Source organism: Lathamus discolor, chromosome 2, assembly GCF_037157495.1.
Source record: "Lathamus discolor isolate bLatDis1 chromosome 2, bLatDis1.hap1, whole genome shotgun sequence".
NCBI lineage: Eukaryota > Metazoa > Chordata > Aves > Psittaciformes > Psittacidae > Lathamus > Lathamus discolor.
This window is the reverse complement of record NC_088885.1, coordinates 152,595,142-152,739,320: the sequence shown is the minus strand read 5'-3', so window position 1 is coordinate 152,739,320 and position 144,179 is coordinate 152,595,142. Positions and strand designations below refer to the sequence as shown.

The 144,179-nt window shown below is 44.6% G+C and overlaps 1 protein-coding gene and 2 long non-coding RNA genes across 12 annotated transcripts; 2 read left to right on the top strand and 1 right to left on the bottom strand.

Moving 5' to 3' along the window:
• Positions 1-34,906: 34,906 nt before the first annotated feature.
• Positions 34,907-36,342, top strand: LOC136009446 (uncharacterized). Its single transcript, XR_010610568.1, has 3 exons — positions 34,907-35,321; positions 35,465-35,577; positions 36,234-36,342. It is a non-coding gene; the product is annotated as an uncharacterized LOC136009446 (long non-coding RNA).
• Positions 36,343-45,146: 8,804 nt separating this feature from the next.
• ST3GAL1 (ST3 beta-galactoside alpha-2,3-sialyltransferase 1) lies at positions 45,147-119,561 on the top strand. 8 transcript variants are annotated; one of them, XM_065668996.1, is made up of 9 exons: positions 45,147-45,316; positions 55,785-55,851; positions 65,458-65,557; positions 94,881-95,697; positions 105,253-105,449; positions 108,548-108,727; positions 112,925-112,970; positions 115,583-115,702; positions 116,219-119,561. In XM_065668996.1, exons 4-9 carry the CDS (start codon positions 95,386-95,388, stop codon positions 116,390-116,392), a joined length of 1,029 nt encoding a protein of 342 aa, XP_065525068.1. In that variant the 5' UTR covers positions 45,147-45,316; positions 55,785-55,851; positions 65,458-65,557; positions 94,881-95,385; the 3' UTR covers positions 116,393-119,561. The 8 variants fall into 8 exon arrangements, with proteins under 8 accessions (XP_065525068.1, XP_065525069.1, XP_065525067.1 ...); XM_065668997.1 differs by having other exon boundaries at positions 55,782-55,851; XM_065668995.1 differs by lacking the exon at positions 55,785-55,851.
• Positions 119,562-129,097: 9,536 nt separating this feature from the next.
• LOC136008976 (uncharacterized) lies at positions 129,098-135,900 on the bottom strand. Of its 3 annotated transcripts, XR_010610298.1 has the most exons (3): positions 135,639-135,900; positions 129,871-130,197; positions 129,098-129,616 (listed from the first exon to the last, which is right to left on the bottom strand). It is a non-coding gene; the product is annotated as an uncharacterized LOC136008976 (long non-coding RNA). The 3 variants fall into 3 exon arrangements; XR_010610297.1 differs by having other exon boundaries at positions 129,098-130,197; XR_010610299.1 differs by having other exon boundaries at positions 129,098-130,055.
• Positions 135,901-144,179: the final 8,279 nt, after the last annotated feature.

The window sequence follows — 144,179 nt, the reverse complement described above, 5'->3', positions numbered from 1 at the left end:
CAGAAATATCCAAGTTTATAACTGCTTGAAATCATAGAATCGTAGAATGATTTGGGTTGGAGAGGACCTTAAGATCATCCAGTTCCATCCCTCCTGTCATGGTCAGGGACGCCTCACACTAGACCATGTTGCCCAAGGCTCTGTCCAACCTGGCCTTGAACACTGCCAGGGATGGAGCATTCACAACCTCCCTGGGCAACCCATTCCAGTGCCTCACCACCCTCACAGTAAAGAACTTCTTCCGTATATCTAACCTGAACTTCCCCTGTTTCAGTTTGAACACCCCTTGTCCTATCACTACAGCCCCTGATGAAGAGTCCACATACCCCTTCTCCAGGTGAAATATGGCCTTTTAAAAAGCTTTCCTTTATCTGGAAACCTCTGTGGGCTTTCAAAACACACAATGGTTTTCAAATATTTCGGCAGTCAGTATGTTTTATTGAAACAACAGTTAATTTTCACAGACCCACACACGTCTGCGGGCACTCAGGCTTGCTGACACTTCCCACAAACAGAATGTCGTTTGAAGAAAAGGATTTGTTTTAAATCCTGGCACCTGAAGACATCTGCCGGGAAATTTTCCAAATTTTCCATGTATTTCTTGGGAAATAAAAATGGGTGCACTCTGCCAGTGTATTTCTTAAAGGCTGCATCTCCTTACAAAGTGATAATGGATTAATAGCTGTGGAAAACTCAGAGCAAACTGGCACCTAGGCAAAATATAACTAGCTCAAAAGGCCATATCCCAGACTCAGATAATAGCCAAATATGTGGTTTAGAGTAACCCAACCCAAACAACAAAGAAGTTGTGAATGCTCCATTGCTGGCAGTGCTCAAGGCCAGGTTGGATGGAGTCTTGGGTGACATGGTTTAGTGTGAGGTGTCCCTGCCCATGGCAGAGGGGTTGGAACCGGATGATCTTAAGGTCCTTTCCAAGCCTAACCATTGTGTGATTCTATGATTCTGTGATAAGCAGATGTTATTTCTAGGATGCAGTCATGCTATGGAAAAGCAGAAATATCCACTTGGGATGGGATGAGGTGGGCTGTGCAATAAGGAATGTTGACATTGGTTCACCCTGCTGAACAGGGGCTGTGAAGGTGGGAGGAGAACGAGCATCAATCCCAGCACTGATAAAGATGTAGCAGTGGCAGTAGAGACTTCCATGGTGGTTTCACCTGAGAGCTCACACTGAAGCCCTCATGGCTTCTCCTTTGCATTGGCAGCCTTAGGGAGCAGGGAAACACTTCCCAAGAAAAGTGGGACTAACCATAAGTGATTGACTCCAGGCCGTAAATCCTGAGAATCCTTTGGTGCTCTGTGGCTTCATCTTGAGCACTGGCCTAGAAAATCAAGCGATTTATGGAAGTTTCCTACACAAGGCAGGGATTGGGGGTCTGAGGAGCCCTTCACTGACACTAAGAGCAAAAGCTGCTGGGGCATGCTGACTTGTTCATAGCAGATGTTCATAATGCTTGCTCACAGCATTACCAATCCGCAAGCTTTTCTGGAAGCATCATGTGGGCTTAACGGCATTTCTACTCTGTGTTATTCCTTCCTGGAAAATTGAGCTGTAAAAGCCTCTTTTGTTGAAACCAGCTGCCCTGACTCATCACTGCGGGGAGAGCCCCTTGGGATACAACAACACATGATCTCTGCTCCGGGCAGACGTGAAGATCACACATCAGTGCCTGTTGCCACCACAGCTGGGCTGCATCTGCCTCCACCAATATCCTGCATGCTGCTTGTCTCCAGCACACCAAAAGGGCCAAGACAGGAGAGGGAGAGGCTTGATGTGACCTTGTAGCAGCATCCCTGGGCAGGCTGGGAGAGTGTTTTGCCTCACAGACATTTGTGATTCCTGCTGAAGAAAGTCGCTATTATCTTCTCTACATGTGCAGCCAATTCTTGTTGTTCTGTTTCCAGCAGGCAGCTCCCTGCTGTCAGCCCAGAGCTGCTGAGCAGCATGAGCTGGCCACAGCACAGCAACCATCACTGCAAACTGAGTGACTCAGGAGAGAAACCAAGGCTTGACTGGTCATGGAAATGGAATTGTTCCGTCATTCCTGGAAGTGTCCCTCAAAGGCATAGCTGTGGGGGGAAGGACTCCAGCTCCAGGAATCTCAGGCTCTTACCTTTTCATGAAGACTTTCATTTATATTTTTTGCTTTAGTAAAAGAAAAACGACAGAGGAGCAAGTGCATCTCTACAGTCTGAATCACAGAGCCACATAATGGTTGAGACTGCAGGGGATGTCAGGAGGTCATTCAGTCCAACACCCCTGTTCAAGCAGGACCACCTATAGCTCAGGACCGTGTCCAGACAAAGAAAGAGACTTCACAACCTCTCTGAGCAATCTGTGCCAACACTCACTCAGCCCCACAGGACAAAGGTGCGTCCTGCTGTTCTGAGGGAACCTTCTGTGTTTCCGTTTGTACCCATTGCCTCTGGTCCTGTCACTGGGCACCACTGAAAAGAGTCTGGCTCCATGTTCTTTGTGCCATCCCTTCAGGTATTTATATACACTGGTAAAATCCACCCAAGCCTTCTTCAGGCTGAACAGTCCCAGCTCTCAGCCTTTCCCTATATGGGAACTACTCCATTGCCTTAACCATCTCCATGCCTCTTTGCTAGACTCTCTCCAATATGTCCATGTCTCTCTTGCACTGCTGAGTCCAGCACTGGAGACAGCAATACAGATGTGTCTCACAGAGAAGCATCACCTTCCTCAACCTTTTGGCAGTGCTCTGCCTAATGCAGCCAAGCACATCATTAGCCCTCTTTGCTGCACACACACATTGCTGGCTTAGGTTCAGCTTGGTGCCCACCAGGATGCCTATGTACTGCAAAAGTACACAGTTCCAGCTGTGAATTCCATTGTGATGTCCATCATGCATTGGTGATGGGCTCGTTCCTCCACAAATGCAAGAATATATGTTTCTTTTGTAGAACAACTGATCCCATCTTTTAGCAATAAGATGATTTAAGTGATTTTCAAAGAGAAGAAAATCAACAAAAAGCAATGGAAAATGCCGAAATACAAGAATAAATGGGGCATAACTGAGGACGTCCCCATGGAGAACTGTTTAATGGGAAACTGAGGAGCACAGAGGAAAAGGAGCTACTTCCCCATCCCTGTCCTGCCTGGGTCTTTTCCAGTCTGCTGGGTTACCTGCTGCAGCCAGACCACACGCTCATAATGAATAACATGAAGTTTGCTCTGCGACAAGAGACTCAAACATAACAGAAGCTGTTGAGCATCTTTCCACTGCCTGTTGGGATTTGCCAGCACACAGAACCCCAGGGAGCACAGAGCTTGTGTCCCTCTGTGTGCAGGAGGTGTGAGTGGGTAAAGAAACACAGGCAGAGCCATAATTCCCACCACAGCTATTTCTGCTTAGGAGCATCCCCCTTGGAGCTGATCCTTTGGGACCTCTGACAATACAACTTTCCTGACAGAAAAGGCATTGCTTTTCCAATTAAAATATTCCACAAGCAGTCATCAGTACAACAAATTACCGATTTCAAAGGCATTGAAACAAGTTTCAGCTTTCTAGTCCTTATTCATTTTGTGTTGACAGATTAGATGAGTTTACATTACATTTCATTGCACTGTGTATGGGTTATAGCAATATTGCACTAATTTGGGCTACCAACCCCTTGCTTTATCTTGTTTAAAGTCCTGCATCTTCTGGGAATAGAACTGTCATTTTAGTCCATTCCACATTTCCAGTTAATCTCAGTACATCCTCTGGGAATGTTAAATGAGGTCAAGGGAGAGGGAGGAAAAAGAGCACAGAACCAGGTATAAATATGGGATGTTAGGGTTTTTTTTAACTGTGAACTTTCACACAATAAATGATGTTTTCTGAGTCTGGTTTGCTTTATTTTAGGCACATATATTGTCAGTAAGAGGAACTCTGAGACAAGTTTTCCTCGGGGAATTCCTCTGATATTATTAAGACTAAGAGAAATCCATTTATAACTATGCTTAATTGGCTGCTGCCTTGACATAACCTTTTGAGAAGACTGAGGGCTGCTCTTGCTTTCCAAGAGCAGGGCATCCCCAGAGACCCTGCTACAGCATGTCCCTCACCTGAAGAGCTGCACTGAAAAATGAGGATAAGAGTTTCTCAGTGTCAAGCTACCCTATGAAGAAGCTGAAAGCTGAAGACTGATGAGGCTTTGGGAGAACATCCTGTGTCTTAGTCCATTGGTCTGAAGGGCTAACAAGATCTATATCTCTTTCAGTGTAGGCAAATGGGGCTCAGCTGGAAAGGCAGAAGGATGGTCAGAGACATGAAGCAATTGTAATTTCATCAGTTACCCTCCAATCTAATAAATGCACCTCCTCACTGACTTTCTATTCTTAACCTCTTGGTTTCCTTCAGAGACTTTTCCCCAGAGTTCCCTGCCTCTGTATGGCCTCCCAGAAAAGGCCTCACTAAGAAAATAGCCATTTCATAGACTCATAGATTTCCTAGGACACTCACTACTCAGGGATGCTCTTTGCCATGCCCCGGTTCAAGACTTCTTCTGCAGTATGCACTTTGAAGGTAAGGGTCTTCCCAGAGAGTCAGGTGGACTAAAACTCCCTTTAAATGTCCCCTTATACTCCTGATGATGCAGGCACGGAAGGAAGTAGGCTGCTCCCACCTGCACCTCACAGGGGTATGGTCCAAGAGGCAACAAGCTAAGATGCTCTGAAGCTATAGATCAGACAAGGAGAACTGCAATAGATAAATAGGTACGTCTGGTGATAGCTTAAATGACACAGAGAGCCAGGTCTCTAGAGGCAATTGAAGTGTCTGCTGTCACAAGTGAAAACATCTGAGTCTAAGGATGTCTCTTACATCAGACTCTGATCTCTGGTTCCTGCATGTAGAGGTCAGCTGTGTTTCAAGCAACTGGAGAAGTTGCATTTTCTCTGCACCAGAGGAGGTTGAAACATTAAACAAGAAAAGAAGCAGTGACGGACATTGTGCAGAGGACAAAGTTGATAAAGACTGATGGAAAATCAAAGGCTAAGTGAGGGGAGGGAGGGAGTAGGGCAATGGAGCAGGGTAAGAGACAAAAAGCAAACTAACAGAAAATGAGAGGACACTGAACAAAACCAGAAACTAGGGCAGGGGAGGGGTAGGGAAGTGAAAGTGGGAAAGAGTTTGCAGGAAGCAGTACGGGATGTGTCCCTCAGGGATCGGTGTTGGGACCAGTCTTGTTTAACATCTTCATCGCTGACATGGACAGTGGGATTGAGTGCGCCCTCAGTAAGTCTGCCGATGACACCAAGCTGTGTGGTCTGGTTGACACGCTGGAGGGAAGGGATGCCATCCAGAGGGACCTTGACACGCTTGTGAGGTGGGCTGATGAAGTTCAACCAGGAAAAGTGCAAGGTCCTACACCTGGGTCAGAACAATCCCAGGCACAGCTACAGACTGGGCAAGGAAGAGATTCAGAGCAGCCCTGTGGAGAAGGACTTGGGGGTGCTGGTCGATGAGAAAATGAACATGAGCCGGCTTCAGTGTGCGCTCGCAGCCCAGAAAGCCAACCGTATCCTGGGCTGCATCAAAAGGAGCGTGACCAGCAGGTCGAAGGAGGTGATCCTGCCCCTCTACTCTGCTCTTGTGAGACCTCACCTGGAGTATTGCGTGCAGTTCTGGTGCCCTCAACATAAAAAGGACATGGAACTGTTGGAACAAGTCCAGAGGAGGCCACGAGGATGATCAGGGGACTGGAGCACCTCCCGTACGAAGATAGGCTGAGAAAGTTGGGGCTGTTCAGCCTGGAGAAGAGAAGGCTGCAGGACAGTGCTGAATGCTTTGCACAAGTCCAGGTAGATGACATCACCTGCTCTACCCCTGTCCATCAGTTCTGTAGCCCCATCATAGAAGGCCACCAAATTGGTCAGGCAGGATTTCCCCTTAGTGAAGCCATGCTGGCTGTCACCAAGCACCTTGTTGTTTTTCATGTGCCTTAGCATGCCTTCCAGGAGAATGTGCTCCAAGATTTTACCAGGCACAGAGGTGAGACTGACTGGTCTGTAATTCCCCGGGTCTTCCATTTTCCCCTTCTTGAAAATGGGGGTTATATTTCCCTTTTTCCAGTCATTGGGAACCTCACCTGACTGCCATGATTTTTCAAATATGATGGCCACTGGCTTAGCAACTTCATTCACCAGCTCCTTCAGGACCCGCGGATGGATTCCATCAGGTCCCACGGACTTGTGCGCATTCAGGTTCTTAAGATGGTCTCGAACCAGATCCTCTCCTACAGTGGGCCCAAGGTCTTCATTCTCACAGTCCCTGCGTCTGCCTTCTAAGAACTGGGTGGTGCAGTCAGAGCATTTGCCAGTGAAGACCGAGGCAAAGAAGTCATTCAGAACCTCAGCCTTCTCCAATTCCTGTGTAGCCAGTTCTCCCGAAAGCTTCCTCAGGGGGTCTATTTTGTCCCTAGTCTGTCTTTTGTTTGCTACGTACCTGTAGAATCCCTTCCTGTTATCCTTAACATCCCTGGCTAGGTTTAATTCTAACTGTGCCTTAGCCTTCCTAACCTGGTCCCTAGCTTCCCAGACAACATCCCTGTACTCTACCCAGGCCACCTGTCCTTGCTTCCACTTTTTATAAGCCTCTTTTTTCCTTTGAATTTTCCTCAGCAGCTCCTTATCCATCCAAGGAGGTCTCCTGGCCCTCCTGCTGCACTTCCTTCTAGTTGGGATGCAGCACTCCTGAGCTTGTAGCAGGTGATCCTTGAATATCAACCAAGAGTCTTGGGCCCCCCTGCCCTCCAGGGCTATATCCCATGGAACCTTACTAAGCAGGTTCCTGAAGAGGCCAAAGTCTGCTCTTTTGAAGTCCAGGGCAGTGAGCTTGCTGCACGCTCTTCTCACTGTCCTGAGGATTTCAATCTTGACCATCTCATGATGGCAAAAGTATCGCAAAGGGATTCATAAATATATTGCAGAGCAATATATCCTTTGGTCCTAAATACTACTATAGAGAAAGATGGTAAGGTAGTGCAGCTATGAAGGAGGAGGTAATTAAAGGAAGAACAAATAAAGGGGCAACAATGAGCTACTGATTTCCAAGTTACTACCCCTGATCACTTAAAACAGCAAAGCAGAACTGCCTACCTGCATCAACACCTTGGGCATTAAGATTCTATTCTTTGACCTTCCTCACTTATTTGATGAATCTAATTGCAGACACTGACAATTTCTTAGCCATTTATTTTCTCACCATCTGTTATATTTATTCAGACTACCAAGTGCATCTGAAATAAATATATCTAGTATTGTACTTATAATAATAATTAAACATTCTTTCCATTATTCCTGTCTTTTTTCTGTGAAGGGATTGACATATAAAGCAGTTTGAGATTTAAATTTACAATCAGTTTAGATTCAGGTGCTTCAAGATGAAAAATCTTGAGGACCTGGAAGGATATGTCTGAGTCACACTGCAGATTTTATCCAACCATCTCTCTGCAGCTACAGTTACGAAGAGCAGTTACATGTGAAGTGGAATCCGTAGTATCCTGAACATACAGTGACAATAGGGCCTATAAGAAAGATGAGGAAAGACTTTTAGCAGGGCCTGTAGCAGTAGGACAAGATTCAGGATGAGTGTGAGGAAGAAATTCTTTACAATGAGGGTGATAAAACACTGGCACAGGTTGCCCAGAGAGGCGGTAGATGAACCATTCCTGAACACTTTCTAGGTAGGGTTGGATGTGGTTCTGGGCAACCTGATCTATTTGAAGATACCCCTGCTCATTGCAGGTGGGTTGTCCAAGATGAGCTCTGAAGGTCCTTTCCAACCCAAACCATTCTATGGTTCTATGAATCCAGCTTGCTGCAGCCCACATTGCTAGAACCGTTTTCTAGGTGAAAACACTACAGAACCATCAGATTTATAGTGCTTTGGGAACGCACACAGGAGACTTTTCATCACAAGAGGCCCCAAAGGGGGCATAATTAGCTTCAGAAATCATGTGCAATAAATCTTTCTGCCTGGTTATTATTTAATTAGCATTTCTGTTTCATAATACTTTGCAGTGCCTCCAGTGCCTCTTCTGTGTGTTGTTGAAAATGAAGTCCAAACTTTGTGTGTTGGACTGTTGGGGCATTGGTAGCCCTGAAAACTTAGGTATGAAAAGAGCCGTGTTGCATACTGAGGACAGAAGATAGTCAGGATAGGTCAGAAAAAGCCCTGCACCTTGTTTCTGTGCTGTGGACTGTACAAATAGTGAGGCAAAGGCTAAGGTGTTTCTTATTTTGATAAAGCATGTGAGTAGGCCATATTAGAAGAATCCAGGTATAGGAGGAATGGCTGGTTGTTGTGATTTGCTACTATTTCTACTGATTATCAAAGTAGATCTCTAAAGCAATCCTTATTTTTACCTTTCACCATTCATTGTTAATCATTTCCATACAGGAAATCTCTATGCATTGCTATGACTGTGAAAGGTCTCAGCCATGGGACTTCCAATGGCTTAGGTTTTGAACAGGGGGTTTGCCCATGGATACCACATTCAGGAAAGCAATCAACCCCTTATTGTATGTTGTACACAAAGTCTACAGTTCAGATGAGCTTCTCAGAAATGTTTTATTAACCCACTGTGAGGATGGCCTATCTCAATAGGGAAATCATTGTCCTTGTATACATTTTCAAGACGTGAATGAAAGCACCTGGGTTCAGAGTATCTCACACTTGATGTCTTTATCTGTTGTCCCTGTGACTGCCATCCACCAATCCAAAGATTCATTAGTTCAACCTCATCACAGGGTTACTAGATCACATCATCAGGTGTACCATAAGGCCTGAAAGCACACCCGGATCCATCCCAAGGACATGCTGAACCTCAGGTGAACAATCAACCATGTGGAATGAACCTAAGTGGAATGAAGAACACACAAAACATCCTCCGTCTTCCTTTTCTGTTAGGTGGAGCCACTATCAGAGAACAAAGCCAGAGCAATCACAGGTAATATCCAGGTGAAGAAAGCATGGCTTTGCTATGGTCTTAGCCCCTTCCCTGTAACAAATAATTCTCACCATTGTTATTACATTACATGACATTACTCATCTCAGGGCTCAGATGCGAGCACACATAATTAGTTGACAAGCAAATCCTTTATCCAAACAGTGGCTTATTTAAGAATTGGTTAAAAAAAATGCAATGAAACATGAAGGTTACATTTAAGAATGCTTCCCCAAAGCTGATCCCACAAAGGCTGAGTATCCTGTGTTACTAAATCACTTCTTATTTTTAACCTTCAGCTATGCCTATAGCACACACTTGACAAATTTAGACTAAAAGGTGGCTTATATTTTATAAGAAGTTATGACAGGGCAGGCAAAGACTGGATTTTGGAACCTATGTTGAATTACAGCCTTGGATGGTTTAAAAACTACTGGAAGATAAATGGATGATACAGGCCTACCACTGCACATTGATCACTGAGACCCGGCTTTGGGAAAGGGTATCTCTGCCTTCACTTCATTCCCTGCAGCCCTCTTTCTTTGAATGCTGCACAGCACCTATGTGCAATAACAACCATCCTCAGGGATAAAACAGCAAGAATTTTACTTCCTAGAAATCTAATTTATGGCTGCCAGTGGTGAGGATTCACTAGTGAATTTGTTCTTCAACTCCTGTTGGAAAGGAAAGAAAATGACAGCTTCCAGTGCGGCTAGACACATCTTTGAAAGAGACAATGGGAAGGGAAAGGAAGGGAAGGGAAGGGAAGGGAAGGAACTAGAGGAAATTTTACCTTCAGGAAAGGTATATGAGGGAAGTAGTCTCTCCAGATAAGAGCTGAGAGACCTCACTGGCTTAATACAAAGGACGTGTCCTCTCTCATTGCCCAGCTGTGCGTAGTCCCTCAGTCTCCTTTCCTGCCCAGTCATTTTTAGAAGAGCCATATGGCAGCAGTCACATATTCTCCTTCAGTATCGAATGCTGCTTTTCCTATGGTCCTTGAGGCATACAGTTTGGATTTACTTGCCATATGCGACTAAAATCACCCAAATGTCATCTGCTGCTTCAATGTTAAGTGGGTTGGAAAGACTGCCTTCAAGCACACCAATGTCGATGGATAGGCAAAGGAAGAACATGCTCTTTCCATACAAGACTCTCACACCATTTCTTGCAGGGCAGCTTTTCAATACATTTGGAGGTGAGCTGGAGGCAAGCCAGAAAGATTGTAACAGGATACATCTTCAGCCCAGAGAGGAGACATCTGAGGAATGTCTGGTCCCTGAGCTGGTAACAAGAAAGTTGCCCCAGCCTTGCCTTCAGCACAGTGAATGTGCATGAGCAATGGCAAAGGCTCGCAAGGGACCAACCTAGATCTAGTGGTCATGATGTTTAGCTACATCAACTGACTTGTGCAGACAAAACTGGATGGAAAAAGGGGAGAGAAGAGGTTAAAATGGATCTTGTTTTGGTAAGGAAGTTGAACGTTAAAACCCTAAACCCTGAGGGTTTAGTGAAATCCAAATCAGAAGAGTTTCCTCTGGGCAGTTGCCAAATCCTGGTCCTTCTTTCACATCCACAGCAGCAAAAGAATTGCCAAATGCTATCATCTGCACCCTAAACCCCACTGGTAGGCATCGCTTGCAGCATGTGTCTGCAGCGCTGGAATCAAGCAGATCTGTGGGAAGGTGATGTTTAAGCCTGTGCGTAATGAGCCGTAACAGCAGAGTGCTCTGTTTTCTTCAGCCATAATCCAATTTCCACATAGAGAATAATCCACTCTGCCTTCAGACAGGAACTTTATCCATCAAGGGGAGACAGAGTAGCGGATTATTGCCTTATTGAATGAAGCAACCTATTGCTCCCTAAATAAGCCCTTGTCCATGTATTTAGCTGTTAGCTGTAAGCAGTGAACGACTCTTTGTCACTGCTGCTGTCTTTTAATGCATGTCTATATTCTCCCTTCACTGTGATTCCACTGTCACTGATTTCCCAGACACCCTTTTAATCTTATTGTCAGGAAAGGAGCTTGATTACAGACCCCTAAAATGAATTCTGGCTCCTCATTCCAAGGAATTCAGGAAGTTACTTCATTTAGATTTGCTCAAGACAATTAAGCAGAACTTTGTTTACCTATCAGCTAAGAGCCTTGAAAACTTCCAGATGTGTGAGGTTAAAGATGAAGTGAGTCAGTGCTCATAACGTACAAGGTTATTTAATTTCCTAGGGTTGTGCTGTTCACCTGCTGTTCTCATGATGCAGTGAGAACACCAGATATCTGCGTGTCCTGGAATTCATCTACTGCTGCTTTATTGAATTTGTACAGAGCACCAATCAATTAATTTGAATACAACACATGCACTCCTATTTATATGCCCTCCCTCTGCATAGCAGGATATGTCACCAGGATGTGGAGAGCAATCCAGGATCTACTCCTGCAAAGAATGACAATGGTTTACCTGCCAAGAATCTTTGCTACAATTGCTATAGCAATTCTGACAAGGGACTGTACTGCAGACAAATCTCTCTTGTAGCAAATGTGGGCACATTTCTGGGGTCTATTTTAAGATGTCCAGGTAGAGCTATACCTAGGCTAGTCCAGGTATTGTTTCTAGTGACCTGGACATATACCATGGGTTTAAAACCTATTGTGTTCCTTCTCCTTTGTATATAATAACATTAATTCAAGGAACACATTACTGAACTTTGATTCAAAGGGAGCGTAATACAGATTAAACAGATTAAACTTGGTTTGGGGAGCTTTGATACGAAAGTTTGTCACAAGCTGTCCAGATTCTTGCACCAAGACTCAACTACATCCCTGGGAACAGAAGTCCACTGTGTTATTTTCAGACAGTTAATCAATGTCTTTGGAAATATACTTTCATGGCAGGGGGGTTGGAACTAGATAATCTTTAAGGTGCCTTCCAACTCAAACCATTCTATCATTCTATGATTCTATGAAAGAAGGGAAGCACTCATACACTTGGTTTGGGCTCTATTGGCACCTAGTATGAAATCTAACAATATTGAAATAAGCCAAATGTTATAGACAAGATGGCTGGAGATAGACTGAGCTATGAAAAGAGATACAGAGATACAAACTACCCATATATGCACAAATGTATAAATATAGATATTTCTTTTCCAAAATGCTCATTAATTCAGTATCAAAGCATGAATTCCCCTGCACTGTAGGGCAGGCTGAGAGACAAAGACGCTGAAAAGGAAATGGGGAAGAGTAGAGGTTTAAGTAACTTGTTGGAGGACGTGGAGACAGTCAGTAGCAATTACCTGCTTCTCATACCATATGTCGTGGTTTAAACCCAGCCACATGGCTCATCCATTCACTTCCCCCCTTCTTTCCCTCCCTCTACTCCCAGAGGGACGGAGAAGAGAAACGAAAAGAATTCAACTTCCATGGGTTGAGATAAGAACAGTTTAGTAACTAAGGTATAACACAAACCACTACTGCTACCACCAATAATAATAATGATAAAAGAAATAACAAGAGGAAAGAATACAACACCTCAGCACCAGCCGACCAATAACTCCTCCACCCCACCCAACTGAGCACCGACCGATACCTTGTCCAACCCTGCAATGAATCAGCCCTTCCGGGTAACTCTCCGTTACATCCTGGGCATGACGTGCTGTGGTATGGAATACCTCTTTGGTCAGTTTGGGTCAGGTGTCCTGTCTCTGCTTCCTCCCAGCCTCCCCTCCTCCCTGGCAGAGCATGAGGCTCAGAAAGTCCTTGGCCAGACCAAACATTTGAGCAGCAACTGAAAACATCGGCGTTATCAGCACTGTTCCCAGGCCAAAAATCAAAAACACATCATTGCACCAGCCACCAAGGAGAAAAAGAATGACTGCTACTGCTGAACCCAGGACACCATACCAACAGGAAGATAGACTTGACTGTGAAGCTTGTACAGTTTGCATTCTATAGTAGTAAAATTACACTGTGGTTGGGATAGCTTAATCCTGCCCTGATCCAGTACTGGTAACTATGAGCAGTGTAGCCCTCCAAGTTAAATAACAAGTGAGGAAGTTTCTCTTCAGTCCATATGCTTTTTTTCACATAGAAATAGGTCCATGTAGAGTCAGCTGGGTCCAAAGCAGTGGTGGAAGCAACCCTGGCAAGAGCTGTAAGCAGAAGATAAGATTTAATTGAACGACATTTTGCTTCATAAAGATCGCACAGATGGAGCGTCCCGTTTTTAAGGGAAGTTAAAGGCCATGCACTGCTTAGGCAGAAGTGAAATTTGTCCATCCTGCTAACTCTAAAAATAAACTGTGAAGAATGTAATAAAATTGGACTTAGGACTGGAGGCATTTTGATTATTTTGAAATGCTTATGCAGGAGCCACATGGGACACGTACATAACCAAGGAAACAAGGAATTTACATAGTGATTAAAAACATGGGCAAGAAGACTGTAAGTCTGCAAGATAGAAACCACAGTGCTGTCCCAAGCCCATCTACGAACTAGGACGATGTTATCATTGCCCCTGATTTAAGACCTTTCAGCACCAGAGCAACAGCAATGTCTGTAACCGCAGAACAGTGGGTGCATACGGTCAGATCACTGGTAAGGGTTATGGGGCCTCACCCACTGATTTCAGAGGGCTTAGGAAAAGCCCTTATTAGCTTACATATGATTTTTTTCCTAATTAAACTCCCTGGCAGACAAGATTTAGGTTAATGAAAGAACTCAGTCTTCCACCCCCAAAGGAAAATATACATCCCCATATCTACATCAGTTTCAATTAGTCTTAACGGAGAAGGCAAGGCCTTCTAAAAACATTCACTTAGGAGCACTGATTTCTCTGTAATAGGTAACAACCATGAAAGAACTCAAAGCTCACAAAAGTAAAACAGCTCTTATTCTGAAAGAAATACTTAAAAAGATGCTGCAGCTTGCAGGCATCATTTTAGCCATGCATGCATAGAGTGACCGTACAGATATCTCCATTTCTCATGCCTACTCATCTTGCTTGCCTCCTTCTGAGCCTCAGGATGGTTGTCAAAGGCACCAATAACACAGGATTTGGTGGGAGAGTTGCCTGAGCCACCAGCGCAGGTGTCACATGAGTGCCACCTACCTCCTTGCAGGTCCTATGGGAGATGGAAGAGTAGGAGATCTCAAAACAACTTTCACTGTCATAGTAAAATACCAGGCAGTCATCACATGAAGTACAACGCTTCCTTGAAGGTTATCAATTTAATGTGATATTTTGAGAAGACCACCTGCTACAGAAAAGCATTATATTTATCACCAGAACAAACTTCCAGCCTAAGGGAGGCATACTGCTCCCAGTTGTTTGAGGAAAGCATAGCTTAATACAAAACCAAATACTTTCAGGCCTTTTAATACACCAGCATGAAATGAAGCCTTATCCTGCAGTACACCAAGCAAATGCCAAATAATTTTCATCCCCTGCAGACTCCAATGAAAGCTGAGAGTCTCAATTGCATTGAGGAGCTTAGTGAGCATAAGGAGGAAAGTCACCAGTGTGAGGGTGGACATGTGCTCATTGAGGGGGCTTTGATCATCAAATAACTTCATTTTGTTTCTCAGATGCAAAAGACCCTTTCCTACATAAGCAGGATTTATCCTCATTGTGATTTGAAATGCAGGAAGTAAATGCCAGTGAGATAGCTGTCTTTCACTGGGGCTAGCACATCACTGTAGTGAGAGGGGTGATATTTTGAGTGGTACGAAACTGCTTACAGACCTAAAATATACTTCTCTTTCATTGTATTATATTTTGTCTTGAACTGTACAATTCAAGGAGTCACTTAACCGTGCATGAACGTAGAGAGGAACAAATCAAAGGCTGTTTCAGAAACAGGTCTGATGTGAAACAATGTTTGAGATTTGGGCGGTAGAAAAGACAGCAACCCAAAGGAACTGCAAATACTTCCAAATGAACCAAAGAGAAAATATACATATGGGCAAGTCAAACTGTCCCCACTGTATAGCAGCAAAATGTGTTGGAAGCCTTTCTGTTCAGGGCTTCAGTCAACAGAGCCCAGGCACTAAAAACATCCGGCATTTGAGAAGAAACGAGCAATAACCCAAGGCAGGGCTCAGCCCAGTGTGTCTTCTCTGTGTCCCTGTGACCCTGAACACACAAAGCTTCCTTTCACTGCAGTTGATCTTTGCTGTGAACCTGTCAAGAACATCAGTCTGCTTGAGGGCAAAAGACTGGAGGGCTTCCAGGTTCAGAAATCATGGTTTTAATGCAGGGTGAAGTCAAACATTCTAAAAGCAAAACCAAAGAAATTATAGCCAACAGGATATTCTCATCATCCACTGGCTATATTTATCATCTCTTCAGGATCATAACCCAGACCCTTGCATGTAATGTAACAAAACAGTCACCATCTGTTAAATAATTAGCACAAACAGGACTGATGTGTTTTGCTGGTTTATGGGCACTTGCATGTTGTGATAAGTAATAGGTCCTTTTGGGAGCTTTCAGACTTCTAAACTAGCAAATTCAGAACTCAACTGAAGTTTATTCAAGGCTGGAGGTTCCTTATATAATGAAATTGGTTTAAGGTCTATATCTGTCTGGTTTAACACAAAGGATTCCCTTTGTTTTGTTGCTCTCAACAAGTCTTTTAGCTCCAGAAGCATAATTGGCTCTAAGAAAATCAGAATGTGAACTCCTCAGTCTCTGGTCAGTTGACGGTGCCCCTACAAACACACAAAAGAAGCCTAAAAAGGAGAAGTAAGATACATTCCTGTCTTCACCAGTCATTAGCACTGCTTTGGGGTGGGAATAACACCTTGCTTGCTGTGCTGTGCTACAACAAAGTGTGAGCTGAAGTGATTAATTACTAAAGGAAAGACCTTGTAAAATTGGGCCACCTCCTTCCTAACAGCTCCCCATAAATCTCTTCTCCTGGGCTCATTGCTCAGGAGCATGACCAGCACACAAGCACACCAACCGGCAACCTGTTTACACAGGACTGGTTGATTGATCCCCTTTTCCCACCATTTTCCTCCTTCCTCCCCTTGTTGCTCCCTGAACCATCTCCCTTTGGTTCCTTCCCTCACCTGTCCCATACTAGGTCTTTTGCAGTACCCAGGCATCATTCCCCTGCATCCTGTAATGTGTCCCATACCCGGGCAGTGATTCCTGTCTGACCTGTGAACTGAGCTGGGGAGCTGCTCCTGTTTCCCCTGGGGAGGTTGCTACTTCCAGCCCATGAGGATCTCCTGGGATATCCCCAGCCCATCTCAGGGGTTTGTGTCTCTGACTGGGATATTATGGCTCCCCCAATTGCCCTTGTGCCTCTGGGTTCCCTGTGTGTGTGGAGATGAGCCTTTAATCACAAAACCTAATACAATTTCACATCAGATGAAGGAAGATCCCAAGAACAAACCGCTGGAGCTGTCCTACTGCTTGTTGGGATCTGCATCTATGTGTTGTAACCTTGCTGTAGAGCTTTGAGTAAGACACTTACGTGGTGTATTCCATGGATCATCATACACTGGGTGAGTGGAGAAGAGTGATGATGTGCACTTTTTAAATGGTTGTGAGATACTGCCAAAGAGTTGGTTGAGAAAAGTCTTTAAGAATGGAATACAGAGGGTTGTGTTCTTTCTTGTATGTTAGAAATGAAAAGGAAAGAGAGAGACTGGACTGTCTTGGTAGAAGGGTACTGTCTGGGACTTGGAAATCTTGGTCACATGAAAATGATCTGTGGTCTCTGCACCATGACCTCCAGGGAAGCATGAGAGAGGAGAAGGTCAGAATCCTAGACTTATGCTTCCTAGACTTATGCTACCACGTGCTGCCACACACCCTTTATCCCATACTATGCAACTGTCAATAACAATCCTCCTGCCCTGGAGGACTGTAGTCTGTCCATCTCCCTCATTTTGGGCATTAAACCCAGGAATTGATGCTTCTTTCATCTTCTCCCTTGAGGCCAAGTGCAAGCAGTAGTACACTTGCTTAATTCATCACTGTGTGCAAACTATATTTATATGACAGCAAATCCATAATTTTCCTGTGTTGTTCAGCTCGCAAGTAAAGGAAGCCTGTCAGGTACTTGTTAAAGGGCACAGTAGTTGCCTTTTACTCATGGTTCAACATGGATCCTTTGTCCTGAATGAAGCCAGACACCAAAGCAGCGGATTCCTTGGGTTTCTTTTTTTGTTAGTTTGTTTTTGTTGTTCCCCAAAGATGGAAATAAAGAAAAGCTGTTTGGTTTTTTTTTCCCCTCAGTAATTCATTTTTAACTTTTAATAACCAATCTGGTCTCCTTCTATATTCCATGCTTTCCATAATCTATGAGCATTTATAAAACAAGCAAGTTAAAGGAACGGAAGAGAAAGACAAAACCCAAGCACAGTTAGTAACATACATAAAGTAAAGAGGGAGGGTCTTGGGCTAGCTGTGTCTTGCAGTCATGAGATGATGGCAAAACACTACTGTGAGGCTGGCTTTGAGCAATGAGCAATCTAATGGACTGTTTGTAGGGAGCTAGAGATAAAAGTAGTCCCCACTGTCCATCTAAGTCTGTCTGCTAGCTCTAGACTGGAAACAGAACCAGTAGATCTCAAATTAGACCCTGAAGACACTACTGTTCCTGGGAGATACCTAGAATCTTAGAAGACTTCCTTATTTTCATAGGTGTTGGTCACCTTGGTCTTTGTATACTGTAATGTAGACTGAGAGAGATAGGGCTTAGTAAGCTGAGTACAACCAGGAGAGAACAAAGAGGAAACAGTTCGTAGAACTGAGTTTTGATAGAAAATGTGATTTGAAATATGTGAAAATGTATCTGTTCCAGCAATCTTTCGTTAACCTGTAAACCTGAGTGGTATCTTTGAGTTTAGAAAGAACAGGAGGTCCCAAGGCTCCTGATAGGTACTAAGGCCTTTAACCAAGTGTCAGCTCCCAAGCAGTCCCAAATCCTTAAAGACTTTGCATTAAATTTTGTTATCACTCCCAAGTCTATCCTAAAAGTCTGGAAAACTTGAGACCCCCAAGGACTGTCATACATACAAACATTAGATTGTCATAGCGTCTATGCTATCTGAGATGGATGGAGGAATCTGGAGATTAAAAGACAAGATTCCAATGCTAGGAGCTTAGGAAGAAACAAAACAAAACACCAACCAACAAACCAGTGGGTGCCCTTGTAGAAGAGACATTCATTCCTCCCATGTTGCCTGCCTTCAGGCTGAGCCTTCCAGAAGCACAGAAGCCCAATGTCCCCAGGAAGCCTGGGAGGATGAACTGCCCAAGGGTCACAAATGAAGCTGACCGAAACTCATCTGCTGGTCAGATCTGACTGTCCGAACACTGAGGAGCCTCTTTCCAGCACATCACCAGCCAGAGACTTGAAGTTAAAATCTGGTAATATCAAAGCAGTAGGACATTCGGTTTCAGGCAGCAGTATATCCGACTTCCCTTAAATCCGTTTTACTTACACTGAGAGAGTCATCCCTGACATCGTGATTGGAGAATGATCAGCAGCAAAATCCAATTAGGCTGGAGTTGATTAACCTGAACATCACCCTGATAATTATATTTATTATGTTGTATAACATTGTTGAACCCTTGCACTGTATTGCTAAATCCATCCTGTGCATAGATTGGTGATATCTGAAAGAGTTTATTTTAATTAAAACTGAGTAACCATATCTTTACAGTTTTTCTAGTATCACTTTATAGGAGAAGATGTTGGAGGAAAGTCAGTGTCTGGTACTGGAGAGAAAAGTCATAGATGTGATCCAGCAGGCTGCTGATCCCTTTTTCCGCTCCTTGCTGTCTTGCCCCTGTCTCACAGTTTAGCAAAGGAGTTCCACAAGGATGGGATGAAGCAGGATTTTACTGATGGCGAAATCTCTCCTTACGCAATGAAGAGGACTGAGAGACTGCTTTTTAAAGTGTGAGTTTACTATCTAAACATCCTGAAGAGATTTGCCCTACGTATTACTCAAGTTAGTTGGAAAAATGAGTGTCAATGAACCCAAGCGTCAACTTTGGCTTGTTGTCAGGGGATAGTGTAATCTCTCAATGCCAAAATAGTTTTAGATGAAGCAGTCGCCAACCCTCAACTCTGCTCACGGTGTCCTCATTACTCCTGGGTTTCTCATTCCACCTTGTTTTCATGTATTACTTTCTCCATTCACATCACTGGCAAGCAGGATGGGAGGCAGTGCTTTTGCAACAGTGCTAACACACCACTGTAAAGGTGGACTTGAAAGATGTTGTCATTTAAGATCAAGTGAAAGAATGGATTTGAACAGCCAGACCCCTCCCTAAAGCCCTAATGCTGCATGTTAAAATTAATAAAGCATGCAAGCATGGTTTTTTGTTTCCCAGTTCAGGATAAAGTTCTTCAGTTTGGTTTTACCATTGTGGTGACCCCTGAGCTATGTAGAACCACCATGCAGGGTCACCTCATCCATTCCCTCTTCCACTTGCTCCTTGTAATTGTTCCATGACAAAAGCTGATCTCCACACATACAAAGGAGACCCAACAGGAAGTGGGGGAACCCCAATACCCCAGTCAGAGACACAAGTAATGCCCCAAAACCTGACAGGGCTGTCCAAAAAGAGTTTTGCCTCCATGGGCTGGGGGAGGTCTCCTCACTGACAGAGGAGGGTCTCTGCCTGGAGTGTGGGACACTGTGGATGCAGGAAAAGAGCATCTTTGGATTGCACAAGGCTCATTAAGGGATGGTTAGAGGAGTAACCAAAGGCAGGAAAAAGAAACCATTAGCAAGAACTGGGGAGGAAAAAGCATGGGAAAATAGAGGGATAAAAGGATCAAGTGGCTGGTCAAGTGCAAACGGCTTGCTGGGCAGTATGCTTGCCTGGCTGTGCCCTATGCCTCTGTTTTGTCTTCTCATTAAAGCCCATTTTAAGCCTGATACAAACCTTGTTGCGTGGATGATGGGGAGGTAGAAGAGGAGCACACAACATGACACTGAGTGCGGCAACGGGAGTGGGACCAGGAGTCATAGGGGCAACGTGTGTTTGGAGTGAGTGTGGAAGTGAGTCTGTGATCACTAGTGAAGATTAAGCTGGACCAGTCAGTGAATAGGTGACATGCCCTGGAGGTAAGGGGTGAGTGAATCTCAGAGGGCAAGATCAAAGGAGACTCGGGAAGACCAGGGGAGTCCCAGACAGCTATCTGTGTGAGTGATGGAGTCTGTAATAGCAACTGAATTGGGACTGTGAACTTGCGGGCTTGCATCTCTAAGTGGGTAGACTGGGATCCAGGGTGTCATGGTTTAAGCCCAGCCAGCAACCCTTCTGCAGCCGCTCACTCACTCCCCCTACTTCCTACCCCCACTCCCAGAGGGATGGGGAGGAGAATTGAAAGAACGTAACTCCCACGGGTTGAGATAAGAGCAGTCCAGTAACTACAGTATAACACAAATCACTGCTGCTACCACCAATAATAACAATGACCGGAAGAGAATACAACCGCTCACCACCCGCTGGCCGATACCCAGCCCAACCGAGCAGTGATCTTGCCCTTCCGGGTAACTGCCCCCAGTTTATATAGTGGGCATGATGTGCTGTGGTATGGAATACCCCTTTGGCTTGTTTGGGTCAGGTGTCCTGTCTCTGCTTCCTCCCGGCTTCCCCTCCTCCCTGGCAGAGCATGAGACTCAGAAAGTCCTTGGTCAGAGTAAACATTACTGAGCAGCAACTGAAAACGTTGGTGTTATCAGCGCTGTCCCCAGGCTAAAAGTCAAACCACAGCACTGCACCAGCTACTAAGAAGGAGAAAAATGACTGCTGCTGCTGAACCCAGGACACAGGGGCAGCTACTGGGCAGACTGGGTGTCTGAGCCCAGCCGATAGAATGATCCAACCTACACATACATATTCATATATTCACACTAACTGACCATTGTCCTGCTCAGACAGACAGAAAGAGCAGCAGCATGAGGCCGTTGGTGCTTTCTGTGTTCGTGTGAGTTCTCTGTGAGTCTTCAATCTGTGTGTCCAGCAGTATATGTACGTATTTGTGTGGTGGGTATGTGTGCTTTGGGTGTGTGTGCCTGCAGGGAATACATTCTCAGCCTGGCTACTGGTAGGACCTGGGGTATGGAGCTGCCCTAACCTCAATTCCATGGGGCTGCTGGGTCCAGCTTTCGCTAACAACAAGCATCACCACTGACATGACAACACCTTCAGGTAAAGATGTGAGCTGCCATCTCCGGCAGCCCAGTGTCACTGTCTCAGAAGAAAAGGCCAAAGAGAGAAGGAAAGTGAAAGCACAGCTATAAATCCCAAGCCGCAGTAACAGCTGCATCCATCAGCCACGAGCCTGTCTGATCTGTTCATTTCATAGTCCCTCTTCCCTTCCTTTCGCTCCACCTGCATCCTAGAAAGCTCCTGTCTTCATAAAGGGAAATGTGTGAGGAAGGACTTCCTTCTTGCCTTCTCAAACCTAATCTGTGATCAAATCCAGCCACCAGAGTCAGATGCCTTTCCAGGGATGAACTTTCATACAATCCTGGAAGCAATTTTCTAGTTCTGCGGTTGTTCAGAATAAAAAATTAATGCAGCTTGCTCCGTGTAGAAGCATCAGTCACGCGCTGTGTGTACACTTGATTCAAAGGGTCATAGAAATTAGAGACTGGGAAGCCCAGGGGAGAGAGCTGCTCCAGCTAAGGAGCTTTGCAAAATTGTTCTCTGCATTGCATTAAAGAGAGGAAGAGCTTTGGGCATTCCTGAACTGCCATGTCGCCCTTGTTTTCTTGTCACCTTCTTACTGAAACAGAGGTGTGGGCATTGTCTTTCCCAGAGAAAATAGAGTATTAATTTTAATGAGCAAGCAGTGTGTGTGCTGTTGAGGAACAAGCTCAAATTAAAACGTTATTATTATGGAATCAAACGCGGGCCTTTCACAGTGACATTTAAAGAGCCATGTCCTTATTTTTAGTTAAAAACTGCACTGAGCTGGCTTAAGATCCATCAACATTCCTGTCTGAGGATCTGACCCAGGTTAGATATATTTGATTCAATTCTCAGGCTATTATATACTCTTTCATTATGGATCTAGTCTTAATGCCAATCAAATGGCATTGGAAAAACTCCAAATGGCTTTGGCTGAGTAGGACTGTGCCCCATTCAGACCATGTGCTTAAGGTCAGTGTTTGCTTTTGGGTATAAATCCAGCAGATTGTCACTGAAATCAATTGAGATATAGCTGATTTATAGAGATGACATTGGCTGCAGCAATCAACACTGCAAGAATCTATCTGTAGCCTCAACTCAGCCCAGAGCTCCTGGAAAACTCACACAGATGCTGAAATCAGTGCACAACAGGACTTCTTGCCTAGTTATCTTTTGACTCTCATTTGAATTCTTTTCGGGTTAATTTGCTAACAAAACAGCCAGAGTGATTCCGAGCTGGAACATCATGATGTGACTGAAAAGTGTCATGTTTGCTGTAAAATTATTGCCAGATGTTTGTTGAGCCACTTGCAAATGGGGCAGCAACAGGAAGTGTAAACCTTCACTTTGCTTTCCCAGCTGAGGATCCATGAAAATATCCCTGTATTTCTTGCCCCGCGGCATGGCTGTGCTGTTCCTCTCATCCCACACCCTCATTCAGTCTCTGCAGACACTAGCAGAGCCTTCAGATGTTCGCCCTGTCTCACGATCTTCCATTCATTTTATCCTTCCTTTTTTTTAATGGTTTCCTTTTCTTCCTTCTGACGCCAAAGTTCCTGCATTAGTCAGACTCTCTTTTTTATAACACTTCTTCAAGCATCTGAGTAAAGGGGAAGTCAAGATCCTGCCAAACACTGATGTATTTTGGCAGCGAAAGTGGCCAATATGCCATGTGCTTGCCTGCTCCCCTCCCAGCAAGGCTATCCTAAAGTCATTTCTGAAGCACCAGAATTTCATACCCCTATGTGTCCATGGTATGTTTGTTTAATTTTTTAAAGAAAACAGGGTGGGCTTTTGGCAACAGCAGCAAAATGAAGATCCCAACCCATCTGCGCTTCTCGTTTTCCCCATAAAGAACAATTCATCCTATCTTTACCGATATGTACAATAATGCTAAGCAAAACTCACCAGTGAAAAATGGGGAATACTGAAAGCTGCTAAATTCTCCTATCACAACCACACTTTCTGAAAATCTCTCCAGTACTGTAGAGGGTTTTCTATGGTTCTGTTTGGTCCTGTATGGCTCAGCCCAATGCTGTGCAGATATACTTCAGCCACACACCAGCTCTGATACCGAAAGCATGCTAACGATGCTAATGAAGTCTTCCACCAGGCAATTAGCCCTCCTGAAAAGCAGGATGAACCACACAAGAGAGCCTGGCGGTCTCATTCAGAACTGTTGCAGTTTCTTTATGTGTTACTGCACTATTCTGTGTAGATAAACTTTGACTTACAAGCTTCATTTATTCCACTGAAGTTGATGCAACAGCATGCAGTTACTATGGTGATGTGGGCTACTTAACTATCTTAGGCTACATCCATACTCATGTGTAAGCTGGTTTTTGCTGTGCCTGAAGTCTGCTGGCTCCGGGCTACAACCAGACCTCAAGCCAACCTGTAAGAATGGCTGAATGATCAGGGAATGTGAATATCGCTTAGAGACATTTGCTCTTCTGTAGCTACGGACTTTTTTGGGTGTCTTTATGCTCCATGTACATATAGGGGACAAGAAGAAATGACCCATGTCTCCCCACCTCATTGCTGTTTTCATTTGGCCTGCCTTAAACACAGAAGATAGGTCTACTTCTGAGTTATTCTCTTGACTGCAAAAGGCAAGACTTCAGAGTAGGTGGAAGTAGGTGACAAGATCCTCAAAGTCTCTGAAATACCCTGGATGCTGGAATACCTTCTATCTCCAGGGCTTCAGGGAATTTAACATATCAGTACTCACAGTGGTCTTCTGCACAAAGGGCTCAATTTGTAATGACCATAACCAAGCAGAGGACTTCCAGGAGCTTTAATGATTTGTCTGTGGCTAGGAAAAGGGTGAACTTAATCAAAACCATGATTTGCTGTGAGTTGCCCACTCAGCTGTTGATGGTGTCTGGCTTTAATGTGCTGCTTGCTCCTAATCTCAGAAGCCTCAGGCACCTGAAGATTGCCATGGCAATTTTATCCACCTTTTCTTCAGAAATAAATCTGTGTCCACTGGGGGCTCACTCAGCAGATTTGCTTGCCTGGTGCAGCTCACAAAGCTGTGCTGTAGCGTATTATGGAAAAGAACAAAGGTAGTTCTGACGGAGCTCTGACACTGTAAATGAGTGGTCTCCCTGCTAGGGTGGCACAGAAATGTTTACTTTGCTCAGAGATTAGAGAATATCTGCGGAGCCTTACACAGACAGGATTGTGTCGCTTCACAGCAGGCTGTTTGCAGAAGCACTCTATCATTACCAAACTACTCTGTGTGCAGCTGCATAGTGCCCACAGAAGGAAAGAGAGGTGGGGCCCATTGCACCGTTGCTGTTGCTCTTACTGTGTTCAGTTCTGGGCCTCTCACTGTAAGAAACACATTGAGTTGCATTGAGAGAAAGGCAACGAAGATGGTGAAGGATCTGGAGGTGTGATGAGGAGTGGCTGAGGGACCTGGGGGTGTTTAGCCTGGAGAAGGCTCAGGGTAGACCTTATTGCTCTCTACGACTACGTCAAAGGAGGATGGAGAGAGATGGGGTCAGTCTCTCCTCCTAAGTAACAAGCAATAGGACAAGAGGAAACAGCCTCAAGCTTCACCAGGAGAGGTTTAGGCTGGATATCAGGAACAATTTCTTCACGAAAATGGTGCTCAGGCACTGGAACAGGCTGCCCAGTGAAGTGGTGGAGTCACCACCCCTAGAGGTTTTAAAAGATGTGCAGTGGTGGACTTGGCAGTGTTAAGTGAACAGTTGATAATCTTAGTAGTCTTTTCCAACCTAAATGATTCTGTTATTCTATACTGGATCTGGATGCCTAAGTCACTGGTGATCTTAAAATTTCCACTTTCTTTCTGTATCTGTAGGCATTAAATTACTTTGAAAAGTACAACTGAAACTTTTGGTTGTGTTTGAGGACTTCATCTATGGAGGATTGTATCACTGGATGTCCTTCCAAGTCCCAATGAGTCTAAAACTTTTCAGGTGCTCTCCAACATGCAGTACAGAGAGCAGAGGAGTCTGTGCGTTACAGAGACAGCTCTCTGAGGAGAGCTGTGAGGATGACAAAATACTTATCCATGGTTATGGGAGGGAAGAGCAATGAGCGGCTTGAGCTGTTTTGAAGGTGTTTCTTCAAGATGGGACGGGGTAAGAAAGTGGAAAGCCTGCAAAGACGGAACATATCAAGTTCTCCCGCTACAACAAGCCAGCAACTTCAAGATGAATTCTCAGATTGTTTTAACCAGTCTAAAGCACAGGGATCATGCAACAACAGCCCCACTGGGACTCGCACTGATGTATCTGAGCCTTCAGCTCTGTCACACCTCTGCATTTTGAAGTGAACTGATTACCATGAAACCTCCCCTCGCTCAGGATTGAACACACCCAGCTGGTTAAGATGCTGTGCTCCCTCACACAGGCTTCCCTCTTACAGAATCATAGCATGGTTTGGGTTGGAAAGGACCTTCAGATCATCCAGTTCCAGCCCCCTGCCATCCGTCTTTGTTTTGTTTTTTCCTTCAGTGAAATCATTCACAGAATCATAGAACAGTTAGGGTTGGAAAGGACCTCAAGATCATCCAGTTCCAACCCCCCTGCCATGCCCAGGGACACCTCACATGCCACCCAAGGCTTTGTCCAACCTGGCGTTGAACACCACCAGGGATGGCGCTCCAGCCAATAGCTATTCCAGCAGCTCCAGCCAACGAGACGGCTTCATTTGGATCTTGGCTCAGATGCCTCTATACGAACGCCCATAGCATGGGGAACAAACAAGAGGAATTAGGGATTCAGTTTTATGCCATTTAAGCTGAAGGAACCTGGTGCTGTTACTGTGCGCTGTAAATCACCAACACTCACACCACAGCACAGCCCTTCCAATCTGTGTCAGCAAGAAGGAGATGGGAATGAGATCTGAGCTATGCTTTATAAAGCTCATTGGGCAGTCCCTTTGGCAGTACAGGTGCATTGAAACAGGTAAGGAATTTGCTCTTTTCTCTAGCGCACAGCAGTGACTTCTGTCTTGCTGAAATGTAATACAGCTAACTGCCTGGTTCAGGGTGTGTTTGCCTGCTCCCAGCACTGCAGAGCAGAAGTTGCAGCTGTATTTTACTGCTTAGGCAAACAAAGAGAAAATAAATGCTCCCCCAAAATAAATAACAAGCAGAAGACTGAATGTCCAGGCAAAAAAACCCCATCCTGTGTAACCACGCAATGCTTTTCCCCCTTATCTCTGTATGTCCGCATTGTCTCGGAGTGAGTTGCACAAGCTCCGGCTTATGTCACTAATACAGTGAATTAGGTAACTATGGCTCTTCATGCACACTGACCAGTCCAAGCCACCCATGTCAGAGAAGAAACCAAGTGAGGGTTTGGTTATCAACAACACTTCGAAGCCACAAAAGCCTGAACTTACACAGAAACGCTCCTTTTTGAGGTGCAGGAAGTAGGCGACAGCTAGAAGGCAAAGTGTTCAAAATCCAGATCCAAGCAGTCCTAAAGCTTTCTCAAGGCTGATAGGACTGTGATGCTTGAGAAACCAAGAAGGTCTGAGGAGCCCAGGTCAGTGAAAGTGTAGCTGGTAGCAAGCATTAGGTAGGGCAAAAAGAAGAGTGATATTGGCAGTAAGAGGGTCACCACCACTGAACTCCTGCATAATTCTGTGACTGTCTAATCTACACAAGCATTTCACCAGTGTTTCACCAATGTTTCCCATATCAAGCCCATGGCTCATGGCTAAGCAAGCATCTTTTTAGAATGGCACAGAGACAACTCAAACTCTAAGCCTTGGGTAAAGATGTCAAGTGATGGATAAGATCCCACTGCCCTCAGGAAGATGTTAGAAGGTAAGTTTGTTTTTGGCCTCGATAAAACTCTCAGCCCACTGCTCTCATGTCCTAAGTAGGACTAACCACCTCTTGGCACAAAAATCAGCCTGGTTCCTGGGAAGGGAAGATCATAGTCCTTGAACTTGTTCAGAAGTTATGTTGTTAGCTGAAGTCTTTTAGCCAAGAGAAATTACTTCAAGTGTGTAATGTACCCCAGCCCTAAGGAGTTAATCCTCCTTGAGGAGGATGTTCCAGAGCAGAGGAGGAAGAGAGGAAGACAGCATGGTCTCTAAGGGGAGCAGCTAATGGCACTCTGCTAGTTGTTGAGTCACTGTCAGTATCAAAGGTGGAACAAAACCTTCTCCATGACTACTTTGACCTTTTGGTGAGCTTTTGTTCTCCTTTTTCTGAAGAACTTTCAAGTCTCATCGGGGCAAGATGGAGTGTTGTAATCGGTGTTCAAAGACACTTTAAGCACTGAGTAACCTGAGTCAGAATCCAGCCTCTGTCCCAAGGGCAGGTCTAGCTAGCAGTATACATCCCTGATTTGTCCTACTTACTCATTACCCTTGTTGTGACCATCTTTCACCTTATTTATGTTGTAAATATGCTTAGATTCTCTTCCCAGACACTGGCCATCACCGGGAAGGTGAAGGTGGGATTGTACGTAGGGTTAGAGTTAGGGTTTTAGACCTGTGCCTCCAAAATCTACATCCATACCTGCACAAGGGAGTGTGCAAAAAGGGTGGATTAAAGTGATTTCCAAGACAAAATCTAGTTTGGCTGGCAGGATCTGTGAGATACTCTGCTTTGTCTGACATGGTTTCTGCTTCTCAGCTGGAAGCTAAGCATCTGAACTCTCTCCTTAGACCCTCGATGTGCTGTGATAGGCAGGCACAGAGCACTGCCTGCTCTATGTGAGCTCTGCAGCACTTCGTAGGGTGATCAGTCAGCACACATACCTTCAAAATAGTAGCAAGGGCTGGGAATCGACCTGCATTGGGGCAGTCTTGCAGTGGAATGGGGAGGGAGCTTTGATGTGTGTTGGTTTTTCTCTTGGGTTTAGTGTAGCCAAATACACTCAAGACATTCTCACTGAGTTTCACAATAATGCCAGAGTCAAAATGGGTGAACTAAAAAAAAAGTCCAAATCAATGTTAAAATAACTCTGCATTCGATAGTATAATAAATATTGGAAAAATCTGATTTGTCTTCTGCTTTTCTGAACCTTCAGGGCACATTCAGTACATGTGCTTATGAAAACTAGAAAAAGCTTATATAAATAAAATACAATTAATATACATTTATATTCTATATAAGTATTATTAGATAAATACAAAATGTAAATACATAAATATCAACGTAACTCATAAAAGCAGACATTTTATTTTTCTAAATTACAAAATATTCCCCTGTACTGGTTTTTGCTGGGATAGTGTTAATTTTCTTCCTAGTAACCCGTATACCACTGTGTTTTGGATTTGTGCTGGAAACAGTGTTGATAACACCGAGATGTTTTAGTTGTTTCTGAGCAGCACTTACACAGAGCCAAGGCCTTTCCTGCTCCTCACCTCCCCAGCGAGCAGGCTGGGGGTGCACAAGGTGCTGGGAAGGGACACAGCCGGGACAGCTGACCCCAGCTGACCCAAGGGATATTCCAGACCATACGATGCCATGCCCAGCAATAAGAACTGAGGGAAGAATGAGGAAGGGGGGATATTTGGATTGATGGTGTTTGTCTTCCCACATCACCATTACACATGATGGAGCCCTGCTTTCCTGGAAGTGGCTGAACACCTGCCTGCAATGTGAAATGGTGAACAAATTCCTTATTTCGTTTTTCTTGGGCATTTAACTTTCATTTTACCTATTAAACTGCCTTCATCTCAACCCACAATTCTTCTCACTTTTACCCTTCTGATTCTCTCCCCATCCCACTGTGAGGGGCTGAGGTGCCTACCAGGGTTAAACCACAACACCCCCAAACCATCTATTTCCAGGAATGGGGGATTTTTGTGAAACATTGATGAGAAGCCCAAGACAGACAGTTTTGTGACCTGTTAGCTCAAATAGTGTCAGTGATTTCTCTCCAGATTTTGTTACAGATGAAGACAGCACAGACCAGTTCTAAAACCGCCACACAAATTCTGCCTGTTACATCAGTAACGTGAATGTTGGGTATTCAGAAATGACAATTCAGCTTTCTAAAGCTGAGCATTAGAAAGTAAAAGCTAAAACAGTATTATATGATTATACTATTTATTCCAAAAGTCCTGGGGTAACCGGTGTATGCAAAGACATCCACAAATCCAGTGTCAGAGTCACAATTTAAGCTCCATGGTCTTTAACTTGCAGAAGCACACTCAGGCTCCGCATATGCTACCTTGGGAGACGAAGATCCATCTGAAAAAAAGTCTATAAATTTGAAAAATAACTCTCATAAAAACTAATGTGATTTATGTAAGCACATTAAGGGGAAAATACCCTGAACAGTTGGTTTAAGTGCTTAGACTTTCTAAACTTAATATTTCCATATGGTTCCATTGTAATTTTAGATTTTTTAGTGGCTTCATACCCTTCTTTGTTAAATTTGAGAAACAAATCAAGGTACCAGCACAAAGAAATTAAGGAACAAAGATGCCTGCAATGGGTGTTTGATTGTCCCCACATGAAGCAGTGATTCTTTCTACACATTCCCCTAATCCTCTAGGAAACATTATTCCAATTGTCACAGGGTTGTTTGTGTGATGTTGTGAACAGATGATTATAAAAATCCTCTGATATAAATAGCAGGAAAATAAGGGAAGATATGAAAGCCCTTCATTTTATTTCTTTCTTTCTAATGCAGGATTATATTAGCTAAGTAAAGATTAGTTTCAAAATGCCAGACATGGTTTGAATTCTTACAGAATTATTTCATGTCTCCAGCACTTCCACATTTATCCCACAAGGGTTTCAGTTTTGCCTAGTCTTTACTACCCCTGCAATTAACCACCACTAAAAATACTTGTTTTATTTGTAGCTCTCAAACTGGTTTATGTGTCCTTTTTTAACTAAAGGTATGAAACGCTTTGAAAATGGTTATTTAAACCCATTGTGTGAACCTTCTCAAATCAATGGAATCCCACATTATATTGATTTAACTTAACGCTGATTCCTAACAACTAAAACTAAATGGATATAAATCACTTATAGACTAATGTGGAGGGAGCTGTAGGGGCATTTTGTGGTCTCACCTGAATCGTCTTGGCTCACTGACTGCAATAGTGTGCAGCAAAATTTAACGGTAAGAATAAATTCCTTGGAGGAATCTATTCACTACCACAGTTTATTCTTGCTTTCTCCAAAAGAAAGCTGTGGTATGAGCATGTGAGAAGAGAACATCATGAACAGGCAGTACGATCTGCCTTTGTGATCTTTATTGGACCAGGTTATAGGTAAAGATGAGGTTGATGTGAGATGATACAGCAAGTGTAGGCTGAAGCTTGGTTCTCTAACACAGCCTGTGCATCTCTGGGGGCACAGCCACAGGTAAGAAAAAGTGGGAACACTTGTCCAAAAGGGTATTTTCTGAAAGTGTCTTCAATCACAGCTAGTAAATGTGGTGAAGAAGACAGGGATGGAGGGCGAGTGGGCAAGACAGAAAAGAGAGGTTATTACGGCATGCCTGCCTGGCCCTACAGTCTGTGATAGATGACCCCCAAAGCGAACAGCAGGACTCTAATGTAAAAACTTCTAATTTCTCCCAGCCAGAAGGACATGCACATTTCTACTCAGCAATGCCTGCTACCCAGGCAAGTAAGCATAGAATCATAGAATGGTTTGGGTTAGAAAGGACCTTAAGATAACCCAGTTCCAATCCCCCTGCCATGGGCAGAGACACCTCACACTAGACCAGGCTGCCCAAGGCTGTGCTCAGCCTGGCCTTGAAAACTGCCAGGGATGGAGCATTCACCATTTCTCTGGGCAATCTGTTCCAGTGCCTCACCACCCTCACAGTAAAGAACTTCTTTCTTATATCTAACCTGAACTTTCCCTGTTTAAGTTTGAACCCATCACCTCCTGTCTTATTGCCTTAGTCACTGATGAAGAAATATATAAATACGTTATACTGATGATATCTGTCACATGAGAGCATTACAACAGCCACACCTGAAACAGGGATAAGGTGTTGTGCAAGAGAAAGGATTCTTAATACAATTCTTTCCTTTGGACCTAATAAACCAACACTTAAACACACTTTCTATAAATGAAAGGGGATCTGCTCATATGCGTGAATCCTTTATCTTTTGTTGCAGAGATTGTGTAATTTGTAGCCTGTCTTCAAGTGGCAGAGGAAAAAAAAAAGCCATTAAGAATGGGTTCATTTTTCCCTGCTTTATAACTCAACAGATGTAAGTATTTGTTTAAAACTAAAACATCAGGCAGCTGTCTGGCTGGGCTAGTGGCTGAGCCTGGCATGATTAGGCACAGCTCAATGTCTAATGCTGGAAACCAAGAGGGATGGAAGAAGCTGAAGTCTGTGATGCTGCAGGGGTTGTTAGTGTCAGAAAAATGGAGAACAGATATGGAACAAAGATATCAAGATTAACAGTGGCATCATCTGGTCTTTTTCCAGGGGGACCATAATTATTAAGGTGTTTCCTCATTAGTGTCACATGCATCTCATTAACAAGGTGCAATCAATAGAAAGTAGAGGCTGTGGACAGCATACATATTGAAATCCAGCCATATCTCCCTAGCCAGATTTTCAGTGAACTGCCAGTGTTCTCTCCCAGTATTTAAAGTGAGGCCTTCTCATATTTAGGCGTTAGTATCATGCATCTGCTGGAGATGCTGCAAAGTCTTATCAGTGTGATATGTAGAGAAGAAAGGCAAGAAAATGATTCAAAGCTGTGAAAATGACTTAGTCGAAGAATAAGATTCAGAGGTCTATAATGCAGGCAGTGACATGAAAGTCAGTAAGCACAGGCTTCCTTAATTGTTCCTGGAGAGAAACAGGCAAGCTGAAAGGGACATCTATCTGCTCTGGTTTAAGCATACATGTTGAGATGAACTTCACCCTGGAAGGGCTCATTTCTCTGTGCTGGCTCCAAAGAGATGGTGACTACTGCTGTATAGCCATCTGTTGGGTAGAAGTTCACATCTGGTCAGATATATCCCACGTGAGAGATCGGAAAAACTCAATTTATTTAATTAATCCCAAGCAGATCACAGTGCTAACTTGATTATGGCATGGAGGACCTTCAAACGGAGACAATTCTGTTTCCAATGGCATTGTTATCCAGCAGAGAGAAGCAAGAATTAACAGCTATAGGTTGAAGCCAGATACATGTGAGGAAAATACAAAGTGAGTGGTTTTGTGCAATAAGTTAGACAAACTATTGCCAAAGAGTAGCAGAAATGGTGGCTTCTTGGCTTCTGGGAGCCTTAGATATCATTCAGACAAATGCTCCTTATTCCACTTATATGGGTTAACTGTGGACTGTGTTGCTCCACGCATCTGATCAGATGATTTGTCCAAATCTTTTGGCTGATCCCCGTATTAAATTTATTTTAAAGTTTTCATACACTTTTCTATACTTAAAAGTCCACATTCTCTGTTCTGCAGAGGACATAAATAAATAGATAAAAATACAGCAGGTTGTTTTATTTGCTAAAAAGAGAGCTAATCTTTTTTTAACGTAACTACATGCTACACAGTCATGGGAATGATTGCAAGGATGTGGTCTGCACAGATAAGAATAGTTTTGTAAGCAAAGTAGGACAAGGCTTCTGAGCTGCTGCCCCAGGAAGCAACAGTTCTTCAGTCTTATACCTCTTTCAAGTGACAAACGGAGATAAGAAGGATTGAGTTTGTTTAGCCCTTTTCAGGTGGTACCAATGTCCATAACCTTCTAGTTTCTGAGATAGAGAGAAATGTTTTCTGTATTTCAGGTTCAATTCAGATCTTAGAGAGTTCAGTAGAATGTGTTCTACTGCCTTTCATGAGCTGCTGCCAGCCAGCTCTTCTGACTCCTTTGCGCAGCAGTTAATGCATCACGAGTGCAGCTGGGAGGTGGTGTATGCATTGTGCTCTGTCCTCTTGTCCTTATACATATTGTTTCTTACTTTGCTCATTTTCCTTAGTGTAAAAGAAGAAACAGTTTTGCAGTGCTCAGAGACATAAAAGCATCCCATAAGGATGGTATCTCAGCTCCCACTGCAACTGCTCTTCAGGGAGGAGTGGCTGGAGTATAAGCCAGTGTGTTCATACTAAATAGGTTCTTGACCCTTGATGGTGACTGTAGGAATAATGTCACTGTAAATGCTGTGGATATCATCTAATAACAACAATACACAGGCTTTAATATAATAAAGAGAAGGGAAGTGGAACAACAGAGAAACAGCATTTTATATGCTTTAAGGTGGGTGTATTTCTGAAATGAAGAGAGGCAGAGTATATCACTGAGAAGATCTATGAAGATACCAGAGCTAAAAAGGGTATGTAACAGCCCAGTGGCGTATTTCTATACATTTTCAGCTTCTATGTTACTATGATATATACTTTACATAGGGTTAGATGGAACTTTTAATTATATGAATGGTAAGCAAAAGGAAAGACATAATGAGTGTTCTACAGAATAAAAGGTGAAGGTAGATCCCTAGATGATACAAATCATCATAGATCTATGGAAGGCACCAAGAAGCTGACTTATACTAGCTGAGGATGGAGCCCTTGTGTCTGAACTTATCAATAGATCAAGTTTCAGTGCTCAGGCACACCACGTAGGAGAGTTCTCAACCAGCGGAAAATGTCTTCTAGAATAAATAGGAGAAGACAATTGCAAAGGCATCTCAACCTTGTACGTATTCATGAAGCTTACTTTGAAACGCATCTGATTTAATTAACAGTGATGAAACTGGAATGTCAACCTGGATCACAGCTGGGTTTTTTTTTCCCCTGTATCTTAATCAAAACTTAATTTGACTTCTCAAACTGCTCTAAGTATAATGCAAGTAAGGAAAAGGAAAAAAAAGTGCATTTGATGACACAAACTAGTTGTAACAGAGGAAATGGAACTGTAGTTCATGCTATACTGTGGAAACACTACTGCGCTGTACCAGCTAGCTTCTTCTTTTTTTTAAATGAAAAAAATCCTTCTTCTGCCCAGAAGCAAACCTTTAAAAACTGCACTTCGGAATTATTTATCTTTGGGAAACTTTAACATTGCATAGTTCATGACTGTGTGAACATATTAATAATAGCAGGGGGGGTTGGAACTAGATGATCTTAAAGTCCTTTCCAACCCAAACCATTCTATGATTCTATGATCTCAACAGCATTTCCCACGATAAGCAGCTCTCTATTTTCAGCCTTCTTTGGGCTGATCATAACCTCAGAACTCTCGTAGGAGCAAACCAGGCATCCCTTTGCCCCTCAGAGAGGTTAGGAAAGGGTCTTGGATGGTGGCCTTTGCTGGGACCAGGCTGTTCTGTATCTCTGTTTCTTACTTTCAGTACAATGTGACTGGTGCCACTTGCTAGCGATGGATATCTTTCAGCATATGCAACATCAAGCTACATTTCCTTATATAATGAGGTATAGGTCTGATTCATTAAGGTAGGTTGTTTTCTCATACAAGAAACCATATAAAATATTCCATGGGAATGCATCAAGTCCCGTATGTAAACTTTGGAGAATTCATTCTCCCTTCTCTGGAGGCTTTCTTGCCTCCTTTTGTCTTCTTGTATGATAGCTAGGAACATTATTTTAATTTACAGCCTGAATACATCCACCTGCAGTTGATACCCATTCCTCCTTCAGCTGCTATATATTCACCCCTTCCCTGACATTCACTTCCCAATGAATCAACAGCAATTGGATTCCCCCTCAGCTTTAATTTTGCAAGGCTGAGCAAATCTCATTTGCCCATTTCATTGCTTCATCCTGTTGGCAGCTGAGTCATCTTGTACACCACATCTTTCCCCTCCTTCACTGGAAGCAAGTAAAGAGTTCTTATCTTAAGGCAGATGGGTTTATTCATTCCTAAGGGTGAGGCTCACCTCCCTTACCTTGGTCTAAATTAACGACTCCCTCAAATCTGCCACCTGCTTTCCAGCTGTGAAGCAGGTAACCTCCCAGCCCAGGTAACTCCTCCTATGCACCCAAGAGCTGTGTTTTAGCTGGATACTTCCTCTTCTTGAGTGATGGGATTATCTTTTAGTTTGACTTGGGTGACAAGACAGCCTTTTGCCTCTGTGATAGCGTGGCAAAGTGCTATGCAGCATTTTAAACTACACTGGACATGCTCCCTGCTCGGAGAGAGACCTGTTTCTGTACCCTGGCTGCACGCAGAACCTTGTAGAACAGTTGAGCTGCTGCTGCAGGGGTGAAGGTGAGCACTTCAACACCAGTACATCCAATGAGATGGTAGGAGATGATTGAGAAAAGTGAGAACATTCCCGTATCTTCTGTAAAAGCTGTTTTGAATCCACTATTACATAAAGCACCAAATGCTCTGTTTGTAACCTCTAATAGATCATGCTTAGCACACACAGACTTTGGACCAGGGGTCTCATTCCACCTTTAGCTTCCAAGAAAACACCCAGTTGTCTGAGCAGCACCGTTTCACCTGCTTCATCAAACACCAGGTAAGCACACTCTACTACATTAGTCTTTTCCTGAGAATCGCTTCTGGTCTCAAATCAATTTACAAGTTAATCCTGTTTAATCTCTCTCTGGTAAACACAGGTTTGCTGTTCATCCCATTTTGTATTTACCTCCAGATCTTAACTTCATTCTTTCTTCTAAATTTACTTTAAGAAATCACACTCTATTATGCTTAGATTAGCTCTTCTCTGGTTTTCTAAATCACTTCATTTTTCCACCCAATTTCTCAGATGCAGGTTATGTTCAGAATGTAGCGCCTATCTGGTGTACAGAAAGACCATTTTTAAGTCTTTGAAATCTTTTGTCCAGCTCTCATCTCTAATCATTAAAGCAATTCCTAAGCTTACCCAACTCTGCAACCAGGGAACTCTGTTTGTATTCTTTGTAGTCTTGCTTTTGTTTATCCTGCAACATCAGCGGGAAAAAAGTCATGATCAGTTACTCCAAAAACCTTCTGCTGATGACAAACTCTTCTCTAATTACTGATGTCTTAATACCAGGCCTAAAATAGCCATTACAGCTGACTTAGTGCTGCTTTAGTGAAGGATTCTCTAGCTTTTACATACAGAAATGATGCAACCTAAGTATTTCCCAGTCTACATCTGAGAAATCTATTTCTAGGCCAATTTTTTTCCAGGGTAACATCTCAGATGCTCTGTCCTACACCAAGCTCCAAGCTGTGGGTTAGCAACAAATCTTCAGCACTACCCCAACACATGAGCTCACCATCTCTCCTTAGAGGGATTCTGCCCACACCATTTATCTCTGCCTGTGTCCCACCAGTTGGAAAGGATGGCAGAATGTTATTTTAACCTATATATCAGGCAATAAAAAAACCTTTTCTACCTTACCTAACTTACTGTATTTCTTTTCTACCATTCAACATCGATGCCTTTCCATACTAAATTAAGCTGTGTGACTAACATCTGCCAGGTGCGGTTCCTTGGTTTACTCATAAGTTTCCCAGGGGATGACTTCCACATGCAAGTAGTGTTTTGTTAGTGTGTTTAACTTAACGCAGCGTGTACAGCCCTTGGTATGTGCAAGCTGTCCTTTGAGGAAAAACATTTATCTTGAGAACTGCATGCTGGTGCAGCTTGTGTGCCTCTGTGACATTCAGAAGAGATGAAACGGTGCTGATCAGACAAGCACATAAGCCCGACTTTGAAAAGGTTCTTCTGCATTACTATATTTATTTTGTTCAAGCCACGGAAAAGTGCATTCTTGTCAAAACGTGTCTTTAACAGGCTTTGCTTGCCATCCTCCTTGTGGGCTGGAAACTCAAACACAAGCTTAATAGACACTTCAACCTAATCAGCAATGTTTATTTTCTAAGTCTAATTTCACCTTCTGGTTTTTCCATGACTCTCCTGGGGGACAGCTGAAATGAAATAAAATTAATGATGCTCATAACTTCACCATCAGTAAATGCACAGTGCACACAATTTCATGTCTTTGCTCGAGTGTGCTGCTTTTGGATAGGATAGAGTTAATTTTCTTCAGAGTAGCTAGTGTGCGGCTGTGTTTTGGATTTGTGCTGGAAACAGTTGATAGCACAGGGATGTTTTCCTTACTGCTGAACAGTGCTTAGAGAGAGAAGGCCTTTTCTACTCCTCACCCCACCAGTGAGTAGGCTGGGGTGCACAAGGAGCTGTGAGGGGACACAGTCAGGACCCCAACTGACACAAGAGATATTCCACACCATATGGCATCACATAGAGCTGGAGGAAGAAGAAGGAGGTAAGAGGACATTCAGAGTGATAGCATTTGTCTTCCCAGGTAAAGAGTGATGGAGCCCTGCTTTCCTAAGGATGGCTGAACACCTGCCTTTTCTCCCTTTTACCCTTCTGATTCTCTTCCCCATCCCACGAGCAGCTGTGTGGGGCTTGGTTGCCAGTTGGGGTTAAGCCACAACAGTCCTTTTTGGTTTGAAACATGGGGCTCAAAGTGTTTGAGATAACAACAGATTTTATTGCAATGTGCTAGATCAAATTTATAGCTGATTTTGCTGTTTCTCTATTAATCGACAGGCTCCTGTGCTTGTCACGGGGCTTGCTTTACTTGCCTTACTCTACATTAAAGTTTAGTGCTCGTTAGTGGCTGCTTTTTGCTTTCAGAGCTCACTGCACTGCTGTGCTGGTTGTCATCCTCTCTGCTGGGAACGTTCTGATAACAGCAGTGGCGATGTGCCTGTGCTGACAGATGACCAAGGCATCGCTGCTGCTCCTGTGCTGCTGGACCGGATAGACTGGAACTCAGTGTGAGCTGGAGTCAAAGGGACTGTGACCTGTGGATGAGTCCAGGACACCCTGAAGCATCCGTGGTTTTGAATGTGTCCACACCAGGGCAGGTACATCTTGAAGCATCTGTGGCTGTGGTTATGTCTTTGCCACAGCAGATGCACTTCTGAAGCCATTGTGGCCCAAGGACATCTCCACAATGGAGAAGGCACGCATTCAAGAGTCTGTGGCTGTGCATGAGGTTGTGCTGGAGCACCTCAAAGCATGTGGACGTGGGTAAGCCCACAACGGAGCAGGTACACCCCTAAGGGACTGCAGTCTGTGGATAAGTGCAAGCTGGAGCAGGGGCAAGGGTGGGAGTTATTTTAAACACTATGGTCTGGTCCCAAGGTACCAGGACTGGAAATTGTAGTGGAAATAGCTTTAAATTATCGTAACCCAGGATTTGAGCTGCATGGTATGGGAATTACTATAGCAAGAACCCTTTGTTGCTAGACAGACTAGGAGCAATGGGAAGAGCTCATTGCAATGTAAAACCCTATAACCTGGCCCAAAGCGACCAGGGGTAGAGACTGTAATGCAAAATATCTTTGAACTGTTGTAACTTGTTATTTGAGTTGCATGTTATAGGAATTACTATAGCAGGAACCACCTTGAACCAATGGAGGACAAGAAGCAGTGCAATGGCAGCACTGACCTGAGTTGGCTTTGACGCTCAATAACTTCATGCAACACATCACCTCTTCTGTTCTGAGTAACCACCGTAACAGTTGGAAACCAAACTCATGCACTAAGTGAACTCAATGGACATTTTGTGGACATTGCATTTCAGACATTTCACAGGGGTGGTCCGCAGGCAAAGAGAATGTTATCTGTGTATAAAATCAAAGGATGGGAAGGATGGTAAGTAGTTGTTAATGAGGTTGTATTGGATAGTGTGGGACTTGAGCATGATGTCAACAGTATGGAATAAGAAGCGGAGAATGTGCTGGTTTTGGCTGGGATTGTGTTAATTTTCTTCATAGTAGCTAGTGCAGGGCTGTGTTTTGGATTTGTGACCAAGTCAGTACTGATAACTCACATTTTTATTATTGCTGAGAAATGCTTATACAGAGCCAAGGCCTTTTCTGCTTCTAAACCCACCAGCAAGTAGGCTGGGGATGCACAAGGAGTTGGTAGGGACAGAGTCAGAACAGCTGACCCCAACTGACCCAAGGGATATTCCATACTGTGGGACATCATGGTCATCATGCAAAGCTGGGGAAGAAGAAGGAAAGGGAGGATGTCCGGAGTAAAAGTGTTCTTCTTCCCAAGTCACTGTTATGAGTGATGGAGCCCTGCTTTCCTGGAGATGGCTGAACACCTTCCTGCTGATGGGAAGTGGTGAATGAATTCCTTGTTTTCCTCTGCTTGTGTGTGAAGCTTTTGCTTTACTTTAAGCTGCCCTTATCTCAACCCACAGGTTTTCTCACTTCTACCCTTCTGATTTTCTCCCCCCATTCCACAGTGGGGAAAATAAGTGAGTGGTTGTGTGGGACTTGGTAGTTGGCTGGAGCTAAACCACAACATTGGGAAAAGCTGAGATTTTCAGCCTAAGCAGCTGGGAATAGATGGTCCCCGAGGCTCTGTGAGATCAAGATGCATGAAGGTAAGTCAGGTGAATTTTACCGTTGCGACCTTCTGTAGGTGATGCCTGAGCTGCCACCAATGTATGTTGGGGAGACTGAACATGCTGCATGTGTATGAAACATCTAAAAAGCATACCATACCTGTCTCTCTTTGCTATATATCTACTTACCTTTATCCTGCTTATGCCACTTGTTTGTTCTGCAGTAAATTATTGATGGCTGATGAATGTTCCTACATGAATTTAACTTCCTGTATCCTGACAGAGGTACTGTAGTTTTATCTATTTTAATATCCTCACAGTGTTTTATTCTTATTTACTGTTTATTATTCCTCTCAGGTTTTATATTGTTCTTATAGCAAAAAAATACATGTATCTAAGAGTGTAACAGCAAAGAAATATTTCATAGCTTGGATTGGTTTTTATTGAGTTTGCTTGAGCTCCAGATCTGTTGAATATCTCTGCAAATCAAGCTTGTGGTGTTTGCTGTGTGATCTGATGCACTGCAATACTGCAAGGTTTTTCTGGCTTGCTCAGATATTTATTGAGAGCAGGTTGTGCCGTATCACAACCTTCACCAACAGCTGATGCTCCTGTGTACAGCACTAATGAGTTCTAGAAGGTGAAAAACTGTCACTGTACAACAGTTTGGTCCCAAAAGAAATCCCGCTCTGATGTCAAAGCTATCTCAGATGTGGTCCTGCAGCTGGGTGCTGCAGAGCAGATGCTGACAGCACCAGCCATATGCCAGTACCACTGAGCTGTTACAGCTCCTTGCCATTTGAACTCTGAGAGCAGGGAAGGATGTTGGATGCTTTTCTGTTTCTTTTATCTCACCTCAGTGCCAGAGTCTGTTTCTGTGAAGTGCAGAAGTTAAAGATGTGACCTAAAAAGCCCATTTTAAACCTAGTTGCCTTTAGGCTTTGGTTCAGGGGAGACTATCACAGTTTTGTGACATCTGTCAGAAGTGCAGGGTGTTGTTTGCAATAGAAAAAACCCAAAAAGCAAAAAACCACCCCAACTGGACAAGATAAAACTGTCTATCAATCATGGCAAAGTCCATTGTCATCAGAGAGCATTATAAAGCTTGTACTCACTGTGTATAAACTGTAGGAAGTTACATAAAATAAGGGCAGTGCCTCTGACACACTCAAATACAGAACACCTTTTACGTCTTCAGTGGAGATTAGGTATACGTAGGCCATCTGTCCCTCTCACCAGTGAGAAGAACCAAACTGTGTGGAGTCTGTGGTCAGATAGTTTCATATTCATGAAGTTTTGTTGGAAGTATTTAGTCTCTTCCACAGCTACTCATGCCAATCACTAGGTATGTCTCTGTACAACACATAATAAACAGAATGATTGGCTACTTAGGAATATACAGATTGACCAGTAAATCACTTTGCCTCAAAAAGGGATCTGACTGCATGGAGCTTGGTCCTGGACTGGGGACATAACCAGCCAGGTCACTAATCACCCCTGCTATGTTAACTGAGACAGTATTTATCCAGTGACATTTTGGCCTGTTCAAAGAATGATCTCCTTTGACAGAATTAGTGGGGGAAGCTGGGGATGGAGCACTAGCTGGCCACACTCCTGGGTCCTCTTCTTTATCCTCCCATGGTGCAGTGGCAGCACTTAGCACATCTCTTAGAGCAAGCCAGTCATTTCTGAATGACTATTTATTTTCATAGACAAGAAGAAATGGCTTCTTGGCAACCATGTACACACCAAATGCTGATTTTCTATTTTAACTTCTTCTTGGCCTAGACACAATGAAATTGGCTTATTTGAAAGATGACGGATTACCTACTGAAGGCAAAGCAAATGACGGGAGAGCAAACGCAAGCCCAAATCTGTGCTCTCCCAGTGCAGTGCCTATCCTTACGTCTTGCTGAAGTACTTGAAGTTGGTTTTGGGCCCAAAGAGCTTTTAAAATGATCAAAACAGTTTCTTTCTAATTGCAAATCTGGAGTAACAATAAAATAGAAATGGAACACTGGGCAATTCAGGGAAACAATGAGGAGTGTGGAAACCAGTCCATAAGGCTGAAACCTGGGCCGATTTTGAGCATCCGCAGAGTAAGCACCTTTTTGCTGTTGCAAGGATTTAGGAAGAGACAAGAAACGAAATCTTAAAAGGTGAATCATTAGTGGATCATTTACCAGCAATTATTACTGCTTACTAAAACTGCCAAGAGTGACTAAGCTGGCGTTCTTAGCACTACCTTGTTTAGGAAGGTAACAGGATGCTGACAAAACAGTAGCCCAGACAACCTTCAAAAAATAGCTAAAACCCAACATGTCTCATGCCTCCTTCTCCAGCACCACCTGGAACCAGCCCTTCTGCAGCTCTAGGTTAAACAAACTGCAGTTCCTCTGTGTCTACCTTGGGATGAGGGTTTCTGAGATGGGAGAGCCATAGTTCTGCCCATGTCTGGTTCACCTGTATGTTTAAGAGGAAATAACGGTGAAATTGCTTCATTTCTTGTCTTTTCTGATCGGTGCTGGTGATAATGATTTCCTTGTTATGGCTTGTAGACTCCAGCACGCTGCTGTGCCGATGCATAGGAGGGCTCAAATCTGAGTCTTGAATAGAGAAAAGGTTTTGGTTCCAGCACATGTTTGTAAAATATCTACTGACAAGACAAAAAAAGTAGTTCTACCTGGCCTGTAAAACATGTTTAAAAAGTGCGCATCACAGACCAGCTTTAAATTATTCATCCTTAATTCCTTCAGCCTTTAAGGGCCTTTAAACATTGACTACTGAGAAACAATCCTGCTACTGAGGGAACAGCTATAAAATTGAATACTGGTTACTTAAAAATATAGAGAAAAGAATGCCTTACCTAGGAACAGCTTCTGAATGTTAAAATATGAATAAAGGGCTGGATCCCCAATTGGTAAAAGCTGATACAGTTCCTTTGATGTCTGCATAGTTATCCCCTATCAGCAGCTGAAAGCCCTGGCCCAGAGTTTAGAATATATATCATTTCTCCACATAAGAAGACAAGTGAGATTTGCATGGTTAGTTCCAACTATTTCATATTCACTGAGCTGTTGAGGAAATACTGTCTGCGAAACAAATCCTGGATTCTTTCCCAAAAACATCTAAATGACACTTGCTAGGGAAATGATACGGTACAAAGGGGAGCGGATCCAGCCCTCCGGGTTGGACCCTGCTGTAATTACTAAGGCATTAGCGGAGAGCACTTGTTACCCACAGGCTCATTGGGGTGCATCAGTGAAGCTGAGAGCATCCAAGGGGGTTAATTGAGTGTGACACCAACATAACAAAGAGAAATAGGTTCCATACTTGCTGTTTCAGGAGGATTTGGTCTTTTTCTTTGCTCTTGGCTCAGCCAGGCACTAGCAGAGACCTGAGGAACCCTTCTGTGCTCTGCACATCCTTGTGCTCCATCTGTATCACTGTGTTATGCCTCCTGAGGCACCCCTGGGGCAAGCACCCTCCTTTTCTGTCTTGCTCTGCAGGAAGGAGCTTTTCTGAAAGAAAGCAGCCACTGCAGAGCTTGCTCCATATCTCCTCCTTGCAACTTGTAACCCAGGCTGGGGTGGCTGGAGGGGGGCACCATAACTTACCCCTTGTGTACTCCAGAGAAATAGGACTGAAAAAGCAGAGAAAGCTTCATATTATCCCCTGCTCCATTTCTTCAGTCGTAGAATCATAGAATGGTTTGGAAGGGCCCTTAAAGCTCATCCAGTTCCAATTCCTGCCATGTGCAGTGACACCTTCCACTAGAGCAGGTTGCTCCAAGCCCCATCCAACCTGGCCTTGAACACTGACAGGGGTGGAGTAGGCACAGCTTCTCTGGGCGACCTGTGCCAGTGTCATGTTGGTTAACTATCAATCAGGACACTACTGACTGCAGGGTGGTACCCTTGCTGCAACCTATGGACAAACTTGCAAAGCTTTATGTACAGTATGATGAAAAATCACCTGTTTTACTAGGATCATTCTTTTTCTCTGTTAAACTCGTGGACAGACCATATGTGCACAACAGGTAGTGAAATGCAGATTGCTCAGACTCTCCCTTCCGCAAGCACTGTTGCTTTCATAGGATACTCTTCTGAGCCCACATCATCCTCTCACTCCCTCCAACACCTCAGAAGTGCTTGGGAGAGATCTCCAGACCCGATGTACAGCCTTGGCTGGTGAGTGATATTTCCATAAAGAACCCCACTCACCCACAATCACCAGGAAGGAAATGAAGCAGCAAATTCAACTTATTTACCTGAAGGTATGCGAATATCAAGTCAAAAAGGGGTGCAGAAACTGCCACAGGTGATCAAATTGGAGTTCCTCAGGAGCCTTATCCCACCTCCAGCAAAGTGGCAAGCAACTCCTGGGAAAAAACAGTGAAGAGCTATTTAATGCACTGTTTCCTTCACACACTACCTCCTTGTGTTGATATATTCCTTACACAAGAAGACTAGGGTTTGGGTTTTTTTACCCTCATTACTTTAGATTAAATCCCTTCCAAATCCTGTTTATGAAGGGTACAGCACTATGTTGCTCTGCAGTATCCAGGGATAAGATTTAGTGGTGGGGGAGCCCCTTGAAGGTTTGTGTGGGCTCATGCTTCTAAGCACAAAGCTCAGCCTGTCCCAGGTACTCGCACCCGGATGCAAACATCTGCACACGCTGTGACACTGGCCTGAATTCACACCTAAGCTTTTGCTAATATAACTCTATGGAAACAGGCTCAGTAATGATTGACAACTTACAGCTCCTACGTAGCACGTTACAGTTTCCAGTGGAAGTATGTTGTCATGGATGTAATAAACCAACAACGTGGGCAGTTTCAGTAAGTAGATTAATAGCCTATAGACTCATCTGCTTCACAAAGGGAGTCACGCACTGGCTGTCCAGCGTTAAGGAACATGTTTTTCAGAGCTCAGGAATAGGTTCTCCCTTCTGACATGTGCTGTGGATGTTCACTGTGCATATTACACTGCCGGCGGGGGAGAAGACCAGAGAGACCATTTGCTTTTCTGGAGGTGTTATAACCTTCCCACTTCTTGTCTCGGCTTCAGTCTTTACACATTGACACTAAAAAAGCCAGCATTATGTTGTTAAATAGTTTCAGCAGACGCTTCATCAGTGGAATGTTTCTGTCTGGGGGATTCCTTAATGATGCTGCATTCTTTCTAATCCTACAGTGCTTTATAATCACCTTAATGTCTGAAGCTGGACCAAAATAAGGTATTATCGATTATCTGCTATTTTTCATTATGATTAATGACACAACGCATGTTTTCTCCTCTGAGAAGCATGCAATTTCTTTCCACTTTCCCTCCTGCGATCACCTTCAGCATCCACAAAGTCCATTATCAGCTAGGAGGACTTCGGGATGGAGAGCAGACCGGTGTTCCCGGGTGGTAGCCCTCCACGGAGCTCACCTCGGAGCCCGGATTTATCCCTGCGCCGCTCCCAGGGGAGACGCTCGGGTTCGCGGCCGCGCAGCCCGGCGGGTGGAACGCGAGGAGATGGAGTGGGAACGGATTGGGGTGGATCGGGAGGGGATGGAGAAGAAACAGGAATGAGGGGGTGCGACCGCCCTGGTACCGCCCTGCCCGGCTCCGAGGAGGAGCCGGCGGGGCCCCCAGCGCCGTCCACGTGGCTGAGGGCGCGCTATATGAGCGGCAGGAAGCCCCGCCGCGGAGGGAAGGGGAGGGACGGGGCGCCCGGAGAGGCTCCGCGGGCAGCGCAGGCAGACAGCGAGGCAGCGGCTCTGGCGGCAGCTCCGGCAGCAGCTCCGGCAGCAGCAGTAGCGACCGCCCTCCCTTTCCTGGCCATGGGGCTCGGTGCCCTGCCGGCTCCCCGCACTCCGCTGTGAGTACCGCCGGGCCCTCCTTCTCCTCCTTCCTCCCCGCTTACCTGGAAGTCCTCCTGCTCCCCCCCGCTGCAGAAGGCGCGGCGGGAGCCTCCCCCTGCCTTCCAGCTCCTCATTCGGCTCTGAAGTTGTTGGGCTTTTCGTAAACCATTACGGTTATGTAGCAGCGGCGGCGCCGGCGGAGCTCGCGGCATCCTCCGGCGGGTGCCCCGGCACGCCGGAACGGGGAGCCTTCGCCCCGTCCAGCCGGGATTTCACCATGGAGGGGGCTGAGGGAGCTCCGGAGGGAGGCGATACCCGCACAGCACTGAACGCTCGGGGTTGGGGGGCAGCGGTGGCGGTGGGACCGGTCCCGTGGCATCCCCTGGGGGCCAGTTCTGTCCCGCTGTGCTACAGGGTGGGCGCTGAGAAGCGGGGAGCGGCGGGAGGGGGACAAGCCTCGCCGGGTACTGCACGCTGGGTTTCGTGGCTGTATTTGGGGTTTTACCCCCTTGGGTATGCTGTGCTCCGAGGGAGGGAAGAGCCAGCATTACTCCGTTAGAGAGAGAAGAGCAGGCTTGCTGTTTTAGGTACCCACTCGCACATCTCTGCTTGCAGAATTAATTTCAAGTGGAGTATAACTGCTCTCTGAGGTCAGCAGTTTGGGTTTTAGGTGTGTTTTTATTGCATGTGGTATATTTATCTCTGTGGCAGACATACATCCCAAGTACTTGCTGTGATTGTGTTTAGTCTTAGGATAAATGAAAACAAACCGGTAGAAGTGCCTTGATGCATATTTGCTCCTTTGAGACACAAGAGATTTTTAAACTCTTTGTAACAGTTGGGCTTGTCTGTATCCAGTACATTGAAATAACTCATTCATATAATTGTAAGTCTGAATTATATATCTGCCTGCAGGGCACACATGTTAAAGGAAAAAACCTTCCTAATTATGGATCTTTCTGAGAGATTGGAAGGGTGACAAAGCCCTTGTAATCTTTTGGGTCAATTTCCATAAGCTCCAGAAGCTCTCTTTGGAAAGGAAATTAAATTTCGGTGTGGAAAAATGGACAGGAGATTCAAGGAAGCCTCAATTCTACTTTGATCCTGCCCTCATGAGTTCGTTTACGTTGGTGCTCTTCAGTATTGTAAGTTGAAATGAAGTCACCTCTACTGGAGTCTTCCTTGGCAGTTCAGCAGATACTCAATTAGTAGCACACTCCTCCTGTGTACTAGTTACATGGCTTTAGCTGGAGGGTTGGCACTGTGTGAATCATCTGTTTGGAAATACTTGGTTCGCTACATCCATTGTGTCCCATGCCATCCAATGTCTTATGTGGCCATTACGTTCACCCCTTCTAAATATTTAAGTTTCAATCCAAAGCCAGTGGTGCTCAGCCCATGGTTTGTAATGCCCTCACAGAGCTGCCCTCACATTAGGAGAAGTTGGGGTTGGCCCTGGGTCCTCTTTCCTGCCCATGTCAATGGTGGGGTGGTTATCTGCAGGGCAGAGCTGTGCTTAGGGTTTCCTTCTGGGCTTATCTGGAAACCCAAACCGTTCTTTATCTGAACGCATGCTTAGGCGGTGGTCAGGGATAAGGGAGGGAATGGCTGATGTGAATAAAAAAGGTGGGTTTGTTTGTTAGTTAAAGGCAGATGTTTTCTTGATTATCCTGGAAATGGCAAAGCCCCAATGGAGGTCTATGGTGAACTTAGTGCTCTGTTCCTCTGCCAATTTCTCACTTCATTTACTCTATTTTGGTGCTGCTGTAGGGTAACATTGCAGCAGCAGCAGGTTTAAATCCTGTGCCTCAACAAAGTCTTAGTCTGCGGTCCTGCCAAACCAGCTTTAAAGTAGCCATTAGATTTTTAAAGTACACTTCTAATACACGTTTATTTTACCTTTCTGCTAATAGCATGGAAGAGAACAGTGAGCAAAAGAAGAGAAAAACCTGGTTCCTTGTTCTTTTGGCTCGCTCACTTAGTGCACACACTGGTTGTGCAGTGGAGGCAGTGAGTTTTTTCACATATCCCAGCCTGAAAGGAACTTGCAGCCTTGTTTCTGGTTTTTCATCCAACCTTGATGATTTCAGTAATGGTGATGGCATCTCAACTGAGGAAGGTAGCTTTTAAAGCTAAACATAATTCTATATATGACTTTGTATCTGCTTATCAGTTTGCTTTTTGTTTATGTAAAACTGGGAGTGATATGCGGGGAAATCAGGGTCATGCAGACGGCAGTCCCATCTTCTAGGTTATAACAGCATCTTTTATGCCAAGCACATTGCAAACACTGCCGTTAAATGATAGTAGTAATACGTTTTTATTAGGAGCTTCTGTTAGAAGTATCTTCAAAAGCGTGGTGAAGCAGAAACGTGCTTTTAAAAGCAAAGGAGTAAGAACAAATGCAGCTCCACAGCATATTTCAAGTGTTGTTAATCCCACCACCTGGTGGAGCTTTTCGCGGCACTGGGAACTCTGAATACGGATGCAATTTTTGTCTTAACACTGCCAGGTGCTGCATGTGGAGTTTCTTTAACTTTTTTCTTTTCTCATACCAAACTTAGTTAATTTTCTACATATTCTGTATCTTCTATGTACTCTGTACTTTGCAGAAGGCAGCATAAGACTGTTAGTGTCTCATCTGAAACACCACCTCTCTGTAGATAGATTAATCTGTGAAGTAGAGATACATGTTGTTCCTTCCTGTCCTTGTCTTTTCCTTGCAGCCTGCTTTTTACTTTTCAAAGGCAATACGATGCTGGCATAGAACAGGACTGTAACCTGGGCATCCACAAGCTATAAAATATCTGCTAAACGGCTTCAATTCAATGGAAACAAAACTTTTTCTCCGTTTTGTGACCAAAAAACAGAAGCAAACCTGAATTAAACACCGGCAGTCAAGATAATGGTGGTTTTGATCAAACGAGGTATTCTTGCTCTTTGGTTTACTGAATTCCAGCTCCAGTTAAGATTCCCAGATGATCAGAATTACTCATTCTCAAAGAGCTGAGAGGAAAGCTTGCCTTCAGAAACTTCCTCTGAATTTGATGTGACCTGCATCAACACAGTTTATGCTGGCCGCTGGCAATGCTGATATTATACGTGAATTTGGGTCTTTGTTTCTTGTGTCTTTGAAACTCTTTCTGTATTGAAGTTGTTAATCTTCAGAAGGTTCACACAGATTTTCTCTTCAGGTACAGTTCTGTGCATTCCAAGTAAAGAAAGGATCTCCCTGCTTCTCAGTTTAATGCTTATTAGGAGAATTGGAAACAGCCTGTGCACAATCAAGCTTACAAGGAGAAGAGAAGCAGCAACCTTTTAAACTGGTCTAACTGATACAGTTCAAAACATGGGTGTAAATTCCATGGAATAAAGCAAAGTGCAGCAGAGATACCTTTGCCCCTTTCTGAGGTAGTCTTGCCTCATTGCATCACAGCCTGTCTGTCATGTTTATATTATAGACCATCTGAGTAAGTCAGATATGCAAGCTCAAAATTACTTTAGGACTACCTGTCAGCTGGTGAATCAGAATCATAGAATCATAGAATAGTTAGGGTTGAAAAGGACCTTGAGATCATCCAGTTCCAACCCCCCTGCCATGGGCAGGGGCACCTCACACTAAACCATCCCACCCAAGGCTTCGTCCAACCTGGCCTTGAACACTGCCAGGGATGGAGCACTCACAACCTCCCTGGGCAACCCATTCCAGTGCCTCACCACCCTAACAGGAAAGAATTTCCTCCTTATATCCAGCCTAAACTTTCCCTGTTTAAGTTTTAACCCATTACCCCTTGTGAATCACTTACAACAGTGAGAAACATCCTTCTCCCTTACAGAGATATGACGTTGCATTATGACATTGCCAGGTCATGTTTTGTTTCTTGTGGACCAATGCCCCTGAGTCTTTATCCTCAGCGTTGGTCTCAGTCTGGACCCTGCACAGCCTGTGTTTGTGCTTGTTGTTGCCCCGACCCATATTCAGGACCTTGCAGTTGGCTTTATTGAACTTCATAAAGTTGGCATTGTCCCACATCTCGAGCCTGTCCAGGTCCCTCTGGATGGCATCCCTTCCTTCCAGCATGTCAACCACACCACACAACTTAGTGTCATCTGCAGACTTGGGGGCGGTGCATCAATCCTGCTGTCCGTGTCACCAACAAAGATGTTAAACGGCTTCAGTCCAATACCAACCCCTAACAAAGGCAACTTGTCATTGATCTCAGACATCAAACTGTTGTCCATAACTCTCTGAGCGTGTCCATACAGCCAAATCCTTTTCCACTGAGTGTTCCATCCATCAATCCATGTCTCTCCAGCTTAGAGACAAGGATGTCATGTGGGACAGTGTCACATGCTTTGCACAAGTCTAGATAGATTATGTCAGTATTCCCTTATCCAGCCTGTTCCAGTGCCTTCAGACAGTTAAGTTACACCAACAAGAGCTGGGTGTGAATACCCATTAAGATGCTGATTTGTGCCTTTCCTGGCCTCCTCCAAAAGCCTGTAAAATGACCAGTACTTCAAACAAGCCTCGAGCAGCTATGTAAGTGTTTGTGAGGAGAAGGAATCGGATGCTTGCTGTTGTAAAAATACAAGGTTGTTGGAAAATACAAGGTGATACAGTAATTGCAGAAGTGGCTAAAATGTTTGCTACTAGCAATGAAACAAAGGAGTTAGTTGAGAGTAAGTTGCTCTGCTAGGTAAGAGTCTCCTGTCAATACTGAGCTGAGTGTGTTTGCAGAGCATGTTGCTATGTAACTGCAAGTAATTTTGGGATCTTTATTTATGTAAGAGGGGAAAAACTGAAGGTTTGGAAGGAGAAGAATCGATAGGTTATGATGATTATGATCACCCCAGCTCGTTCGGAGCGGGGTTGTCTGCTTTACAGAGCACCAGGAGAAAAGGCTGCTTGTTTCTTATGCTGCCATCTGACCTGCTGCTGGCATAGAAGAACTCATTTGTTGTGCTTTGTTTCTGCCAGCTTAAAAGGAGCTCACACACTTTTTCTTTACCTGTAAAAGCTCTGAGTGAATCACGCTATCTAAAGCTAAAGTTTGACCAGATTGAGCCAGAAGTGCTCACTGCCTCTATTGTTTCTTGGAGAAGAGCTTCGCCCACCCCAGTTTAGATAGTAGTCCTTTGTCTCTGTGGCTTAAAATACCCCAGTCCTCTCTGTGGGGACTGTCATCGCACTAATCGACAAACAATCCTGAGAAGTTTGCCCCATTTCAAGTTCTTCTTTCGGAAGAGAGAACAGTTGTCCTGTGGGAACAAGATGTTAGTGCAGCAGAGAGCAGTTAGATCCTCCTCTGGCAGGCTCTCAGGGACCCACACGTCCAACTTTTCTTCTTGGTGTGTGTGTGCATTCCTCAAGAAGCTCTGCTCAAAATGCCATTTCCCTCATTTGGTTTGCCACACACAAACTTGGTGATTCTCTGTGTTTTGTGAAGAAAAAAACCCAGCACAGCTTCATTTTGGAAAATGGCATTTCATCAAGGTGCAGCTCTTCCCTGAGGTTGTTCTCAGAGCCACTAACCGCACTTTTGGCATGTCTCTGAACTTGGAAAAAAGTATTATGAGTCTGGCTGTTGCCTGCCAGGACAACTTTTACACCCTTTAGTGTCTTGCCTGGAAATCTACTGGTTGTGGATACACGGATGCAGAAGGTATCTGTGTGCATCCCCAGCGAGGAGTTTCAGAATTATGGAACAGTTTGGGTAGGAAAGGACCGTAAGATCATCCAGTTCCAACCCTCTGCCATGGGCAGGGACACCTCACACTAGACCGTGTTGCCCGAAGCTATGTCCAAGCTGGCCTTGAACACTGCTTCTCATGGAGCAGATGGGAGGTGGAGCAAGAAACCTCAAGGCAACCAGCTGTGCTTCCAGTGGGAGTTCCAGGCTTGCGCAGAGGTGCGCACACTGAAGGTGGGATTACCAGGTTAGCATGTAACCCAGCTCTCGGAAGAAAGACACCTCTTCTGCAGGGTGAAGCTTGGTGCTGTTCAAACTGGTGCCACTTGCTCCTGCGCTGCTGGCACCCTCCTCACTTGAACTGTGAGATGTGGCATTCTGCCATTGGTGCCCGAGGGTCACGTTGAGGGTAGAACCAGGAGAGACTTGCTCATCTTGAAAAGCATCTTCCTTCACCTCTACAAAGGAAACTGTTCTGAATTTGTCAAAACCTGGATACTTTTTTTACTTCTGTGTCTAATCAGGTTTCATTTGACAAGTGTAGCTTTTAGAGGCAGAAATTCTGTTATTTGGCCACTGACACTTATCTGAATATTAAAAACCCTCCTGCTTTTATAGTTGTCAGAACCAATCTTTCAGGTCTCCCCTTCCAGCTGCCATACTCTCCTGTGAGCTGATTGCTATCTTGAGCAGGTATGTCGCAGCATTGCTTTGGCTGGCACCCACAGTATTGACTTCCAAGGAAATTAAGATGTTTCTGCATCTCATACCAAGTGCTGTGGTTTGGGTTTAATCCTGTCTTCCATCAGTAACAAATGCTGTGTGACGGTTTCACCTTTCTCCAAGAGAGAATAGGGTTGTGCACAGTAACCTTGAGCATAGGCTTGTCATATCTAATGAGCTTATTAGGGCTTGATCTGCTCACTACCTGGAGACTGTAGAAGTCAAGCCCGAAATACCTTGCAGAGATAGAGTGGGAAGCATGCTTCCTTCTGAGTCAGCACAGGCATGTTGCTCAGCACGTGTGTTAGAATCAACTGCTGAAGCTGTCATCTGCTTAATGAGACTTACAAAGCTTGTGCCTTCTCATAATCTTTAAAACACGCTGCACTTGTATGAACAGGCTTGTGCGTGATGGTTTTCTTACCTAAAGCAAATGGGACTCTTCAGTCGTCATAGCAGAGTACTTTTAACAGAGCCATTGGTCATCTCTGTCCCAAAGTCCAGCTGAAGGTAAATGAAGTTTTCTTCGTTACAAACTTAGCTTCCCCTTCCTAAAGGAAATGCTTTCATAGGTCTGACTGCCTTTGGCAGTCCACTTATAGCTCCTATTGAATTTCAGCTTCCTGCCCAGAATTCTTGGGACATGAGATTGTTACAAGGCTTTTTTCCTTCTCAAGGGCCACTGGATCCTTGTCAACAGTACATGGTAAAAGATTTCATGCCCTGATGAGTGATCTTCAGGGCATGCAGTGGGAACCTGCAGAGCAACTCGGGTGTTGGGAGAGTTAAAGCTGTTTGTGCAGAACAGAGTAGCACAGCTAGCATGTAGAATTAAAGGTGTCCTTCAGTCTGCTCAGAAGGCTATTCTGGGAGGCATGAACAGTGCAAGCATCATAACAGAGAGACTAAACTACTCCACATCAAATGAGAATAGTATTTATGCAGGCTTATGCTATCTTCAGTGGGTAACTTCATAGTTCCCCATCACTTGTGAGAATTGTATCTTGATCTAAATAGGATGGAGACTTATGGCTTAGCCTCTTTCGGCAGGATTCTTTAGGTGCACATGCAAACTGGTATATTATCAGGGATGTACCATAAGTACGATGAATGGAAAATCTCTGTCCTTTTGGTATAGTTGCACAGTGATGCACAGTTTCATCAGCGTGGTGACTTGTTTTTTGATCTTACCTAAAAAAACCCCAAGGGACTCAATGGTGTGTTTGTCTTTTTATTGTCTGTACTTTCAAAGGAGACAGTGCAGGGGAAGGACACAGTGACTTTAAGATGACACTGCATTCATTTGTAGCAATGCTGGAATTCCTGTTGGGATGCTTCCTAAGGATGTATGCAATGCATCTGGCAAAAGCTCTGCTTATGTTTTCCTTTGATTTATACCCAGAACTAGAGACAGATGCTGTAAATCAGAGTAATTGAATGTGTTGGTTTCTTGTAAAAGATGGTTGCTGTAGTTCACATCATGTTTTGGGGGTCTGGAGGGATCTCTGAACACAACCTTGTTGTAATTTGAAGGGTTGGTTGTTCTGGTGCTTTTTGTTCATTTGTGTTTTGCTTGCTTTTGTTGTGTTTAATTGCAAGCCTTATTCAATAACTTTGCAAGCAGAAGTCTTTTGCAATAACAAACATTTTCTGTTGGGTGTTATCAGTTGCGCTTCCTGTGCTTCTCAGCTCAGGGAGCTTTAGACAGAGTAAGAGGGACGTGCTGAAGGAGAATTGCTTTGTGCTTAGCAGAATTAGAATAAACCCAGCAAGCACATGGTTTGTGCTTAATTCTGAGAGCCTGAATCAGATCTCGCTCCTACTAATCTCTAAAGGGATTATTCCTGATGTACGCTGTGCTGAATGAAGTCAGAATCTGGCCCTGGAAGTCTGTTTGTACTTCAGACATTGTCTCAAGGCAGTTGACCTGTAAATATGAGAAAAGAAGCTTGGCTTCCCACAGTTTAATTGTTTAAATTTGTCAAGCTAAGTGGACTATAGCTTCTTTAGCAGGGTTTATTTTGAGCTAAAGACTTTCTATCCAGGAAACTATTGCAAAAACTCAGGTTAGGATCCATTTACCTCTATTGGGCTAATAAGAGATAGTAATCAGAGGACCCTCTGATAAAACACAGTGCTCTTTATTTGCATAGCACCTTTCTGCTGAGGATATCGGGTAACTGCTTCATTGCAATTCTGGAAGCCGTTCAGCCAGACAAGTCTCTTTAATGACCTGCAGTGACTCCAGTTGCTAGCAGTGAAGTGAAAATAAGCCAATACACCAGGCCTCTAGTTAGGAGTGGCATCTGTAAGAAAAGGTCTGCAACCTAAAACAGGGGGGAGTTGTTAGCTGAAAATACTGGGCTTTCTGGAAGAAAGGCTATGGCTTATCTATTTGCTGTGAAGAAAATCCATCTTTATTAGCCCAAGTTCAGCTGGTGTTCACTGAGAAGTACCAAAGGCAAATGTACAGGTTTGGGATGGGAAAGCACCGTGATAGCCAGCTCCTTTATAGCCCCAAATTAATACACTTTTTGCTTGCATTTTGATTGTCTACATGATCATTTTTAAGGTTGTGTTTATATCATACTTGTCTGCATGACATGGTAAAATGCAAGCTGAATACACCTTTTCCTAGGGCTGCTCCAAAGGGAACTGGTATGTTATATATGTTGTTTTGCATACATACACATATACGTATGTTACATATGCATATTCTCAAGTCACATTTGCCATTGCTGCAAAGCACAGTTTTGGTGTAGTGACACGCTTGCATAGTGTTTGAACTACCTGAAGGCAGCCATGTAATGTCAGGGAGCAAGATGGGTGGCCTCACGTGATGGCCTGCTTTATTCCCTTTGAATATTTTATCCTTTAATTCTGTTATCTGCTTTGATCTTCCAATAACTGTCTCTTTGTCATGACTATTTGAGATGCTCCAAGCTTTTAACTACAGTACTAGTTACATACCTATATAGCAATCGGGGTTGTTAATACTTATAAGCACTAAAAGCATGGGGGACATGAGTGGCTGAATCAAATATCTTAAATACAGTCTTTGGGAAGAGATTGTGGATAGCTGTCCCAGCAGACAAGCAAGGTGTAGTCCCAAAGGGAAATGGCAAGGTGTATGCAAGGTTGTTCAGATAACCACAGAGCATCCTGTGTTTGTGGACCATGAGACACCTACAAACCACAATGCACCCAGCATAGTGAAAAAAAAAAAGAATTCTTGTCAAAAAGGAGCAGTACACGAAGATTTTGCTCACAATGGTTCAGTTATCCCATACAAACATCTGCTCCTGCTGTGAAGCTCAGCCACCTTTTCCTGGCTGAAAGCATGGCTACATCATTAAGTATATTGAACTAAATTTGACATGCACAGCCATTTGACTGGAGAATACACTTCATTTTCTTTACAATGAGTAAGGAAGTGTACTACTTCATCAAAGGCGTAATTTAGCTTTATTGCTAGTTACCTCAAGTTGTTAGCCATGAGTAATGTAAACCCTGCCTGTCTATCAGCAGAGACTGGAGGAGCTAATGACTGCATTCTTGGAGAAGAGACTTCATTGATTCAAACTGAAATAGCTGGTGAGCCATGCTCTGAGGAGTTTATATTAAGAATAAAAACCCCAGTTGGTTTTGTGTCTGTACCTTGTAGAAGGAACTCAGAAAGCCATGCACTGAGCTGTCTGTGTTTTTCTGTTTTCCATTAAAAAACCCATCTTCATCATCTCAGGTCCACACCTCTCTACTTTCCTATATTCACCTGATACAAACCAGAATAAGTGGCACAGCCAAGTAAGCAAATGTGTGATTTAGCGGTGGAATGAGAGCTCCTGGTTAACCCTGCATTGCTCAGCAAAGCTTTCCCCTTCTGCATCCTCTCCTGTGCAGCAATGTGTTCATCAACCTAGGCCCACATCATCACAAAGGAGTGATGCTGGACCTTCCTTTGCAGCTTTTACCATTTGATTGAATCAAATTGCTCTAAAAGTTCTCTCCATCTGTACCCCCACTGTAGGGTAAAAGACATTTTTTCCCTATTCATCTCTGTTTTCAGCAGGTCCCGCTAAGGCTGTGGCCACAACAGATGTAGAGGTGGAGGAGCTTCCAGATACACCATGTGCCAGGTATAAACTGGTTACCAAACTGGTTAATGTTGTTTAGTTGACATTTCCGTAATGTAGGAAAAGCTGGGTATTATTGGCCAAGCACTTCATAATTTTCTGGTATTTCTAAAATGACTGCCAGGACTTGGAAATATTGAGTAATTTTTAATTGAAGGGATATGATCAGTAGGTGATTAGTTTATGAAGTGCCTTGGATGTATGCTGTGTTGTAGAGACAAGCCATCTGGAGCAAGCCTGTGGTTTAGCTTCTGTAATGAGTACCCATGGACTGCAATGCCAAAATGACCAGCTTTATTACGTCGACAAAGATCTTGAGTAATTCAGTTCGTTTTCGCAGATCTAAATGAACTAAAATGGGAACATGATTTGGCCCAAAGTTTTAGTTTGAGGCTCTTAATTATTAGCCAGGATCATCAATGCATTTTCCAGCCTCCTTAGTATAACCAGCCACTGCAAATCAGACTACTGACCTCCTTCCTCTGTCTGTTGCTTTTACCAAGTTTGCTGTGGCCAGGATTTTACCCCATTTTTCCTGGACAAGCAGAGGGGCTCCCTTGGGAGATGTTCTTGTATTTGCTGCTCCTGTAAGCTGCAGTCATAGTCCTCTGCCTGTGAACTTGGGGGTAGAAGAACCTTAGAACAATTTGGATTGGAAGGGACCTTTACAGGTCATCTAGTCCAACCCCTCTGCAATGAGCAGGGGCATCTTCAACTACATCTGGAGACCGGTAACGAGTGGTGTCCCTCAGGGATCGGTGTTGGGACCGGTCTTGTTTAACATCTTCATCGCTGACATGGACAGTGCGATTGAGTGCGCCCTCAGCAAGTTTGCCGATGACACCAAGCTGTGTGGTCCGGTTGATATGCTGGAGGGAAGGGATGCCATCCAGAGGGACCTTGACACGCTTGTGAGGTGGGCTGATGCCAACCTTATGAAGTTCAACCACGACAAGTGCAAGGTCCTACACCTGGGTCGGAGCAATCCCAGGCACAGCTACAGACTGGGCAAAGAAGAGATTCAGAGCGGCCCTGCAGAGAAGGACTTGGGGGTGCTGGTCAATGAGAAAATGAACATGAGCCGGCTTCAGTGTGCGCTCGCAGCCCAGAAAGCCAACCGTATCCTGGGCTGCATCAAAAGGAGCGTGACCAGCAGGTCGAGGGAGGTGATCCTGCCCCTCTACTCTGCTCTTGTGAGACCTCACCTGGAGTATTGTGTGCAGTTCTGGTGTCCTCAACATAAAAAGGACATGGAACTGCTGGAACAAGTGCAGAGGAGGCCACGAGGATGATCAGGGACTGGAGCACCTCCCGTATGAAGACAGGCTGAGGAAGTTGGGGCTGTTCAGCCTGGAGAAGAGAAGGCTGCGTGGAGACCTCATAGCAGCCTTCCAGTATCTGAAGGGGGCCTATAGGGATGCTGGGGAGGGACTCTTCGTCAGGGACTGTAGTGACAGGACAAGGGGTAATGGGTTAAAACTTAAACAGGGGAAGTTTAAATTGGATATAAGGAGGAAATTCTTTCCTGTTAGGGTGGTGAGACACTGGAATGGGTTGCCCATGGAGGTTGTGAGTGCTCCATCCCTGGCGGTGTTCAAGGCCGGGTTGGACGAAGCCTTGTGTGGGATGGTTTAGTGTGAGTTGTCCTTGCCCATGGCAGGGGGGTTGGAACTGGATGGTCTTGAGGTCCTTTCCAACCCTAACTATTCTATGACACATCAGGTTGCTCAGAGCCCCATCCCACCTGGCCTTGAATGTCTCCAGAGGTGGGGCATCTACCACCTCGTTGGGCAACCTACTATCTCACTAGTGGTAGTTACTGGACAGAAGAGTCCCATCATAAATCTGTCTTAGTTACAAAGCCTGTAGCTTGCACTGCTGCAGGGTTCCTGGGCAGTACTGGATACTTGAAATGGTAGTGTCTGTGTTGCTAGTCTTGTAGCTGCTGGAATTAATTACTCTAAAATGAAGATTGATTTGCAATATCACACAAAAATGAATCCTCCTCTTTCTGAAATCATCATTACACAGTCTTTTTGCTGAAATCCAATCAGTCGTGGTGACGTACAGCGCTAAAACTCAAATCTGGTGTGCTGCCCTGCGTCCGATGTATCGAGTGGTGTAGGAGAGTAAGGGTGAGTAGAGGAAGAGACTGAAAGTGGCTGAAAGAAAAAGAGTCCTTGAGAATGCTTTGATCTGAGGTTGAATATCTGTGCACCAAGGAGGGGTGTACTTTTAGGAGAGGGGCACAATCTGCATGTAAGTAGATGTATTTTATTTGATGTTCCAAGATCAAGGTGTCGGAGCCTTTAACTGCTCATCTGACCAGCTTATCTTGCATTTTCCCTCTTAATTTTTCCCTTGTGTTTAAGTATCTTTTTCCTCCCTCTTGTTCTGTGAAACATTCTTATGCAAAACCAAATCTCCTGAAACTCAAGCAAGCTGCTTGCCGCACAACGGCAGCAGAGAGGTGCGGGAATTGTGGCTTTGCATAAAAATCCATCACTTAGTTTCTTTTCCTTTTTATTTTTTTTCTTTCTCCCCACACTTGTTATTAAGTGAGCAGCACTTTAATGAAACATTTAATGGAGGAAATGTTCTGTCCTGTAGATTGTTCCCAGATCCCCGAAGGAAAGATTATTTACAGATTAAAGCCCTTACTGTTTCCTTTGTCATTGCAAAGCAAATAATGAGCAGGACTTGAAAAGCTCTGGTATCTCCAGGTTTGGAGTTCCAGCCCCTCTCAGAACATCAAACAACCATGCCAGCACTTTTTTCATGGTACCAGATGACTAAATTTCATAGCAGATTCTCCTCCGTTTTAGTGCTGCTAATGACTATGTGAATGAGACTTACAGTGTAAGCACAAGTCTCAGCCTCAGTATTTGAACTTAAACAAGTCTGCACAGTGAGAGTCTGTTGGGAAGGGAAGCAGCAGTTTAAAATTGTCAAGTTTTCCAGGTTTTATTGTGATTTCCCCAAATGCAGTCCGCGGCAGACCCAGGAATAAATTGCAGGAATCAGGTTCTTGCTGTAAGCACAGACAAGTGGAACATTGGCATGTGAAGAACAAGCCAGTGCTCCCTCTCTCAGCAAGAGGTGAGTCACTTGGGTAATTCCTGTTTTAAACAGCAGAACTGGATTCATGCTTCAAGCAGCCTCAGGCAGCCAAAAAGGAATAAACTTCAGGTTAAAACCTTGTGTTTCGTGTCATTGCTCTGCCTTCTCCTTCCTTTATCCCCTGCAGTGACAATATGTCAGTGAATAACAATGGGAAAGGAACTGTGCCATATGTGGGAATAATAAAAACTAGCAAGATCTACACTGCAAGGTCCCAAATTACAACAAGAAAAAATGGGAGCACCTCTCTTACCTTTTAGTCTATGGGAAGGAAAAATAGAAGCAGGTTTAGATGAAGCATTTGGGCAAGCTGAGCCCAGATTTTCACTACACAAGGTACCTCTTGGAGTGGGTGCCTGTGTGTGTGTGTGTATGCATGCATGCACACCTGGAAATATATATATAAAATATATATATATCTCTGTGTGTGTGTGTGTATACACACACACATGCACCTGGGTATATATATGCACCTGGAGATATATCTGTATAAAGATAGATACACACACACACACCCACACCCACACCTATCTATCAATCCATCCATGATGAGGGAAAACCATTCCTGGCTGACTTGTCTATTATTTGTGAAATATCCAAAATACGTCTGTAGCACATTCTGCTGATGCAAGCACAAGTACTCCCCAACACCTGTTAACAGCTGGCCCCTCTACCTGCAATGCTGCTATAGGCACTGCTTTGAAAAGATGCCTTTCAGTGACAATATTGATCTGAGCTTATTCCTAACTATAATATATATAATCACAGGCTGAGCACTGGCCTACAGTTTCAGGAAAACAAGATAACTTTTACTTTATCTTTGTTCCAACAAAAGTCTATGATATTATCTCTGATCCCAGCCTTTGGGGGGGTCCTGTTGATAGAGACTAGGTAAATAGAGACTGCTCATTTTTAACATGAGCAAAAGGGGATAGACTTTGGATAGGACACTGGATTGAAGACAGGGTTTTGTTTCTCCACAGTAAAACAGCTGGGAACTCCACTTTGGTGTGGGTTTGCTATAAACTGTAGCTGCTACTTTGCACCTCTTTCAGAGCTTTTCTGGTTTAAATTAATATCTCTTTTCTACCCTTTATAAATGGGCTGTCACACTGAAAACTTTAGGATCAGAGCTGAATGGGCCTGCGCAGTGTACTTGAAGTATTGGCACTCCTTAGGCATCTACCGCTAAAGAGCTGACATGCAGAGGGCTTATTCTGTGAGGAAGTCACAGACACCAGAAGTTTGAAATAATGAGGACATATGGGTAGCCTTTGAGTTTGTAGTATAAAGAGACTCCAGCAGGATAAATAGCACTTATGGGCTCTTTTTTTCTTCCTTTAAGGGTTCTCCATATGATATCCCATGTTGTGCAAACATGACTGATGAGATGGTAAAACATGCCTAACTAATATTCCTAGATACTCCACTGTTTTGGATGGGGAAATGAGTGTTTAATGTTTACATGATCCTAAATATACCTGTTTATAAAAGAGAAGATGCTTCCTTTTGCTGGACAGGTAGTTTATGATATCTGAACTCTATATATGAGAGTCTTAACTAGATGGCTTTTGTTTTCCGCAACCTTGAAACCCTGCTACATGATAAGAATGAATGTGGCTCATCTACTATGGGGGTGGTGAGGCGCTGGTACATGGTGCCCAAAGAAGCTGTGGCTGCCCAATCCCTGGCAGTGTTCAAGGCCAGGTTGGACACAGGGGCTTGGAGCAATCTGCTCTAGTGGAAGGTGTCCCTGTCCATGGCAGTGGGTTGGAACTGGATGAGCTTTAAGGTCCTTTCCAACCCAAACCATTCTATGACAGGTAGTAGACATGGTTGCAACTTGTTGTAATCAGCATCTGTTTGGCCGTGTGTTGAGAGTAGATGTCCCTCAGCAGGATTTGGTAATGCTGCTTGGTAAAGAGGTGGAACGTCCTTGGATGTCCAGCTATGATGACCCTTGAACAGTGAAGGATGCATGGGTATGGGAATGCATCAGTCCACATGCACAGTAGTGCCCCATGGGATCATAGTTTGGAGGGCTGCCAGGCCCAAAATAGCTGCAGAGGTGTCACCCTTTCAAGCAGAAAACCTTGTGCACAGAGGAATTATTGCTGCCCAGGCATCTCTGTAACCTGAGGTGCCACAGGGACTGCAATTACTCTGGTACCTACCCGAGAGATGTTACTCTCATACGTCACTTGACATGGAGAATGAAGAGAGCTGCTACAACAACAGTCATCTTTTCTTCTCTAGTAGGATGAAACCTGGAGCAGCATTGTCTCTGTCTCCTCTTGGCTGCAGCACCCAGAAGGGGTATGGAGGTGTGGAAACTGTGCCTGTGCTGGGGAAGGGGGTTTTGAGTTCTCAGCGCTTCCTAACCATGAGAGCTCAGTACATTTTGTTCTCAGGCATGTCTTTATTATTCATTTCTGTGGCTTTTCAGGTGAGGAAGCACTGAGAACACTGTACTTCTGGGTGTCCTGGGTTGGCAGTGAGGACAAAATGGGTGAGGGAAAGCCATCAAATGGAGTCAGTGCTCAGAGGAGCTGGGAAAACAAACCACAAGGAAAAAAGCCTGGCTTCTGGGACTCATTTCCTTAGGAAGTACAGTGGGAGCAAAAACATGTGGCATGACTAAGATATGAAGGAAAATCATGCTTATGTTTGCAACAAGCCCTGCCTTTCAGTGCTGTGGGTAGGGCTTGGTTTCTGTGTCTCTCTGCAGGTCTCATGTGTGGCTGTCATGGGCCAATCTTGTGCATCATCGGTGGTGCTGGCTGACAGAGCTATTGGCAGAATTGATCCTGGGAATAATACATTGCTGAGACCCCATGATTTAAAAATCACCTTGCAGAAGGGTGTTCTGTGGCATTGCCAAGGGAATTGTGGCTTCATTTGCTTTGAAGAATACTTTGGTTTCTTTGAATTGGAAACAAACTGTTCACCTTATGAAATGAGAGTATGTGGAGGACGGGCATGGGGAGGGGGTAAGCAGTTCTGGAGCAGGGAGCATTTTTCTGTGTTGGGAATTTGCTGAGAGTGCAGGAGAGCAGTGTGGGATGTATCTGACTGAGCACAAGCATCTGCAATGCACGCACTACTGTCAGAGCTGGGTGTCTGTCCTCCTTTTATAGGTCACAAAGACAAATAGGTACTCTGGCATGTGATTTGTCTCATTTTAGAGGAAACATCCTAAAAACAGGCTGTGGAGGTGGGACTTCATCCCTGTTGACAGTTAAAGAAGCCTTGGTGGCTTGCTCAGGCATTGAGGTGTAACATAAGAACACATGGGTCTTGTCCCAGCATGGCTAAGAGTGAGATCCCATTAACCTCTTTGCTAGGGCTGCAAGTGCCAGAGGGTAGAAGCTGTGACATCTAAACCAAGAGAGCTAATACTGGTTTTGTGGTTTTCTTCTGTGGAGAACTGAAGCCCTGAGGCTGTGTCCGTCAGGTAAGCTGGTGAGAGGCTTTCAGAGCCCAAGCAGCACTGGGCTCTGTGCACCTCACTGAAAGTCAGTGAGAGCTGTGCCTGCAGCTTCTCTTAACCCATAAAACAAAAAACGGAAAAAAAATACATATTTTGGTGATAGTCTACTGAAAAAAACATCCAGCAGATAGGTGTTATCACTTGTAGATGAGTGTGAAAGAGAGGGAGAAGCTTCTTTATGGTTCAAAATTAACAGGATCTGCTCTTCTTTCCATAGGAAGATAAAAATGTATTACTGGCCTGATTGACTCAGAGCTGCCCCGAACCCCCAGGACTCAGATTCCTGAATCAAACCCCAGATAATCACTCATGCTAAGATGCATGGCTTAGCTGAAAACTAACCCAGCTGGTGTCTTCTGCCTCCGTACCCTCTGGATGAGAGGTCCAGACTGACCCAGGCACTTGCACGTGCAATGACTGAACGCCAAAGTGCTTGTTTTCCATGTGAGAAAACAACTGCCTCAAGTATTTAATGCTTGGCCTTGTCCCCTGTTTGAAAGGATGCTGTGAGCCCGATGCCAAAGGGCAAACGCGATTAACCTGAAATGGTTAAAGATGTCCCTGCTCATTGCAGGGGGTTGGACTGGATGAGCTTTGAAGGTCCATTCCAACCCAAACTGTTGTATGATTCTATGATTTAAGTTCCAGTGAGGTGTTGCTGCTTTGTCAAAGTCTATTTGACCTTGAAACTTGCCTCTGTGCTACAGTTTTGAGTAACCCAGAAAAGCAGGGTTCCTGATATGCCAGATATTGAACCTTCTATATGCTTTGGGTTATATTGCTGTCTCCAGAAGGCTGAGGAGGAGAAAGTCTTTTCGTTATCTGTCCTGGGTTCAGCAGTAGCAGACATTTTTCTCCTTCTTAGTAGCTGATGCAGTGCTGTGTTTTGATTTTTTTGCCTGGGAACAGAGCTGATAACGCCGATATTTTCAGTTGCTGCTCAAATATTTGGTCTGACCAAGGACTTTCTGAGCCTCATGCTCTGCCAGGGAGGAGGGGAAGCCGGGAGGAAGCAGAGACAGGACACCTGACCCAAACTGACCAAAGAGGTATTCCATACCACAGCACGTCATGCCCGGAATGTAACTGGGAGTTACCTGGAAGGACTAGGGACTGCAGGGTTGGACGAGGTATCGGTCGGTGCTCGGTCGGGTGGGGTTGGGCGACTTAATGGTTGGCTGGTGTTGAGGTGTTGTATTCTTTCCTCTTGTTATTTCCTTTATCGTTATTATCATTGGCAGTAGCAGTAGTGATTTGTGTTATACCTTAGTTACTAAACTGTTCTTATCTCAACCCATGGGAGTTGCATTCTTTTCGATTCTCCTCTCCATCCCTCGGGGAGTAGGGGGAGGGCAAAAAGGGGGGGAGTGAGTGAATGAGCTGTGTGATTTATGGTTGACTTTGTTTAAACCACGACAGTATCTTAAAGAGCCTTTCACAACTTTCTGGTGGTCTTTTGAAGCCCCAACTGCTGGTGATAGCCTGGGGATGGAACTTCTCCTCATCAGCTGTAATTTCTGTGGCAATTTCACTTTGCTCACACTGTTCAGATCCTTTTATCTGATGTTTTATAGCAGTGGATTCATGAGCTCTTTTTCAGTAGAATAGCTCTGCTGTGTATGCAAGTCACCGTTGGTATCATAACACGTTTGTCTTGAATTTGACAGCCCATTGCCCTCACACGCGTTCACTGTCATTGTGAAAAGAGTGCTTTTGTTGGCTTTGCTCACGAAGGGATGAGAGGATGTAAAAATGAATTTTCTTTAGTACAGAAACATAATTTCTGTTCTCTGCTAATAACTAAATATGCAAAAGAGTAAAGCAGGATGCGGGTCTGGGTATCGTGATCTAGTTCAAGATGTCCCTACTCATTGCAGGAAGGTGGCAATAGATGACCTGTAAAGGTCTGTTCCAACCTAAACTATGATTCTGTGATTCTATTGCTCATTCCGTAGAGAAGTAAAAGGACTGTTCTATGGTTCTATGACCACTGCCTTGCAAATGCAGCTGTGGGATGTGAAAACAAGCTCCTTGCTCAGATGATTTTGGATTGCGATTCTGCATCACACCTCTGCCGCATGGGGCTCCTCTCTGTGTGTCTCTGTGTGTTCAACTCATCCTGTTTTGAGTATGTGTGAGTCAATGGACAGCTATAGCCTTAGATACGATGTGATCTAAAATCCTTTGAGACACTGAAACCCTTGAAGGGAAGGAACAATGTTGCTGAAGAGCACACGATGTAACTGGAAAGTCTGACCACAGGAAGCCAGAAGTCTGCTAGTGACACTATTTACTTAATTGCCTAATTTGTGGCATTTAAGGAACTACCTAAAAAAGCCCCAACAAACCAAACCTAAGTTGCCTGCAGTACTTTTGAGGACTGAAATGACCGTGATGGGTGATCCTTAGGCTTTCAAAATACAGATGCTTCCAAAAAAACAAATAAAACAAACCTCTGCTGTATAGCATGTTAGCAGGCTGGGGTTTATTTTGGTAGCTTTTAAATCAAAAGTTGCATTTCAGCTTGCTGGGAATGCCAAGTCTGCTTCCCAGTGATGCTTTCCTTATTTCCAGGGTTTGTACTGAGCCTTTCAGGAATACCTGGGTTTGCACAGTCCCCTAGGTTACTCTCTGCCTACATGCAGCTTTGCATTGGGATGGTTCTCCAAGTGCTCTGGCTGCTGCTGTTTCTCAATGCCAGACCTCAGGGAGTGACAACTCCCCAACACAAAGCACTTGAGCTGTAGTTCTGTGCTTGCATTGTCGTATTCTGCATTATTTTTACCTTTATTTTCTGCCTCTGACCTGCTGCTGCTGACCAAGCTGAACGTGTGTCCTGACACAGATCTTACGCTGCCCTGAAATCTCATGCACAGGAAGCATCTGTCTGTTCCCCTGCTGTATGGGGCATTCTTTCAGCAGATTATCTCTGCTTCATTCTGCTCCGTTCTGGCAAAATGCCCTGAAAAAGTCATTTGACTAACCCAAGCTCTCTGCAGATCCAGATCACGCATCTCTCGCTGCTCTTGAGACGCAAGTGATTCCTGCTGTGTCCACCTGCTCGGAGCTGGCTGTCTTGGGAACACGGGCATTCATCAGGTTTGATTTTCACCCGTCTCATTGCTCTATCATTCATTTTCCATATAAGAACAAGTGCAAGTTCCTAGGAGAAGGTGAATCAACGTATGCTGGACTTCAGGTAGTGAGTTTGGGATGGGACTGTTAAAGATCCACTATGTGCCCACAGCATGGGGGGTAGTTTTCTCCCAAGGTTTTGCATTTTCAGGTTTTCCATTGAGAGAAAAGGGAAGTTAGCTTTGGTTTTGCAGGTGTAAGGGAAAACAAGTGTCTGTGGCTTCCTTCTGATTTTATACTGCCTTTTTTTCTTTCCTATTTGGCACAATGGCTCTGCACAGGCTTGGCAGGTACTCAGCCTTCTGCGCTTTCCTTTGTTGAGTCAACAAATCCAGCCAGAGGAGAACAGCTTAATAGCCCATAGTAATTATGTAAGCAAAATCCTGGCTAAAATATCCTCATCCCTCCAACCTGTGTATCTCCTGGGTTGGTCTCCTTTCATCCCAAAGGGGACATCTGTGTGTGTGGTAGGGTATTGGCAGTCCTTGTTATGTGTTCAAGGCCAGGTTTGATGAGGCTTTGAGCAACGTGATCTAATGGAAGGTGTCCCTGCCCATGGCAGGGGGTTGGAACTGAAGGAGCTGTAAAGGTCCCTTCCAACCCAGACAATTCTGTGGTCCTGTGCCCATGAGGCAGGTGATTTTGATGCAGTAAGAGGCGGCCACAACCACTGTGATCCTCACATCCCTGCTTAAGCATGTACCTAACGGGGCCCCTTTTAGGAAAATCAGGAGAGCCTTCAACTGGGATATCATGCCTTTTCCCAGGGTTAAAAAATAATCTACTCTGTTCCAGACAAATGGGTTTCACTTGATATTGTAGCTGCCAGTTTTAGTCTTGTGGATTATTGCTGTGTTGATAAGATTAATAATGTTGTCATGGCTATCTTAATGGTGCTTCACTGAAACGACTCCTTTTCAGGTTGGGTAGAAATGTGGGAGTCTCTCTCTTCACGTTTTGTTTTCTAACTTTCCTATTAGCAGGAGAAGCTTTGAGGTGTGATTCCAGTGGTAAGACCAGAAGGTCTATTCAAAGAATTCAAAACCTTATGATTTCTGAGGTCCAGCTGAAAGGTATTTAATGGCTGGGGCTGCTGACATGCAGCAGACCTCTCAAAGTATGCCTGCAAGGAACAAAAGCCTGTGAGAGACGTACTTATTTATTACTGTGTACACTCATAGATAATAAAGTTTAAGGTTCGCTTGAAGCCTGGGTGATAGGGACGCAATTTACACTGTTTGGCTCTTAATCATTATGATAATTCATTATACATTATCTCTAAAAGGTGTATTAAGTCCAAGCATGACAAAACCTCATATTGGGTAACTGCTGAGATCTGATGGTAATAAAACCAGCGCTAGGCTTGTTTTTGATTTTTTTGCAGCAAAGTCCTTATTTACCTATTACGAAACCATGCAATTGCTTAAAGGTGTTATTTGTCTGCTCAGTGATGAAATAAGCCCCATAGTCATATCCGTGAGGTGAGCCGGATACTTGCAAATGAGAGGTCTGAGCTTAGCAGCAGTTTGCTAATTAGTGCTGATACGGTGCCCTATAAGGAGCAGTCATTAGCAAGATGCTGTTTGGGCTGCTGGCAGTTTGCAGCCTGGATGCACAGAGCACTGGTTGCTGTGCTGTACTCAGCATCATGGAAATCCTGAAGTGATAACCCTGCTGCCAGCACGGGTGAGTAAATGCAGAGCGGAAATCCTGGTGGAGGCCAAGCAGTGCTGTTTAGTTCACAGCACGGTCTTTTCAAACTGCAAGAACTTATTTTCCCATCTGGGGCCCCTGGGCTTGACTTTCCAAACAAGAACCATTTTCTGAGCTTTTTGTTCCAGCAGAAAATCACAGAATGGTTTGGGTTGGAAAGGACCTCAAGATCGTCTAGTTCCAATCGCCCTGCCATGGGCAGGGATAAATCACCTTGCTGTTCCCTGCTGAAGCTCGCCAAAGTGCTGCAAAGCTGTAAAAAGAAATCAGGTTCTGGCTCATGCCTTATATTTAGTGTTTTGCCATTTGCCAGATTGGCTCCTTTGGTCAGCCCCATGTTCCCCATGCAGGCTGTGGCTGTGCAGGGAAGATCCCACGGTATTAGCACATGCTGCCGAGTGCAGATCCACTCCTTGTGTGTGGTTGCTCTCACTGCCTACAAGTGTGTTTCAGCTCACTGTGTGTGAGATGTCTCTCTTCCAAGTGAGTAAACCACAGATGCAACTTCCCCTGATAACCAACTTTTATGGAAAGCTTATGGCTCTCTAGGAGATCTCCTCCTCCGCTCCCACTGTGCTGCTGCTTTTCTGAAGGCAAATTAAACAGACCTATTCCTATCTGACTGAAGCCATTGAGTTACTTAAACAGATTGACCTGACTTAGGGTTATCAATTTCTTTAATGAGGTATCCTCTGCAACGTCTGCTTGGCTTTTGGCAATCCTTCTCATTAAAAGAGTTTGTTTGGGAATCTCTTTGTTCCGTGTGGAGTCACCAGCTGGTTGGCTGGGTGTGTGCCTGACCCTTTAGCCCCTAATAATGCTTTAATTTTCCTTTCTAAATCTAGCAAAGGCACAGAGAAATATAAATGTAAATTTTGGAGAGCATCTTAACTGCTGGAGAGCAGAGGTGGAGAGGGTGCTTCTTACCTGTGACTCCATGGAAATAATCGGGCTGGACAGAAGGAGTTTTAAGATGAAGATGCTGTTTCTTTCAGCCTGGATGAGATGCCTCCTCACAATGGCCTTTTAAAATGACAGCAGTGACAGATTCCAAGCAGGCTGGAGGATAACCACCTCCCACTGCAACTTCTTCATGAAGTCACTTCAGGATCACACAGTGGGTATCTGTGAAGGGCTTACCCAAAGTGTAGGAAAAGCTGCATTATCTGTGCATGGAGAAATTGATGTGTTTCTTTAGGATGAGTATGCACCAAAACTGGCTGCAATAATCTAGATTTACTCTAACAAAACTGCAGTCAGCTCTAGAGCAACTCTCCATGTCCCTTTCTTGATGTTGTTTGTCCATCTCCTAAAGCTATTAAAATGGCTAATGTTAGGGGATTGTTTTGCTTGTTTTCTTTTCCTTCAGTCACTAAATATCACTTATATATTGTACATCAGTCGGGGCCAGATCCTCCACAGGACCTCTCTGTGCATGAAGTCATGCCTTTTTTGAAGGCCTTATTCAGAGCTACATGAAGGCTACCTTTCTTGTGCTCCAGATCTTTCATCTTGAGCATACTTCACCCGAAAGTACCTCCCAAGCTTCTGCTCCCATCTAAATAAAACCCAAGCAGTACTGGATATCTTCTTTCAGGGCATAGATTATTAGTCCTGCAGGTGAGATCCTGATCAGCGCACTAAGTGGTGGGAAGGAATAAAACCTGATGCTTGTGGCTGACTTCTCTGCAAAAGCCCGTCTTGTCCACATGTGTTGGTCACAACACATACAACGTGGAGACCCCAAGGAAACACAAGCAGAAAGGAATGCCTGATGTTTAGGTGCCTGTTGTGTGCAGCCATGAGATAGATGTCAAATACTCACTCCTGCCAAGATGCATTGTGCAGGGACATCACCCCAGGTACCTCTGGGAACATTATTGTTATCATTACTATTACTACAGTTACTACTATGACTACCACTAGGTAACTCTAGGAACATTATTATTGTTATTATCATTACTGCTATTGTTATTATTACCTCTGGGCACATTATTATCCTTATTATTGTTCTTGTCCTTTTTTCCTTTAAGACAAAGTCCCTGCAGAGTCTAGGTTCCACTGTGGGAAGAGGGCTGCCAAACAGAAGGTGTTAGATACGCAGGTTTGCCCTTAGGCATCCTTGATATCTCTGCCTCTTTCCTTGAGCAGAGTCTATCAGAGCTGGCCAGGTTTAACAGGGCCCAGTTTCACCTTTGTCTTCGGCATGCTCCATGTATACTGTTAACTGGGGACAGGTTCACAATTCCAATGAAGTGTGGCTTTGCTCTTTTATCCTGGTAGAAATAAACCCAATGTAATACAGAGTTGTTGCAGAAGGAAAGCCTCCTGCTCTAGCAAATAAACTATCCCTGCTTCTGCCCCTCCTGTCTCAGACACCCAGCAGAGGCACTGACAGTATTTTAATCTCAAATGCAAAGTTAGGAGAGCAGGGCAGGGAAACCCAGGATAAATCTTGTATAATGGATACCGTCTATATAAAGACACATTCCCAGACAGAGCGAGGAGGAGGACTGTGTGTGGCTCTCAGCCTGGGGAATAGAGCGGGATGCAGGGAAGTGGGGATAATCCCATGACTCTACTGAGGACACTGCATTACAGATCCCAGCAGAGTGCTCCAACCTCCTGGCTGCGGAGCAGCTCTTGTGTGTCACAGTATTTATTACTGACTGCTATCGGATTTTTATAAACCTGATTCAGCAGAGCATTTGCATCTGCATTATTTAAGTGAGTGGGAAACCCACTCTGTCTTTATAAAGTTAGATGTGCGCCTTAGTGTCTTGCTGAGCTGGGATTAATTTAGAGGAAACAAATAGCTGCTTCCTGGCTTGGATAGTGAGCAGACGAGGGCCAGCATTTGCAACCTGATGGGATTTAGGATGTTTCATTTGAGTGCTTAATTTGAGATACCTCAGCACACAAGTTTATCAAAATATACAAGCACCCATGAGAAAAGCAGGGCTTGAACTGCAATGAACCGTATTCAGCAGCCCAAACACTAATATACACCGTGTTTTCCAAAGTGCGCAGTGCAAACTGTTGGATAATGAATGTAAAACTGTCTAGAGGGGCATGTATATTGGATGTGCAGACAGTATTATTGAGTTGTGGTCAAACTGACCACAGATAGACCTGCTTTGACTCAGATAATCGGGTAGCAGCCTGTGTGTGAGCCTCAGGAGTCTGGAGAAGGTGTTTCTTGTGTCTTAGTGTGTGTCTGACTCTGCAATCCTGTGCTGGGCCCTGAGAAATTGCCTATTAAAATCAAAGAGGTTTTTGAGTGGATGGGTTCAGACTGCATCGCTGTGGATTTTAGTTCCTTCCATTCATTTTCCTTTGATTATCAGTACAACGCTTTATTTTAGCCCAGTGTAATATTTTACTAAAGGCGCATTTGTAGCTAATAACATTTATGAACAGGCAGCTTTGACTGAAACTACATCTGAATGTCACTTAAATAATGAATGGGAATGCCATATATTCATTAAAAATTGAACAATGATAACTGTATGTCTGTTAGAGTCCCCTTTCTGATGGATGTGGCCAGCAGCCATTAAAATACAGTGGGAATTCTTGTTTGCGGGCTCACAATTGCTGATAATAACACTCTTGATAAGTATTTGCAGCTCAAGACGCTGCATTTACAAAAGAGATTCATTGTAGCTAACAGTGGCTCTGAAGATTGAAATGTTACCATCATTCAGCTCTACTTCTTTTCCGTTTCTTTCTTTGTTAAGGTCTTGTGTGTGTAAAGAAAAGATTTCACTGCCCTATCAGTCTGTAGAGTTGGTTTTCTGCGGCCTGCTATAAGCTGCTGACTTTAACTATTAGCCAGTATCCCCACTGGTTTAAAGGGGGGGGGGGGAGGGATGGATAAATCTACTTTTCATCCTATTTTAACCCAGGGGGTTTGTAGAATTTGGAAATGGAAGTTGGGCCATCGAGTCTATTTTCTACACCCCTTTGCTCATTCTTCAAAGCCTTCATGTTTCTGGGCTTTTTAATGCCTATGGATGCATTGCTGCTACTGCTGTTTTCTCCAGCTCAGTGATGGGTGGATGTCACTAGGCTGTAACAAGGAGCCTGATGCGGCACTTTGAAGTTAGAGGAAAATAAGGAAAAATCCTCTTAATAGCATCTATCCCAGGAAGTGACTTTCCTTAGCTTACAGTAAATATGTGGTACCTCAAACAATTCATTACCTAAAGTCTTGTAACTCTTTGCCTGCCCTACAAGGCTGACCCAGTCATGGCAGTGTAGTACAGTGGCTGAGAGGGCTGGCAGATTTATAGTCTTCACTTTGACCTTGAAAAGGTCACTTAATAGAGCTTTTCCTTTCTTGTCCACTGTGCAGGGGAAGGTTTATCTGAGCAAAAAGTGCTTGCTAAGCATCAGTAAAGCAGTGACTGTGCCAGGACCCTGGGTTTTATCTCTCAAGCCTGGTCAAATAAAAGGTATTAAGTTGGTCTTCTGAAGAAATAGATCTATGAAAGAATCCTGTAGGGTTGGATTTTCGACTGGCACGGAGTGCTGGAGTTCTTCTGAAGGATTTGGCAAGCTGTTCGCATTCAGTTTTCCTTCTGTCATCAAGGATATAGTCTGTTGACTTTGCTGATTCTTCCCCCCATTCCTGTGTTCAGTTCCGATCTGGCAGCAGGAGCTGGAAGGCTCACATCCTCGTGCATTAAACAGGATGCAGCGCCTAATTATTATCTTGATTAAATTTTGTGATTAAGTGGTCTGTAATTGTCTGTAGGCTCAGACTTCCCAAGATATTACTCAGAGCTGCTTTGACTGATCATCTGGTCAGGGTTGAGGTGGCACTGCGTTGATTAAATCTTACTTTAAGGGGAAATGGCACACATCTCTGCATGTGCTTAAGCTCTGTGGAATCGTGTTACATTTCTCTAGGCTGAGCATTATATAAAAGTCTATCAAGTGCAGGCTAGATAGGTGATAAATGTTGAGAATATCTCTCTAGAGAGATGTATGTGTAAAATATATTAATGACTCCTTGTTAAATTTCAGACGACTGGAAATTTGTCAGGAATCTGGTATTTTTCTAAGTATGTACAAAAACCAGAGAAAATAAATATAGGATAGGATCATAACCTCCCCGTGATGACTAAAGCTGTGGCATTTTTAAAGCTAAGGAAGAAGCAATTTTAGGGTGATTAAATTGAAATCTCAGTCTTTCTCTGACCTCTCGGAAGAAAGCATCTGTGTGTTTTAAATTTTGATATTTGGCATATTGATAACTAAAAATAATAATAAGAAAGCAATTCTCCCTATAACAAAGAAAGGTCAGGCAGGTAGTCAGATGATGTTTTTCAAGCTCGGTGCAACTTGGACTTAAAGACCCAAATATCACCCAGCAATAACAGTGTGGAGATGAAATCCACTTGGATAAAAAGTACAGGGCAATGTGACTTGACAGGCTGAGTCCTAAAGGGCAGCAGTCTTGGATCTAATAGTCTTTCTCATTTTGAATAATTGCTGTGCAACACAGAATCAAATATTTATTGCTGAGTACAGGCACATTTGCTTTCCCTGGTGACCCTCTTATAAGCAAATGTGCAATACGATTTTATTACCTGGAGTGCATTTCACACAAGCTGTTTGCTTTACAGAATTAAATAAACCCGGACAATGGACAGTCAATACTATTGTTTTGCCTTCTTGCATTTAAATGCTGTCTCCTAGACAGTTCAATAGCAAGTCAAAAGAGATAACAGTCCTGTCTAAATGATTCACGCAGAGAAATCTGCCTTTGTGGAAAAGCTCCCTAGAGCACCAAAATCATGGGATTGCTTCTCTGTAGACAAAGCATGAAGTGTGCTGCCTTCATGTGAGCAGACCATTGTGATTGACTAGTGGGGATTAGGTTGATTGGAGAAATCTTAGCCAAAAATATTGTTTCCAAACTGGAGCATCCGGGCAGTGGTGAAGCTTTGATTTTGCTGCCAGTGCAGTGTCTGAAGGGTGAAACCATATTTGTAGCTGGAAGAGCTTCTGGGAGACATTTGTACCCACACCATAAATGTTTTTCAGAGCACAGGAAAAGGACATCTTGGAGCAGCATTTGCCTTGGGAGGGACTGTGACCACTCCTGCCTTTGGGCAAAGCCTGCGATGAGCCCAGTATCTCTTCAAGTGAATGAGAAATAAAGGCATGTGGTGCCTGGCTTGTCATGCTGACAGCATATTGCACCGTTGTGAAGAGATCTTAGGAGCCACTTGAAGTGCCAACTAGTGCCTTATTTGTTGTGCTAATATATTCATTCAGTGTTGACTCTCCCTTGATAGGAGAAAACTAGACTAAGCAGAGTCAGAAAGGTTAATGTGTTTGGTCTTTTTCTTTCTATCAGCTTTATGACACAAGAGGGCTAAGGCATCACAAGGCAAGGAGCAGGGCCTTTGTTGTCTTCATGAAAGCTTGAGAGCTCCACTCAGAGATACAGATCCAGCACAACCCCTAAACTCAATTGTAATTGTTCATATTCAGACACACGCTGGTGGTGTTCTCAACCCCCAACACTATGCTTTGTACAGTGTTAAGGTTAAGTCGAAAGGAAGCACTATAAAATTTCTATTGGATGTGATTGATAGCACTGCATGGAAGCAAGAGTAAATTCTGAAATGCTGATTTATCATTCCAACACCAGCAGTTGGATGTTTTATGAGACTTGAACTAAGGATTATAAACACTGGATGACAGGCACAGTGGGACTGGCTGTTCAGACTATACTAACAGCCTATCTAGTTATTGACAATCAGCACTGAACAGCAGAGAGAAGCCATCCAAACGCTGCAAGAAGTCCTCAGTGTTACAGATCTGTTGGTGGTGAAGGGATGAAATGGATGCCAAGCCCAATCAGGGTATTCTGGAGGGGTTCTTCCTCTGCATGGTCTGGGATCAAGCTTCCAGCTCCATGAAGCAGCACAGGGCACAGAGTCATAGCCATAGTGGACCATTTTTTGAGAGCCTAAGCCCAGGTGTGGAGCAACAGGTTTTGTCTTGATCAAAGGCAGGTGGGAGGAGATGTGTCATCTCAGCACTCCGAGTGTGTGATCTGGCAGAAGAATCTTCACTACTAAAATGTTCTTTGTAATCATTTGTGGGATAAATAAATTGCAAGCATCACACACAGAGAAATGGAATGGAAGTTACAGTAAAGGGGACTGTAACAAGAGGACTTTCTCCTTCAAAACATTGTGTTATTGGTGACCCGGCCTTCTGAGATGAAACTTTTGGCAAGAGTTTGATTTGAAGAACTTTTCTTATTCACTCAGAAGCTCCTGCTCATGCCAACTCAGTAATGTGCTGTTGAGACAGGTAGACAGGGCTGCCTGCCAAAAATAAGCAGGTATTATGCAATAAGCTTAGTTATGTTAATAATTAAAAGATGGACGTACCATTTATTATCTGCTTTCAAATCCAAGTCAGCAATTATACTGATGATTACAGGTTTGGGTTTTTTTCTCTCATGAAGGGAAATGTGGTGAAGGGCAGAACTCAGAATTTAGTGTTCTGCCTTTGATTCCTCTTTGCAGCTTGGTAATTGATGAAAGATGCTGGCACATGTTGTTAGAAGCTTTTCTGTTGGCTTTGTGTTTTGAACCAGGTCTGACAAGGCACATCAAGAGTCCTTCACAGGGCCCTTGCTCTAGCTAGAACAAGATCCTTCTTGCAGGACCTGCTTCTGGAGTTCTCATTGAAGGGAACGGAGTAGATCTAGAGAGAAAGTGCCTGTCCCCGTTATGTTGCTTTGTATTTATTTGTCCCTATTCTGCTGTATATCGGAGCTGATCCGCACTTAATGTTCGCTGTTATAAACAGAGGCAATCTTTAAATTAATCCTGAATTTTTCAGACAGGGACTTCAGGTAAAAGCAGCTGGTGGGAATCATTTGGAAGGCTCAGCTGGCTTCACGGGAACTTGGAGCAGGCTCAAAATACACTGACAGGTCCAGCAGTGAAAAAAATCTCTGTGGTTGTTGTCACCTAATGTATCCTTCCCCTGCGCTCCGGGTTATTCACCTTGCCTCTCCTTAGGCGCTTCATTTTCGTGTTCGCATTAGGAGCCCAGTAAATGAGAAGGAGAATGTATCGGGTCTGTGTGGCAAGGCTTTGGTAGCAGGGGGCCTTCTGCGAGGAGCTGCCAGAAGCATCCCCCAGGTCTGCTAGAACCAACATCAGCCAACTGCAGGATGGATCCACTGCTGGCCGAGGCTGAGCCTGTCAGTGATGGTGGTAGTCCCTCTGGGATAATGTATTTAAGTGGGAAGCCCACACTGGAGCAGGCTCCTGGCAGGACCTGCGGCCCCATGGAGAGTGGAGCCTGCACTTGGAGTAGTCTATTCCTGACATACTGCACCATGTGGAAGGACCACATTGGACCAGCTCATGGAGGACTGTCTCCTCCTGGAGGGACCCATGCTGGAGCAGGGGAAGAGTGTGAGGAGTCCTCCCTGAGGAGGAAGGAGAGACAGAAACACATGGGATGAACTGACCACAACCCCCATTCTCTGTCCCCTTGTGCTGCTGGAAAGAGGTAGAGGAAATCAGGATTGGAGCCTTGGAAGAAGGGAGGGGTGAGGTTAGGGTTTAGTTTTTATTTCTCATTACCCTACTCTGATTTGATTGGCAATAAATTAAACTGATTTCCCCATGTCAAGTCTGTTTTGCCTGTGACAGTAACTGGTGCATGATCTCTCCCTGTCCTTATCTCAACCCAGAGCCTTTCACTGTATTTTCTTTCCCCTGTTGAGCTGAGGGCAGTGACAAAGCAGCTTTGATGGGCACTTGGTGTCCAGCCAGGGTCAAACCACCGCAGCAAGGCTCCCCACATTGCCAATGGAGGGAACAAGCCCCATGGTTGCTCAGTGGATGAATTTAACTTTGAAATTGCAAGTATGAGTTGAAAGGGTGGGATCAAGGTGTGTGTCCTAGCTGTCGTCCCAGCTGTTTGTGGGGAGCAACCCAAGAGCTTATCCACCTCCATTCACCTGCTCCATCATCCCTAGGTGACTTGGATTGCCCTCTGCCTAAGGAACCTGTGGGTAATGTCATACTAAGCACTTACAACCCTGCAGCCTCAGTGACCATGGCGTTGTTCAAATCTGAGGAGCAGATGCATTTACTGTGAGGGGGGTGAGGCATTGGCACAGGTTGCTCAGAGAAGTGGCAAATGCTATATCCCTGGCAGTGTTCAAAGGCAGGCTGGACAGAGCCGTGGGTGACGTGGTCTTGTGTGAGGCACTCCTGACCATGGCAGGGGGGTTGGAACTGGATGATCTTAAGGTCCTTTCCAACCCAAGCTATTCTATTATTCTATGTGGCTTCTCTGCCCTAGAGCAAGGCAATATGTGAAATCTGGGCTTGTATGCCCACATGGACAGGCATAGCTAGAAAGCAAACAAATAAAAACCTTGAATTGATAAGATGTACCCCTGTCACACTCAAAAAATGATCCTGAATAGGTTAGGTGACAATAACAAGGTGGGTGACAATAACACAGTGTCTCCAAGGTGCAGGTAGAAGCAGCAGGTAACTGTGGTGGCTGGTGCCAGGCAAACCAGCACTGCTGCTGCCGGAGGGCCCTGCAGCCCTTTGCAGGCACTGGCACAGCTGGTAGTGCTCGCTCTGTCTGTGGTTTACTGTATCTCATAAAGAGTTCCACATGCGTTTCCCCCTCCTCTCTCCCTCCTTGCCTTTAAACAGATGGCACTGAAGGACTTTGCTTTTTTTTCCTCCAGTCTTAGGCTCTCGCTGCCTCTCGGCATGTCACAGGCGATGTCCCTGACAGCTGACCGCTGCGCCAGCAAGCTTTTCCCTTGTCCAGAACCCAATCTGTTACAAGGCTGCCTAATAACCCCCTCCTTCTGCTGCAGGCACAAAGCACCCACCCCAAACGGCTGCTCTGCTTGAGCATCAGGGAAGGAGCACATAGAGACTTGGCAGAGGTCTATGGGAACAGCAGCCAGCTCCATCTTAAACTAATTCTTACCCCTGCCAGGGACAGCTGCCTAACAACTGCTTGGAGGCTTAAACACAGCCCTGAAAAAGAGGTGTGAAGGGGGCTGCAAAGGGCAAAGTAACATTTCTGTTATTGTCCCAACCTAAATGATTTAACTTTGAAATACTGAATGCAGTGGGAAAGGCAAGGAGTTGTGTCAGGAGCAGGGGATGTATGTTGCATCTCTGCCTCAAGCTCTGTAAGGGTGATAAAGATGGATGGCTGCAGGCTCGGTTACCCCTTCTCCATGTATAAAGCAGAGCTGGCAGCTGCGTGTCTTGTGCACGGTGGTGTTTGGAGGGATTACAGTAAAAAAGGCTTGTGGTAAAGAGTTGTCCTGGGGGTCGAACCGGCTCCTTATGTGCCACCTTCTCCTCTTGGTTTGGTCCCAGGTTAATCGTCCTGCAGCAAACCAGCCTCAGTGGGTCAGGAGGTGACAACAGCAGTGATGATAAGTTCTGTGACACCTTCCCAGTGCACTTCAAAAGTGATACTGAAGCCCTGTCTTTGGGGGTGAGCGATGTCTGTGTATGAGTGTGACAAAAGGTGCTGTCAGCCAAAGCTGGATGTTGCTGAAAATGGGTAAATTAGGGGTTTCTCACTCTGAGGAACAGCAATCCTGAGGGATTTTGCTCTGGCTTCGTGGGGGTGATGGGTGGCTAAAACTGTGGAAACCAGTAAGGGGCGGATGCTCAGTATCTGTGGGACCTTAGAGCCCAAATGAAAGCACTGTGTGCTTTGTTTGTCACCGTGCAGCCTCAAACGCCACCCGGATTTTGTCACTTCGAGTCTGGCATTGCCAGGGATTTATTGTATTTTTCTTAATTTTATTTTAATTCTTGACTGTCTGGGACTATTGGTGTCTTTCTTTTGCTTGCTCATCAGGAAGACAGCTCCCTCTTAATTTCTTAATTAGCTTGGTATTTCTACAGTCATTTAAAGATGTCTGGCCAATTTGAAGCAACGTGCAATACTTGTCAAGCCAACTTTACACATCAGGGCTAGGTAGCCTGGGGACAGGAGGACGTTGCATGCCAGTGTGCACTCTCACAAAGCCATGTTTTCTGGGCTTGGGGCAGGTATTGCCTGCAGGAACCTCATCTGCATATGGGGGAATGTTGCTGACGGGCATCTGGGCAGCAAAGGGGTTTTATCCTCCCCGGGACCACTGGTGGGGCTGCAGAAACTTCTTCATTCCCTTTGTCTGCTGTGACGATGCTATGGAGCCCGGCCACTAAATGTGGAGCTCACCCCCATTGTTTATGTAAAGCTGATTTTATCCTGCCTGTGTTGAGCAACTTGAGCTGAAAATCATGTTTTGCCCGGCCAGTGCTATGCAGCTCCAGCCCTTTGCAAAGGATGAGTTGGAGAGAGCACCAGTAATACCCTAGGGCCTGTAGTGATAGATCAAGGAGTAATGGTTTTAAACTAGAAGAGGTTAGGTTCAGACTAGATATAAGAAAGCAATTCTCCACTGTGAGGGTGGTGAAACACTGGAACAGGTTGGTAGATGCCCCATCCCTGGAAGCATTCAAGGCCAGGTTGGACAGGGCTCTGTGCAACCTCATCTACTTGAAGATTGTCCCTGCTCATTGCAGGGGGGTTGGACTAAATGAGCTTTGAAGGTCTCTTCCAACCCAAACTATTCTGTGATTCTAATACAAGCCGTGGGGAGGAAGAGGGGCAATATCCCTCTCATTTGTTTTGGCTCCTGCTATAGAAAAGGGTTTTATCACAGTGGGAGGTTGGGTTGGTTCAGACCAGCAGAATTTTGTGCAATGTATAGGTCCTTGCATGCCCCCTACCTCCTTGCACACAGCAACATGACCCATACAAGGGGTTAATTCCAACTGTAAGCCCTGTCAGCAGGGCAGTAAACCTGTTCCTACACCCTTCCTGCCCCCAGCTAATCCAGGCAAATCTTCTTTCCTAGTGCCTTCTCCTCTTTCTTCCTCTACCTTGGGGTGAAAAGGTGAGGACAAAGGAAAGTTACAGAAACGCTTTAACCGTTTGGGTATGTGCAAAAGAGCAAAATCAGTTTTCTTAGGTAAAGCATAGCCCCTGCTGTCCCTACGGGCTATGTGTATGTGGCTGTGTGCAGTTTGTTCAGCCTAGTCCCCCTCCCCACCTGGCCCAGTGCATCCCAGGACTTTCCCTATCATTCCCAGCATAGCGTCATGGCCTGTAAATGAGGGATGGGATCACAGGCTGAAGCTGTTTCCCAGGCCATCTGTATCTGGAACCTGGGGGACATTATTTCTCAGGTTGTTCACCCTGGAGAAGTCTCGGGGAACATTATTGCTGTCTACAACTGCCTGAAAGGAGGTTGTAGTGAGGTGGGGTTGGTCTCTTCTCCCAAGTAACAAGCAATGGTTTGGGAGGAAATGGCCTCAAGTTGCCCAGGGGAGGTTTAGATTGGATATTAGGAGCAATTTCTTCCTTGAAGGGGTTGTCAAGCATTGGAACAGACTGCCCAGGGAAGTGGATGAGTCACCTGGAGGTATTTAAAAGGTGTATAGATGCGGCACTGAGGGACATGGTTTAGTGGTTGACTTGGCCGTGGTAGGTTAATGGTTGGACTCAATGATCTTAAAGGTCTTTTCCAACCTAAATGACTCTATATTGCATGATTCTATGATTCTTGTACCCCTACATGGCTGTGCAAGCCAGGGTGCAGCTTCAGCACACGTGGATACTCACAGACGCTACAAGGCGATGCTCTGAGGCTTTTCCAAAGAGTCTGGTTTTGATTCAGGGCTGAAAGGTTCACAGCATAGTGCTATATCTGAATGCTGGTCTTGCTTCAATTTCTTTCTTTAACACTGTTAATTAAAAGAGAGTTTGGGGAAGGGCTTTTTTTAGCTGTTTTCTAAGCAAGGGATGGTTTTAAATCACTCAGCAAGGCAGGAGAATTTCCTTTACAGGCTGTTTTCAGATGGAGTTAGACAAACATATTAAAACAGTCACATGTAACTGGTTGATGCCTTCTATGCGTAGGAGGAAACCTCTCAGCACCTCACCCAGCTATGAACGAATGTCCAGAACTAAAGCCAAACCACCTCAGTTTCGGGTGTCAGGCAGGAGCTGCACCTCACTGGATGGCTGCCTGAGAAGTAAGCACTCCTCTCCTTGGCTGCCTTTCTGGCTGACAGTAGCTCTGTGAACAGAGATGACTGTATGTATTTGTAAATCTTGAAGTCTTTTTCCTTCCGTATGCCATTTGCTGTCACTGTGAGCCCTGTTGCCATCTCTCTCCCACACTTCCCTCACTGTTATACAAATCAGTGATGCACCAAATCTGCCATGCACGTAAATCAGAGCAGGGTCAATGAAATTCAGAAGAGAGAAATACAAGAGGCTGTAAAATGAGAGCCATTTACATCAGCTGCAAGTTTGGAAACATCTCTGCAGCAGCGATGCCAGTCACAGGGAACTTGATCTTCTAAACAAAGACCTAGGAGTGATCCATCAGTCTGTTGAGGCACAGGATGCCCCGGTTTCCACCATCTTTTCCTGAGGATGCGAACACCCCAGCAACAGCAACTACCATGTTCTGTTCAACGTTCCCCTTTTAGAGCATCTTAAAAACAGCGATGCCCTTCAGCTGACGCGACAGCTCCTCCATAAGAAGTCATAGGTCAGTTCTCCTCTGGGAATGTTTAAGCTGTATTCGTAGTGACTTCCCCTTGGATGCAGTCGTTATTTTTCAGCGTTCACTTTATGGGGTTTTTTTTTAAGAAAGAGGGATGTAATAAAAGCGATTACAAACTCATCCTACCCGGTTTAAAGCCAAGGGCAACAGTGTATTTTAAAGAGTCTCTTGGTGTACAGTTCCTGGCAAATCCTTGAGAGGCTTTAATTAAAGGTGAAATGACCTAATAAAGGCAAAACACAAATAAAAATGCTGTAGCTTCCACTTACAAAGCAAACTTTCTGACACAAATTGGTGGCTCATTTAAAAGAAAACCCAGAGCCCCAGGGCTCTGCTGCCTGCAGTCAGTGGGGACTGTTAGCCTTTAACATTGTGCCCATTAAAACTTGCCAGGAGCTTTATTGCTAGAGTAAGTGGTGATATTTGTGTAAGTCCTGTTTTAAAAGTTACAGAGTGGGAACAAGATCCTGCATTCACTGCAACAGTAGTATGCACAAAAGCTTGCAACAGAAAGAAAAAGCTTCCCTGTCCCACCAAAACTGGAGGGATGTTTCAGATAGAGAAAGGATGTTTCAGACAGAGAAAAGATATTGCAATAAATGTGGGATCCCATTCTCAGTGTTTGAAAGGAAGAGGTGATCTTGAACCAGAAAACAGAATTTAGCTTTAGATATTGCTGCTCTGTGGGGTTTGTGCTGCCACAGTGCTGTTATGGTCACTTAAGGATAGTGACCCCAAGGTTGAAGATGTGGTCTGTGACCAACACCAAACAGCCCATGTAGGACTGGTGTTAATTTTTCGTTGATGCAGGATTAAAAGTTCTTAGTTTATAATGTACCACCAACCGGGCAGATGTTGGGAATTATTGTTGGGGAAAAGTAAGCAGCACAGGCTTTCCTGTCTTGGTTTGATAATCAGAGCCTAAGAATCTGAAGGGGGCCTATAGGGATGCTGGGGAGGGACTCTTCAGCAGGGACTGTAGTGACAGGACAAGGGGTAAGGGGTTAAAACTTAAACAGGGGAAGTTTAGGTTGGGTATAAGGAGGAAATTCTTTCCTGTTAGGGTGGTGAGGCACTGGAATGGGTTGCCCAGGGAGGTTGTGAGTGCTCCATCCCTGGCAGTGTTCAAGGCCAGGTCGGATGAGGCCTTGTGTGGGATGGTTTAGTGTGAGGTGTCCCTTCCCATGGCAGGGGGGTTGGAACTGGGTGATCTTGAGGTCCTTTCCAACCCTAACTGTTCTATGATTCTATGATTCTATCTTCCCTGTTCCACTCTTCGTCTTATGTAGAAGAGTAAATCCAGACTGATGTTTCCAGCATCTGGCCTGCTATGACCTGGTATACTAGGTAGGATGTGGTTGGCAGCACTGCAGAGTGCAAGACCAAAGTAATATCGAATGGATCATTGCTTGCTTGTGTTAAAACACCTGATTTTACAAAATCAATGGTTGATAGTATTGATGACTTTTTAGAATTGAAAATTTTAGCACTAAATAAATTAAACCCTTCCTCTGGTATTTATTCCTGTATGGATGAATGATAGTTTGAATTTCTCTTTGAACCAGAAAGCCTTTAAATATTCAAGGATTGCTGGCTACCTTAGCAGTCTCTCTTTTTATGTTTGAACAATCTAAGTAAGACAAGTGGAAAAGATACCACAGTTTTGTGCATGTGTGCATGTGTTTCTTCAGCATTCAATTATCAGCATCCACATAACTCAGTATTAACATTTTTAATGTACTTCAGGATGCCCAGTCCAACAGCTGTGTGTGCAGCTCTGATGTATGCAAATCCATTTTGCACGCAGCTCTTGACATATTTTCATATTCAGGATTATGGGAAGACTTTTCTGTGCCCCTCTGATGTGTGCTAATCTTTGTTTCTCCAAAACCACGTTGAAAGTCCAGACAAAAAGACAAGATATCTTCCTCACTGAAATGCTGTGGGTTTTTTCTGTACCCAGGGTACCACATAGTGTAAAGCAAAACTCCCACTGGTAGGGTACCAAAGGGCCATACTCATACTGCCTGCCCTGGGCAGCTATTTCTGTCCTCTGGGTATTAGAGACAACCTAAGATCTGATAGTCTTCTGGATAAAAGGCAGTCTGAACCATTCATTTCTTTCTTGACTGCTAACACCTTTGTAGATGTAGGACAAAAGCTGGAATGGGAACATCACCATATGCACTGAGGCAGGGTGACACCTGGGCTGGGAGCTAGAGCACACAGTGCATTTGAATCCAAATAGGTCAAGTACTCCTGTTAGCGATGTATAAGTGAACAATCAAAGTAGGTGGCTTGTGGCTTTGTAATTCTGGCTTGTAGCACAGTATATTAATTATCAAATGTGTAACTTGTATCTGTGATATATTATTAATGTATTATTGATATTATAAACTTACTGTGGCTGCCAAACTCTCCCAAGTGTGAACAATAAATGGAAAACATTAAGTATTATTTTTCCTTGTCCTAGCTTGCCCCAACTGCCAGGTCCAGACTAGGCACAGATGCTAAAACACCTCTGAATTTAATTGCGGGCAGTTTGACACCTTTGTAGCACCAGAAAGACTAAACATAAATCCCAGGTAAATGAAGGAGAAAATCCCTGTGGTGTCATTAAACCTTCTCCAGAGTGGATTCAGTCTGCCTGATGAATAAATGTTTAATGCAGAGCCGTATCAGTCGGTGTCATCGACTGTAAGAGAAACGCTGTTGGTTTAATGAGGAGCCCATCAGTGTGAACTCCAGTTAACAACCTCACATTGCCAACAGCTGCTTGGTATTGCTTCAGGGCAGGAATCCCAGCAAAGAGAGTCGGAGATGCTCACATGGGCACAGAAATATGTTCCCAAGATTTTAGGGATTATTGACAATGCCATCAATATTATCATTATCATCTACTCTTTCTCTTCATTTAGAATTATAATGCCATGAAGGTCCCTGCAGTGTGCTAATCACTCTCTTAATATCAGAAATCACAGCTCCTTACAACATATCCTTTGAAGTCTGTTCCATGTGAACTACTGTACTTATAGTCATATGTTTCCCTGCAGTTTTATCCAAGAAATTGGTGAATGTTTTTGAGCTGCATGCTCAGAGACAGTCTAGAAAAGTGCCTGCTGTCAATGTGATTGAGTTCTGTCCTGTTGGGTTTGTGTGGCAACGTTTTGGTAACATGGGGAAGGCTTCTGTGAGAAGCTGATAGAAGCTTACCCTGTGTCTGATAGGCCCAGTGCCAGTCAGCTCCAAGATGGACTCACCACTGGCCAAGTGTGGTATAACCCTGCAGGCAGCTAAACACCACACAGCCTTTCACTTGCTTTCCACCCAGGGAAAGGGCACAGGGGAGATTATTAGAATAAAGGTAAAACTTGTGGGTTGAGTTAAAGACAGTTTAATATGACAGAAAAAGAAGGACAGCTAATAATGATAAAGGGATATACAGAACCAATGATGCACAATGCATTTGCTTACCACTTGCTGACTGGTGCCCAGCAGTCCCCAAGCAGTGGGCCACCACTGCCCAGCGAACTCCCCCAGTTTTACTGTTCACCATAGCAGCATATAGTGTGGGATACCCTTTTGGCCAATATGGCCAATATGGGCTGTGTCCCCTCTGAGCTTCTTGTGCCCTTCCATCCTCCTTGCTGGCAGGGCATGAGAAGCTGAGAAGTCCTTGACTTAGTGTGAGCACTGCTCAGCAACAACTGAAACATCAATGTGTTACTGACATTACGCTCCTAAACTCAAAGCACAGCGCTGTGCCAGATATTAGGAAGAAAATTAACTCTGACCCAGCTGAAACCAGCATACCATGTCCAAGCCAGTCAACAGCAGTGGTAGTGCGCAGAGGAAGAGACCCACACTGGAGCAGTCTGTTCCTGAAGGATGCGCTCCATGGAAGGGACCCACACTGGAGTAGCCTGTTCCTGAAGGGCTGACCCTGTGGAAGGGACCCATGCTGGAGCAGGGGAAGAGTGTGAGGAGTTCTTCCTATGAGGAGGAAGGAGCAGCAGAGACAACGTGTCATGCACTGACAGCAACCGCCATTCCCCATCCCCCTGTGCCACTGGAGGGGAGGATGTAGAGAAAATCATGAGAGAAGTTAAGCCCAGGAAGAAGGGAAAGGTGTTTTAGGATTAAGTTTTTATTTCTCATTATCCAATCTGATTTGATTTGTAATAAATTAAACTCATTTCCCCACGTCACATCTGTTTTGCTCATGGTGGTAATTGCTGAATGATCTCTCCCTGTCCTTACCGTGATCCATGAGCCTTTCAACATATTTTCTTTCCCTTGCTGAGTTGAGGAGGGCAGTGGCAGAGCAGCTTTGGTGGGTACCCAGTGTCCAGCCAGGGTCAAAACACCTTCCACCTTTCATTCCAGGTGTTCTATAATCCCATATAATCCTGTATCCTTGCCTGTAATCCTATAAAACTGAAACTAATGCACGAACAGGAATTCGCTTCTACAATACTTAGAGCTTGCGTCTACTTCTACTACTGCTGTTGCCATCCTTTATTTGTCTTTTTGTATTTGGATTACCTGAAAGTAGCATTCTTATTGTCTCTGGGGAATTGGCAAGACTTTAAAAGAAACACAGCCCAGTATGAAGGTAAAACCTAAAAGAAGAAGCAATAATTTTTTTTTTCACATTTCTCCTAGCAGGAGTGAAAATAGAGCTCTTTACAATTGTAGTTTAGTTTGAACTGCTCAATGTCTTGCTTTCTTGTAATTACCACAAATAGCCGTATTCTAGGAGGTTTTTTTTGCAAAATGAGATCTAGAATTTTGCATTTAAAATGTCAAAGATGCTTCGTATTTGGAAATTGCTTGAAACAGAAAATCAAAGTAGAAAATAATTGTACCTACTCATTCAATTTTGACAATCTGATCACAAAAACCGCATAAACTGTGCTTGAAAATCTCCTTGCCAGTTCTACAGTTGACCTATCATGAGCCATTTAAAAACTGGGCTAGGTGCAAACGCACGTAGGTGTCCTGGAAACCCCTTTGATAGCTCGTTTTTCCCAAGGACAGGGTAGTAGAGCTTTGATCCCAGCCTACAAATAACCTAAGGGCATGGGAAGGTTGAGAGATTACAAGGGCACTCAGTTCACCGTGGACTCTGTGCCATCAAAGGTTGTCAACAGGAATCAAACAGCAGTTTTTATGTGTCCAGTTTCTGCTTCATGTTTTTAAGCAACTCTTCAAAGTAGAGCTATTCACAGAGATAGAGTGAATGAATCTTAGTGAGTGCATTTTAGCTTAGGATTTTTTCAGTAGTTACTGTTGTCATTGCCCCAGCTTTAGACTCTTAGTGTTCCAGCCTATATATAAAGACAACACAAAAAGTCCTCCGGACCCATTCATTGATATTGACCTACCACAGAAAAGCTGCCATAGTCACCCAGCAGGTTAAACCTGTGTGTCTGTCCAGCATTGCAGACTACAGAATGAAGAAGGAAAAGAATACGTTTTTAAGAGCTTGTAGGGATATATTTGCTGTTTAAAACAACAATGTGTTTGTGGGGAAGGGGGCTTGGAATATATGAATGAAATTGAAGTACCACCAGAGAAGCAGAGGTGCCATTTCTTGACAACAGAGTGTGCGCAAAGGTGTAGCGCACCTCCAAAATCACTTGGCAAGAGAGAGGCTATGGAAGATGTTACTACCAGCGGCTTAGTTTCCTACTGCTGGTTTTCAGCACATCCCTGGTAAAACCTGTCAGCCTGCACCCTCTCAGCTGTAATCACTGCTGTTCACGGCTTGGATGGACAATGCTCTCGTCCTGGGGCTCCTATTTTGTCCTGAAAATACTTGGTCTGAGAGTTGAGCCAAAGGAATGGACCACAAACAGGTCAGCAGTGGAGCTGCCCGTTAAGTTTGAATTCACCATCCTTTTCACTGGCCTCTCACAGTTTATCCCATGAAGAAGACACCAACGAACCAGTTTGCAAAGGGTGGTTGCTTTATGGTCTGCAGATGTGCCTGAGCACTCCCTTGGCACCGTAATGACCTGGAGAAGTTCAGACTGGCACATTTTGATACATTATCAGCAGAACTTTTCAACAAGTCTGACAGGATACCAAGCCTGGCCGCAGTAACAAAGGGATATTGCATAAACAGTGGCTTATTTACATTATAGCCCCCGTTGGAAAGAATTTGACCCTGAGTTTATCTTTATAGCCAGTCATTCGTGTGTTTCCCAGTGATAGGTGAATGTCATAGTTGCATAGCTGCTGCCACCAAAGGAGGGAGCTGGGCCCCCCTGCAGCCTTGTCTTTCACACCAAGCCTACTTTTGCTTTTCTCGAAGCTGAAGATCAGGTGCTCTATGAAGATATGGTAGTAGAGAGCACAGCATTTATCAGAGAGTTTGATTGGGATCCTAGAATGAATTTGCAGCATCAGCATTGTTTATTCATAAAATCATAGAATCACAAAATGGTTTGGATTGGAAAGGACCTTAAAGCTCATCCAGTTCCAATCCCCTGCCACAGGCAGGGGCACCTTCCACTAGACCAGGTTGCTCCAAGCCCTGTCCGACCTGGCCTTGAGCAGTGCTAGGAATGGGGCAGCCACAGCTTCTCTGGGCACCCTGTGCCAGCGCCTCAGCACCCTCACAGGGAAGAATTTTTCCCTAATGTCTAATCTCAATCTCCCTTCTGTCAGTTTAAAGCCATTTCCCCTTGTCCTGTCACTACATGCCCTTGTAAAAGGTCCCTCTCCAGGTTTCTTGTGGGTCTCTTTTAGGTATTGGAAGACTGTTATAAGGTCTCCCTTGAGTCTTCTTTTCTCCAGGCTGAACAAGCCCAGCTCTCTCAGCCTGTCTTCATAGGAGAGGTGCTCCAGCCCTCTGATCATAGGATCATAAATAGTTTGTGTTGGAAGAGACCTTTACGGGTCATTTAGTCCAACTCCACTGCGATAAGCATTGATATCTTCAACTAGATGAGTTTGCTCGGAGCCCCATCCTACTTGGCCTTGAATATTTCCAGGGATGGGGCATCTTCCACCTGCGTGGGCAACCTGTTCCAGTGTTTCACCACCCTCACAGTAAAGAATTTCTTCTCTATATCCAGTCTGAATGTAACTTCTTTTAGTTTAAAACCAGTACCCCTTGTCCTGTAGCTACAGTCCTAGGGTATTACTGGTACCCTCCCCCAACTCATCCTCTGCAAAGCAGGGCTGTGGGGCTGCGTAACATTGATGGTTCAAAATGTGATATAGAGCTTCAGTTGCTCAACACAGGCAGGATAAAAACAATATTTGCTCTAGGCCAAACACCCCTTACAGGAGTTGACTCTTGGTATGTGAGGGAGGAGGAGGCAGTGGAGGACAAAACATCTTCATCTTGGTGGAGGGAGGCAGGAACGGCAGCTTGAGGGTACGGGCAGGCTCATGACCCTTTCTGAGCCAGAAGGCCCTTTCCTCAAGCACTGTGAGGGAGTTTTCGCTTCCAGACCGCTCAGCAACATGCCTTTTAATGTCTGCCAAGATAAAGATTTATTTTGAGGCAACAGACTGCAAATTCCCCACCCAAGGTTCTGTTAATCTTACACTCATCTTATATGAAAAGCTGTTTGCTTACCCTGGCTGCACGGACCTGTTACGCATGTGGGAAGGGCAGGCTGTGTTAGAGTACCAGGGAGAACTCCTGTGTACCTGGCCAGCCCGAGCCTGCTCACTGGTAAGACACAAGTAGGTAATGATTTCATTTCAGATGCTTGCACCTAGAATGTCATGCTTTATGCTCCATAAACCATCTCCAGTTTTTCTTTTCTTCACTGTGATGGATGAAACACAGACTAATAGCTGGCTCCACATCCAAGGAGCATGGAGGAGCTGCTGTCTTCAGATTTGTCTAAAGCTACTTTTTCTTATGGCTTAGATGTCCCTGAATGGTTTTATTTGCTTGATGAGTTGGATTTGCTTGGGGTGAGCGTTTTAATAAATCAAAGACTGATGCACCAACTGTCTTGCCTGACTTCAATGCTGCGACCCTGTCTGACAGTGGCAGTCAGATTTGGATGATCAGGGATGGGGTAGAAGAGTTACAGATCATTTTCTCCCTGATTAAATGGCTGGTGAGACTTGGGGCTGCTTTTGTGTGGCTGTGGGCACATGGGACGGCAGCACCTACGGCATCCCTTTGAGCATTTAATGATTCACGGAAGAGAGGAACCTGTTAGCTCCAAGGAACAAAGCACAGTTCCATTTTAATTAAGTTATGGATGGAAAAGGGGAAGGTCACGTGGCAGCTGGTGCTTTTCCAACATTGCATGCTGTGGTGGCTTTTTGTGTCTGAGGATGGAGCTTACCTTTGCCTGCCAGTCCCATGGTGCCAGGAGCACTTGAGAAGTCACACCATGATCAGATTGAAGTCACAGGGGTTGTACTGGGTCACAGGCAGCACCCTCTTGTGCGTACAGCCCTCATGCAGCCTTCCTTGCTTGGTAAGACTGATCTCCTGGAGCTGGAGGAGGTGGAACAGAGGTCTTGCAGGGGCTCCCAGCATCATCTGGTTAAGTGTGACTCACGTTTCTGCCCTATGTTTAACTCTGATGGGTTGCCAGGCTGTCTCATAATTGCACAGTCTATCTCACGTAGCAGAAGCCTCATGCTCAGAGGTCTCTGGCAAGGTGTCAGACCAATGAAGTGTTTCTGTCTAAATGTCAGCCAGCTCCGGGCAGTGGGAGGCAGCCAGCGATGAGCCAGGGCAGGGCAGGGGAGCCTGTGGTTTGGAGTGAAACAGTCCCCTCCATTGTTCCTTTAAGCACAGACCTGGGGTGGAAATTTGTGTGTATCTTTCCAGGGACAGGCTTTTTGCTGCCCCAGGATGACATCTTCTGAGACTACTCGGGGCCTCTGTGGATGCAGTAAAGCAAGATTTAACCTTCCATCCTCTCCAAGGCCAGGGCTTTCAGACCGAGGGTTGCTCAAGTAGTTACTCATGAGGAGTGCGGATGGAAAGAAAGACACAAAACAGAAAGAAGGATGCTTGAGGCTGTCCTGTTTGTGTTGCCAAAAGGCTTTGTAACAACATAGCTGTGAGTGGCTTAGCTGGGAAACTAATTCGTCTTTGGAGGTTTTGCAAGGGGAGGGGGATCTGAGCTGTGCTGCTGAAAAATGGGCACTCACAGTTCTGCTGCCAAAACCTTTTAGCACAGCACTTCTTGAATTCCAGCAAATCTCAATTCCTTGCAGTATACAGTTTCCAGCTGTAAAATACTGTGGACTGTAGAAGGGTTATGTGATGGCCACCATCAATCATGAGAGAGCTGCAGCTAATCGCATTGTCCTTCCCAGCTTCCATTGGGAAAGGTAGGTACATGGGTTTTGTGTCTAAAGGACTTTGGGACCTCTGGACTATTCAGGCAGTGAATGGAAAGCTGGAAATATCTCTGTACAGGGATGCTGTTCTCTGTTGCCTCTGTGCTGTTCTGCCCAACACACTGTGTCTGGGTAACGCTGGCAACTTCAAACTAGTGAAGTGTGTTTCACGCTGGGGATTTAATGTGAGTTACTGGCTAGAAGGCAAAAGCTGGATCCTGAACTGTCAGCATCTAATGTGAGCTAACAGAGATCTCCTCGAAGTAGTGCTGGCAAAGTAGGCATCAAAAAGGGATCAAACTATACCTTAGTGTAGGATATTTACAACTTGGGGGGATGAGAGGGAGTGCAGTGATTTATTTTCTTACTTTTTTCATTATTATTTTCTACATCTTTTTCTTCATTTAAAACCTATCTCTTTAAAAAGAAAAATCAAGAAATAAATCATTCTGCTAATATTGTTTGACTGACCACACAGATCTTGTGCAATCCTCAAATGCTTTTCCCCTGTACCCTACAACATGTCCCTTGTGCCCAGCAACCACCCTCAGTCCCAAACATGCTCTGGTGTTGAGCATCTGGGTGGGCTTCATGTCTGGACACAGGGGCTGAGGCTGTCCTGGACCAGCCCTGGGAGGGACCCAGACAGGATGTCCCTTCTTCTGAGTCCTTATTTCAGGTTCCCAACTATGTTTGTGCCATTGTGTTCCTTTGGGCTGGTGCAGACTTTGATGGGCTGATGGCTCCTGGGATGGGCCTCGGAGCCTTTGGGACAGGGCATTATTTAGGCTGCCCCTCCTGCTGTTGTCTTTCTGTGCTCCTTTGTGGGTGTGCAGATCAGCTTTGCTTTTATCACAGAACAGAACAAGTGCAGTGAGAATTCACTGCATTTGTAGGTGGATTTGTCAAAAAATATTTCCTGAAGGTGTTGAGGATTGCTTTATGTTAGTCCATTGAACTGATGGGGTTTTACTCTTGTCTATTAATTGCCAAATTGGCAAGGGACCAGGGACATTCTTCAGATTGTGAGTTTACAACAAAAATAAAGATCTACCCTGGAGAAAAAAAAAAAAAAAAGAAAAAGGGGGGAAAAAAAAAAAGCTCTTTCTGTTCCTTCTTTCTAAAATGTGAGAACCCAATGGGTTGATCCTGATATATTTTATAATATAAAACATTAAGTTCTGCTTTCCTTTAAGACCATTTAATCACACTGGGCCCACTCTTATGCTCAGGACAGCTACTGGAGGAACGTGCTCCATCTTCTGAACCTGCCGCTGTCTGCTCTTGCCTGGGTCACTGTCATTTCACATTTTCTCTGCCCTGCATGCCACTGGCAACATAAATGATGTTGATTATTATTAATTATTAAGTTTATTATTGTTAACCGTGACATTAAGTTAGTTATCCTGTAGCGTACAGGGCTGTCACACATGGGGACAAGGGTATATGTAGGAAGGGGGAGGAGGTGGGAATGTATCAGGAGAAATACGGACCACAAATAACACCTTAAGCACACAATCACTTAAGGTAGCTTAATCTGCTGCTTGCCTAGGCTGGAGGCACAGAGCCGCTGCACACTGTCCTTCAACTCTAACTCTCAGGGGACCGTAGCTGGGATGAGAGCTGGGCACGTAGTTATAATCTCCATACGTGAGGTCCCCAGAAATACTTTCTGGGTGTGAGGCCAAAATAGCCTGTTCAGAGATGTACCAATGCCAAGGTCACACGGAGGTGTGTTGATAAGGACCGTGGCTCATATCGCCCTGCCCACATGTAATGACTTAAATTAACTATCGCAAATAGTATCCGGAGGTAAAACATTCCCGGCAGCTAGAGTTGGCAGCCCTGCCTTGTTTCCCACACCAGCTGCCGCTTTGGCATCATCCCTGCCCTTCCCACTTCCCATTGGCGAATCCCATGGAATCCCTTTTGTGAAGATTTATGTATATATGTGAGCAGAGGGAGACGCAGGGATGGTCTGAGATGCGGTGCGAGATGCTGGGGAGAGTGAAAGTACTGATGTCTGGGTTGGATCTAGTATGTGTTTTAAGAAGGGAAAAGAATGGTCCTGATCCAGGTTACAGTGAACTTGATGAAAGCATTTTCCATTCATTTCAGCCTTCCTTTTCCTCAGTCCCTAAATCACATTTATAGTCCCCAGAACCTTTCTGTCAGGTTATATATATATATATTCTTTTTTTGTGTGTCATGAGTATCCATAGGAAACACGGGCATTCATAAGAAACTGTAAGCAACAAGCACTAAAACAGAGTATCCGGTGTTTATTTCCACACTGGAAAAGGGCCTTGGGAGTTCTTCTGGTTTCTCACCTTCCCATCACGTGCTATAAAAGGCAGGATGATTAGGAGTTTGGAGACACTGCAGTCCGCTGCATAAACACGGGTTTGTTTGGGGTTTGCTTCGGTTGGTTGGGTTTTTTCCCAATTCTAAATAAGCTTAACCTTCGTTCAGTTACAAAAAGATAACTAGTAAAAACAAATGGTGAAGTAAGTGTTTGTTTCGGAAGCCAGAACTGTTTCTTTAATGAACATTACTTCCTTTTATGGGCTTTTCCAAGGAAGGCTGGACAATCCCCCCTCTCTCCTCCACTTAATAATAGAAGAGCAGGAGCTGTGTTTACAAATACTGACTTAGCCCAGCATTAACAGCAGTAGGGGTTCGACCTGCCAGGCCAGCATCGCAGCTCTTGAATTATCTGCTCCATAAAGGGACAATCAGTCTGCTCTTCAGATTTGGCATTGTTTTGGTGGGGTTGGAGGCTGTGGGTTTGTTTAGAGTAACAACAACATGTACGTTAGTAAAACAAATGTGTTTGAGGCTGATGTCCAGCTGGAGCGGACAGGGCCGTGCATGAGGACTGTGTTCTTAAGCTCCCTTTCTGCCTCTCCAAGGCAGAGTAACAGCATCCCCACCACCTTTTGGGTTGTGATTCCCAAATTAAGCAGTTTGGAAGCTTTCTGGTTAGCCCCAAAACCTCCTTCTAAAAAGCTAAAGTGAGCACAGGATTGTTCCCTGGTGCTGTTTAATTTACTGGTGCAGGTGATCCCAAGCAGCCGGGGTTAATAAAGCCTTTTGTTGTCCAGCCAGACCCACTTGTCAGCCCTTGAGCTCCTCTAAATGCATTTGTAGGGGCCAGACTAAAAAGAAATCTTCAGGCATTTGGCAAAGAGCCGCTAATTGAACAGCACACACTACCCATCACGTGCTGCGGATGAGAAACATGAGGTAGAGCAAAGGCTTAAAACCATTGTCTGGGGCTCCTGCCTTTGGATTTGGTTTTATGGGGCTCAGTAAATATTTACGTGCCGCCTCTACAAACCAGGCCTGTGCTGTCTCCAGGATACCCTGACAAACCCCTTTTGGCGTTGCAGATCCTCAGGAGAAAAGCCAGCAGCAAAGGTGGGGATGTTGTACCCAGCCCAGAGCTGTGACCACCAGATGCACTTCTCCATGTCTGCATAAGAACTGGATTTGGGTCCTTCATCAACGTGACGCTCAGAATGGGTTGGAATGATGGGTTTTAACAGTCACAGTTGTAGTTTTGCTGTTTTGTTTGCTGGTCTGAAGCCTGCAGCTGAGCAATGAAGGAGACTGTTTCTGGGCTTGTTCATAAACTACATGTGTTCTGACACAGATGCTTCCGTGATGCTTTCCTTCTTTTTTATTTTTAATCAAAAGAGTGTTATTCAACCAATGGCACTTTGGGGGCTTTTTGCAAACATCCGAACTTTGGAAAACCACAACATGTTTTTCTTCCCAAAAAACAATGGCATCATGGGAGGAAGTGATCCACTTTTTGACTTTAAAAACTCGTTTAAATCACTGCTGCCAGCCAGGGGGGAACAGAGAACAGCTCCCGATCCCTCTGTGTCCCCCGACTCATTGAGGCAAAGCAGCTTCCTGCCTCTCTGCCTGGCTCAGGATCCCATGGGAACTCTCTGAGATCACCGGCTGCCCTCACCTACCCTTCCTTGGCAGGAAAAATAGCAATAATCCATGTGAAACAAAGGCCATTTATACTTTGATTTCCCCTGTCTGTCCCAGCACATATAAGGTTTCTTTGAATCACGAGTCCAGCCCCATGGCTTAAGAAATTAAGCTGGCTGTGGGGAGGAAGAGAGAGGAACGAATTCCTCTTCTTCCCAATCCTGCTCCTCCTTCTTTGACGAATGCTTTTTGTTCAGCTGCTTCGAGTTACGAATACTTTGCTGCGTATCTTGTGGCTCTTAAGGTCAGCGTAAGGGGAGGAGGTGAGTCATTGCTCAAACTGTAATTCAGATACAGCCAGAGCGACGAGGCTCCTTCAGTAAAAAGGGACTCAGTGTCCACAGGTCTATTGTCTGCCCTTTCGGAAAGTTCACCCTGAAACTTCTCAGTATGCAAATACCGCAGCAGAAATCACAGCCGGTGCTGCTGTGTCAAGGGCTCTCTGAGCTGATGGCAAATGTTGGGATGGGCAGAGAAAAGCAGAGGAATTAAGTTGGGAGGAATGCAAAATAAAATATTCTGACAATAGTTTTTCTTTCTTTTCTTTCTGTGTGTCTCCAGGCTGCAAACTGCTCTCCGTGGCTTAAATGGACATCAAAGCGCATCTGCCTGCTGGAATGTACATCCCTGGATGATCTGATCCGATCCTTCGTTAGCTAACTTCCGAGATACAAAATAAATAACCATCCTTTTCTTTCTACAATCTGCTTGCTTTAATTTATGGCTTGCTCCCACACAGAAAACCTAAATTTTAATGCTGATATTGCTCTCCTTTAAATCTTCTGGAACACGGAAGGACAAGAGTCCATCTTTGTTGAACGTTTATTGGGAGAAGCTATCAGCAGTGGAAGAGACTTGGAAGCACTGTGAGGACGTGAAAGGAAATACCCAGCTTTGCCTTTCTGAAGCCTGTTTTGGGGGAAATGTAACTTCTTCCCATATAGATGGAGTCTGTATGTTCAGCCTAAGCCTGGGGCGGTAACCGGCAGGTGCCTGCAGCATCCTTTCCTTTTTGCCTTACGTTGGACCCTGTATTGTGCTTGACGGCAGAACGTGAGTGGGAAAGATGGTCATCGTAAGGAGGAGGAACGTGAAAGTGTTTACCTTCGCCTTTCTGCTCATCACGGTAACGTCGTTTCTGCTGAACTACACACACCAGGTGACCACCAACACGTGGGACCCCAGGCATCTCATCATGCAGTTTTCAGAGCAAGTCCAGAAGCTCTTCAAGTACCCCAAGAGACCCTGCAGCTGTCGCACGTGCATCTCGGAGCTGGGACGTTCCCTCTGGTTCGATCAGAGATTTAATTCAACTATGCAACCTTTCCTGACCTCACAAAATGCCTTGATCCCAGAAGACAGCTACAGGTGGTGGCTGGTAAGTGGGAGGCGTGGGTGCAGCCCGGTGTTTGTGCGATGGTTCTGGTGTCAGGCTTCAAGTAATGCTGAGCAGATCCTGAGAGCTGGTTCCTGCCAAAAGCTTTTGCCATCTCAAGCTGACAAGGAAGCAGAGGTGGAAGAATGTGGGTGTTCTTGCTGCTGTTTAGCTTGTAGGCTAAACATGTTCACTTGCTCCAAGATAGAAAAGTCGCTGGCAGAGTTAAGCGGTGAATTCAGAATTTGCAAATGTTAATGTTGCCTTTTTCTCCCTCCTCTTGGGAATACTGGACTTTGTAAGCCACCTCGTGTGTCTTCAGATGGTAAAAAGGGCTTTTGCCATCCGTCGAGGTAGGAAAGCAGGCTCGTGAAGTGTGTAATTCCCTTGGGGCTCTCCCTGTCATAAGACATGGAGTACCACATCCAGCTCTGGAGTCCTCAGGATAGTAAAGACAAGGACCTGTTGGAGAGGGTCCAGAGGACAGCCACAGAAATGATCAGAGGAATGGAGCACCTTTTCTATGAGTGAAGGCTGAGAGAGTTGGGGTTGTTCAGCCTAGAGAAGAGAAGGCTCTGGGGATACCTTATTGCAGCCTTTCAGTACCTAAAAGGGGCCTATAAGAAAGATGGGGAGAGACTTTTTAGCAGGGCCTGTTGTGATAGGATGAGGGGTTGTGGTTTTATACTAAAAGAGGGTTCTTTTAGTTTATAAACTGAAAGAACTAAGATGCAGGCTGGATGTGAGGAAGAAATTCTTTACAGTGAGGTTGATAAAATACTGGCATAGGTTGCCCAGAGGGTGATGGATGCACCATCCCTCCAGCCATTCAAGGCCAGGCTGGATGTGGGTCTGGGCAACCTGATCTAGTTGAAGATGTCCCTGCTTCTTGCAGGGGAAGCCATGGGTCACTGGGAAGGAGCAGCTCTAGCTTATCCTTGAGCAGGGTGGTCCAATGAGCCTGACCCAAGCATCATGAAAGCCAGCGGATGCCTTCTTCAGAAAGCACACAAGGGAAGAAGGTGTATCCCAACGTTTTGCCTAATTGAAGCCCCTTTTATGTCCTCTTGAAACAAGGCATTGATTAAATTCATTGCTTATAGCCTGTGCTGCTGAGCTGCAAACACATAGGTTCTGACTGCAGTGACCCCAGTCAAGTCACAGTTTCATTATGACTTGCTTTCTCCTTCTTCTGGAAAAACAGTGTCCCTGTGCCCTTCTTTGAACACACAACAGCCTGCAGTGAGCACAGCAACCCTGGATACCGAATTTGGGGCTTTCAGCCCTTTCCTGGCACCCTGGGGAACCCCCTCCGCAGTCACCCACTTTTGCAGTGCGGGCATTTAGTTTTGGAGGAGGTGTTAAGTGCTGTGGGAATGAGGCTGTATCTGATCACTTCTCACTCTGCTGGCTGTTGCATTTACAGAAGAGAAAAAGAGATGCCACTAAACAACAGCTTTAACTGTTGCATAAATGATACCCTCATTTTAAAATTAAGCCCTCCTTTTTGCTGTGAGTCTCACATACTCCAGGCGTTATCCTTTCACCATCTCCTTGACCATGACTCAGCTTTCCCATCATTTGTGTTTTTTCTCGCAGCCCCCAGACACTTTTCCTTCTGGTCCCCACATTTCCTGTGTTCAGAAACCATGTAGATGAAGCCCTTAGTGACATGGTTTAGTGGTGGCCTTGGCAGTCCTGAGCTAATGGTTGGACTTGATGATCTTAAAGGTCTTTCCCAACTTAATTGATTCTATGATTCCGTGACTTCTTAGCTGGGCTTTGCTGGAGCCATGAGAAGGGAAGATGGCAAGCTCAGGTCCTAGTTCCACTTGCCCTGGGGTGAGGTTATACCGGGGACCTGAGCTGATCTAACAGTTGGCAGGTTTGGGGGATGAGGTGATACCCCAGTTCCAGAGGATGAGGATGTTCATGAACACCATGAGTGTTCAGGCTGGCTGTGAAATGCGTCCTGATACTGCCTCTGAATGAAGAAATGGGGAGCACTCAGCACCTTGAGGAGTTGCTGGGGACAGGATGGGATAGTCAAGCCTAAATCCTGTCATCGGTGCAGAGGCTGTGCTGGTGGGCACGGTGCCTCTGCTCTGTCCCCAAGGATTAGCGCATCGCCGCTGGGCAAAACCACACTGCATTCTGCACTCAGACCTCACTGGGTTTTAAACATGAGGTTTGAATGCATCCTCTCTTAAAAGAAATTAGAAAGGAAGAAAAAGCTTGGGACTCCTAGTACAGAACTTTGAATTTCTAATTCTCCTTGTAGTGGAGCTGAAAAAAACAGAAAGGCACAAATACCTCACTTCAGCTCAACCCGAAACAGATTTTTTGGGGGGAGGGTTGTTTCTTTTTCAGCTGAACTAAAAAACAGTGACTTTCAGGACTGCCAAAAGTGTTTTCTTTTCTCTCCCCACCCCCAAGTAAAAGCTTTTCATTTAATTTTCAGGGCTGTCTGACCCTATTTTTATTGTTTTCATTTATTTTTTTGAATTCAGGTCAAGTTCAAAGGAAATGCACCACTTCAGAACACAAAATCAAAGCACTTTTTTCTTAGATGGTAAAAATAAAACTTCTAAGATTTCTGTACTTTTTCCAGCATATTTGTTTTTCAGCCAGAACTTCTCTTCAACCAGATTGTGTGAAATATTTTGGTGTCCCCCAAAACTTCATTGTCTATTGGAAATCAGTTCCTTCCTGAAAATACATGCCCTAATCTATGGTAGATGGAGAAGGTGCCCTGACTCCTCTGAAAGATGCCTCTGGGTAAACCCAGCTTCTCATTGCAGCCTTTTTCCTATGTACATGTTGCTTTGGGTAAGCCTTTCAAAGACAGTCAGTGTCATTTCTACAGTAATTCCCAGGTGCATCCTGTTTGCACTCCCTTTTTCTCTGTTCATTTTTAGGCTCTTCTTCAAAGCGATACTGAGATTTCAGCCGGTCTTAAATGAAACGTTGCCCATGGCCATGTGTTACTCTTGCTTGCTTTGCCAGCTCAGTAATTTGTGACTTTTTGCTGTATTTGTACTAAAAAGATGAGGCGTGAGGAGACCTGAGATTTCTTAAACATCATTTCATGGGAGAAATGACTGTGTTTGCTCTCAGGAACTGACTTCAGACACCGTGCTGGTTTCGTTATGCTGTAACTGAGATGACGGTGACTGCACTGGATCTGTTTGCAATGAGGCTGTGACTTTCCTGTCACAGGGAGACCCATGTGATATGCTTGGACTAAACACAGGCAGAGTCCTTGCCAGAGAACTGTCTGTCAGCAGGCTCAGTATGACCTCCCTTCCCATTAACCCTGTTGTACATGTGGATAAGGAACATTAGTATTAGTAAGGAGCATTAGTATCCCTCCACTTGTAGGAAAGCAAGGACTGATTTCAGAGCTAGTATTTGAGGTGAGGTGACATCTGGGGCTAAAGAATGGGGTGGTTTCACTTGCTTACAGCTCTTCACATGGCTGCCAGGCTGCTTCCTTTCCTTCTTTTCCTTCCTTCCTCCTCTCTTTCTTTTCTCATCTACTTGCATGTCTCTTGTCTATCCATGCGTCTGCCTTCCCTTATCTTATGCTCAGGGACTGGGAGAGTCTCAGTGCTTTGGAAGTTGCACCTTATGTTATGTGACACATTTCTTGCTGTTTATGTTATCATCCCCACCTCCCTGAGCCGGTTCACCTGCAAGCTTTTCATTGTTGTTCCATGACACAAGTGCTGTGGATGTAAGGAACGAGGGCAAACAAAGAAACTGTGCCGTTACACAGCATAGCACTTATTTATAGCTTTCTAGTTTCATTCTGAGGGGGTTTGGCATTGTTTTTGGTGGTCAGAAGGTATTAAAAACATGAGATCAGAACCTGATGTTCTAAATCCAAAATAAGCCTGTCGAGGTTGATGGATTAAAACTGTCATAAGTAAAATCAGGCTCAGAGTTCCCTGGCAATCTTATCTATAGCACATTGTTCATAAACGCTACAACAATTTTTATCTCAAGTCTTATGATATTTGAGGGTTTTGCTTTGGATTTTTTTAGGAAGAAAGCTCAGCTCGTGGGGCTGTGTGATCAGCCTATTGAAAACAAAATGTTAGCTTTTACTCATTGCAGCAAACAAAGAGGGCATCCCCAATACATGTGCTGCACTGATTTTTAGGACAGCAGCAGAGCTACCTGACACCTGAGTCATGCATTTTGAATGCTCTTTGTAGGAAGTCTGCCCAACTTCTTGGATCACCAGAAGTTTTTAAAACTGGGATGCTCTCTGTGATGCTTTGAAAGGAATACACAGGGCTCAGCACACTGAAGGTAGCAGAAGGTGGTACCAAATCCACCTCAGGTCCCAGGCGCTAGTCCAAGTGCCTGCTACTCCTGGTGTTGTACTGCTAGGGTGCAAGCAAGCATGGCATTTAGACCAGCCTTGGACATATGAGGACAGATGGATCTGGAGGTGATCCAGGTTCATGGGTCCCTCTAAGCACTGCAGTGTGCTCTGCAGAGCTGCAGGCATCCTGCAACCAGAAACAAAGGCACACAGAGCTGGTGGAGGAAGGGTCTTTGCTCCTTAGAGTGGCATGGAGGTGAGCTATGAGCCATGGAAGTCAGAACTCATACAATTCGGTGAATGCATATCATTGTAGCATATTTGCATAAAGTATGCACATTACATTCATATTTGAGAATACATATTTTTTGACAGACACAAATGATTAAACAAACCCCAAACTCTTGAAAGCCTCTATATTCTTCCCTTTAATCTCTTTGATGCATAGTAACTGCAGGACATTAAATATGACGATAATAATGCCATATTTTCCAGACCAAGGAGGCATGTTTAAAATTGATGGTTTCCTTTTAACCTCTCCTTCCGTCTGCAAAATGGAGATTACCTGGATTTGCCCCACCAGGCTGTTGCTAGGATTAATCTTTGTTCAATGCCTTATAGCTGGGAAGCGCTGCGTCAGTATTAATACCTCTGAACTGCTGCAGCGAGGCTATTAGTAGCTATGTAAAAAAGATTCTCATGGGTCTTTATTCCCTCTTTATCTTTTAAAAACAGTTAAAAAAAATTAGAAAAGGCACAAAAAAGCAGTATTGCAACACCAAATTCCCCAGGCTGCCTGGCTGTATGCTCACAAGGCTGCAAAACGCACAGGTATACCTGCCTGTCCACTGCAAAGGTTGTGTCTCGATCCATGGTCTATCTGCATCCACATCACATCAGTGATTACAGGTTAAGGTGGATATTTTGTACCTGTTCATAAACTGGGATTTTGAAGCTGTATTTAGTACACTGCCAAACTTGTCCATAGGTGCAGGATGCACAGGTACCAGGAGAGATTTCCTCTGAGGCTCCCCTGACTATAGCTGTGCCCTCACTGCTCCAAGCTATTAGCTCTGAGCAGTCTTGGCTGAATTCACACCCTTTGCATCCTCTCAGCTGAGTTTTGGGTATTGCTTCTTGTCAATCACTGGCAATGTGATGGTATCAGCGAGCTCAGGGAAGTTTATAAAAGCAGCAAAGTCCACTTAGTGGAGGTGTGCACACAGGGATGAGAGAATGAGCAACAGGCTGTTCCTTGGAAAGCCATTCATGGGTAAAGAAAGGAAGCACATACACTTACAGGGTACTTTTACTTGCCCTTGTTCTTGCTTTTTTAAATAAGAAAATGCAAAATCAGCTAGTAACTGCTGTATGTGAAGTGGGGAGATTGTGAGGCTGGGCAGACAGGGTAATTTGCCTGTGAAGATGATTAGGACATTTGTCATTTAATAATAACTTCTAATTCAAAGGTTCGGGGTTCAGTTTACCAATATCTAAAAGGACCTGGAAGAAAGCTCGAGAGGGACTTTTGACAAGGGCATATAGGGATAGGACAAAGAGCAATGGATTTAAGCTGATAGAGGGAAGATTTAGATTAAATATTAGGATAAAATTCTTAACTATGAGGGTGCTGAGGCACTGGCACAGGTTGCCCAGAGAAGCTGGGGATGCGCCATCACTGGCAGCGTTCAAGGCCAGGTTGGATGGGGCTTGGAGCAACCTGCTCTAGTGGAAGGTGTCCCTGCCCATGGCAGGGGTTTGGAACTGGATGAGATTTAAGGTCTCTTCCACTCCAAACCATTCTGTGATTCCATGGTTCTATGAAATTTCTCGATCTGGGCTCTGAATTACAGTTTTTAACAACTTAAGGTGAAGAGTTGACTCCCAAGAGGCAGACAAATATTTTATGGAGGGCAGCTGGGTTGTTAAGTGATCTAATGGTATTTTATATGTGGACACAAGGTGGGTTAAGATACCTTTTGTATTCAAGCAAGAGATTAAACCGCATCTTTAGACACGGCTGTTGCTTGCATGGATTTCTGAGAAGAGCAGTCACTTCACTGAGGACACAGGGTTCAGGTATTTCAGTGTATTTAAGCCCTCTTGTAGCATCTGTATCCGTACACATATCCCTGGTACACATCTAAAGCACTTGGCAGGAGGATGCTGTTCCAGAAGAGCCACGTGGCACTGCTATAGCTCTGCCTTGCTCAACATGGACAGATTTTCACCCAGTGCTTTAGTTGATTTGTGGCAAAGGCCAGACTGGTGGGAGCTTATAAAAAGTAAAGAAATAGACAACATTACTCCAAAAAAAGGACAAAAATTTGGTGTGGGAAAGTGAACTATAATTGGCTTGTAATTGTGATGCTGTTAAGACGGTCTTTTTCAGGAAGTCAAGTAAACATTGTGCAATAAGGAGGTGGCACACAGTAAGTCTGTACTTCTAAAAGCTGTATTTGCCTTGGAGTTAACCAGCTTCATTGTCTCCTCTGCTCTGTTTTGCTGAGATGTCAAAGACTGAAGATTAGAACCAGTGCTGACTGGAGATTAGTCCTGAAAGGTGTGGTCCAATCAAATAATTGTCGAGGAAATTAAAACAGAGCACTTCTGTTCTGTTCCTGAGTTAAGAAGACATCGTATTGTTCAGTAAGGGCACAGATCAATAAGTTCATCACAGTGCACAGGTCATCATCCTGTTTGAAATCATTGAGGGAATCTCTGTAGTAATACTCTTTGCTATGGAAGTTGTGTACAACCAACAGGAGGATGGTGTCCTGCTTTCAGGCTGGTGTTGGTGCCCATGTTTTAACTTGGTTGCTGTACAGTTACTATAGACTGACAGCAGCATAACAGAAAGAAAAGGCAGATCCCTGTTCTGTGTAAATGGAGGTATCTATCCATTATAATGTTCTTTATCATTTTAATGCATTAAACATGTCAATGCACCACGTCCTTTCCTTTCCTGATGCTATCATCCTGGCTGAAAGGGCAATTTAACTTAAAAAGGGGGCTCGAGTACTCAGAATTTTCTGAAAATTACCTTCTTCGTCTGAATTTTCTCTGAGAAAATCAGTTCAAGAATAAGATTTTGGGTTGTTTTGGTTTGATTTGGCTCTTTTGTTTGTTTTTGGGTCTGTCTCCCACTTTTTCCCCCTGCAGAATAGCTATGCTCTTAATATTTTGGTGCATGTTTGATTGTTTTCCCTTTGGTTTCTTAAAGGCAGTAGAAAGTCAGATCACCTTTACAGAGGCAGAGTTTGGGTGTGTGCACACGTGTTCAAATAACTCAAAATAAGTTCCTATTTAAAAAAAGGTCAGATTTTTCTACATTATCCACCTGATACTATGCTCCATGACATCTATGAAGTCTCCGTTTATTTTGAAGGCTGCAGACTTTCTAACATTAAGTGGTTTTTATATATTCAGAGTAAAATCAGGTTGGATTTGATTCGTAATGAATGCACAAGAATTTAGGTAAATGAATAATCACATGTGTAATAATGTGGTGATAATCACAGAATCACAGAGTGGTTTGGATTGGAGGGGACCTTGGAGCTCATCCAGTTCCAACCCCTGCCATGAGCAGGGACACCTTCCACTAGAGCAGGTTGCTCCAAGCCACATCCAACCTGGCCTTGAGCACTGCCAGGGATGGGGCAGCCGCAGCTTCTCTGGGCACCCTGTGCCAGCGCCTCAGCACCCTCACAGGGAAGAACTTCTTCCTAATATCTAATCTAAATCCCCTCTGTCAGCTTGAAGCCATTCCCCCTTGTCCTATCCCTATATGCCCTTGTAAAAAGTCCCTGTCCAGATTTCTTGCAGGCCCCCTTTAGGTGTTGGAATACTGTTACAAGGTCTCTCCAGAGAAATTCTAAGGACTCCATAGCATGGCTGTAACAATGGATAGGGCATGCTGATTACTTTGTATGCCAATCACTTTGTGCAGTCCATACATGAGTATATAGGCTAGCAAGGATTAGCAGGAAGATTAAGCCTATGTATGCAACCTTTCTTTGTCTTCTTTGTTTCAAGTTCTTAGCCCCAGTGTTGCCTTGTATCTCAGAGCTCCACAGACCTGTTGTTGAGTTCAGTGCAAATAAGGTTGCTTTATATAGTTCTGCAAAGAGACAGCAGGGAATTTAAACAAAAATTACAGCAATACATCTGTTTGTGTTTGCTCGTGAGAGAGAGAGCAGGAAAAGTTAACAGTTCATGGTGCCCTTGAGGGAAGCGCATCGGAAACTAAAGCCAAATTACCCCAGGCCCTTGCTGGGAGCCGTAGGAAAAGGTGTTTCTCCTCTCTCCCTCCCTGCCTCTCCTTGCCCTGGGCTGGCAGAGCAAGGGCAGAGCCTTTTGGCAGGTTTTGTGTTAGGAGCTGCTCCCCCTTTGTGAGAACCACAAGGGTGGGCAGTGCTCTCTGCCAGCACTCCCAACCTCTGTAGTAGCCCTCAGAGAGCAGAGCCCCAGACAGGGAGTGTGTGACCATCACCTGCCCTGCACCTTGCCTATACCTTCCTGACCTAGCCATTGTTTCCACCATGCACCACAGAGCTGCTTACAAAAGAGTTTCCCTCCATGGCAACAGGCACAATGACCAAGGTCCGGGTGGTTTTCTTCATCCTGGAGAATTTTTGGGATGCTTTCACATCTCCAACCCTCAGGGCTAACTCTGCCATAGTTTCCTATTCACTAGCAGCTGCTTTCTCCGCAGTACAGAGCAGCAGCAATATGATATCCCAATTCCACTTCTGGCATGTGCCAAAATTTGAGGAAGGGGTGTCTGTGCGCCATCAGGTTCGATGAGACTCTTCAGTCCTTCCTAGGAGGGTTAAAAGAAACCTTATACCTTTCCTAATAAAAGATATCTGTCCCACAGTGGGATTAGGTTTATAGGCACCAGACTAACATTTATTCTGCTGAGGTCAGCCTTGAGAAGAACTCATTATCTGTTCCACCATGGCTAGAAAGAGACTGAGGAGGTGTAGGGATCAAAGGAGAAAGAGGGAAAAAGAGGAACCAAGTTAAAAAAGTTAGTGAGAAGGGATTTTCCACTTTTCTTTTGGGTTTGGGTTTTTTTTTTTTAACACTTCAGCTCCCAACTGAACACAGGAGACAGTGTCTGCAGGTAGATGTGAGGATGGTCATTGAGCAGACGTTTGAAGCCACATCTTGCTCACGGAAAAGCTGTATTAGTAACCTGGAGTGATTTTTCTTCCCAACAGAAGCTGCAAGGAGAGAAAACTCCAAAGAATATTAATGCTACCCTCAAGGAACTGTTTGGGATCATTCCTGGGGATGGGGACCCGCTGCAGGAGCGAGGCACTTTCACATGCAGACGATGCGCTGTCGTGGGCAACTCTGGGAACCTGCGGCAGTCACAGTATGGCCAAGAAATTGACTCCCATGACTTTGTGCTCAGGTGAGTAGGCACCACCCCAGCTCCACATGGCTCTGGTTTAAGAGTCACTGGTGACTTGGGGGACAAGTGAGCAAATGAGATTTCAGGGGCTATCGAGTGAAATCTGGTACTTAGGTCAAATCTAAGTTCCAGGGATGTAAACTTTGTGTGTTGGAGATACAACATCATGTTTTATCTTGGAAAGGAACAATGAATAGAAGTTGTAGCTTGTTCTGCACTATCCATAATTGCCTATGTTAAAAAAAATCATAAAATATATAGCAAAAGTCACTACAGATGGTACTCACAAGTGCTCTTTTACATACTTATTGATTGTACCAGATTTGACCTCTTGCACTGGTTCATTCTCAGACAGTGATGGCAAAGAAAGACAAAGTCACTTTGCAATGGACAGGAGAAAACTGGTTGGCTGCAGTTACTTTGTGAAGGGTTGTGTCACCTCTTCTTTTCCAAGCAGTGAAGGTTGCCTATTTTGTCCCATGAGGTACAAGCGGGAACTAGGTGAGCAGAGCTAATCATGCAGAGGGCAGCCAAGATGTGTGGGCTAACTAAGTTCATCTCCAATGCATTGTCCAGCTTTCACACCACAGCTATGAGTACAGCACAATTCAGGGAGTGATGCAGTGCAGTGCAGGCCTGGAAGGGAGCAATTGCTATTGAAAATACTCTGGGAAATAACATAATCTTTAGTAGGATCCTGTGCATTGACGTCAAGAGCGAAGCAGCAGCAGATCAACACTATTTGAACTGTTAAGCCACTGTACACCGCTTGGCTTCCAGTGTCGCTTAAACGCATTGTAGAGTCTTCTGATGACATCTAAATGTTCACAGTAATCATTTTGGGATCTGCTTCCATCAGCTGCATGCCTTGTCCTCTACCAAAGAACCTCCTGAAGGCAGAGGCAGCCAACCTGGTCTTCAGATCCATGAAGGGAAGAGCCCTTGACATTAGTCCTGCAGGTTGCAAATGTGAGGCAGCTGAGGTTCATCTATGCTTAACTCTGTGTCCTTTGCAATGGAGACAGCCCCATTTCTGTGTGGACTTTCTTATCTTACCTGACCGTTTCCAGATTCATGCAGAAAAGGCTTTGCTAGACTCAAAAAGCTATATTTTTAAGTAGCAACTACAGAGTAACACATTCAGTGCCTCTACTCTAAGGCTTTGTTCTTCCCATAGCTGTACATCCCTGGGAAGGGAGAAACTCTCTGTGACTTGGAATTGAACCTGCCAATTCTGGATTTATCAAACCAGATCTGAAGGGACGGCACAAAGCTTAAGGATTCACTGTGGAAATTTGTGACCAGAGAAGGTGACCCCTCTGTGTGCTAATCCAGCAGACAAAATCTCTGGTGACCTGATACTCACTTCCACGTGTTGTGGTAATAAAGCCAAGCACTGAGAAGAGCCAGTGAGTCTGAGGGGACTCCGTTCCTTCCACGGACTGTGTTCCAGCCCACTCCTTTTTGTTTAACTGTCTACTTTCATCAGAGAAGGAAGTTCCGGCTCGTTCCTTCCTGCTGAGACTGGGTGTGAGCAGTTCCTTAGACCATGTCACGCAGGCAGCCCAGCCAGGGTTGGTGGGGAAGGTACATAGACTCGAGGGCAGGTTGTGAGTAAGATAACCTAGATGCCACCCTTGGCTTTGTCCTGATGGAAAGCAAACCCCATATTGTAAACCTTAGACTGACTAATCTCAAGATAAAACAGAGTACGTCTCCTGCTTTGCTAGTATTTTTACACAATACAATGTGGGTGGTTGGCAGGGAAGAGGCTAACTCAATAACAAGTCCGTGCAGTCTTGTAGGCTATTCTGCCTGTGCTAGTAACTCTTTCTTGTGGAAGTTAGAAGAAACTTAACTAATTTATGTGGGGGAACACTGCAATGACACAGCCTGGCATAGATTTGGTAATTATATTTTACCTCCCCTGTTATCGGTGACCAGATCTGCATGTTATCTGGCAATGTATGATGCTCCTCATCACCTTGTCACCTACATCTTCCTTGTCCTCCCTGCACTTCTGTCAGGATTTGTGCTAATGTCTCTGCAGAAGGCTCCACCGGGCTGCAGGGAAACTCATTCTGTTTTGAGCCAGCTTGGGGGTTACTCCATGGTGTTAAACAGCACCATGAATTCATGCAAGGTTAGTCAGAGATCTCTGATTTGCATTACACTGCACCAGAGAACATGCAAATCTCTACCTGTCTGGAGCTAATGCATCAGGAAAGGAACTGATGATGTGTTCCCAGATTTGCTTTCAGAAGTGTACACAAGCATAGAGACATTTCTGCAGCCCTGAGTTCAGAAACACACTCTCTTCCCTGAGACATCCAATATAAGGTAGCCCTGTTTGGCCAATTCATTTTGACTGAGCCCTGGTGGGTCCTGGGCAGATCTCCATGCAGTGACCCTAGGGTTACCTAAAGCACAACACATATATGTAAAATCACCCTAAGTAGATGAATTGAAGTTGGAGGACTTATTACAAAATAAGATTTGAGTAGATGAAGTGTCAGCAGCAGGTTCTGGATTTGTCACTGTGGCTTTGGTGCGTTTTAATGGGAGAACCATGATGAATATCTGCTGCTCTTCATCTCACATTACATAGTTTGTTACCTTGACCCTAGACATCTAAATACACCCATCCAGATTGGGGAGGGGATGAAGCTGCAAAAAGTCAAGCTGATAGACTTCAGGACAATGTTTTTGCTATCTGCTGGAGACTGCAGCTTTAGGATGAAAGGAGATGAGTTCTCATGGTCACCACTCTTTTGATCAGCTCTCTGCTAACTGTAAAGGGAACGCAGGGAAGTGCTCAGAGACACACCTGCTTGGCAGACACTCCCATTCAGTCCAAGGAAAACCACACTACAGCTGAGCTTTCATTTACTGTTAATTTGTCCACATGGGTGATGGTCATTGAAGACCCCTACACCATGTCAAGGCTGTCTGAAGAACCTGCATGCAGCACTTCGCTTAGCCATGGGAGCATTTTCCTGCCTTTCTCAGGCAAATTATTTGGGGAAGATTTGCACATGTTTGTACCTAATTCCTGTCCCTCTTCTTCACTCTCTTCCTTTCTTACTTTTGGGCTGCAGAATGAACCGTGCCCCCACGGCTGGCTATGAATCGGATGTTGGGAGCAAGACCACGCACCACTTCGTTTACCCTGAGAGCTACAAAGAGCTGGCAGAAAACGTGAGCATGATCCTGATCCCCTTCAAAACGCTGGACCTGCACTGGGTTGTCACCGCACTCACCACAGGCACCATCAACTTGTGAGTAAGGGCAGGCTGAAGGGGTGGGAGCACCTCGTGTTGCTCTAGGAAATAACACTGGCCAAATCCCTGCTTCTAATAAGGCCTAGGGGAGCTTTACAGACCCTCTAAGGTCAGAGTTTAGTCCTGAACACTTGCTTTCTAGGAACAGCTCAATGTTATGGTGCACTCTTTGAGGCAAAGCAGTTTGGTCTGTCTTTCCTGATGGAATGTGATTGAGAGATGTGCAGAGGAGACTGTTGTTTTGCATGTCACCTGTGTGCCTTAGCTTTAAATTCACATGTTCTACCTGGCAGTAATGGGCCACATTGGTTTTTATTTTCTGATTCTTTATGAGTGCTTTCAGAAGTAAATGTTCACCTGTTCACCATTTAATACATTTATGGCAGCACGCAATGTGAACAAAATGCATGTTTCTTCTGGACGCCTGTCAGCAGATTCCCTCCCTTCCTGTAAGCTGGCTTTTCCTAATCCAGAGAATGAAATAACGCGACATTTGTACTGTGTACAAGGTTATCTGTTGGATGTAAAGCCACAGTCTTGCGGGATTGCTCGGTGGCACCCTGCTACACATCAGATCACATTACTTTATTCCAGAGAGAGCTATTTCAAGACATTTCAACTTTTTTCCCAATTTCAGAGTTTCAGAAGATTAAAAAATTGGGAAAGTAAGTCCCTCTTGACTGAGAACAAGACCTACTTCACATTTTTAAGGAAAACTTTTTGATGGGACAAGAACTGGAATTTTACTTCTTTTATTCTTTTCTCTCTTTGCATTTGTGTTTTAGATTCTTTTCACTTCTTACTCACTTAACTTGTAACAAATCTAGTTTATTATCTTTTCTTGCCACTTAGCATATACAGTCATAAGCTGTCGTGAAAAACATCCATCTTCAGGATCCACTCATAACTTGGAAGAAAACTAAGCCCACTCAGAAAACTGGCTAAAACAATATCCAGCATCGCTCTTGATGTGACAGGTCTTTCCTCTTCAGTCTGCAGAGCAGTGAAGTGGTTCTGCAAGGGCACTCCAGGCTCTGGAGGAAGGCTCTTCCGCCTGCAGGTCCTTGCCATTGCAAGCATCCTTTCTTCTGCATTATTGCCTCTCACACACACTTCTTTGTGTGCTGGTGGGGGAGTTCTTATCTGTTTGGCCATGGGTCCACTGCAGACTGCACTTTGAACCAGCTATCGAGCTCCTTCTCAGCCTCCCTGATGCTCTGCATCCTCCTCACTGTCTCCTACAGCTCAGCTACCTGCTACTACCTATACCTATATCAGGTATAGGGGGTCCTACACCTGGGCACACATCTTCCAAGCAGGTCTGCTGCCTGTCCCTGTACTAGGAGAAAGGTCTGGGCTCTTCCTGTGACCTGAGGTCTACACTGCAAGTTGCGTGAGCCCTTAGCCTGTCAGGAAGATATAGCTGCTTGACCACAAGGCAGTCACAGGAAAGGAAAAACATCTTTGCTTAATAAACTACAGGATGTATTATATATTTATAATTTGATTGTATACATGGGCTTGGTAAGCATCTGGTATCCATTAGCGTGTGAGTATTTAACCATATGAAAGAAATACCATATTCAAAGCAAGGAAATTACATAATGAATAAGCTGGTGTACACTGGAATAATAAAACCAGAAAACCATAAACACATGAATCATAACAGTAAATGTAACGTGATATGAAACTAGCAGAAGAAACGTATGGACACGCATGAAGTACACAATGTCAGATACAGTATATAAGGAAATTGTTGGTTGCCCATTTTCAAAGGGGAGAAAGCATGAAATAAAAATAAAAAACGTCTGAAATACAGTATTTTAGAAAGGAAGAAATACCTCCTTACCCCTACCTGCAGGGACATTATGCCCTGTGCAGAGGCTGCATAGGATCAACTGAGTGAGGTTAGGTTAAGAAGAACCTAAGTTATCCCAAGACAAGCAAGATAAGCATCCTGTATTGGTTAGACTTTTACACAATGTTTAATTTTCTGTATCCCATTCAAATGAAGTAACAATTTCTAAGACTCAAAACCTGTGAATTAATCATATTCTCCTCCCAGTAGTATTATAATTCAAGCAATTTTTACGGTTCAAAATGAAAGCCAGGCTGCAGATAGCCTTAATAGTAGATTGAAATGGGACATCCATCACTCAAATGGGACATGTCTGAGAGAATCATTCAGCTACCAATTCAAAGTGGCTCTCTAAGACTGAGCATTATCTTAGAAAAGACCAAGAAAAGCCTCTTGGGACAGAAAACCTTCAGGCCCTCATCAGTCATATTTAGTGCAGTTGCTTCAGCTTGCCTTCTTCAAGTCTTTCAGGAATCTCCTCAGTGGAAAATGTTCCACGTATCTCCGCTTGATTTGGCAAAGAGCAATTTGGGTATTCCTTAGAATGTTCTACATCTTCCACTTGGTTAAAACACTAAATCTCCTGTACAAGGCGGCCAGTAATGATGGCAGACTTTACTAGAGCCCTGCAAAGTGTTTTCCATGTTTCCCACCTGTAGCCACCTTCATCACAAGCTTCAGTCTTTTTCCTGCTCCTGTGGTACTTACTGGATCACTGATTCCCTGGCTGCTATGTAGCCCAGGTTTTACACAGGTCTCCATTGGTCTTAACCAGTGTGCCACTACTTTCTGTGTGGTTGTATGAAGTTCTACAGCCAAGTGACAGCAGGACTTGGATATTGCTTCTGGAAAATTAAATACCCCATGATTAAAGTGACTAACATCATCTGGCAAGAGCTGAAGTAGTCTCCTGATTGGATTAGGGCTGTGTCCAAATAATGTCTTGAACACTGCATACCATTCTCTGGTCTTCTATTGTACCTAGCCTGATGTCCATGAAATATGAACCCAATGTTTGCTTCACATCACTTTTTTAGAAAAGATAGGCTGTTTATTTATATAATAATGAGGAGATTTTTACCAGCAAATAAGCCTTTTTTGTCTTCATAACCACAATAAGGACGTGGGATCACCAAGCCTACTGACTTTGCTAATCAAGGTCAGGTGTGGGAAGCAAATGCAAGGGAAATTTGCTTAAAGCAGATCAAGAAGTCTGCATGGGTGTCTCTTCCCCATTAGCATCTTGTGTCACATCTCTGGAGAGCTGGAACCCACCCGTCACCTCTAACACTTCATCCAGCCCAGAGCAGCGATTGCAGGCCAGGGATGCTCAGAAGTACCTAAGCAGATGAGGACATTGCTAGGTCACCACTGGTTTGGGAAGACAGGCTAATGTTTCAAAATTCTGATGGTCCATGGTTGAAAGAGAAATAAAGCCTTAATAACCTTGCTGTTAAAAAAATCAAGTGAAAACATTTAGACTGAACTAATGGAAGGCTTTGGCAATTTACTACAGCCCATCTAACAGAATATGTAGAGTATATTTTGGGATATACTCCAATGACAAGGCCAGTTCACCAGAACATTTTCACTTGAAACAGACTCAGGGAGATTCTCTTTTTCCAGCACTCGTGATGCCAGCAGGCATGGGGCATGGTATGGGGAAGAAAAGACTTTTTTTGTTTCCAAGACATGACTTGTGATTTCAAGCCAGTCATAAGGTATGACTTGGAAGGTTTATGCTGGGAACTGCACAAAGCCTTCAATGTCCTCATGGGGAGGAAGGGAATAGCTTGCTGGTGAGGGGCTGTGCACTGGCAATGCCGGAGTTGCACATAACCACAGAAATTAGGAACTTCACTACCACCTGCTCTGAAAATCACGTAAGAGCTACAGGTATTAGGAGGGGAAAAGTCTCCCCCTGGTGGGAAAAGGCTTTTCTGCCATGAAATCAAATGCAAAACCCTTCCGTTCATCAAAGTGCAAATACTGCAACAGTCATGATCCAAGAGTTAGAAGTCGTGGTTCCAAGTAGGATTGATTTTACAGTATATTGCAACTAAATCTTTGGTGCCCTCCTGTCAATAATTAACTCGAATATTTAAAAATGGAATGGCTTCCTATAAACCTGCTTCAGCAACAGCTCAGTTCTCCTGCTGCATTTATTAATTGCAGCCTCATTTTCCAACAACTTCTTGTATTTATTACTTTCAGATAAGTCGAATTTATTGCTGTGCATGAAGAATATTCTTTCTTTCTGTGGAAATACATGAAGATATTAATACCTTGGGCTCTTACTAATCTTCTTGGTTTGTGTTTGTTTTTTCTTTTAACAGTACATATGTTCCAGTTCCTCGGAAAATCAAAGTCAAAAAAGAAAAGGTGAGCAATGCTGCTTTATAGTTTCTTTCTGCTAATCCACTTGTAGGTCTTTTGCCTCTGGGACATTTCAAGATTCCGAGGAACCCCTTTGACATTCATAAAAACTGCAACCAAAATCCACACACATTACAAGGCTCAGCAAAGCTAAAGGTTTAGCTCCTGTATGCCATTCAGGCCATAGATCAACCACTAAATAACTGAGGTTGGAAAGAAACTGATGCTCTGACTATGCTGTTGCATTACTGCTGTTCTGAAGGTGGCATTGCTTCCTCTAGGACTGCTCAAAGGCATTTAAGGTGCAGTGCTGGCCCACAGTGCTCACCTTCCTCAGTATTTGCTCAGTTCCCACTTCATGTAGTGACACTTTGAGCTCATATACTAATGAGTAGAGAGCCTTTGGAGGGTTTTTAACTAAGGGTATTTCACACTCCTTGTCCAGTTCTTTATAACAAGGAGCAAAGTGAACTCTGAACAAAGTTCTGTGTTTTCAAGTCAGTGGAGAGAGAATTCATGGTGGTACCAATGGCTCTTGAGGAAGGCTCATAGCCCACAGCTGTAATAACTACCTGTACCCAGTTAAACAGCTTGGAGACTGGGCTTAGGCCAAGGCCATGATGGTTTTGTCCTGGGTGAATTAATACTCTCTCAGGCAATGTTCATGAAGCATAGACCGGGGAATATTCCCTGTTTTGCACAGGGACAGATTTGAGCGGTGTGGACATGATCTGTGCCATGCCACTTCTCTCAAGGCTAACAAAACACTTCTGACCCATTTAATTTCATTGTGTGGATGTGTAGAAGGCCATCAGTCAGGGGATTTCACTTCTCTGTGAAGGTTAAAGAATGATGGAAAAAGCTGTTGCCCACCCTACTGCAGTCAGAAGAGAGTCCATGTCACGCATACTGACCATTGCCCACCTATGCTGTGGTTTAATACACATGTCCTGCTGTTGGAGTTAGGATTTCCCATGGGGCAGAATGGTCATGTTGGACCATTAGCCCCCAGGCAAAGACTTGTTCTAGCTGCATGGTTTGAGGACATAACCAAGACAGACTATGTAGGGAGAGGAAAAACACTTCTTTCGTAGACCTTCCAGCAAAACACAAATCTCATTTTCACAGCTTTTGAAGAGGCTGATTTTCTAAGGAGCTCAGGCTCCTAATATCTCAAGGGCTGATAAAGTATGTCATTAGCCCCAGAGCACTGAAACTACAGATTAAAGCACATGTTCTCCATTCAGGAGGCCAGGTTTTGCCAAAGGCTTCAAATGAGACTTTTAACCAGTATCAGTTCATATTCCTGTGCTTCAAACAGTGGACCTATAGAGGGCATTAAATAATCACTTAGCACATCCCTAGCTGTTGTGAGAAACACAGTAACCTCTGCAAAACCTGTGTGAGATGCACTGTGGCAAGTTGTTAAACTCATGTCACGGTCGAGTAGCACCAGCCCAGGCTATGGCTGGTGATATGCAGCAGCTTCCTGAGCAGGGAGATGAGAACCTTGTATTTCTTCCCACACTATGCAATGCAGAACACCCTGTGAGAAGCGATTACACACAGATACAGTATCAGCAATTAACCTCTGACTCTGTAAAAGGAAAAGTCTTGCAGCTAACGAGATGATAGCACGGAAAGCCATCACTTTAATTACAAACGCAGCATGGAAAGAACCTACCCTCTTTGCCTCATTCAGGGAAGGGGATCGAAACCAAGGGCTCCCACCAGTCCTTGGATTTATTGTACACTCAGGTCTGATCTTAAGTGCTCTCTGTTCATTAGTTGAAACCCAGGGATAATCAAGTGCAATTTATGTGTGGAAAAACAGCATGTTTGGAAAACAGGAGAAATGCTGCTATACAACCTGAAAGTTTACACCTGACCCTTGGTTTCCTTAGATCTGTATCTACAGAGGTACCAAGACATATTTAGAATCATAGAATCATAGAATAGTTAGGGTTGGAAAGGACCTCAAGATCATCTAGTTCCAACCCCCCTGCCATAGGCAGGGACACCTCACACTAAACCATCCCACCCAAGGCTTTATCCAACCTGGCCTTGAAATACTAACAATTTGACATATTGTGCAGAAGATGCAGTTGCTCCTACGTTCCCACCCAAGTTATAGTTGGACTCAATTATCTTAAGGGTCTTTACCAACCTAGATGATTCTATGATTCTATGAAATCTGTTATGGCATCTTACACTCGCTTTCCTCAGGCTTCCAGCTCCCCAGAGCTCACCTGCATTACAACAGGATGCTGCAGGGAGAGTTAAAAGTGCCCAGTTTTCCTCTTATCTGTTCCATTTCGTACCCATTGGTTTCATTAGGAACCACACAGGATTTACACTAGTGTAAGCAGGTAGAGTATCAAGACCAAGGAAGGAATATTCACATGTAATTCAATATTCATGCTCATTGCACATGGTAAGTATTCTTGAATGCATTTTGACTATGAGACTTCATTTTTCCCTTTCACCGGCCCTCAAGGAATAACTATTACTCCTTTCGTCTGCACTCCCCTACCCCAGTGTCCTTTAGGGATAACATGCTACCATCGCTATTTTCCCAGGGTATTTATTTATGAGTCTTTCTCTCCAATTTTGCCTAGATCCTGGTTTATAATCCAGCTTTTATGAAATATGTCTATGAAAACTGGCTCGAGCATCATGGAAGATACCCGTCCACGGGCCTTCTGTCTTTGATGTTTGCACTTCATGTATGCGATGAGGTAAAGTCTGGCTTTGCTTGGATGTATAGACAAAAACTCAGGACATTTCACAATAAAGTGCCAGGAACATGTCCTTGCTCTTCACTCAACCTTTATTTCCTTCCCTCTATCTTCTCTGCCATTTGCTTCTTTGAGCAGATGCGGGGTCCTCACTAACATGCATGTATGCTCAAATGATGGTGATGGATTATGGTGTTTTGATCAAAAACCCCTGAGGTCAAACATCATACTCAGGGGACAGGAATGTGTTTTTTACATTGTTAAACAAATACACATAGAAATTTCCTTTTCTTTCTGAGTTCAAGTATGGTGTTGGTCTCAACATAGCTTAGGATGTAATGTCCCTTGAGTAGGCCTTGAGTCATTATTCTGTGGTTACATCGTCTCATGCAGCAGAATTGCTTGGCACACCACTCTGGTCCTATAGATAAACTGAGAATCAGGATAGTTTTTTCGACATTCCAGATGAAAGCCAATTGCTTCCCAGGCTAACGCTAGTTCCCTCTTACTTCCTAGGTGAATGTGTATGGTTTTGGCGCGGACAGCAAAGGACATTGGCATCACTACTGGGAAAACAACGCCTCAGCTGGGGCTTTCCGGAAGACGGGTGTCCATGATGGGGATTTTGAGTTCAATTTAACTTTGACTCTCGCCTCCATTGAAAAAATAAGCTTTTTCAAGGGCAGATGACCCTGGCCACGGGGAGAAGTGGGGGCTGCAATTTCCAACATGCAGCAGAACAAGGCTCGGTGAAGATGATGTGGGCTTCAGCCAGGTTTGAATGCATGAATCTGCGGTGGATTCGGAGCATCTCACTGCTGCAATGCTCACCGCAGGGGGCCCGGCCGAGGGCTGGCTTTCACGCTGCACGTGATCTCCTATCCACAGATAGCTGGGAACTACCAATCAGTTATGGGAATAAATGAATCTCTGCTTAGGCTCTACAGCTTGATTCCTGAATGACTGATGAAAGATCTGCCTGTTGCAATTAGGGGAAACCTGGGCACAGCAGCTGTGGGTTGTGTGCCCATTCTTTCCTCGAGTAAGGCAAGAGATCCTTGAAGAAGAGTGAAAACAACTTCTGGGACTTGAGACCTGTTAGGGCAGCTGTGAACATCATAGTAAGGATTACCTCAAAGAAATGAATTCACTTCTGCTGTTGATCTTTTTGAACTGTTTCTGCTGTTTGCTGTTACTATTTTTGGTTTCATGCTGTGTTAAGGAAAAAACATGATGAAGTTGCCTGGAGTAGTAAATATTTCAACCATTTCCTCATTCTGCATTGATAGTGTTTCTAAACATGGATCAAATCATGCCCGATCATGTATTATTTAATATTGCTTCCTATACAGCCATAATAAGACAGAAAACAATACTGGAAACTCCAGCAAAAAAATGGCCTTTTTAGCCACTTGTTTGTCTTGTTGGGTTATATATTATCTTTATTTCTTTTTTATTTGGTGGAAAGTACTCTAGAATGCTTATTTTTATTTAATCGATTGAAGGTTGGAATGTGGACTGTTTTCTTTCAGTCATTTATATGTGCCTTTTCGAATTGTGCAACAGATGTGATTTTCTTTTTTTAAGATGAGAAACCCTAAATTAAACTTTTTTACAAGGGGGGGGGGAATTAACCAAAGTGTAGCCTCCATGTGGTATACTTTTGTAGTCAAAACCAATAGCGACAGCTCCTATATTGTGTTTGAGCAAACACAAACAAGACTCATTTTTAAAGGTAGCTTTTACCTTTTTTACGGGAAAATATCCCAAAAGTTCCAAGGAAACTTTTTCCTCTTATTTTTTTACAATTCTAGAAAGTGATAGCTCTTTACAAGGTCTCTATTTGAAGTGGAAGAAATATCATGGGTTGGGATATCAGCTACTAGTACACCAGGAATCTTTTGCCCTGTAGGAGCGTCTACAAGAACACAATCTACACAAGCTGATCCTACAGTGTAAGCCAGACTTCAAAATCATGTGCATCTCTGGAGGAAGGAGTGTATTAATGTCAGTACCTGTAGGCAGTGAGAGAAGGGAACCGACAGCAGAGATTTTGTATCTCCTGATTTTCACTAGAATCAATGCTTTTAATCCTCAAGGACAGATAAAGTATGAATCCAAGAACATGGTAGTGTTCAACAACATCCAAGGTAGTGAAGAAGGGAGAACAGGTTTTTATCCTCCTTGATATCATGAAAAACAGGATTCATGGATTATTGACCTGTTTTCACCTCTGGTGAAGCCAGGGGAGTTCTTGCCACAGACTTCAAGGGACTTTCAATCAGGCTTGGAATAAAATGGCATATTTCATTTTTAATGTATTACAGTGGTTGGGGGGTGTGGCAGTTTAGAAGTCATGATCTAAATGACTCCTCTCTCATGCACCAGTTGTTGCAGCATGACCAAGCAGATACGTATTTGAGCTCAGTGAAAGCACAGCCCTTTGACCAGTGATGTGCTTCAGGCCAAGATTTGTCCCCTTGTTTTTCCATGTCAGTTGGTAACAGTAAGCTCCCCTCAAAGGCAGGAATTCATGGCACAATGGCATAGTCAGTTAGAATATCCCTAGTCTGGGCACCATTTACCAACATGAACTGCTCACATGAGTATTACTGGACTCACAACATATAAAGAGCCGAGGATGCCAAACACCTTCATGGAGAACTGGGTTTCCTTTGCTGTACACACACAACCCTTCAGGTTTGCAATATGGAAAAGGCAGGATTTTCACATCTTCATGCTAAGACCTGTTCATGAACCTCGTGTCAAGAAGCCCTTTCCCAGTACGGTGGCCAGCAGAACTGATCTGCAAGTCACAGGTGCAGCAAATTCAATGGGCTTGCTGTCCTCTACATGTCCTTTGTGAAAGGGTGAAACGTTTCTACCTGAACCATGTTTGTTTGTTTGATTTAAGCATTCCCACTGTTTTAGTTGTTGTTAATCAATGTGCTTCTGGTGAAATGTCACAGTAATACAAGCAAATCAACTATAAGAGGAAAAAGACTCCATGGAAGATCCTAATGGCATCTCTCATGGAGGTTTGGTACCCAAATCCTATTGATTTTGGTTTTTTTTTTTTATCACAGGTGACAGTTTGGGATCAAAGGCAGTGGTAAATTAAGCAATTGTCTTCTAGCCTGTGTTGTTCTGAAAGTTTCCTTTTGCTGTCCAAATTAAATTTCCAGTTTTCCCTGAATATTCTCACTCTGACAGCAGATGTAAAACATCATGGCTTGTACGATTGTGAGTAGATTTAGTGTCTTCATCATGGAAGAAGCTGCAATTCCCATCTAATCCTCTTGCCAAGAGCAAGCAGTAACTGTACCACTGATGCCCATTTTTCAGAGCGTGTAGAGAACAGAGTGGACCTCTCCAGCTGCAGGATGAGGGATAGTCTGTGCCATCACATTTCTATTCCAGAGGAATGTTTTCTAGAGTCCTTTAGGCAACTGACTGTTCTGTCAGATATTTGTCTCAGTTCCTCCACAATTTTGCTGCTTTTTCAAATGCCTTCAGAATAAGGAGATTCCAAAAGATAATGCTGAGGGAAGACCTAACTCCCACTGCCAATGTGGAAGACTCTGTTCCTGCTGGAAACTTCCTGGGTTTATTTTGTCGAAGAGAACTACAATGGAAAACATTTAGCAATGTGTCAAGGTTTCAAACTCTTGTACTGTATTTGCCACCACTGCAAAGTTTCTGAAGCACTCCTGGAATATGTGTTATGTTTTTTACCAAAGCCAAATCTCTTGAGCACTTTTTTTCTCCCATGACTAGATTTTCTTCCTATTTTTCTTTGACTACACAATGGATTATGATAATAAATTCTTTTTCTCTGATGATGGGGAATCTCATTCAATCATTCTTTGACTTTTTATTTATTTAATATTTCAGTATGATATGAATCGAAATAAATTTTTTATTGTAATCAAAACAAAAGTGTTTGTGCACACTTCTTCCCACAATACTCACATTAGCTCCTAGGACCTCCTCTGTCACATAACGGTGTAATGAACTCTTCAGTCACATCAGCATGCTTCAGCCTGCTGGAAAGCTTGTGGTCATGGGCATTACACTGCTCACTTTATGTCAGCTCTAGGACTCTCTGGAGAAAACACTTAAGCTTTATACATGTATGGTCTCCTGATGGATCGTTCTTTATTTAGGTGATAGGTATAAGGGAAATCAGGGCAGACTCAAAAAGCCACAACTTGAGAAGAGATTCAACTCACTATTCTCTTGACAGACCTGGCTCCCTTTGTAGGAGAGATGCTGAGGATCCACCCAAGGTCCCTGTTTCAAGGGCCTAATTTAGCTGCTATGATCACACAGGCACTTTAGTCATGAATGGCCTAGGCTGTCCATTAGAAGAACATTAGGAGATGGACATCTTTGATCAGGTATCACTTTAGCACGACACACCACCTCATCTGCATGACCATGGCTTTACATGGGGAGATGCTACCTTAGCTATTTCTTGTGGGTTTCATAAGCTGTTCAGTTGCCTTGTGTTCTATTTCCATTCATTAAGGGCATGAGTCAGATTGATGGCCTAGCAGTGATGCAAGTTGCCCATTGAAATGTGACAAACCTGGTTGATAAGCAGTAGAAACTCAAGAAGTCATCGCAGGGAAGCTCCTATTCAGATACAGGCAACGGTGTAATGATCACAGTAAGGAGCTCAGGAAGCTCCTGTCCAGGTAAGGCAATGGTCTGATGGTCACAGTAAGAGCTGCTTTCCAGTGGGACCTTCAGAGGACCAAGCTCTCAGGAGCTACTTCGCACATTACTTTTAAACTCAGGCTCTAAACATGTTGCATCAGTGAGATATTAACCATCATTAATGGATACAGCCCAGCCAGCATCACACTTGTTGAAAATCATAGAATCATAGAACGGTTTGGGTTGGAAAAGACCTTAAGATCATCTAGTTCCAACCCCCCTGCCATGGCCAGGGACACCTCACACTAAACCATGTCACCCAAGGCTCTGTCCAACCTGGCCTTGAACACAGCCAGGGATGGAGCATTCACAGCTTCCTTGGGCAACCCATTCCAGTGCCTCACCATCTTTACAGTAAAGAACTTCCTCCTTATATCCAATCTAAATGAATGGAAAGTAGAAGCACAGAAGTCTGAGAAGCTATCCCAGTCATTCCAGGTCCCAAAGCCTGGTTTCTGCCCAGGGCTTTTATAACCAGGCTTGTCACAGAGTTGTTCCAAACAGAGAAAGCAGAAGTGTTAACCTGGGGTGGCTATTGAACTGCACTGTCCTTCACAGTGGCTCTGCACCTTTGTACTTGCCACTGTGGAGAGGAGGTGCAAAGAATTTCATAGAATCATAGAATGGTTTGGGTTGGAAAGGACCTTAAGATCATCCAGTTCCACCCCCCTGTCATGGGCAGGGACACCTCACACTGAACCATGTCACCCAAGGCTCTGTCCAACCTGGCCTTGAACACTGCCAGGGATGGAGCATTCACAACTTCCTGGGCAACCCATTCCAGTGTCTCACCACCCTCACAGTAAAGAACTTCCTCCTTATATCCAATCTAAACTTCCCTTTTTTCAGTTTTAACCCATTACCCCTTGTCCTATCACTACGGTCCCTAATGAAGAGTCCCTCTCCAGCATCCTTGTAGGCCCCCTTTAGATACTGGAAGGCTGCTACGGTCTCCACGCAGCTTCTGTTCTCTGTCACCCTTAGCAAAGCAAAAGGAAGTGTTGTATATAAAGGGAACAGCTTGCTGTCGAAAAGTCGCTTTTGGTTTCAGGTCCATGCACAAGGAGTGCACTGAAATGCAGTTTCCAGGTCTCCAATGCTTTCATCAGGAAAGTAATTTACATAAAATTACCATCTGAAGACCCCCAGAGACCACTAAGACATGCAGCGACAACAGCAACATTCAGACAGATGGACCGACCACAGGACTTGGACAAAGGACTTTGCTTATACCATCAAATGAAGATACAAAGGACCCACAGGGGAACAATATGGCTTCAGTTCATGGCATAGGTTCCTTTGATGGCTCACATTCAGGATAGCAATTAAACCCAACCAATGAAAAGGCAAGGGAGTCCTTTGCCACCTTTAAAAATCTCTGTTTTCACTTGTCTTTCCTGCAGACTTTCAGGGAGCAGATCTCATTACCTCTTGTTATCTCCAGGCAATGTGAAATAAAATGTGAAAAGTTCTCCAAGGTTAGGTACTTCCATGCAGAAGTAAATCTCAGTGCTTTCAGTTTAATTTTCTCATATAGGAAATACACTGTGTTGCTTTACTCCTTAGTTTCTAAGGTAACCTTTGGCTGGCAGAATATAAATATATCCATATGGGAATATGTCTGTGTCTGTGACACTAACACTCCTACTAAGATAGGACATCTCCCAGAATAGTTACTCTTTCCACATAATCAGACTCCAGAGTTACACAGCAACTACCAGTCATCTCCCTGTCCACAGAGACACTAAATCAGTAAAAGAAGCATCCTGTCCTATGCATTAATGCTAATCATGTTCCTCCAAGGATGTCCAAACCAAGCCTACAAAGGCATCCTCCAAGGATGGCCCAAACAATCCTCCAAAGGCATCCTCCAAGGATGTCCAAACCAAGCCTCTAAAGCCATCCTCCAAAGACGCCCCAACCAAACCTCCAGAATACCTTACAGCGTTTCTTCCCATGTGGAATCTTGTGTTTCCCTCCTTGCTTTCCTGTGATTGGTCCCAATAAGCTGTCACCATCCAGTGGAGCTGCACATTGCTGCCTCAGCCCAAACCTGCAGTCTGGGGCTGGGTGTTTGAACTGGCCATACTTGAGCTGTGCTTTGAAGCACATCCAGTTTGGAGCCACAGCATATGTTCAGCCCACTCACATGCCTGAGTGGTAGAAAACAGCGGAAAAAGTGATTTCCACTCCTATTTCTTCTTCGAGCGTTGGAAGACTTTGTATAACACATCCTTATGTTCAGATGTCAGAGGGTGGGTATGTGTGAGCAAGTTCCCCAAGACACTGATGGGGCATCAAGCTTCTCTCTGCAGCAGTGGAGGCACAGGCAGACGATCGTTCATCACTGGGAACATCAAAGAGCTGGTTGTGGAGAGTTCTGCAAGCTGACAAGCTCTATTGTTTGAGGATTTGATTTGAATAGGTAGGTAAGGAAATAGAAATAAACAGAAGGTCAAGATACGCTGAATAGAAATAAAGGCAATAGAGCTTCTAGAAAACTTTGGGGGAAAAATAGCATTATAACCATGTGTTTAGTCCATCAAAGTAGGTGAGCCAGGAGTGAATTAGGCTGGTGATGCTTTGGGGAGCACATATGGTTGTGATCTGACCCTGGCCTGCAGCCAAGCACCCACACAGCGACTTGCTCACTTCCCCCTCTCCCCTCTGTAGGAAGGGGGAGAGAACAGGAAGAACAAAAGCAAGAAAACTGGTGGGTTGATAGAGTTTAATCAGTGAAAGAAGAAGAAAAAACAAGTTATGTAAAGCCAATCAATTGCTCACTACCTTCCACCAGCAGACCAATGCCTGGCCATGTTGTCTGAGCAATATTCACCTTGGAAAGACTCCTTCTCCCTCCATCCCATCTTATTGCCAAGGCTGATGTTATATGGGATGGAATAACCCTCTGGCCAATTTGGGTCTGGCTGTGTCCCCTCCCAACCTCTTGTTTACCCCAGGTGAGTTTCTGGGATGGGCAGAGTGAGGCACAGAGAAGGTCTTCACACTGCAAATGCTGTTCAGCAACAGCCAAAACTCTGATGGGGGATAACTGTTTTACCACCAATCCCAAACACAGCACCATATGAGCTACTATAAAGTTAACTCCACTCCATCCAGACTAGAATAGAGACTTAAACAAGTCTATGGATTCAAGGGGTGCTAAGACCTCTCCAGAAGTCTAAGAACAGGTAATACCAGCAGCACCTGCAATAAACCTTTAGCTCAAATTTATACCAAACTATCTCAGTTACTATTACTCCCAATTACTCATCCATCCCACAGTTAACCCTCTGGAACCAGGTGAGATTACTGGTCACCACTAGTAGGAATTACATGATCCAAAGTGAAAAGCCTACTTCAGGAGGAGTGGTGGCACTTCAGTTCTTGCTATTGTAGGAACTGGAATAATACTTTCAACCAGCAGGCAGGGGCAATAAGAAATCACTGTTTTATGTGGTTGTGTGCATGGTGTTTGCTTCCCATGGTGTTTGTGCCATTCTACCTGTGATAGTCCTCTCTACGGGGCTTCTTGGGGGCCAAAGGAACTTTGCTGCTTGTCACCAGTTGCAAGTCTGCCCCACAGCTATGTGGCTACACAGCTTAGCAGGGAGATCCAGCAGATGCAAGTAAATGAAGCTCCAACAATGTTTTTATTTCCTATAATAAGCAAAGGAATGGAAAACATCAGCATGCACGCAGATTAATGGGTCTCTTAGCAGCGAGATGTGATTAACTCATTTCAGTCAGTGCTGGGGATCTCAGCACCTCATTAGTTTTTTCATTAATGGTTACAACTAATGGCTGATTCGTGTCTCTGTTTCACCAATAATGAGTTCTCATTCTTAATGGAGATGGGAGTTTTCCACTGGGTGGCAAAGAAAGGGAGAGAGGAAAGGAGCCCTCCAATTTCTGTTCTAATGTGGCACCTCACCACTGCTGTCACTGACCCAAGTGTCCTCCCTGCACTCAGCCGCACTGGCATGGGTGAACATACAATATGCCAGATGCACTCAGCAAGCCAGAGGAAGAGGCTCCTGAAAAGAGATACTGGATCAAGCTATTCAAGAGTAGCTGGGACAGCCTTGGAGGTACTATCTCTCTCCCTAGGCTAATGGACACAAGGGGCAGCAAGTGACTGGAGATGCATAAGGATGGGAGAAGAAACAGGGACAGAGATACAAAGCAACAGCTGGTTTTACATGGAGTACTCAGAGCAGTGATATTAATATTTTCCCCACTAGAGCGTGCTGTTTTCCTGTTCCCATGAGTTATCCAGTGGCTTCAGGAGCATACAGCTCTCTTATAGTATTGTGTGTACATCACAGGTTAGAGCTTCTTCCTTCCTGACATTACTGTCTTCACAGCTATAAGGCTTGGAATGTATTTGCTAAACCTATCTGCTTTAGCCTCTGGATGAGTTCTAAATGCAGAAGCCTGCTGACCGTGAAAGTGATGGGGAGCACGAGGTGGGAGAAGTCCTGCAAGGCTTCACACCCTGAGGATTTACATCAGTGCTGCTATCTGTGCAGTTTTCCTTTCCTGCTTTAGAAGGGACAAGGGTCCCAGCTATGTGTGTGTTTTCTCTTGTACTGACTCTTTCAAAATGCTTGTATTTAAAAAAAAATAAAACAAAGAAAGAAAACAAAATAATTCTTTTGAAACTGAATTTCCCAACCAGGGACAAACATCTGGGATTTCTGGCTATGTGGTAATGCTGGAATCTTTTTAGTTGTGGATGTAAAAAGCTTCAGTTATACAGATCAAAATGTCCTTTGTGGACCATAAAGGCAACTCAGTTGTTTCTAACAGGACTTACATGTTATGCTACCAATATAATCAACTTGTATAGCTTTGGATTTATTTGTTCTCAATTGTGGCACCCAAATGTTAAATGAGGGGCAGATATATTGTAGAAAGCAATCAATGGTGCGAATTAATTAGCTGGGTTTAATGACAGCAGAAAGCCTATCTGACTGCTGACTGCCAGCAGTGCATATGCACATGCCTCAGCCATGCCCCAGAGCCAAGGCAGAGGCAAGCATCCCATGGGGATCAGTGGGTACCACTTGGTAAAGTGCTGAGCAGGGGTGCTGGGGTCCTGGTGCCTGATTCAGGCTGTGCTGGGTGGCCACACAAAGCCCATTGCCTCTTCACTGCATCCATCTCAGCACTCCTGGGGCTCTGGCTGGGGCATGATAGCATCCCCCATCACTCCCCCAAATGGATGCAGAGCTGCCTCCCACACAGCTCATGGGAGGAGATGCTTGTGCCAAGCCCAAAAGGCCAATAAAAGAGACTGTCAGAGTGCAGCACACTCATCCCGCACAGGAAATATGTGCCTCCCATGGTGATGCTGGGCCCTGCCCAGGGCCTGTGGCTCCACTGTTTAAAGTTGTGCTGTTTGATCAGCTACTACCTTCAGTTTTAAATTTCCTATCTGAATACTTCATTAGGTACCCAAGTTTCAAATACTGAGGTATCACTACAGTTAACAATTGGTCCACTTCACCTCTTCTGCTGAATGAATCATAGAATCATAGAATCAACTAGGTTGGAAAAGACCTTTCAAACCATCAATTACCCCAGGACTGCCACCACTAAAGCATATAACTGAGGGAAATGCTTCCATTTCCACTCATTTCAAGCTGAAGAGTTTTTATTTGCTCTTCATTTCCCCTCTCTGAGACAGGTGTGATGTCCTTCACTGAGCCCAGTGACTGCTATCTCCTGACTACACGTGATGCAGGACTGTAGCCCAGAGGAAAATGCACCAGCCTGGCTGGCAGATGCTCTAGGTGCTATTGCTTTGCTCAGCTTTCAGTTGTTTTCAGTGATGTAGTAGCTTGTCCTTACTCATAGCCCATGAGTGGGAAAATCCTACAGCAGGCAGGGAAAGGATGCCCCGAGGTTTGCAAATGGACTTTCCTTCTTGAGTGTGTACTTCATTAAGAATAAACCTGCCCTGGGTCACCTGCATTAGGGGGCAGCTAGGATGATTATGGTGACCATGCTGGACTGCATTTGAAAGAGGCTGAGCTGTTTGCCCAGTTCTTCCTTCATGGTAACAGAAAGCATACTGAGGCTCAGCTCATCATTTCTGGACATCCTTCCATGAATAACCCGTTATTCGTTCCTGTAGCTACATCACCGCAGCTCATACACCTCATACTGGAGGTGGTCTCACCCACATTGCTGCGGACTAGTTCTTCCGAACAGACTGACCATATTTGTGCTGCTTGTCACCTAACCTGGCATCTCTTGTATGCTCCAAGTACTGTATCTGTGACCTAAAAAAGAATTATTACTAAACCTTACATATATTATGTGAAATAATGTAGGAGTACTGCACCATCACCATCAGAGTGGGATTCCTATGACACAAACATAGATGTTTATGTGGTGTCCCCAGAGGTGGCATGAAGGGTATGCTGGAGAGTGCGAAGGATGAGGTGGCAGCTGGCTTTGAAGAGTAGGCATGTTCTGGGAGATGTTTATATGCGCACATATATAAACATCAAAATAGGATGTGATAAAATAGGTCAAGTTCCACTCCTGTGACCAAGGGCATGGATGTGCCACGGAATATGCTTGTACAGCTAAACCTCTGTGGCTTAAAGATATTGGATGGCTTCATCTATACTGTCTTTTGGGAACAGTACTTGGCTCATGCTGAGCATGGGCAATCTCTGGGAGGAGATCAGAAGCCATGAGCTAAAACAGTGCCAGGGAAGAGACTATGGACTGAACACAGGACATGGCTTGGTCCTAGTTAATCCCTTGTCTGAATGTATACCCTGTGCCTTCTTTTCTACAATAAAAGCAAGCAATGTATACAAATGCTGAGAAGTACTGTCTGGCTTTTATATCCTTGCCTATGTGTTAAGGAGGGGTGAAGATGGCTGACATCAGTTCGTTTCAGTAGTATCGAATGGCAGCAGAAGAAATAATGGCCATGCATTGCAGCTTGGGAGGTTCAGACAGGACATCAGGGAAAATGACTATCTCACTAGGAGGATGGGAAGGTCAGCCAAGGAAAGAAATGGGACCTCTGGCCTTGAATGACGTCAAGACTTGCCTAGACAAAGCCATGGTTGGTCTGATACAGTGCTGGGGATTCCCACTTGGATTCGACACCTTCAGAGAGCCCTTTCAGCCAAAGCTTTTAGGAATCTCTGGTGAACTGCAGCTCTGCAGAGTTTTCTTGTTGACTTGCAATGCTGAGGTTATGTCTGGGCAGCCTGTGGGAAGGCAATGGCCCTGCTGAACTGAACCACCAAGCAGAGTTCTGGACAGAAGACAGAGATTTCTTAGGACGCATCAGCAAAGAGCCTGTTTTGGGAGAAGCTGCATTTTACAGGAAGAACAGAAACATTACTGTGCTTACAACAGCAAAGCTTGGCCTCACAGCTGGTACTGAACAGCTTCAGTTCTTTGTGTTTCAGGTATTTGCTTCCTTTGATAGCAGTGCCCTTCAGACTCATCTCCTGTGCAATCATACAGCACACCTAAACCAGTCCCCTAAACAAACCAAATTCATCATCTCTGCAAACCTGCTCAGTGCAGAGATAAAAGCAGCACGTTATTATTTGGTCGTGTTCTCAGTGGATGGTCAGCTCCTCCTCCCAGAGGCTGAAGCTACAGCAGTTTGCACTGGTCAGTAAGATTTTCCATCACATCCAAGAAGAAAAAGAACAGCGAAAAAAAGGCATCACCTGAGCTACCTCTCTGTGAATTTCACTTTCTGGATGTGGATATGGCATTTATAGATATGCCATAGAATCATAGAATGATAGAATAGTTAGGGTTGGAAAGGACCTCAAGACCATCTAGTTCCAACCCCCCTGCCATGGACAAGGACACCTCACACTAAACCATCCCACACAAGGCTTCATCCAACCTGGCCTTGAACACTGCCAGGGATGGAGCACTCACGACCTCCATGGGCAACCCATTCCAGTGTCTCACCACCCTAACAGGAAAGAATTTCCTCCTTATATCCAATCTAAACTTCCCCTGTTTAAGTTTGAACCCGTTACCCCTTGTCCTGTCACTACAGTCCCTGATGAAGAGTCCCTCCCCAGCATCCCTATAGGCCCCCTTCAGATACTGGAAGGCTGCTATGAGGTCTCCACGCAGCCTTCTCTTCTCCAGGCTGAACAGCCCCAACTTTCTCAGCCTATCTTCATATGGGAGGTGCTCCAGTCCCCTGATCATCCTCGTGGCCTCCTCTGGACTTGTTCCAACAGTTCCATGTCCTTTTCATGTTGAGGACACCAGAACTGCACACAATGCTCCAGGTGAGGTCTCAGGAGAGCAGAGTAGAGGGGCAGGATCACCTCCTTTGACCTGCTGGTCACGCTCCTTTTGATGCAGCCCAGGATACGGTTGGCTTTCTGGGCTGCGAGCGCACACTGAAGCAGGCTCATGTTCATTTTCTCATCGACCAGCACCCCCAAGTCCTTCTCTGCAGGGCCACTCTGAATCCCTTCTCTGCCCAATATGCCATAGCCTGGCATCTTTTCCATTCAACTGTTTTGTCAGACCTCTGTCTAGAGCTTAGCACAGGAGGGTCTGGGTCTTGCTCAGAGAGTTTTGGTCTGCCCTGTAGCCAAGACAAAAAATGCCCACTGTGATGCCAAGAATAATCAAGAAGTGGCACTTATTGCAAGATAATTTTCCAAATTAATTTATACCTAACGTTTATGTATATAAAAAGTGAGACATACAGACATATACATTCCCTTCACCATCACTGTTCTTCCCCAGTGTGGAGCAGGTGTTGGTCATCTACTGTCAGCTTTGGCTCAGAAACCAGGTCTTGCATTTCTCCTTTACTGGCAAGAGAGATGGAAATCAAGGCTCGTGCATGTTTGCTTTTCCACTAGGTGGTTGGACTGGAACAATGGAAAGCAATTTATGCTAGAAAATAATTGTAGAGAAATAAAGTACTGTGAATGCAGTCCCTACTAAAATGGGAATAGGTAAGGGAAGAAGTTGACAGTACACAGATAAGTAGCTTGTCTGGGTTAAAAGGTTAGTTGAAGCGTAGGTCTCAATGCTGTATTAAAGAACAGAAATTATGTTTCATGGCTTCATTCACTCTTACCTGTGGAAAGGACTACTTCTCTTGGAAAATTGTCTGTTCATTTTATAGCACATTTAGCTGTTGTAAGATACCCCTGAACTGGCCTGGGGAAGGGAGAGAAAGGTCAATTCCCCCATCCTACCCATGACCCCATCCCCAGCTAAGGCCGATATCAGCCTGATGTCAGGAGGCAGTGACAGGTCAACCATCCCCTCCCCATATCTTCCCTATCATCTCCAGAGTGGTCAGCTCAGCCTGGCAGACCTATAGGGCTCAGTTGGGGAGCAAGCAGCAGCCCCAGTGGGAGGCCCTGGCTGAATCAGCCCTTTGCATCACTTAATTTTGGGTTGTTACTGACCTTGGCTAGACAGGAGGTGGTGAACTGAAAGCTGGAAAGCCCCCTGTTCCATTCTTCATCCCCTCCTCCATGCAGTAGCCTCAGGAAAAGCTCTGGCTCATCAGTTCATTATTGATTCACGTCACTTACAGCAGTTGTAATTGCAGAGTTGGGAGTTAATACTAGAGCAGTGGGAACAGCACAACCTGCAGTGGTTACCAGAAGAGGCACATCACCCATGCAGCAGTGGCAGAGGTGGTCCAGAGACCCCATGGTGAGGAGCAGCATACTTGGCCTCTAATTTCCACTCATGCCTGGACAGAGGCCACCTCAGTTTCAGTGCTTCAACTATGGGTAGGGAAGGAGGAGAGGTGAAAAGAGATGGAGTAAGACCTGTCCCTTTCAGAAACCAAGCAATGCCAGCCTGGCTCTCTCATTTTCTTTAACTTAACCCTAGGAAGAGCAAGGAAGAGGCTCATTTGACACAAGAGCAAACGTCAACAGCCACTGCTCATGAGGAGCCCAAATCCCCTTTTATTCCCCTGGCAAATCCATGCTGGTGCTAGTGCCGCTCTGGAGAGCCTGTCCCACGCAGCAATAACTAAACTGGAGTATGGCCACAAACGTATTTAACAGATCATGTTGTCCTGCTTCTGGAACAGAAACCTCTCCAGCTCTTTATGGTCTTCTCCCCGAAGGGTAAACAAGGACACATGACATGTACAGCTTCATTTATCCTGTCCCTGACCTGCATTTTGATGCTGATTCTAGGCTCTTCTCTGCTAACAACTAATGAAATCCAAACCTGTGCTTGTTCTGATCATCCCACCCCTCCCTTTGCTCCCATTTCTGAGATGTCCTGAAAATAATTCTGTTAGCAGGAAAATAAACAGGACATTACTTTTGATGGCATTCAATTGTATTTTCTCTTTCCCTGATGTCAGCCCCTGGCAGAGGGGGGTAAAGAGGAACTCAGGGCCATCAGAGAAGCTTTTCTGGCACAGAGGAGCAACCTGTGTGCTGCCAAAGTCTCCTATTGTTCAGCCTGCTCCCTGCTGTTTGTTTGGGGCCTGGAAAAAAAAAGCCTTACTGTGGAATTGTTAAGGAAAAACACTAAAGCTGAGCATAGCAAAGGCAGGTCAAGCAAAAGAACAAGCTGGTCCCAGCAAATGGACATTTTCTGACTTCTGTGACAGCTGATGGTGATGAATAAGATTTGGTATTTTTATATGGCTATTGTTGGTTTTGGCTTAGCGACTAGGGGTATTATTAGAGGCTGAGCAGAAGGAAGACAGAACACAAACCAGACTTGCATCCTTTCAGGCTCTATTCACAGGGCAGCCTTTATCCCCAGAGGCACAGCTAGGCTTTCCTTGGATTAGCTTATTGTGGTCTATCATTGACTCCCTGTTTGATGGGCCTTCACCAGCACTGCACACCCTGTTCCTTCTGTGAGCCTGTGTCCATCCGCACTGATGGTGCTGAGTGCTTCTGCTCATTTCTTCATCTTTACCTCCTCTGAATGAAGCAAAGATTGGGGAGTTGAAGGCTGAGTTCCGCGCCAGAGCAACTTTCCTTACGCATAAGCTATATGAGTTAAAACACAGGTGTTAAACTTAGGGAGAACTTCCTGTGCACTACAGGGCAGAGCTGTCCGTCTTCAGACAGCCCTGTCCGTCTCCAAGAACACACATCTTCAGGAGTCTTCTCACATCCCTTAGGATGCTCCAGTCAGCCATCATAGAGAAGAACCAGCTTCTAGGGCGGCTCAGCTGAACCGCAATTGCAGTGATTATCCCCACCTTACTTCTGAGTCTTTCCTGAAGATGGCAACCAGCATGTTCTCAGTTAAACCAAGTGACAGGATGCAATAACAAGTGACAATATTAAGAATGACAGCAAGGGAGAGACACTGCTTGAGGGGACACTCCAGACTGGATGGAACTGGGTGCAGGAAGGCAAACAAGCCACACCAGATGGAAGAAGACATCTGAAATCACCCTTTAAGAAAAGGGTGATGAGCAGATGAGCATCAGCCTGTTTTCCACCCTGCCAAGCATGCTGCATTGCTTTCACTGTGATTGCTCCTGGAACATTTAGGTCCTCCCTTTTCCTTCCAGCCCCAATTTTGCCCTGAGACCATAAATGTGTCCCTGGAGTGTTAGATCAAAGGCTCAGCTGCTCCAATATCCCATCTGTAATGAACATCCTGGAGCAGATGCTTGAGGATGCGTACACAGAGCAAGTCGATTATTCCTCCTCTTCTCTCTCAACTTGTGGCAGTTGACACACCAAAGAAGAGGTTATATTTCAACCCACCCTGTCCTGCATGGATTTCTCTTTGACTCACCTGTACTCCAACACTGCACGCATTGAAAGAGGAGAGAACCCATCAGTAGAGGGCAGTGCTGTCCTCACTGTCTCAGCCCAGGGGCACGTGTTGCAAGAAGAGATGAAGCGCAGTAGGTGTTATCAAAGGTTGGGGACTTTTTGGCACAGCTCTGTGTTTTGATCTCCTAGTAAACCAACTTAAGGACTCTGGGGTTACAGAAGGCAGAAGTTAATAAGTAATTCAGATGTTTATCATTCTGCTTGATTAACTATTTATTCCTCCCTCGCAATACCTGCCTGGTTTTGGCTTTTTACTTTCATCTAATGAGTAACTACCAGCAAGGGGATTCAATACATTTGTTCTCTCAAATTGCTGGGACTTTTTGCTTGTGACCATTCTGATATAAGCAGCCATACCCCACATTCATTGACACATAGAGAGGAAAATTCGGGTGTTTCTAGAGAAAAAAAGTATTCAACCCCTTCAGTACAGACCAGTCCCTCCTCCCAGGTAGCCTGGCACGTTCCCAGCTTCAGTGCTGTTCTGCAGGCATGCATCTCCATGCCACCCTGGTATCACTTTACCCTTTGTATGCTCCCTAAACCTGTCCTGCTTCCTTTCATCCTACCTGTTTACATGGAACCACAGGAAAAACTGGATCTCTGGAAGTTTTGTGGTCTATACATCTTCCCTGTGCTCTATTCAAGTGCTTCCATTTACTGGGAGAGGAGCAAGGAGGTGAACAAATCTTGTTGTAGAGGGAATTTTGGATTAGATACTTTTTATAGGGGAGGATTTAGGGCTGTTTTTCCCAGCTTTGTCATTGCTACATGTGTGAATGTGGGCAAGTCAACTGTGCCTGTTCACATGTAACCTGAAGCAATGTGGTCTATGAATACTGCAATGGTAAATCAGCCGAGTATGCAGATTTTAGACAGCTATAAAAGTGTGTTATTAAGGCAACATAAAGCACTGTTATCTTTTTATGCAATTCTTCCTGTACAAGGGATGTGCTGATCTCTCCATGCCCCTTCTCACCTATCACTGATTCTTTCTTGTGTTTCATTCCTCCCCACGGGTTCTCACTGTGTTTGGCTGCTTTTCTCTGTGTGTGTTCAAAATACAGCTCCTAAAAGAACTGTTCAAAAAGTTCACGGTGTCAAAGCTTTGTGCATATTCATAATCCCCTCCTCTCACTACTGACAAGGACATGCTTTGCCAGGTTTAAGTCCTCTTTGCCCAGCAGCCATGCTACATCTGCTCTCTTGTAGGTTACCCTGCTCTTGCAGGGGGGTTGGACTAGATGATCTTTTTAGGTCCCTTCCAACCCTTGGGATTCTGTGATTCTGTGATTCTTTAACTGACTTCCATCCTTCTGCTTAGCGCTGTCTTTGCCCCAGAGCCTCTACTCACCCACATCACCTCCAGCAGACAATTAGGCTGTGAACATGGCCCTGAGCACACTCAAAGTAAAAGCCAGGGCCAGGAAAGGGCAGCAATGCTTCTACAGTCTTTACTCCTGGTGATGTTGGCTGAACCTGAAAGCACACAGCTGGATGCCAACAGCCCAGGCAGAGTTTAAAGGGGTAGTACTGGGAAAGGAAGGATGGCTTGATGGACATATTTTTCCTGTAAACTAAAGAATCTAACCACAGACAGTCAGAAACAACAAATATGGAGCTCTGCAGGGCAAATTTTACCATTGCTTTTGAGAGAAGGAACTCTCTTGACCTGGCAATGATGTTATTAGTTTCCTAGCACTGACTCCGAAATTCCCCTCTCTTTCCAGCCTAAATTAAAGCCACCTATTGCAGAACCAGCCCTAGGTTCATAGTGCTATTTATTAAGCTGCCTGAAAAGCCCCATCTCTCTAGTAAGACAAGAGCGAACAACATTTTTATGTTACCAATTCTTTAACTCTGCTAGTTCTAAGCAGTGGGGTGAAGGAGGCAAAAGAAAGGAGTAAGCAAAAGGGAAATGTCACCAAAAAAAGGGGTCAACAATTTTCCACTTTCCATTTGGCAGAGGCAGGGTAGTAACTGGGGGGTAGGGACTGGAGTGATAGGACAAGGGGTAAAGTGTGATGTGTCCCTGCCCATGGCAGGAGGTTGGAACTGGATGATATCAATGTCCTTTCCAACCCTAACTATTCTATGATTCTATGATTCTAACTCATTCACAGAGAACAGAAAAATAAAGAAAAGCAGAGGTCCATGCTCTGTAGCATAAACAGAAATCAACCTGCACAGAATGTGCCAAGAGAACCTGTGACCGCAATGAGAGGCTAATGGTCTTCTTGCATAGATTGCTCTTCCGTAGCACCCAAAAGCTTCCTGTTGAGCATCCAAAAGCCATACCAAGTCATTGATCAGACTGAAGAACTTGATCTTAGAAAAAAACAAGCTTCATAAGAAAGCTAAAGTTATCCCCTGATGCAAAGTTTTCTTCAGCATTTTCCATGCTTCAGGCAATCAAGGGAACCAGCCTTCTGCAGGTGCAAAGTGCTCCACTATAAAATACCATATTCTCTGCCAAGGTATTGTCCAGGTGTCCAGCTCTCATCCCAAGCGGCTGCTGCTGGTGGTTACTGTGGAGGCTCCCAGGTCTGTCCTCCTTGTCCAAGGACACTGATGCAAGGAAATCTATAGAGCATCTGAAGAGAGGGTGATGGTGCACAAGCCACTCTTGCAGTGCTGCAGCTTGCTCAATCCTCGGGCCTTGGATGTGGAAGGGGAGGCTACACTTCTGTGCAGGGATGGTGAAGGACTGATCACTCATTCTCTTTTGCTATAGTAAAACCCACAGGAGGAAATGAGAGGACCAGCAGTGAGGGGAGAACCCTGCCCAAGGGCACAGAGAAACTGCAGGTTGTAACTGCGGGGACCCTCCAGGCGCCCAGACGACAAGTGTGTAGCATCAGCCTGGTGGCTGGTAAAAGCTAGTGGTTAAACCACCACCATGTTGCCCTATTTAGTGATTGTTGATAAGCTGGTATCAACTTTGTACATTTCTATCTACATTCAGCTAAAGCTTGTGCAACCAATTCACCTTCTGAGCTTAGTTGCTGAACTAACTGTAATTACTTCTGGTGGGAACCTTCATTCAAGTGATTGCAGGTGAGATAAGCACAGACTGCACTGCTGTCAGTGAAGAATGGCTGGATGGCTGCAACAGCCAAGGGTCAGGACTGTAAATTCCCTGTGTCTTAACTTCCCACTGATTTCCCACTAAGTTTTCCCAAATAGATGTCCTCACACTGTAACTTATCCTGAAATCCTCTGGTAAACAGTGTTCATGGCAGAATATGAGCACATATCTAATTTGCTGTGTCTGGTAAGCGTTCATTCATAGCTTGCCTTGCCTGAAGACAGGTTCTCTTTTTATATGCATTTCAAGAAAAGGTATTCTCTTCCAGGAACATATTGACACTTTCACATGGCAACAAATCACACCCTACCTGTAGTCAACGGATAAGAGCAGAAGCACCTTCTATGGCCACAGATGTTAATTCACAAACACAGTCAAGAAAGGAAGAAGGAGGATGAAAGAGAAGAGTTCATCAGAAGCAATGAGACGCTCAGAGCTCACGCAGGTTGGAACACGCCGGGCAGCATTGTTCTTCTTTTAGCACTGAACTCAGAAATATCACATGAAAGGTGTGTGTCCCAGGAAGAGGTATCACCCAGCCGTCTGAGACATGATGGACGTGCTTGCAGGGATGTTTCAGCTGGACGTGCTTGCAGGGACATGATTTTAGGGAATTGTTTGCGGATTCACCACTGGCTTCTTTGTCTGGGTTAAAATTTTACTTCACTTTCCTAACACTGCACAGCTCAGCCTGGAGCTTACCAAACCCAGCAAGGTTTATAATCTGCTAACCTTCAACTTTGCCTACACTTTCCGCCTTGCTTCTTTTCATCACTTCATTTCTGGAAAGCTGAAACCAGACATGGGGAAAACTGATCCATCAGGCAACAAGTTTCCAGTTCCTGGCAATGTCATTCCCTACTGTGCATTTCCAGCTACAAGGACTAGAAGTCCAAGAACAGCAGTCTGGAGGTGGCTGCTCCTGATAACCACCTGAAAGGCATTTCTAGGTCCCATTTTTCTTATCCTGTTCCCCAGATCAGATACTCAGCAGACCCAAGGCATCCTCAGGCCTCAGTTTTAAATGGATTCTCAGCAGAAATTCAGCATTAGCCTTGCCTTGGGCTCCAGACACACCTGTAAAGGCCTAATATAATCTTAGTATTTGTACATACACCACCTCCTGTGCCTGGTGAGGAGCCCTCCAATTGCCCTGTATGTTCAGTATAGCTTTTATCACCATTGCCATTCTGGGAGGTGCACAAGGGGCATATGCAGCACACACATGCACATGCACCAACACAGGAATGTCACACTAGGTTTCTAAATTCATCATTTCTCCTCACATATAGGTATGATACCCTCCTCTGCTGTAGGGTAGGAAAGCATCCGCAGAGGGGTCTGGACAGGCAGGATTGATGGGCAGAGGTCAGTTGTATGAGGTTCAACAAGGCAAAGTGTGGAGTCCTGCACTTGGGTCACAACAACCCCATGCAATGCTACAGGCCTGAGGAAGAGTGGTTGGAAAGCTGCTCATAGAAAAGGACCTGAAGGTGCTGGCTGATTGACTTCCAGGGGCAGTGGTGGAATCACTGTCCCTGGAAGTGTTCAAAAACCATGTAGGTGAGTCCATAGGTGACATGGGTCAGTGGTGGTCTTGGCAGTGCTGGGGACTTAATGATCTTAAAGGTCTTTTCCAACCTGGCTGATTCTATGATTCTGTGATTCTACGATGAAAACCACAAACTGAGACCCAAATAAAAAACCGGGGTCTTCATGTCATGTCTTCCATGACAATTCTCTGAATTCTCATGTGCCTTTCACCTTCTTTAATATTGGTTCTTTTTCTGGATAAAACAATGCCCGTCTCGTCCTCCTCCTGCTAAGTGGTTCCTATGAATCTCCTTAAGTTTCTTCTGTCTTCTGTTTTAAAACTCCCCGTATGCCTCTGAACTCATATGGGAGGTATTTCACCTTCCGAACTGCCATCCAGCACACAAGGAAAAGACATGTGACTGCTTAACACTGCCTCATGTGTGGGTAGAGTGAAGTCATCACATCTGATGACTCATCTTGCTCCTCTGGGCAAGGTGAGACTCTTTTGTCATCAAGGGTGGCTATGACAAATCTTGATTTATGCATCAGCTTCCTCATACCAGAGCCATGCCTAATCTATGCAGTACACATATACTGATACACCAGCACAGCATGATGCAACTCAGAGCTAAGAGATTAGGAGAGTTGGGATTATTCAAGTCATGAACTCTTCTAAATCACTTCTGAAAATCCCTTCCTTGAAGGCTGCAGGTCTGGGGTGAGAAGAGACAATCTATCTGAGCACGACAAAGGGGAACAGAGGTGATGATCTTCTTAAGGAAAAGAGTGTGGACCAGGATATAGGCCTTTTAGTCATATAGGGATTGTACAGGTGCCAGCAGCAAGCAGAGTATCATCCTTCACTCATAGACATAGCAGTACCACCTCCTTTTTTGCTGCTCTTTATAATATCCCCCAAAATGAAAGAAAAGCTTGTCTTTAATGGGCTGAACACTTCTGCTATTAGAAGCTAAGCTTGGACCTGCCCAGGATTTGAATGGGAATTCCCTGCTGTGGGTTCACAACAAAGAATTACAGTCGATCACTTGGTACAAAAACAGTCAAGCAAAACTGAATAAGGTGAAAGGTTCGGTTTGGCACCATCATCAGAGGACAGCAGAAAGAAGATAGTGGTGAGTGAAGACACGGAACACCATGCAAACAATACTTCCTGATGGATCATAATTAGGAGGATGATCTTGCTTTACAGCAGGGAGACAGAGTGTGGCAAAGAAAAAAGGGATTTCTGAAGAGCCTGAGGAATTAGTAATACACTGTATATTTGATTTCAGAATGAGTTGGGGTGCATCTGTTGTGATACCCTGTACTAAGAAAAGACCTTCTTCGTTTCTCCAGTTCTTGAATATTCTCCATCTCCAAACAGGTTATAACAAAACTATTGATACTCCAGACATGGAGAAAGAGGACGTGTCTGTTCTCACATCCCCAGCTCTATTTCTTTGCATGTTGAAAAGAAAACAGATGTTTTCTGGATGAAACTCATGTTGTTACCACTCCTGCTGGCCTGCACTAAAAATCTTTCATACTGAAAAGCAGAGCTCCTGTGTGAGTTGGGATGGGAAGTCTTGGCCTTGTGACCAGACTGGTGGAGTGACTGGATGTTACTGTAACTCACAAATGACAATATAAAACTGAAGAGCAGTCACTGTTTGAAGCCCAAGTTTCCCCTGGTGCCCAAACACGTAACTACAGCACCTACTCCATCGAAGAAAAGCCGAACTCTGTAAATCCCAGGACAACTTATTGTATTATTCAGTTATTGGCATAAAACTTTCTTTTTAACAACTGGCGTCTGAGGAGCTCATCAGTTGCCAAGTGGTTTATTTCCTTTTGTTTCTTCACCAAAGCACTGCAGGGCCCAGCTCAGACCAACTTCCTGACCAGACAAACGCTACCAAAGGTTGTAAATCAGAAGCTGCACTGAAAGCCGGTGTCACAACAGTCACTGCTACAGAGCAGTTTGATTTCTTTTAAATAAGCAGGTAGTTCCAGTCTAAATTATGCCTGAAAAAGGTTTGTTGGAGAGGAAAAGCACTTAACCAGGTTCTGGAGAGTGTTGCTCTGTGTTATGATTGCCAACACTACTTCTCGGTGCCAGATTTTCCCAAGACAGCTGCAGACTTAATACCACTTAGCTCCTCATATAGTATTTTACATCCTCCTTCTATCCCATCCTCCAAAAAGTCCTTTAAGAGGACAGAGTTTGGAAGATCACTCAGAGGATATCTAGCTGGGGTGTCTTTAATACATTCTATATTTCACTGACATGCGTATGAGAAATAAACTCTTCATCTATGGCAGAATTCGGGAAATATTAGGATGCAAAGATCAATGCATGTAAGCTGGGATCCTTTAAAGGACCTATGAATATGGAGGAACAGATGCTTCAGGGAATTACCATATGAATACACAGCATGAACAATGCCATACAATAAACGCTATTTATGATGATTATGTCATTTTTGTGGAAACAAAACCTGCAGCAAATGGGCTAGAGTAGCACTATTCAAACACTTCAGAAATGCAAAGTTTCCCCAGTGTTAGTTCTTGGAAGCCTGACCTTTTTGCAGTGTAAATACACTCTGCAAGGATAAAAGACATACAATATAGCCCCAAGTCTCTCAATTTGCACTGAGACACCCAGCTAGGATTAATTAGTGTTCCTGTAAATTGAATTTCAATGACAGGCAGGGAAATGTTTAAACTGAAGTGTAGGGAAGGCTGCGAGTCACCTGCAGTAGGTGTTACCTAGCAAATAAACTTAGCCTACAGCAGGCTTTCTCTCAAGTGTTCTGGCAGCCATGATGCTTTCGACCCTCCTAAACAGCTCTGCCCAAAGAAACTGAAAAACTCTGTCACGAGGAGAAGAAATCCTTCTTCTCCATCCTCTATAGGTTTGCGTTCTATCCAGGCTCTTGGGATAGAAGGCAAACTGATCCCAGTCCTGCTCAGCACCTTCAGGCGTGTGCTACCGTCTCTCATAGCATGGAGCATCCTATCAAAGCCAGCTGTGCCAGAACAACTCATTTCTGTGGACACTGCGTAGTGCACTGGAAATGATGCTGTAATACAAAGTCCTGGCTTTTTGCCCTCCCTGAAAAAACTCCAAGAGACTTCAAGAGAATTTGGTTCTCTGCAGCAAGGCACGGACGCGATATCTCATCCAGCTTTTTGTGAAATATACAATAAAAAGATAAATTCCTAGAAGATATTTCAAAACCTAGGGGCCTGGAGCACCTCCCGTATGAAGACAGGCTGAGAAAGTTGGGGCTGTTCAGCCTGGAGAAGAGAAGGCTGCGTGGAGACCTCATAGCAGCCTTCCAGTATCTGAAGGGGCCCTACAAGTATGCTGGGGGGACTCTTCACTAGGGACTGTAGTGATAGGACAAGGGGTGATGGGCTCAAACTTCAACAGGAGAAGTTCAGGTTAGATATACGGAAGAAGTTATTTCCTGTTAGGGTGCTGAGGCGCTGGAATGTGTTGCCCGGGGAAGCTGTGAATGCTCCATCCCTGGCAGTGTTCAAGGCCAGGTTTGGATGGGGCTTGGAGCAACCTGATCTAGTGTGAGGTGTCTCTGCCTGAGGCAGTGGGGCTGGAACTGGATGATCATAAAGTCCTGTGCAACACAAACCATTCTGTGATTCCTTTCAGGTGTATAATTTTCTATCAGACCTCACAGAATTTATTCACCGTGACCAATCCTTTGCATTTCAGTGCAACGTTTTCTTCAGGCTCCAGCGCCTCCTACCCAGGGACTCTGTCTCAGGCATTTTCCCATTAAAGGCAGATTGGGCCTCACCTGTTGAGTGTTGGGCTGTTCCCTGCTGTATCCCAAATGCATGCCTGAAATACTTGCTGGGTGGATCAAAACTATCCCGGGGTCTAGTCCTGCTTGAATATGAAAAGGATTCCAGTGTTATCTGTTATGGTATCTGTAAGGTATTGGCCTATGCTGTCCTCTCATACCTTAGCTGGGATGTCCTACTCTTTGGGAGCAGCCAGGAAGATTCTGTTTGTACCATATTGCTGAGGGCATTTCCTCCCCATGAATCCCATAGGGGTGGGATGTGTCCACTAGCACAGACTCCTAATCCAGCCTACCACAAGCAGTCTACCAAGGTTTTATTAAGGTTAGTCCCATCCCCACAAGGACATGACCTCAAATATTAATTGTTGTTAATTAAAGCAAATTAATATCGATAATATCTTTCTTTGTAGTGTATAGGAGAAATATGGGGGGGGGGAATGGGGGGTAGAGAGGAGTGTGTGTATAGAGGTATGCATGTTGCGGGAAGTTTGTATGTACTGCATACCTGCTGCAGAGCTCAGGTACTGTGTTGTTGTGATTACAGCCCAGTGATAAACCTCTGAGAAATCATTGCTCATGGGAAAATGTAGATGCAAATGAATTCAAAGTTTATCTTAGGAAAGAATCTGTGATTTCAGACAGAAGTGCCAAGAGAAAAGACCACCTTAAACATCAAATCAAAAGGTGTTTTTACAATGACAAAATGAGGATTCCAAGTTCCAAATTGCCTTTTCTTTCATGATTCAGAGTTGCTTGGTGGAGCTGGGGTTGCTTTGTGCAGCAGCTGGGCAGGAAGCAGCCCTCAAAGATCAAGAGACCTAGGTCTCCTGAGATACAGGGACCTCTTTCTCTGTGGAATTTTAGCCAATTACTCATCACTGAGACTTCAGCAGAGACTTTCCAGCCTGGGAGACCTCTGGGTAGAAACTGTGTTAAAAGGAAGAGGAAGAGAAGCATTTTGCAGACTGTTAGTGTAGAAGAAGCATGAGCGAACAGGCAATTGGTGTGGAGCTAGAGAAGCATCAGAGATGGGACAGCCACTGGTATCATGGTAAGGTCCTGTTTCAGCTTGCCCTGCCCTAGCAGGAGCATAAAGATACAGTGAAGGATGGTGGGAAAGGGCAGGGATCAGCAAACAGAGAAGATCAACCCTGCAGCTGTGTTTAAAGGATGCTGGAACAACAAAACTAGACTGTGAGACAAGGACTGTCAGAGGGAATGGCATTTATCAGGTTAGTTGACACAGCTGGAAAAGGCAGAAGGTGTTTCTGGACTGCAGACACACTGCAAACCCTTTCTCAGGTTGGTATGCTTTACCTAGCTGCAGCACGGAGAAGCATAACCTCTTCACACAGACTTTGTCTCACACATATTCGAAGACATACATGGATGTCCTATCACTTCTGAAACGACACTGACATCAGAAGCCACAGTGAATACTGCAGCATGGCCTCGTGTGAAGGCTTCAGCTGGTTTGTTTGCTTCCCAAAATTCTTTTAATCCCTCCCTCCTTCCTTCCTTCCTTCCTTCCTTCCCTTCTTCCTTCCTTCCCTTCTTCTCTCCTTCCCTTCTTCCTTCCTTCCCTTCTTCTCTCCTTCCCTTCTTCCTTCCTTCCCTCCCTCCGTCCTTCCTTCCTCCCTCCCTCATCCTTCCTTCCTCCCTCCCTCATCCTTCCCTCCTTTCTTCCCTCCTTCCCTCCTTATCTCCTTCCCTCCCTCCCACCCTCCCTCCCTTCTTTCCTTCCTTCCATGTGTGCATCCACCCATCCTTCCATCCTTCTCTCTCTTTCTGTCTTTCTGTCTTACTTTCTGTCTTTCCATCCTTCTTTCCATCTTGGTATTTTTCTAAACTCTGAAATACACCTGAAAAATCAAATGGCAGAGGCACACTTAAAACACAAAGCATCTTCTTCATCCTATGCCTTTGTGGGAAACACAGCAAACAGGATAATCCTCAGGGACTCAGTGGTGACCCATCCACCCGTCATTAGTGCAAGTGATCATTCCCCTTCTGGAATGCAAAACCTTAAAGTTAGCTGTGGCTGCAGCTTTGCTGCCCCAGCTTTAAGGGTGTCAAACAATCAGTCCAGTAAGTAAAACTTGTGACTTGCTTTCTCCTACTCACACCTACCAGCGCCAGCACAGGGTATAATAACGTGCATTGTCTGGTTAAAAATAACATGGGGGAAGTAAAACTTCCCCTTAACTGCGTCAGCCTGAGGCAGATTCTTTAAAGAATGGTGAATCATGTTACAGGACACTTCAGCTTCTGAGAAATGCCCTGCAAGGTCTCAATAAATGTGTGTCTGCTCCCAACAGGCCTCTCAGCAAAGGGCAGTGGGCAGGCGCAGTGGCTGTCTAAGGTTTCAAAACACCAGTGTCCTTCAGGAAAGTTATCTTTGGTCAGACAAAGGAGCCCTTGGGGGCAGCGTTGCCCCAGAAACGGTGCAGCTGAGCAGTTTGGCTGGGTAAGTGATGTGGGCTGGTATTTGTGTGCATAGGGACACCGATTGATGAGAACCTGGCTTCTGCTCAGATTGGAGTCCATCTGACCATGTTTCCTCCCTCATCCATTCCCAGCTCGGGTCCTGGGGTGACAGGTCCAAGTTGCAGCCGAGTTGTGGCATTTTAACTCCATCATAAAGCTTTATTTTTCTGCTATCTTGTTCATTCCTCTCAGTGTTGCAGCTGCACAACCCTGTGCAATGAAAGACATACTCCTTGCACATACCTCTGGGCAATAAGCTGGGTGGTTACTATTATGGCCACTATTAAAATGTAAAGGAGAGATAAAGACATGTTTCAAAGGGACAAAGGGACAGGATGGCAGATGAACACAAATGGCTGAGTAGTTACCATGTACTTCTGGATAGGTCTTATTTGAAGTCAGAATGTCATGTTTACATTCTGAACTCTCATAAACACCTGCTGAGCAGAAAGCAAAGTACAATAAAGAAGTGCTTAACTTCAGGATGCTGTTGACATATTCCCAGGCAAATCTCATCAAGTGGGAGTTCCCTCAGCACAGCAATCTATGCCAAGTGATCATGAGAATTTAATCAATAACTGATTTTCAGGGGGTTTTAAGAAGAAAGCATGAATCACCATTGATCTTTGCTCAAGCACATGACTGCTCTGAATAAACACAGGCAGGAAAGTGCATCCAAGTGTGCTAGCAAACAGTGTCTCCTGAACAGTAGCAGGAACATCATTTGTATCAGTTTGTCTTCTGCTTGGTATCAAGACAACAGCTCTAATTTTGGAGATGTGCAAGGCGAATTCAGTAGACATTGGTCACAAAAGGAGGAGGTTCAAGGCTGTAGTTAGCACTGTCTCCTTGTCTGGGTTTGGCTGGGACACCTAGTAGCTGGCACAGTCCTGTGTTTTACATTTAGAATGACAGTAATGTTGATAACACACTGATATTTCAGTTGTTGCTGAGCAGTGCTTACACTAAGTCAAGGACTTTTCAGCTTCTCATGTTCT

Bases quoted from the DNA above. Each gene is read 5' to 3' on its own strand.
- ST3GAL1 (XM_065668998.1), top strand. From the start codon at position 95,386: ATGGTCATCGTAAGGAGGAGGAACGTGAAAGTGTTTACCTTCGCCTTT. The intron at 108,728-112,924 runs GTGAGTAAGGGC...TTCTTTTAACAG, and splicing joins ACCACAGGCACCATCAACTT to TACATATGTTCCAGTTCCTC. The intron at 115,703-116,218 runs GTAAAGTCTGGC...CTTACTTCCTAG, and splicing joins CACTTCATGTATGCGATGAG to GTGAATGTGTATGGTTTTGG.